Here is a 144179-nt window from a genome sequence, read left to right as displayed (position 1 = left end):
GCAAGACAGGGTTTGGCATTTCGTGGGCACCGGGAATATGCAGGGTTGGGTGCATCTTCTTCCAACGAGTTGGAAGTTGTTCTTGTACTTCTTGGAGTTGTTAAAGCTACTGGCCCAATACGATTCTCTCCTTGAAGAACATATAAGAAACCCGACAGGGCGTGTGACCTATATGCAGTGTTGGGAAGAATACTTTTAAAATGTAATCAGTTACAGAATACAGAATACATGCCCTAAAATGTAATTTGTAACGTATTCCGTTACATTACTCCATCTAAGTACCGTATTCTAAATACTTGGATTACATAAGCGCTGTTTTACATTTTATCAAGTGGGAAATCAAGCTGCTATTTCAGTTTGTAAGAACCACAGGCGATGTCAGCAAAAAACCCACAACTTAACTTTATAGGATAAACTGAAACATTATACATTTTGTTAATGCACAAGATCATCTCACAGAAATATTAGAATTTCAGTTCAAAAATCCCAGAAATTCATATGAGAAGGATTCTAAAAGTAACCCCTTAAAATGGCCAAAGTAACTGTATTCTGAATACCACTCATTGAACATGTAACTGTAACTAAATACAGTTACTCATAATTTGTATTCTGAATACGTAATCCCGAATACATGTATTCAGTTACTTCCCAACACTGCCTATATGAGCCATCAGTCACAGAACAAAATAATCTCTGCCCTCGCCAGCGAGACACTGAGTTGCATTACAGCAGAAGTAAAAGCAGCTAAATTCTATTCTGTCATTGTCGATTCCACGTTTGACATTACTAGAGTAGACCAATTCTCACTGTCCCTCAGATATGTTACAGAAAATGGCCACAGCATCGAACGTTTTATCCAATTCGAAAAGCTCCCGAGCAATAACGCAGAGACATTTTACAATGTGCTTGTCAATGCTCTTAACGCATTAGGTCTGGATGTAGCACTGATCCGTGGCCAGGCATATGATGGGGCAAGAAACATGTCTGACCACTTATCTGGCTTGCAGACAAGAGTGAAACAGCAGTGCTCTCAGAAAGCTTTCTACGTTCACTGCTGTGCGCACAACTTAAATCTCATCCTTCTAGATGCAGCATGCTCGTGGTGCAGCGCAAAACTTTTTTTTTGGCACACTTGAAACGCTGTACTGCTTTCTTACCTCCAGCCTCCCGCAATTTAAGATTCTAGAGGAGGAACAGGCCAACATGCAACTGGAGGGAACTGTACTGACCCTAAAAAGTCTGTCAGACACCAGGTGGGCATCCAGGAAGCAGGCCACTGAAGCAGTGGTTCTAAGTACCTGCTATTATTGCAGCCTTGGATCGGGTACGAGTACAAAACCTCACGTCTCCAAAAGCAGCGTCTGAAGCGGACGGTCTTCAGAAATTTGACTCGTTCAAATTCATATTAATGCTTTGTTTTTGGAACTCCATACTGCAGAAGACGTATGTGCTGTCAAACTATCTTCAAAAAGAGTCCCTAAATATATATGCACCGCTGTCCAATTGATTGACTCCTGTGTAGCGCAGCTGAGGGAAATGCGCACCGATCAGTCTTTCGAGGACTTGGTCAAAACAGGGCAAGATATGGCAAAGAGATGCGGATCTGCCACTGATTTTGCTGGGGGGAGAGCTCGGAAACTAAAGCGCTTCCATGACGAAATGGCAGAGGATAAATTGATAGACGACCCCAAAGTGCGATTCAGGGTGGAGTTCTACTTCCACATATTGGACATTCTGCAACAACATGGAGGGCATTCCCGAACATTGGCATTTTGTACCGAATATACAAAACACTCCCTGTCAGCAGCGCAAATGCTATACGCAGTTTCAGTCGCCTGAAGCTAATAAAAAATTCTCCGGGCATGCATGACGGAGGCCAGACTCTTAAGCCTCACCCTACTGTCAATTGAGAGGGATATTGACATAAATAAAGACAAAGTGGCTGACCGGTTTGCGCAAATGAGGGAGAGGAGAATGGACTTTTAAATTCGAGTCTTGAGTGAGAATTTGGGCTGAGTTGCCGGTGTTGCTATTGTTGCCATTGCCAGTGTTGCTATCTAGTTTACCTAATAAGACAGTTCCCACAATTAGTTTTTATGTTGTTTATCATTACGTTAATGATGTTTTTATGTATATGTTTTTTGTTTGAAAATTGACATGAATCATTAATTTACATTTTTATCGTCGTTGGTGTCCTGCTTGTTTTGTTTGCCTTTCTTTCTCTTTATCATCTATATGGTTTGAATGAATTAAATGGGTAACCGTTATGGGAAGGCTATTATTATTATTATTATTATTATTATATAAAATAGGGCCTACTTTAGGCCTGGAAGGTTCTGCCAAAATCAGCGCACTGTTTGTCAAACTGGCGCTGTCCATGGGAATTGAAATGATAGATAACAAAATGCCTCAGCCTAACAAGCACAATATGAAGTGGACTAAATATAAAAACATGATGTTGGGATAAACACGACAGTAGCTATACAGGTAGTGCCAACCACCCCCCCCCCCATAGTGAACCCCGATTGTTCATTGTTCCTTAACTAGTGGTGCTATTAATGCTGATGGTTCTCCTCCCTAACTATGTCTTCTGTCTTCTGCGTAGGCTATCCCTGTACAAGGCTGGATTCACACTGATGCTTTGCCCTTTCTTGTCAAGGGACCACACTGATAGAGACACTGTATTGGTGTGTACTTACAACTACAACACGGTGTGACATTTTGTAGTGGTATCTAAAGATCTTAAGCGTGTAGTGTTTGTTGTGTTGCATGCTTCGTCTGGTGTTGGGTTGCTGTCTCCTGTTTTTCTCTCACCAGAGGCCTCCTGAGCATGGGTTTTGCATTAGCTGATCCAACCCTCCTAGACTGAGGAAAATCCACCAGTTATTTATAGCAATATTTTTAGGATCCGTCCTAATAACTTTTCTACACCTTTTGTACTAAATTCTAATACATTTGAAATACATTTACATATCTGCCTTTTGTCAACTGTCCCTTTGCGGGGAAAATATAGAATTAGCCACACTCAAGGGAAGATTTGTGGGTCCTTCTGCCCATCATCAGGGGGTGGCGTAGTCAGACTGTAATAAAGGTATACTGCTTGTCAGGTACCACAGGATTGTTCTTTGTAGACACCCATACTGGCACAATCATAGAGGTATTAGTAGTTTGACCTGAAGCTACATTTAGAGCCGTGGTGCTTGTGTAGCAGAATGGAATATTTCCTGTGCTATTAATGCTGATGGTTCTCCTCCCTAACTATGTCTTCTGTCTTCTGCGTAGGCTATCCCTGTACAAGGCTGGATTCACACTGATGCTTTGCCCTTTCTTGTCAAGGGACCACACTGATAGAGACACTGTATTGGTGTGTACTTACAACTACAACACGGTGTGACATTTTGTAGTGGTATCTAAAGATCTTAAGCGTGTAGTGTTTGTTGTGTTGCATGCTTCGTCTGGTGTTGGGTTGCTGTCTCCTGTTTTTCTCTCACCAGAGGCCTCCTGAGCATGGGTTTTGCATTAGCTGATCCAACCCTCCTAGACTGAGGAAAATCCACCAGTTATTTATAGCAATATTTTTAGGATCCGTCCTAATAACTTTTCTACACCTTTTGTACTAAATTCTAATACATTTGAAATACATTTACATATCTGCCTTTTGTCAACTGTCCCTTTGCGGGGAAAATATAGAATTAGCCACACTCAAGGGAAGATTTGTGGGTCCTTCTGCCCATCATCAGGGGGTGGCGTAGTCAGACTGTAATAAAGGTATACTGCTTGTCAGGTACCACAGGATTGTTCTTTGTAGACACCCATACTGGCACAATCATAGAGGTATTAGTAGTTTGACCTGAAGCTACATTTAGAGCCGTGGTGCTTGTGTAGCAGAATGGAATATTTCCTTTCCGTTAGTAGGGGGATTCGACTTGATGTAGCCGCTTGCAGCCGTTTTAAGACCCTTACATACTCACCACTCCCGACTGGTAGCGTGACAATGTGACGTCAAAATAACATAGATCTCGCTGGCACGCCAGGATTTGGGCTGGGTAGCGCAACACTCTATTTTTTTCAGCTGAGCGCGCCAAAGTGGAAATCTGAAGATGGACTAGTTTGAGGGCAAGCGAGAGTTGCAGTTCGGAGGACTGTTTTGTTACAGTCGTGAATTTTTGCTGGATAAGTTAACAAAGTTACCAGCAAGAGTCGCAACACGTGAAATTAAGAGGAAAGAATAGAAAAGATTTATTTTCAACCAAAGGATATCTGCTGAGACCTGAAAAAAATATCTTTTCACTTTAGGAAATTACACAAACTCAGCGAGCTGCTAGCTAAAAATGTTTAAATTATAAAAATGTCCCTTAGGATGAATAAAGTATCTATCTCCATCTCTATCTATCTCTATCTGTCTTGAAGTCTGAGGCCCCGTTTACACGTACATTGTTATTTTGAAAAACTGACACATTTTCCTGTGTTTACACTGAGAATTCGGCTCTGAAAATGATTCTTTCTAAAAACTCCGGCCAGAGTGGAGATTTTGGAAAACTTTGGTTGCACGGTTGCATGTAAACTGACAAAAAAATGGAGGTTTAGGCAGCCAACGTCACAGTAGGCCTATGCGCCAGAACTTGCACCTGCGCCAAAAGTGCAACCTATGTTTAGCCAACATTTTCATTTAGCTATGGTGATCATGGATGCATTCAGAGTACCAGTCGCATTTATGTTGGTGCAAACTCTTTTCGTCTGTTTGCAATTGCAAATTAAGTTTAAAAGAGAAAGAGGAAGTGATTTGTTGCTGTTGCTATTTTTGGGATTCTGATTGGCTAACGTGGGCTTGAGCTGCTTGTTGCACTGCCACCTACAGGTTTAGCATGCTCTTGACAGCATATACATGGGTTAGTGTAAACAATTTTTTTTCTGAATGTGTGCACGATGGAAATAGCCAGCCACGTGTAAACATGGCCTGAAGCACCATCACAGAGGCTAGCTTTTACCATAGACAGTGGCTTTTACTGCCATTGACGCCAATGCTACTGACTGCTTCTGCTTTTACTGTGTAAAGTAGGTAGCGATAGCCTTTTCACAACAGCGACATCTCTGTTCAGGAGAATATACATTATTAAGACAGCTGCAGCCGGCTACATCAAGTCGATTTCCCCTAAATGGACAGCCGTGGCCTACTAGTTAGCACTGTCATGATCCAGTCATGTAATGGGATTGTGCGCATGCGCCAAATGTATTGTTAGAATGTTGCTTTGAATCATAGGCGCATGCAAGAGGATATTTTGGCAGTTGGTAATCAGTTACAGTGTCAGTCAGTTGTGTTAAGTGTTATCTCCGAGAATAAACCAAGAAAACGACAGGAGTTGTCCGTCATTCCTACAAATTATACATGGTGTCAGAAGTAAACGACGAATCAACAGCATGGCAAAGTTTCAACCACCCGAAAGCTTGGATTTCACCCGTCCGGAGCAGTGGCCAGAGTGGCGACAAAGGTTTCAACGATACCGGCTAGCGACGAAGCTGAATTACGAAAGTGGTGCCGTGCAGGTGAGCACTTTGCTATACGCCCTGGGAAGAGAGGCAGAACAAGTGTTTAACACCTTTGTTTTTCGATGAAGATGAGGACGATTATGAGAATGGGTTGGGAAAACTAAACTCATATTTCGTGCCGAAAGTTAATGTAATTTACGAGCGAGCCCGTTTCTACTTAAAGGAGAATTCCGGTGTGATATTGACCTAAAGTGTGTTGAAACATGATACCGAGTGTGAGCGTATGTCTCATAGCCTATCTCGGCTTGTCCCCTGCACTCCAAAATAATTCAGTGGAAATGCATGGATTCCAGTTTCTTCCAGTAGCAGCAACTGGAATCCATGCATTTCCACGGAATTATTTTTGGAATCTGATCCCTTATCATACCTGTTCATTCTTACTCGTCGCTCTACTTATCGTGACTAAATTCAAGATGGCTGCAAACGCTAAACTTCGTGAAGATACTGTCTGTATAAATCGTCTTGTAAGTAAACTACCAGTGCTTTTTAAAAGTTCTCAATGTCTCGTTTTAAATGTCAGGGCCTTCGGTAGTCTACCAATGAAGTGTGGAGATACATTGAGCCTCGTAAATGGTGTAAAACAGTGATTTATTTGCATGGCTAGCCCGATGCCGAAGCACCACAATTGAAAAAGCTGTTGGTAGCATCGGCTAACTAGCGCCAGATTTTGGAGTGCAGGGGACAAGCCGAGATGGGCTATGAGACATACGTTCACACTCGGTATCATGTTTCAACACACTTTAGGTCAATATCACACCGGAATTCTCCTTTAAGGGGGCAGAAACAAGGGGAATCGGCTGAAGAATACATAAGGACTTTGTATGAATTAGTGGAAACTTGTCAGTTTGGGACTGTAAAAACCGAAAACATCCGTGACAAGCTAGTCATCGGCATCCTAGACAAAGAGCTATCCGAAAAATTACAACTAACAGCGGACCTAACTCTTGATATGGCCGTTGAGATGGTGCGGCAATCGGAGCAAATTAAGAGACAAGTTAGCCAGCAGGCTAAAGTTAGCTCCACCAAGGCTAGCTACCTCAGCGAAATAGCTAGAAACAGAAGGCAGTCTCGAGCACCGAACTCTCAGTCCGGCTCGAGAGGGAGGCAGCAGACCAACCGCTCCCAACCGCCGAAAAAGTGTTTTAGATGTGGGAAAGAACAGCATTCACTGGCCCAGTGCAAAGCGGTAAACGCTAAGTGCCGTAATTGTCAAAAAGTGGGGCATTTCGCTGCAGTGTGCCGGTCAGCCAAAGTCAACGAGCAGGTTAACATCGGGGCAGAGTACGAGGCAAGCGGGGGCAGTGGGCACTTTCTGGGGGAAATAAAAGCCGCATGTACCGTTGCCGACTCCACCACCCCCATGGACTGTAAAGCTGAAAATTAACCATAGACAAGTCGTGTTTGAAATCGACACAGGGACCGACACTACCGTAATATCAGAGGACACTTACCATCGACTAAAACACCCACCAGCGTAAGCTAACAACAACGCAAACCTCCAGAGCCCGGGAGGCAGGCTGGATTGCCTGGGGATGTTCGACGCCACCGTAAAGTACTCCTGTACAAGTTCACCATCCACGTCATTAGAAGTCAGGGCAGTGACTTGCTGGGGTGCAATGTGGCAGTGGCAATGGGGTTGGTGAAAAGGCTTAATGAGGTGCAGAGCACATACGACACAGAGCTGGGTTTACTCAAGGTGAAACCAGTTAAAATCCACCTGAAAGAGGATGCTACTACTTACAGTGTGAGCACTGCGAGGCGGGTGTCTGCTCCTCTTTTCCCCAAAGTCAGGGCTAAGCTGGAGAGGATGGTGCAGTGTGGCGTCATTGAGGAGGTCTAGGAGCCGACGGAGTGGTGTGCACCCATGGTCCCGGTTCCAAAGAAGAACGGCGAGGTGAGAATCTGCGTCGACCTCAAGTGCCTGAACACCGCAATAAAGAGGGAGAGGTATGTCCTGCCCACCATCGATGACATCCTGCCGAGGCTGGCAGACTCTCGTGTGTTCTCCCTGCTAGATGCTGCCAGTGGGTTTTGGCAGATCCCACTGGACCGAGACACGGCGATGCTCACCACCTTCATCACACCTATGAGAAGATACTTCTTCAAGCGGCTCCCCTTCGTAATCTCCAGTGCCTCCGAGATATTCCAGAGGGAGATGTCGGTGCTGTTCCGCGACATGGAAGGCGTTGAGGTGTTCATGGACGACACCCTTGTCCATGGTGCTGACGAGGGCCAACACGAGGAGCGACTGCAGGCAGCCCTACGCATCCTGAGGGACGCAGGCCTGAAGCTCAACGAGGACAAGTGTCGCCTGCGCCAGAGATGGCTGACATCGCACTGCATCGATCAGGAGGGCATCCGACCTGATCCATCGAAGGTCAGTGCCATCATGGAGATGCCGGCGCCGAGCGACGTGCCCGAGCTGCGGAGGTTCCTGGGTATGGTGCAGTACCTGGGGAGGTACCTTCCGAGCCTGTCAGCGACCGTCAAACGCCTCAACGACCTGCTGAAGAGCTGCGTGGTCCTGGGACACACCCCAAGCCGAGGCCTTCAGCAAGGTAAAACAACTTGTTTGCACAGCACCCACACTGTCATTCTACGACATTAGCAAGCCAACAATAGTCAGCGCAGATGCCAGCAGCTATGGGCTAGGCGCCATACAGAGACATGATGATGGACTAAAGCCAGTAGCATTCTGTTCTCGAACACTGACTGACTCTGAGACGCGATATGCGCAAATAGAGAAAGAGTGTCTGGCAGCCGTTTGGGCATGTGAGAGGTTTTCACAGTACCTCTATGGCTTAGAGAGTTTCACGGTGCACACAGACCACAAGCCATTAGTTCCACTGATCAACAACAAAGATCTTGACACAGTTCCTCTGCGATGCCAACGCTTACTTATGCGTATGATGAAGTACAACCCCACAGCAGAATACATACCTGGTAAAACACTGACTGTAGCAGACACACTTTCCAGACAACCGTTACCAGCAGTACAAAGTGGAGTGTCAGAGCTAATCTGGGATGTGACAGTTTTTGAAAATGCAGCACACAACGCCTGGCCAGTATCCCCATCGAAGCTGGAGAGGATCAAGCAGGAGACGAGCACGAACTACGAACTCCAGGTGGTCAGCAGCCTGGTGGCACAAGGCTGGCCAGCCCACGTGAGTAGTGTTCCAGTCCAAGCCAAAGCTTACCACCAGTGGGGAAACAGCCTGTCTGTCTCAAAAGGACTGGTGCTGTACGGTGACCGCATAGTCATCCCGCACAGCATGAGACAGATCCTCAACCGTCTGCACAATGGGCACCAGGGCATCACCAAATGCAAAGAGAGAGCGCGCATGAGCGTGTGGTGGCCCGGTCTGGAGAGAGAGCTCCAGGACCTTGTGGCAAAATGCCCAGAATGCCAGCAGACCAGACCAACACAGAGGAAGGAGCCTCTGATCACCACCGAGCTGCCATCCAGGCTGTGGCAGAAGATCGCTGCAGACATATGTGAGTACGACAAACAGAATTATTTAGTTGTCATTGACTATTTTTCTCGTTACCTGGAGATCGCACCTGCCAGACCTGAGCAGCCAGACCACCTGTGCCCGTCTGAAGAACATCTTCGCGCTGTGGGGGTGTCCAGATGAGCTCTACACAGACAACGGAGGGCAATTCGTGAGTAGAGAATTCAAAGCCTTCTCTGACACATATGACTTTGCACACCACACTTCCAGTCCCCACTACCCTCAGTCCAACGGTGAGGCTGAGAGAGCTGTACAGACAGCCAAAAAGATCCTGCGGCAGGCCGACCCATTCCTGGCTCTCATGAGCTACAGAGCAACACCCCTGCAAGCCACTGGTGCCAGCCCCGCACAGCTGATGCTAGGCCGCCAGATCAAAACGACTGTGCCCACTCTCGACACAGTCCTCTCCCCTAAGTGGCCTGACTTGGAAGCGGTCAGGCAAGCCGACGCCAGAGCCAAGGAGGGCTACCGGCGTGCATTCGACAGGCGTCACGGCGCCCGTGCACTTCCACCTCTCGCCCCAGGGGCGAGCGTGGCGGTGAAACTGGACAACGAGTCGGGTTGGACAATATCCGGCACGGTCCACAGCATCCACCCTGCGCCTAGGTCTTACCTGGTGCAGACCGACAGAGGAGTCCTGCGTCGAAACAGGCGCCACCTTCGCCCAACACTCGACGCAGCCAATCAGCCAGGTGAAGCAGAGGGCACGCAGGCGTGCCACACAGAGACTGTCACTGAACAGCCTGTTCCTGCAGAGCAAACGCCAACCCGAGTGACTTCCCGAGGCAGAGTCATTCGGACACCTGCAAGTCTGAAAGACTTTATATTAGATCGACCATAGTTCGCCACATGGAGCAAAATAACCTCCGGCAACTATGCAGGTTACTGGGTAGTCCACCCCATGACCTTAGGTTACCTGTGTGATGTAAAGAAGAAAAAAAAAAAAAAACTCACACACACAAACACACATGTTGATTGTATGACATCAAAAAAAAAAGGATTGATGTTCATTGTTCAAAAAAAAAAAAGGAGAGAGATTGATATTTATTGTATGTTGTAATGTCAAGAAAAAGAAAAAAAGGTTAGAGTCTATGTGTATCCACAGTAATGTTATGAAAATCTTAAGCATATAGTATGTCCAGTTTGTCTTACGAAAGAACAACAATATTTAAAAACAATGAAATGCTGAGCTTGTAGTTAAAGTGTTGAATTACTTAAAATGTAGAAGATATATGTGTGTGTTTAAAGTATGAAATATGAATGCTTGAAAGTGACCTGTCAGCATGCCTGGGCATAGTAATTAATAGTCCACAGTTAAATTATTTTGTTCTGTTTCTGTGTTGAGCCCAGCCATAGCCTTCGTCTCAAAAAGGGGAAGATGTCATGATCCAGTCATGTAATGGGATTGTGCGCATGCGCCAAATGTATTGTTAGAATGTTGCTTTGAATCATAGGCGCATGCAAGAGGATGTTTTGGCAGTTGGTAATCAGTTACAGTGTCGGTCAGTTGTGTTAAGTGTTATCTCCGAGAATAAACCAAGAAAACGACAGGAGTTGTCAGTCATTCCTACAAATTATACAAGCACTTCGGACTTGTAACCGGAGGGTTGCCGGTCCGAACCCCGACCAGTAGGCTAGGCTGAAGTGCCCTTGAGCAAGGCACCTCACCCCTCACTGCTCCCCGAGCGCCGCTGTTGTTGCAGGCAGCTCACTGAGCCGGGATTAGTGTGTGCTTCACCTCACTGTGTGTTCACTGTGTGCTGAGTGTGTTTCACTAATTCACGGATTGGGATAAATGCAGAGACCAAATTTCCCTCACGGGATCAAAAGAGCAGAGGCGGACAGAGTACACCGATTCATTACTTGAGTAAAAGTACAGATACCCTTTGCTGAATTTTACTCAAGTACAAGTAAAAGTACAACAGTCAGATGTCTACTTAAGTAAAAGTACTAAAGTACTTGTTTTTAAAAGTACTTGAGTATCAAGAGTACAAGAGTACATTTTCTAAATATTGCATTGCTACTGCCACAGTGCTTACATTTATGTACAGAAACATCCTACATGGAAAAATGTTAATACCTTGGAGAATGTTAAAGGAAAATCAAGTCATTTTCATCTTTTTACCATGTTGTTTTATTTAACATTTCTCACTTGCCCACAAGGCAATAGCACAATGGCAACACTCTGACAAACCTCTGCTAGAGTTTTAATGGATTTTTTGTACCCACATTTGAACCTGACTGTCTTAAACAGAACATCAAGAACATCAAAGCAAATGCTCAGCTTACATTATTGTGTAATATCAGAAAAAAAAAATCAGCTAACAATTGTGTGTACATGTGAGTTTCTGTTTTTTCATCACTCAAATCAATAAACCTAAACCAGCAAAGAAGGCAATACAGCAATGTTCTGACACTCCTCTGAACCTGACCGTGTTATACACGTAGCATAGAGCAAAGAAGATAAAAAAATAATGATAAAGATAATCAGCTGTGTTTAGGTCAGCGTACAAAGGGGAAAAAAATTCAGCTCATTTGAGTGACAGTTTTAAGCCCCTTCCCCTCACATTGACATACAGGCAAAGGCAGGAGAAAATACTTTCAGCTGAATAACACCATTCTCACACACACAATCTATGTGTGACAACTGTGTGTGAGTGTGTGTGTGTGTGTGTGTACTGTACTTCAATTCAATCAAATGTCATGAAGTCCTTGTTCAACTTGAGGAGAAGTTGGTTCTCAAAATTCTGTGAATGAATTGATCCCCTTCTTGGAGTGAAAAGCAAACCTGCTATGCTAAAAAGCCTTTCACACGCTGCTGAAGCTGGCAGGGCTGTGTTGAGCTTTAGTGAGAGGTTACGCACAGCTGGATAGGGGGCCAGTGTATTCACTCCTTCAGCTGTAGCGGCTAGGTATCCATCGAGTTGCTTACTTATCTCATGGGAATGTGTCTGCTTGACATTGGAGAAGAAGTCATCTTCATCAGAAGAGGTTGATGTGGTATCAGGAGACCGAAGACCTTCATCGTGTTCTGGCAGATGTTCCTTGATGTAACTAAGGCCTTGATTAGAAACACAGAATCACACCAACACATATTTTTGTTATTATTACTCTGTAAGTAAACAACTGCATATAATCATTGTTGGATGTAAAAGGTTTTTGAAAAAACAAGCAAACAAACAAAAAAAAACACATTTTCCTTACCAAGCTGTAGGACTGTGTCATTGCTGGTCCAGGAGGTTTTGAACCTTGGAACGAGAATGGCTGCTGCAATTAGCTCTGGCTCCGACATCATGCTTTCAAACCGCTTCCTCAAACCTTCAAGAAGAGCATCAACAAGTGGCTTGCAAAATCTGAGTGACGGTCTAGACTTTTCAAGCTTGGTTGTGAGGGTGGTGATTGTCGGGAGCAGCCAGCCCATCTGAACGTTGACTTCTCCTTGTAGTATGTTTAAGGACTTTGCAACCGGACTCATGGTGGTGACGTATTCCCCTAAAAAGGCTATGTCAGCCTTTGTACCTATGTACCTAATAGAAACAGAAGAAAATAAACACATACTGTATTACAACAAAATGTATACAAAACCACTGTGCAATGCTGGACATTTATTTATGTACCTACAGCAGATAATGTGGTAAGCATTACTCTAACAAAATAAGAACACAATTATACATTAACATAAGCTACTTACATTGGAACATTGAGTGCAGCACAGACCGTTCTCACAGATCCCTCTCCTTGGTCTCTAATGATTCTGACCACACGTTCCACGGCCATGAAAGAAGAGTTCCATCGAGTTGAATTAGGCTGTACCAAGTGAAGCTTACAGTGTTCCTCTATAAGCTCTGCATTTTGAGGAGACCTTGATGCTTTATTCCAGAGTGCCTGACACTTAGAAAAGGCTGATCTGGACAATTTCTTGTAAGCTTCTGTCTTATTAGCCCGATCAACATCGACTGTGGAAACTAAATTTAGTAAGTGGCATGCACACTGATGATGTTTCGGCAGCTGATACTGAAGCCCATCATCTTCCTCCAGAATGGCTTCCACATCCATGAATTCCACCTCCTCTTCACCATCAGATGCATCACAATCTTCTCCTACTTCTTCTTCAATTGTGCCTTATGCAACTAACTCTTCATTGTTATTTTCGTCCTGCTGACCAAAGACACGGAACGCTTTCACGAAATTCGACCCGTTGTCTGTTGTAGTTCTAACAACCTTATGACTTATCTCATACTCTGCATGAATGTCAGTCAAAACAGCTGCCAAGGCATCGAATATGTAGGAGCCCCTTAGTTGACGGCAAGCAAGGGCAGCTGAACGGCGTTCAAAACTGTAAGGATCGAGCCAGTGGGCTGTTACACCTATAAAGCTCCTTCTCCTGGCCGTCCAACAATCAGTAGTGGTGGCAATGTATGGTACCTTTTTCATTTCGTTCTTGAGACGTTCTTTCATTTTAGATGTAGCTGAATCAATCTTGCGCCGCACAGTTGTGCGGGACATGACAGCACTACTCGGTTGTAATTCTACAACAAGGTCTTGGAAGGATGGTTTCTCAACCAGGGAGAAGGACTGGAGACCTTGAACGATGAAGCGGAGTATAGCCCTATCAACCGTCTTCTGAGACACCTGCTTGGTCTCCAGCAGCTTCAGTTGCTTCGCCTTGACGCCTGTTCCACCTTCTGATGGCCTCTTGCAGGCTGTTGAAGTCAGTTGACAGTATTCCTCCAGATGTGTCTCATGCCTTCTCTGTAAAACACAGTATAATATTTCAGTTTACAACTATAAACTAATAAACATTAGAAAAGATACCCATCATGTAGTCTACACAGCAGTATTATTAATTATGAAGTGCTGGTTGTTCAGAATTTTCCAATAGCTCCAGACTAACTTTTTAAATCGGTTTTACTGGTGCAACTAACTTTAATTTATGTGGACCAGCAAAGTATTTAGGTGCTTCTGACATTCAACAAGTCGCAATTCAACAAGTGCTGCAATATTAGGTCAGACAAATACAAGACTTTATGTATTTAAATACAATTGTAGGCTACAGCAACTTTTAACCCCCCCAATAGTACCCAAAGTTACGCCCTTGCTTCAGTTGATTATCAGTTACACGATTAGCTTGCCTCGGCATGCTCTTTTATTGTCAGGCCAAAGTTAGCAATCTGAATGGCTAGCTACAGCTGGCAAATTGGCGGGTGCGGCTTCGACCGAAAATGCATTAAATGATAATGCATAAAAGTGATAATGCATAAAAGCTGCATTATCACAGCTAGCAAATCATTTAGTGCACTTTTCTATAGCTAGAATCTAGAAGCTAGAAAGTTTATTTCAATGTACGTACCTTGACATGCTTCCGCAAGTTGGAGGATGAATTTTTGTAGGCGGTGATGAAGTTCTGTTTTGGTAAACACAGAAAACACTTAAAGCGAAAACTATCATTTACTTGTTCAGAAAATGCAAATAGTCTGGCGAGGTGGGGCCACGGGTTGGCACATTCCCGGGATGGACCTGCTGTGTCTTCTTCCATTGTTTCTTCCATGGTTTCATCTCTCATCTAAATCTGACCATAGACCTCTCCAGAATAAGTCCCGCCTCCGTAACTTCCGTATCCATCCAACTTCCGGGCGTGGATTGTCTATGGGAAATAACATGGCGTTTCGAAATATCATACCGGTAAAACATCTGTAGGTAGCGAAGTTGAAAAAGCTGGTGGGCAGATTGGCCTATACACTTCTGCCATCTAGTTTCCACTGGATTTTTTGATTGTCGGTGCCGTTTAAGTAGTATACTATAGACTATACTACTTTAACGGCACCGAAAATCAAAAAATCCAGTGGAAACTAGATGGCAGAAGTGTGTAGGCCAATCTGCCCAGCAGCTTTTTCTACTTTGTCACCTACAGAGTTTGACAGGTACGATCTTTCAAAACGCCATGTTATTTCCTATAGACAATCCACGCCCGGAAGTTGGATGGATACGGAAGGAGGCGGGACTTATTCTGGAGAGGTCTATAGAGCTGCACAGTCCCGCCCACAGCCGATGCCGGATGTAAAAATTCAATGCAATTTCTCCATTGACAATTGCGGTGTAAGCCATAAAAACTTAACTGCACGTGGTAGACTTAAAACCAGCTACGGTTGTACTAAGGGATTGTATATGTTCCTATAGACACCAAGAGTTCGTGGGGCACTAACCTTGTTTTGAGATAAATGCCTTTTATTCGCGATCTCTTGGATAAGTACTTCATTACCCACAATCCTGAACAATCCCACAATCCCACAGTGATGCCTCTGATTGGTGGAAAGGCCGTTATGGTCATAGTTTGAAACTTTCTCAGCGGAAAAATATTGACAAACATGGCGGAGTTTTTTACTGCCTATAGCGAAAATCTTAATGTGATTAAAAACTTTCTTGACGAATATTGGTACTTGTATCAACAAGGATTGGGGTTTATACATCACACGAACTTAGTCAGGGCCAATACACTATCAAATAGACCACTGTAAATGTTAGTTTAAACACTCAAACTTTTCAGGTAGGCTAGCACTAGCCGACAGGCTAACCTTTAGCATTTCCGACATTGTATGTCATTACATAATGCAGCTAACATTAGCCTACATGCTGCAACACAGGTATGAAATATATTATGTTTTAGTGAGTGTCCAAAGGGGTGAAAGCCACTTTAAATCGGGTCACATTATTGACTGTTGTGTGTCCGAGAGTCAGTTTGTGGGTTTTGTAAGGGTCAGCAGCATGAGGGACAAGACCTACAAAGTTGTGGTGAGTTAAGCAGGGAGGTTGGTAACTTTAATGCTGCTAGCAGTGCTAGTTAACATTAGCTAGGCTACTGTAGCCTTCATACTGTATGATTCATATCAATCATTAACCTAGGAATACTTCGTGCATTTAATGAACATTTTGTGTAATAATTCACGGCTAATAATAAATAATAAATAATAAACTGAATATGGTGGTCCAAGAGCAGACCATGCACCAGTCCATGCATCAGCCCGACTGAGCAGTGATGACAGCATAGGATGAGTCAGGTAACGTTACGAAGCACTGCCGTTAACGTTAACCGATTTCACACACGATATAAAATACACAATGATAAATATAAAATTCAATATCAAAACACTATTATTTACACGATTACTCCTGAAATAACTGCTATTAACTGCACATTCACTATATAAAAATCACTGTTTGGAGGAAAGGGTTCGCCTGCTGTCGCTGGTTTTGAAATGATTTCGCGCGGTTCGTGCATTGCTTATATTATTCAGTGAGGAGCGGTGGTTTATGGGATGAGTAGTTCCTTCGCTTGGAAATGAAAATATGTACACAGTCTTGTACCTCAGGCACGGCGCTACGGGTGGGCCTGGATGGGCCTAGGCCCACCCACTTTTCAACAAACCCAAAACTTTTCTTAAAAAAAAAAAAAAACTTTTAATATATTTTAATTTTGTCAAGAATGATTAAAAAGCGGCAAATAATCCCATAATCTGTGCTAGTGTGCAAACTGGTGATGTTTCTGTGCAAGTTCAGCAGTGCCAGATACATTAGGTTCTGGGTCGGATCTAGCTTGTCGGTATGCTAGGCTAGCTCCAAGTGATCTGAAAGTGTGAAAATAATGCTGCAACAGTCGTTGTTTAGGTACCTTAAACGTGCACAAACGGTCTCGTTGTATCGCTGCAACCAGGAGATGAAGGATAGCTGAGATCCATAAGACCTAGCACATCTCTATGGCTTAATAATGGCTTCTGAATTTTTTATTTTTTTTGCAATGCAGCTTGTTGATATTGTGATCGTTGATCCGATTTGCATTAAAGGGCCTAATGGGTGTGATTGATCTTTATGAGCTCTCTTGGAGCATGTTTTACATGACAGATGACGTTGTCAATGAACAAGTTCTGTGCCCGAGGGGTAGGCCTAGTAGCCAGCTGATTTTGCCAGGGCTCCAGCCCCGAATGTATTTTGTACAGTTGACTAACAAATATGAAACCATTATTCCGATCACGCATTGAAACTTTGAGATGAGATGGACGTATTTAACATACAAGCATACAAGCGGACACGGGTGAACTCACTCTTCTTCATGCAGCAGATTTAACATGAACGTTACCTTCCATAACACATAATTTGGAACGTAGGCTACGTGCGCGCGCGAGGTTGGGCATGTCATTGTTTGCATTTAATATTTGGTATAGGCCTACGTTACAAGGAAATCATGAAGTCATCAATAACAAGGTGGTGGTGGAGTTATCCTGTTCTCGTCATTTAGACTAGCCTACAAGTTCAGGTTTGTTATCAGCCTCTAGCCTACAGTCTGGAGCTGGCCAAACAGTGGTGGCCTGCTTTGCCTAGTTGTAAAATCGAATGAGTGAGTCTTCAATGTTCCCTTCTCCCTAAGCTAAGCATAACAAACCATATAATGCATATTGCTATTTAAAAGCCATTCTGCTAGGTGGCTATATAGTTCGTTTCTAGCAAACAGAAAATGTCAAGATAGCTAAATGTCATTACATCCTCTAATTGTCAAAATTTTATTGTCCATAATATTTAATAAATGTGGTGCAAATGAGGCTTGAGTCAGTGGATTTATTTATGAAAAGTGAGCAGCAAGTCAGGCAAAATGGGAATTATGTAAACCGTTTAGACTCTATGGGCTAAGCCCCGAATGTTTTCAACTGCCCTGCATATTGATTGAAACGGTCGGGCAGTGTGATTGATCTGTATTGTTGAAAACCTAAAACAAATGAAATATTCGACTTCATGTTATACAAGCAGAACTAAACTATGTTTGGGGGAAATATTAGATTCCCACTTTTACAGCCTATAGGCCTTAGGTCTATTCGAGAGATGCGCTAAAGCACAGCTTTATGGTGCGTAATGGAGATTCCAAAGCGCTCTTATTTGGTCAGAACCAAGGACAGTGATCGAGGATAGGTACGTCCGTCCTTTTTACAATGCAACAAACTATTTAAAGAGCATCAAGCTATTCAAATCTCTATTATGTAAGCACAAATAATATAACAGTATATTAGTCAGTCATTTTTATTAGGTTAAACAGTGATTTGATAAAGTTTTTTTTAAGGCCCACCCACAATTGGTCTGGCCCATCCAAAACTGGAATCCTGGCGCCGTGCCTGTTGTACCTTTGACTTTTTTTGGATTTTCTCTTCGTTTTTTCACTCGAAATGATATGTTGTATGCTTATGAGTTATGCCGTAGCTGGTTAGCCTAAGACATGCTGTAAAACTCTTTAGATACGGATTTTTCCAAACGTCAATGGGACAAATGAATGGGAATCTTACATCCGGCACCTAACCGCGTTTTGGCTGTGGGCGGGACTGTGCAGCTCTATGGAATTGACTTTGGAAAACTGAAGGTGATTGCTGATAGGCTGTCACTGTGTCCCAATCAGTGGCGCCTGCACAATCCAATCAATCACGTTTGAGAGGAAAACAACAAATTGAGGGTTTCCGAGATTTTTCTTTCCTTTTTTTATAAGTAGTAACGGGTACTCACGGTTATGGATAGAAATGTAGCGGAGTAAAGAGTACAATATTTGCCTCTCAAATGTACTTGAGTAAAGTCATAAGTACTCCCCAAAAATGATACTCGAGTAAAGTACAAATCCCTCAAAATTGAACTCAAGTACTGTACTCAAGTAAATGTACTCCGTTACTGTCCGGCTCGGCAAAAAGAGTATACTTACACTTATACGTAGCCTAATGCCCACACCAAAGCTAGCAGGTGAGGGCCCTGTTTCAAATGTTCCATGGTCAGCATTAGTTTTAGCCTTAACTTTCCATTTTAATCTGTATTGCAGACAGTTGGGGTTTTGTAGCCTAAAGTTGGACGGGGAACCATACAGCTATCCTGTGACCACTGCTGCTTTGCCTGTATGAAGTTTGCCCGCATTGAGCCCACACGGATTCCTGCAGCTTTGCGTCACCTGTCCTGCTTGTTTGTTTGTCTGGTTTTATTCTGGCTATATACAAAGTGACTACGAGCTAACCAGTTGTAACTTGCACCTAGCTGATTAGCCTCGTGTATGTGTGTGCGCGCATTATGTGTTGGATGAATGAATGTGTTATTTCAATTAATAGCTGTATTTCTGTGAAAGTGTTTAACCAGCTCACCTTCTCAATGTTCTGTATTATTGTGTTGTGTCTTGTTTATTTCTTTCTAATTTATTTGTCACTGGCAGGAGGCTCAGGGCTGTGGATAACCAGTGTCCCTGTATTTGTTACTTCATTGAAATATTTTTCTGAACTGTTATTCTGTGTAGTATTGTTTGTTTGCGTTTCACTGGCACCACTAGGTGAGTTGCACAGTTTTGAAAAACAAACGTTAAGGGTTGTTTTAAGGACATGTTTGTGATTTCCTGTAGGCAGCCACTCTGAAGCAGTAAAGGCAATTCAAAACTAGTCAGAAAAGTCGAGACAGGACCAATCGTCAAAATGTCAAGTGTCCACCACTCAGGGTTTCCGTTGTCCGGTAATTACTGGACATTGGCCGGAAAAAAAAATGAAATGTCCGACAAAATTAAATCTCTCCGGTCAAATTGTCCGATTGAAATTGGCTAATAATCCTGTCCCCCTAATGCAATCTGAATTTGAGAATAAGCCTTAAAATGTAAGCCTATATTAAAGCAATACGTCCACCAGCCGTGGCCCACTGTAGCACTCTGGACCAGTGGGCCGCGGCTGAAGTGCCCTTGCGCAAGGCACCTAACCTAACCCCTCACTGCTCCCCGAGCGCCGCCGTTGAAGCAGGCAGCTCACTGCGCCGGGATTAGTGTGTACTTCACCTCACTGTGTGCTGTTTGTGTTTCACTAATTCACCGATTGGGTTAAATGCAGAGACCTTTCCCTCACGGGATCAAAAAAGTATATATACTTAATAGTTATACTTAAAACTTACCGTTTGGAAGCTATTAAACAACACGCATAGCCTATGCTGCATTTCAAATAGGAAGCGCAGGCTTAAAACGTCCATGCATGTTAAACAACGAACAAATGAGTGAGGCGGTTCAAACATGGCCAGGCCCAGGCAGACTAGCCTTAAAAGTTTTTTTCAGAGGCCAGACGCGATGGATGATGATAAATTGGTAACGTCTAAAGCCTCAGATGTCCGGTCAACTCCACCACCACCAGATAAAAAGCAGAAGTGTCGGGCGTATCTGTCGGAATCATGATGTTCGTTGGAAGTGGAGTTGCAGCTTGTTGCGGCCGCTCCAAGACACTGTCATTCTCCCTGTACACTGGACATGCAACTGTGTTCTGTAGCCTACCCAAAGCATACACAGACATCCCAAGTCTCCCGGAAGTTCCGGGAGTATATTGATAGCGGCTCCCTGACGCCCGCAAATTAGATAAAATCTCCCGGAATCTAGAGTGAGCGATCAAGAGCGAGCATTCGAGACCGCGTGTGCATCTGAGTGTAGCGTGCACACGACGGGAGAGAGAGAGAGGGGGGGGTGCGTGTGTGCCTGAGCGCATCCAAGAGAGAGAGAGCATCCTGATTGGCCTGTTTCGCTAAATCAACCAATCAGTTTTCAGTGTAGGCGGGCTTTAATTGATCTCTTTTCTCCCGAAATTAATTAATCAGTTCAGTGTATGAATAAGAGCGTCGCAGCAGAGTCAGTGCCTCAAAAAAAAACGAAAATGTAGGCTACCCTTGTCTCATAAGAGTAAAAAATAATGATAGGCCTAGTCTTGCACGCTGCCCTGTTTGTAACAGTGACTTTAGCATTGCCCATGCCAGGTGAAATGATTGCAAAAGACATGTTGAGGTGAGTTTAAGTGCCAATTAATGTGCATATTATTCAGGCCTATAGCCTAGATGGCTAGTTGCCAAGGCTACATGAAAACACCAAACTACCAAAATCTAAATATTTTCTATCTATAGGCCTTCCTTATGTGGTGTAGGCCGACTGACTAGGCTAAGTTTTTTTTTTTTTTTTTTTTGGGGGGGGGGGGGGGGGGGGCGGTGGTCGTGATACCTCCCTGAAATGACTTTTTGCAGGTTGGGATGTAATACAGTAGTAAGCCTATACAGTAGTAAGCCTATGCTTTCTCTGTCTATGATCTGCAGGGTTATAGGGCCTCCTAGACGAGGAGATTGCTGGTCTGGATAATTTCTGGCACAATTAAACGGCATCATTGAACCGCGGACCGAAAGAAAAAGAAACTAAACATTTCCCAGAATAGGAAACATTTCTTTAATGTATTGTTGTCAAATAAAGAGGCATAGCCTAGGGGGTAGTGGTGTGATCGCTCATTCTTGTGTGCGCGCATCTGTGCAAGTTAAACAGTGGAACCACTGGAGAAGCTCTTGCGGTCCATGAAAACATAAATACTGGCTAGATCTTGTTAGGCATGTTTACGTAAGTTAGGCTAATTAACATGTTGCATTCTATTCAGCCTGATTATGTCATTCTTTAAGCTACATAGCCGGTCTCCTGTTTTCCTCAACTTGACTAATTAAGAAGCGATAATAGGATATTTGACCGGCATATCATCAAAATGTCCGGAAAACGAAACCTCATTTTTTTCTAGCGGAGTAGCTTTTCTAGGAGTCAGCTTGTTGAGCATCACTCACTGCTTGATCAATAAACGTGGTATCACTTGAGTGTCTAGCGCATACTCATTATAGTGCATGAAAATGCACTATAGGCTACTGTTCTTCCAAGGCTTTTTCTTCTTCTAACGCAATTAATGCAGCTTCAACCGTTTAACGTAGGCCTAGAAACTTCATTCAAACTGCGTTGCGTAGGTCTTACTTAGGACATGGGTGCTTTGTAACTTTTATACTTTTTAAACTATTAATTAAAGGAACACGCCACCCAAAATCGGTAGTAATATATGTTCTTACCTTAACTTTCACGAGTTGAGTCATACCTCTCCCGCGCCGGTAGGTGCACTCAAACGCTCTGTCGCGCGGCGCAAATGTGTTAGCATGTTGCTATGCTAGCGGGCTCTGCCGTGGCCATAGAGAGAGGAACATAGCAGTAATCAAACACCTCCATTTTTTCCCTACTTAAATACAGTTGCACGAGTAGTTGATAAAAATGTGTACGTCACACAACATGAAACGTGGCGATTTTCCAAGCGAATAAACAGCAGAACTACAATGTGTGGCGCAATAGCACTGGGGAGTCTCGACCTAGCGTGGTAATATTATTAACACCTAATTGTAGAGTTTAGAATCCATGCTGGATCGACCCTCAGCCTCTCCCTCCCCTCTGAGCGAGAGAGAGGCACACACACTAGAGATGAGCTATTATTTCAACCATAACTGCATAGCAAAACTTATCATCCATCAGCCATCCATCAGCACCAAAGTTTGTTGACCAATTTTCAAAACTGCACCCGCCCACCATCCGTTGGTTGTTTTAATGTAGGCTATATGGGTGATGCAGCGCTGCTGACGTGAGGCTAGAAAGCCCTTGCCTGTTCTAGAAAGACTGATCTAATGCAGAAAATATATTAAAAGGCTGAAGTCGTACATTGGCTAGGCCTATCCCCAGAATATCAGCAGCAAACTAAGTCTCTGTTGCGCAAAACAGTCTCCAAATAAAACGCACATCGGCCTGTTGCCTATTCTGCCAGCTTGTGACAATATATCGTCCAAAATGCTTGATTGCATTCTCTACATTTTTAGATAAATTTTCATGTACCACATCAGCATTTTGTTCAGTGAATCTTTTGTAAATTACTTTACAATTACCGCTGATGGATGATAAGTTTTGCTATGCAGTTATGGTTGAAATAATAGGCCATCAGCGCATCTAGTGTGTGTGCCTCTCTCTCGCTCAGAGGGGAGGGAGAGGCTAAGGGTCGATCCAGCATGGATTCTAAACTGTGGTGGATAGGATCTACAATTAGGTGTTAATAATATTACCACGCTAGGTCGAAGTACTCCCAAGTGCTATTGCGCCACACATTGTAGTTCTCCTGTTTATTCGCTTGGAAAATCGCCACGTTTCATGTTGTGTGACGTACACATTTTTATCAACTACTCGTGCAACTGTATTTAAGTAGGGAAAAAATGGAGGTGTTTGATTACTGCTATGTTCCTCTCTCTACGGCCACGGCAGAGCCCGCTAGCATAGCAACATGCTAACACATTCGCGCCACGCAACAGAGCGTTTGAGTGCACCTACCGGCGCGGGAGAGGTATGACTCAACTCGTGAAAGTTAAGGTAAGAACTACTAGAAGTTAGAAGTTAAATTATTTGATTAACGTATAGCCTACTATGTGTGGAGAGCATCCCCTCACCATCTTTATCTCATTTTTGACATAGGTGGCATTTAGAGGCTTTTGCATCTGAACCCTTCATATATTACTACTGATTTTAGGTGGCGTGTTCCTTTAAAAACTACTCAAAATTTCCCCATAGACTTAACATTGGGCTGTGACATCACAATAGAGCCGTTAAGCAATTAGAATCCTAGGCCAGGTGTTCCGGCCACCTGGATCAACTGCCATTCTCAGGCTTTAAGCATACAAACTGGCCCTATTCACCTTATTCCGCGCGCATACATGGGGGCGCTAGCTTTGCCCACATTGTCTCCGAACTTCCGTTTGAGCAGTAGCATCCATTGCGATACATTGAGATAGCAGAGCTCTATCGAGATGACGGGCATCATATGTTATGGGTCATCCTAAAGTTAGGAACGTTTATTTAGGATTTTGGTGACTTAAGACATTTCTGTTATACACCTTTCCTATCTGAAGTTAGGAAAACACTGACTTTGGAGCGGCTGTTCTGTAATGACTTTCTAAACTAGTTACCATAGTTACCAAACAGATACGGATTTGCGAGTTTCTCCATGATACAGCGGCCACTGCCGCATATCGTCTACCCACTCCATAGGGGTGAATAGCCTTGGGTAGCGAAGTACAATTGCAAATCTGACCTCCTGATGGCATTTGTCGTTTTCCTCCCAAGATAGCCTCTCTATCCTCTTCTGCTGTGTTATCCCAATGAAGCTAACTAGACGTAGCTAACCGACCGGAAGTTTAAAGACAATGTGGAATTTTAAAAAATGGGCGGGGCTGAATAAGGTGAATTAAGACTACACACCCTGTTCAACTGCTTCCTCTGCCAAAAACTGTTTCAAAATAAAAGTCCTCACTACAATATTTCACTGTTAAACAATTTAAAGGAGACATATTATACCTCTTTTTAAACAAGTTAGAATAGGTCTATGGGCTATACAAAACATGTTCATAAAGTTTTTTGCCCAAAATCAATCTCACATAAAGAGATCTCTGCAGCCTCTATTCTTGCCAGCTTCAGTCCCTTTCAGGATGAGCCGTTTAAGGACTCTGTCACTTTTATGCAAATAAGCTACTGCTGGCCACGCCCCACCTGTCAGATGTTTACGCTGTTCCGTTTTCTTCACGTGAAAACCTCCACTGCTTGGGTGAAAATGACCGAATACAGAGGCGCACTCTAGCCCAACATTTTCGACCCAGAGTCGGACCCAGATCAAGATGAAGAGGAGCCACCTGCAGAAACACCTTCACGAATGCTGCAAGCAGTTTCTAAATGGTTTGTTAACTTTTTAAATCAATGTATTTGCTATCTCTCCTACGTGCCAAATTAGTCTTGGCTATTAGCCTTTACCCTGTTCAGCCTGTTACGAAGTAAACGTAATGTAATTTTTCGTGACAGCCAGTCTTTTTACAATATTTAACATTTGCTTGTATTTGAAACTTCACTAGATTCACAGCACTTGATTAGCTTTTATTATTATTTTAATTATTATATAGGTGTGCTTGTGGAAATTGTTGGGCAATGCCAACTGAGGCAGAGTATATGCTGCCAGGAGATTACACAGGTAACTTTTCTAAGCTACAGAAAGGCCTGCAAATATGTTGCCGTGTTACTAACTTATTTACAAATGAGCTAGCGAGTATGCTGCCATATTACTCACTCATTTACGAATAATGCTAGGGACTGTGCTAGCATAGCACTCACCTTACCTTTATAGATCACACGGGTTTATACCCGGTGTGCCTGAATGTTTATTCTCTTCAGAACACACTGAACATACAGAGCTGACCATGGGGCCTTACGGCTACGGGGAATAGAGAAGTACGTGTTATTTATTAAGCTACTTATTAGTTTTTCCCAGTGTTTATGAAAAGTGACAGGCTACTGTTTTTATCAGCAAAAGCAGATGTTAGTCTTACTAATGTTCATAGTCACTAATGGCCTTACACACTAACACATGCCCCAATTGTTGTTTTCTTTCTTGTTATGTATGGCTATTGTCTGCAAATTCAGCAGGTATCAAACATACACTCATGACACATTTAAGACATTACAATATATTTATTACACAAAACGGAAATAAAACATGACATGCAATATGGCAATTGCACTTTGCACTTTTGACAGAACTGACAGATTATGTAACCTGCTAACTACTGCAATGGTTTTTTTTTTAGTCGTTAGATAGCTTGCCTACAGGAGCTTTGTCAGTTGGTGTTGGGGATTCCTTGGATGCAGAATAAGGGTCTCCTTCCAGTCGTGTGGTCCTGCGTGTTCGTCGGGAGTTTCCGGACAGCCAAGGACAATATGTGGGCTTCAAACTGCCTCCCTTGGATTGAAGCGAGATAAATAGTTGGCGATCACCTCCTCCTTCTCTGGGTGCTCAAACTCTGAGGAAAGGTCCGGAGGTATGCTTATTTTTCAGGAGTTCCTCCCTGTATGCTTCTTGGTCCACAAAGACCTCGCCCATGATGAAGCCCATCAAGTCTTCCACATACCCTGTGCAATATTTCACACTTCGTAACTATGTACATAGTTTGTAAAGTATTTCATTGTACATTCATTTATTGTTTTGTTCATTGTAGACAAGACACCATAGTGCAATAGCAGGCAAAATGAACAGATATTTTATTGTTGATAAATAAAAAAGTATGTAACTTACGGAATGTTGTCTCTGTTTTGATGGGTTTCACCCTGCACTCTCCCTTCCTGTACTTTGGGAAATGCATCCCGTAGAGAGGGTCCCCAGAGGATAAGGTGGCCTGGTCTCGTGCAGCATCCTCATTGTAATGCAGAGCAGCCAGGTAGTTATGCGCAGTAAAGAGAAAACCAAACATGAAAATAATGGCATGCACATAATATGCAAGTTTACTTTGAGCTAAAAACTGAGGCTACAACTTCTTGCACTGTCAGTACTATATCTCTCTTAATTTACAACAGCAAACATTAACCTAGACTAAGAGCTTACTGGCCACTTTCATTGTAGATAACATGACCGTATCTAACTCCTCATCAGTAAGGACAAAACGACTACAAATTGTGACAAACCCTTGCAGCTTAAATGAAAGAGCGCTATAGGGGAAATGTGCAAACACTGGATAACGTTATAAAGTGAGGCTACAAGCTAACATTAGCTTATACTAAGGGCTTTTAGCTGTTGGTCGCCTCAATTGTGGATAACATGACAATATTTAATGGAGGTCTAGCGTCTAGACAACATTTTAACAATCATTACTTTCAGATATTATTGACTGGGATTGTCAAATATGACTCGATCGGCTGTGTGCTGCATTTGCAATTTGGAATGGAGAAAATGCTCACTCCAAACAGATGCAGACATCCCAACCTGCAAAAAGTCATTTCAGGGAGGTATCACGACCGAGCCTAGTCAGTCGGCCTATACCACATAAGGAAGGCCTATAGATAGAAAATATTTAGATTTTGGTAGTTTGGTGTTTTCATGTAGCCTTGGCAACTAGCCATCTAGGCTATAGGCCTGAATAATATGCACATTAATTGGCACTTAAACTCACCTCAACATGTCTTTTGCAATCATTTCACCTGGCATGGGCAATGCTAAAGTCACTGTTACAAACAGGGCAGCGTGCAAGACTAGGCCTATCATTATTTTTTACTCTTATGAGACAAGGGTAGCCTACATTTTCGTTTTTTTTGAGGCACTGACTCTGCTGCGACGCTCTTATTCATACACTGAACTGATTAATTAAGTTCGGGAGAAAAGAGATCAATTAAAGCCCGCCTACACTGAAAACTGATTGGTTGATTTAGCGAAACAGGCCAATCAGGATGCTCTCTCTCTCTCTCTTGGATGTGCTCAGGCACACACGCACCCCCCCCCCCCCTCCCTCTCTCCCGTCGTGTGCGCGCTACACTCAGATGCACACGCGGTCTCGAATGCTCGCTCTTGATCGCTCACTCTAGATTCCGGGAGATTTTATCTAATTTGCGGGCGTCAGGGAGCCGCTATCAATATACGGGAGACTCCCGGAACTTCCGGGAGACTTGGGATGTCTGCAGATGCAGGGCTAACGTTAGCCGTAATGTTTGCGTTAGCTTGTGCTAAATGACAAAACACAAACAACCTTACGTTAGTTAATGCGTAACTGCGATAGAAACACAAAAGTCATTAGCCTATTTGAAAATACTTACATGTCTCATCTTGTGACTTGCCACGGACAGTAGGTACAGATCCCTCTGTCAAACGAAGTTTGATGGCTAATCCCTCAGTGTACTGTCCTAGGTTTTCAAAGCAGTCTGCCTTGAAGTGGTTCGCACACACAAGATTTTTACCGACTGTTGCTGGAACATGGCCATCGAAAATGAAATGGAGCCACTCGGTTCTTCTGTTCTCTTTGGCTGGGAGAAAGTGCAAGGATTTGTGTTCTGTGCAGCCAACAACACAACACTTCATGTGTGACTTGCTCTTGCTTGTAGCCATTGCACTCGGTGTCCGTGCTTGTTAAACCAGTAAACTAATGGAGGATCTTCAACTAATCGAGTGGGTGGGGCTATGTGGGGGTTGAGAGGTGAGGGGTGGCGCCAGGGTGGTTCTATGCAAATTCCCTTATTTTGACGTCAGTATAAGGGAGCCATTCAAATGGCTCATAGAAGCCTATGATTCCTGACACAAAAATCGTTCAACTGACTCACAGAAAACGCATTAGGAGCTGTAGAGACCCAAATGGAGGTACAAAAGGATGCAAAAAGTGAAATTTGCATATGTCCCCTTTAACCCTTTAAACTACTGAACTTTTTAACTGTTCAGCCATTGTAACTGTTACTTGTCATCAACTATGACTCCTACCCACTGTTAGCATGGTTAGCATAGTTAGTAGGTTAAAATGGTTAATATTGCTAGCATTTTTAGCAAAACTGCTAAAAATGATTAGCTAAGTTAACTAAGTAACATGGTTAGCATAGTTAGCATAACTGCTAGAAATGATTAGTTAGGTTAGTTAAGTAACATGGTTAACATTGTTAGCATGTTAGTTAGCATAGTTAGCCTAACTGTTAAAAATGGTTAGCTAAGTCACATAGTTAACATGTTAGCATGCTAGTTAGCATAGTTAACTTAGCTAATAATTTTTAGTAGTTAAGTCACATGGTTAACATAGTTAGCATTTTAACATTGTTAGCATGCTAGTTAGCATAACTTAAAAAATGATAAGTTAAGTTAGCTAAGGCACATGGTTAGCATAGTTAAAATTGTTAGCATGTTAGTTAGCATTGTTAGCATAGTTATAATTTTTGACAACTATTCAAAAACATTAGCTAAGTTAGCTAAGTAACATGGTTTACATAGTTAGCATAACTACTAAAAATTAATAGTTAAGTTAGCTAAGTCACATGGTTAGCATGTTAGCATTCTTAATATTAGCATAACTGCTATAAATCATTAGCTAAGTTAGCTAAGTCACATAGTTAGCAGCATTAACATTATTAACATTTTTAAAAAACTGAAAAATAATTTTACCATTTAAACTATCCACCTATATTAAACCTCATCTACCTAGCAAATAATTTAACCATTTAAACTATCCACCTATTTAACTGTTCAGTCATTCTAATTATATTAAACCTCATCTACCTAGCAACCAATATAGTTTGTTTTTACTCTGTATGATATTTTACATATTTTTTGCATTTTCATGCATTGTATTTTCTTCAGAAAATGCTTTTCTAGTTATTATTGCATTGAATGTAAATGCAATGGACTATTATCACTGTTCTTCTTAATATTATTCTTCTTCCTACCGAATTTGACGTTTAAAGGCTCTAAAACCACTGAACCGTTTGACGTCATTCAAACACTCCTACAAAGGTCTTGTAACGGAGATTTGTCCTATGTCTTTTCATATTTGTGAACTTTATACTTTGAGATATTTACGATAAAAGAGCAAGAAATTCTCAGAGTTAACATTGACCGCCGTGTCGGCAACTTAATTGCATTATGACGTGACTGCAGCTGAAAGCAATAAACAGCTGAACGCGATCTACCACTGGAGCTGTGAATCTTCTGAACGTCTTCGCTTGCCGTGCCGTGGTCACTTTATTTGCTCGTAAAACTCTCCTTCAGAGGCACATTTCTCTAATTACAGACAAGGTAAGTGTTCCGGTTTTTGGTATTTGAGTCATTTATGTCGTCAAACATTATGTAACATTTACGTTATAGGCCTATATGTATGAAATGGTCACGAATAGCAAAACTAACGTTGTAACGTTATGTAACGTTTTAGTGAAATAGTTAACGTTAGCACCTTGCTAAGTTGATATGTAAGGAAACCCACTGTTAATCAACGTTAATATGTCGTCAACTTTACATTGACCGGTTAGCTATCAATCAAACATAACACATAGGCATGTTACATTTGTTCATTAGGCCTAGGCTACTAACCAGCAGCGTTTTAACTAGAACGTTAAGGTAAACCAGAGTTATAACGTTATAGCTTCTACCGTTCACATTTTAGTTAAAGCTAACAAATATGCTCCTGTTTTTATTTTACCAAATTTGTAACGTTGTACACTGCGTGTTTGTGTATCCAATAGGCCAGGCTACGGTTTCATTCTACGCTGTTGATTCTCCTGTGGAAAGGGACCTTATGAAGGCCATGAATAGGCTAGGCTACTGAAATGGACCATACGACTAAAGTCTTGTTAAAACACTACAGAAGTTGAGCTATAATGTTTGTGTTGTCAACATAGGCTACACTAGTATGTTTACTTGGCCTACTAATTTCTGCATTGTTCTGGTCTATAAATTTAAGTGTAGCCTGGCACTTGAATCAAGCTTTCCAGTTGTAGTATATTCCAGTTGTAGGGGCAGCCGTGGCCCACTGGTTAGCACTCTGGACTTGTAACCGGAGGGTTGCCAGTTCGAGCCCCGACCAGTGGGCTGCGGCTGAAGTGCCCTTGAGCAAGGCACCTAACCCCTCACTGCTCCCCGAGCGCCGCCGTTGAAGCAGGCAGCTCACTGCGCCGGGATTAGTGTGTGCTTCACCTCACTGTGTGTTCACTGTGTGCTGTTTGTGTTTCACTAATTCACCGATTGGGTTAAATGCAGAGACCAAATTTCCCTCACGGGATCAAAAAAAAGTATATATATATATATATATATATATATATATATATCGTAATCTGTAGGAAAAAATGTGGCTGACAGACCTAGCAAGCTGTTCGAGTTATAGCAGTTGGTTATCAAGATACTTAGTATCAGAATGATCCGTCCTTACTCATATGATTATCAACAGCAACAACAAACCCATTGCCTGCAAAGTTTTCTAAGCTGTTTACATTTTATATTTAAAAGAATATGATTAGCTATCAACTATCCTTAAACTTAAAACAATAAAACACAGAATTCTGCTTCGTTTGCAATTTAACATTATAGGCTAGTATTTAACTACCAGTAGCTTGATGGTGCAACTATTGTATTATACTCTACCTTTTTTTTTATTATTGTCCTAGAATTGTTGAGAGAATTGTTTAAAAAGCTTAAACTGTTTACCATGTTAGTCGTTAGGTTAAAAATGTGTCAGCCTAATGTAATGTAACTTCACTTAAATAAATGAGTTGTATTGAACAATTGTACAATTACAGACGTTCCTTGTATTGTTTTGGTATAACTGTTAAACTTGTTTGCTTTTGTCTTTTAGGTTCCAGACCAGACCAGTGGTGATGACCGTGTATGACATTACGTGTGTGCCTGTCTGTGTGCACACCTGTCAACCAATCTCTGGCAATGTTGCTAGCAACATACTTGCTAACATACATTCTTACAAACATGTGACCATATCAACATATCTGTGCACATACCATTTAACCATACTGAGACTTATCCAAGATCTACACTAAGACATTCTGAGAACTATATTGTTGTGTGAGGACTATACTAACTATATGGAACTTGTATACTCGTGAATCATATTTGTTAACCATTCACACCTTTGAATCATACCTGTGCTGTAACATCTGTGAAACTTAGCTGTGCTGTTAGACCTCTGTTTTTAGACCTGAGCTGTGCTTTGTGAAAATGTAAGATTCTAACCTAAGTTCTGTCTAAAGCTGATCATCTGAAGGGCTGAATCTTATTCTTCAGTCTATCACCACCAAATGTGACTTATTACTATCAACTGAGACCTCTAGCTCTTGCTGCCAGTTCAGAATTACCACTGATAAATAGATCTGTCTTAGGATAATACGATTGACATTATCAAGTTCTGTAAGAATGGAAATTCAGTAGATATCTGGTTTCTCCCTAATCATTATTGGGTAACTTTAAATTGGTTTCAACAACTGTTTTTTTTTTACTCCAAGCTTACATTGGTTGATAAGTGTTCATACTGCTGTATTCTGCTGTATTAAAACAAAGAATGTTGATCAATATTGAATTAACAATTTATTTTTACTGTCATAGCCTATACTCTAAGCCAGGGATTCCCAAACTGTGGTACGCGAGCTGCTTCTAGGGGGTACGCGAGATGAAAAGGGTTATGGCGGACAGGTATAAAATGACAATTTTAAATCTTTTGTAATTAATTCATGAATAAATACATAATTTCGAATCGGGTCATAATGATATGGAAACATGAAATTAAAGGATATCATTTATAAACTCTGTGTTCATCAAAAAAAGGGCAGCTTATTAAACATGACGCCTGGAATAGCTAATAGAATGCGTTACTTTTGAATGCGTTGGATGGTCCGTGGGGGGAAAGTTTCGCGGATATAACAGGTTTTTGAAAACAACAAAAACAGAAAGGAGGAAAGGAGCAAAGCTAGGAGTTATTTCAGATGGGCAAGAAAGGTAACATAGGCTTTACATTTAACAAACTAAAGGTAGCCTAAGTTTAGCCTTTCTAGGCTGTATAGCCTAATGTTGTACAAACGAATACATCCTTGTCATGCATTGTTGTAGGCCTATTATAAGATAAGATATTGTATGTGGATGTAGTTAGGCTACTATGCAGGCTAATTTTCATAACTTTTTAACTGACCAAATGCACGCACCTAAAACCGGGAAACGGACAAATATTGTCAACGCGGGGGGGGGGGGGGGGGGCGGGGTGTTATAAAATGCGTTACGTTTTTATGTGTTTATGTGTCGGATGGTGGGGGTACGCGAGCCGAGTCGGAATGTAGGCGGTGGTACGCAGGGGAAAAGTTTGGGAACCGCTGCTCTAAGCTAACATCTAACCAAGTAAGTGGTTTTCAAGAATACTGTAAGTCTATGTAATCTGAATAATTATACTGTAAGTAATATAATGTTATAAACAGCAGCTTTTTTGCATTTACATGCAATGGTAATTCCCTGGAATTACATTTTCTAGTTGTTGTTGTTGTTGTTGTTGTTATTGTTATTATTATTATTATTATTACTATTATTACCTTTTCAAGAGTGAATGCGACTCTAACCGCTTAACAATACAGACATGTTGAAATAACCGTTCTAAAGGTCTGGAGTGGGACAAGAGTTATTATTTCAGAGGTTTTTTTAAGTTTATACTTTTTGAGAAATCTGGGATTAAAAATGGTAAAAAGGTCATTTTCCCCCCATAGACTTGAATGGAGGCTGTGATGTCATAATGGCCTAAAGCCAGCTGCGCTCGTTAAGCTCCCAGAGTAGTTCCCGGGCTAATCAGAACACTGGCACAGGTGTCACCTGTGAATCCAACTGTCTCAGCTTCTAATGCATACAATCTGGTGCTCCCTAAAACTACACATCCTGTAATTAAAGGAACACGCCACCCAATGTCAGTAGCAGTGAAGGACTGGGATTAAAAAACGGCCCTGGCATTTTCACCAACCAGTGGCCCACACGGGGACGCGCATGCACACGCGTGCATGTGCTCGCAACACACAGATATAACTTCACATGCACGGACATAACAAGTTTGTAGCCCCATTGGTGATTAACTCTAACTTTAATATGCATAAAGACTGAACCAAGAACATGGATATATAAATGCACAACTCCAAAAAAATGAATGCAATATGAAATATGAAAATGACAAAAGAATAGCCTAGAATACATGGATTTCTATGTAACGTCACGAAAACATGCGTGCGCAAGAGGCAGAAAGCACCATAGAACAGCATAGAGCAGTGCTCTCCATGAAAAGAACAAAATTAGTTTTTGTGCTGAAAACTGCACCAATTCGAAATCACGATGGTTAGAGAATGTTCAATATGTTCAATATCCCTAAAGGAATGCATGTCTTCGCCAAAAATGATAAAATACGATGTTAATGCAAATGAATGGCAAACTCTGAAATATAGCCTGAAATGAGATGTTATTATCATTGAGACAACAGGGGACCATATAAAAAATTACGATTGTAGTTTACAGCAGCCGACTATTTAAGTCAAGTTTATAACGTTGTGGCACCAAGCGTCTTCTGCCCCACGGCTGCGCGCGAATGTAGTTTTGTTGATAAATGGAAACCCATCAGAGCAGCCGCTCCACAAACATGTCTTAATTAACGTCATGCAGTTAACAAGGTGCGAAGGAGCTTGCTCTTCTCCGCAACCCTGTCTATCACGTCATCAGCATCCAAGTTCATTATAGGACCTCTTTCTCTGTCGCCATCAGCATAAGGGCCTTCAAATTATCCTGTGACAATCGTGTCCTTAGATTCTTGATGAATTTAAGAGTGGAAAAACTCAGTTTGCATGCCACTTGAGTACATGACAGTGTTAGTAGGAATTCATTTGCTAACCATATATAGTTGTAGGCACAGGTAAAGAGGTTTAACTGCTGGAGAAGGAAATAGCAACAGATTGCACAATTCTTGCAGGTAGCACATTTCTTGCTCACCAGGTTTATTTCTGTATCTTATATCCAGTGTTGGGAAGTAACTGAATACATGTATTCGGGATTACGTATTCAGAATACAAATTATGAGTAACTGTATTTAGTTACAGTTACATGTTCAATGAGTGGTATTCAGAATACAGTTACTTTGGCCATTTTAAGGGGTTACTTTTAGAATCCTTCTCATATGAATTTCTGGGATTTTTGAACTGAAATTCTAATATTTCTGTGAGATGATCTTGTGCATTAACAAAATGTATAATGTTTCAGTTTATCCTATAAAGTTAAGTTGTGGGTTTTTTGCTGACATCGCCTGTGGTTCTTACAAACTGAAATAGCAGCTTGATTTCCCACTTGATAAAATGTAAAACAGCGCTTATGTAATCCAAGTATTTAGAATACGGTACTTAGATGGAGTAATGTAACGGAATACGTTACAAATTACATTTTAGGGCATGTATTCTGTATTCTGTAACTGATTACATTTTAAAAGTATTCTTCCCAACACTGCTTATATCTCCGCGGCATCATCAAAGTCCGACGCTTTGACTGTATACTCGTTTAGAGGAGACTTTTTCAGACTGTCCCAGTGCGTGGCGAGATGTGTCAATGTAGATTTTCAACCGTAGCACCTTCACTGAATTTAAGCAGACATTCTCTTATGTTTCGAAGTGCATTTGGGGGCAGTTTATTAGCTTTTATAAGGAGAAAAGTCCGAGGATCAAGGCATGCTAGATCGAATTCCCTGTGCTGAAGGAAGTAGGCTAGACGCATTCGGTTTTGAAATTCCCAGAAGTCATTGCTTCATGTAGCCTAACTTTTGTAAACCAATAATAAAATAAAAGATACAGGCAGCGTATTTATTGTATTCCAATTTCAAACAATGCACTTTTAAATCATTTGATTGAATAAGGTTACAAAATAATGTAGACTGATGTAGGCTAAATATTGAGGGTCACCATGAAGAGACTCATGTCTGGTATAAATACTGATCAGTTTCCTACTATGAAGGAGGAAAAGGGAGTTCGAGATAAATGGCTTATTCGTAGCCATGTATCACTATTGATGCTTGATAGTGGGCCGAGAGATATTGTAAAACAGTCTTTACGATAAATGGGCCGCGCAAACCCAAGCATGCCACTCTGTGATTGGCCGGCCCAAACGGCCTACGAGGTGCCGCGGCCCTTCTGGCATCTGCCCAAATGCCAGACCGTCCAGTCAGTCACTGGTCAGTAGTAATATATGTTCTTACCTTCCTGCAAACTTTGGAGGACCTAAATGTATACATGGCTCTTATGTGTATTGGCGAACAAGGTACACATACTGTATGATACATTTTGAGCTCCAATTTAAAGGCAAAGCAATTTCACCTATCCAAACCATATATTTTCTGAAAGCCTGTCACTTGTAGATGCCATTTAACATACATTAGGACATACCCCACCTTCCTGCAATCTTTGGAGGACCTAAATGTGTACATGGCTCTATTATGCGTATTGGCGAATGAGGCACAGACGACACATTTTGAGCTCCAATTTAAAGGCAAAGCAATTTCACCTATCCAAATCATATATTTTCTGAGAGCCTGTCACTTGTAGATGCCATTTAACATACATTAGGACATACCCTACCTTCCTGCAAATTTTGGAGGACCTAAATGTATATGTGGCCAAAAAAACGGAATTTGGAAAATAATATAACTGGTTTCATAGGGCCCTATATATCCCTATATTCCACCCTAAAGATACAAAACATAAAAAAAATACTAAAGATAAACCTACACATGGGTTTGTAATGTCGGTGAGTCTCAGAAAAATGATAACATTTCCCAAAAGCATTATTAAAAAGACATACTGTATCAACAATAAATGTAGCTTCTAGAATGTATTGATATGTGTATGTTTGTGTGTCTGTGTATGGTGGAACCACCAGCTCCTGTTGTGGTCAAGTGTTTGTGTGCATGTGTGTATGTTCTAAATTGCACATTTCCTGTGGGTTCCCAAGATGAAGGCCAGGTTTTGCCACTGAAAGAAAATTAAACACAATTAGGTTACATTGACAACACAGAATCACTTTGAAAAGTAAGTACCGGTAACTCATACCTGAGTGTAGTATGAATAGTAGTCATGCAATGAAACAAAGCCATGTTTTTCTATTTTCATTAAGAACGTTATCACAAAGACCATATTTGGATATGGTGACATTACAAATGCTTTTAAATGCAATGTTCCAGTTAGAGGCTCCACCTTTGTAATTAAATAAAAACTCACCATGCCGGACAAGGACTCCAAAATACCTGGACCTCTGCTACTCCCTGTGAAGAGAAATGCATACTTTTCTTTTTTGGCGTTTTTATGCTTTTAATGATGGTGACAGTGGAGAGTGACAGGAAGCGAATGGGAGATAGAGCAGGGGTGGGATCCGAAAAGGACCACGGGGCGGGAATCGAACCCAGGTCGCCGGCATACGGTGAAGGTGCCCCAGCCAGTTGCGCCACAGCTGGGGCCAAGAAACACGTACTTTTTGTCAGTCACTTCGGTGCCTTTTTCACTTCAGCAATTGCTGACTTGTTTGTCTAAACTACATCACTACTGAAAAGGCCCCTTCACATTGTAGGAACTTGACAGTTTCTAGAACCCATTTTTGTGCATTCGGACAGCATGGAACTGGGGGATTAAAGAGTTCCTCTGACTGCTATATGTTCCTATAACTGTTTGTGCCCATACTTTGGGGTGGGGTCTTTTATCTTGACTGATGTGCATGCCAAAGAAGCATTTAAAAATATCTGTAAAAATAATGCAGCTTCTGCTTAAATTTGAGAACATTTATTAACAATGCTGATTTCTTTTTCTATGCCTTGGTATACCATGCACTTCTAGTCAATACACTTCAGTAGCTAGTAACTAAATGCTGTCCATTTCATTCATTCATTCATGTTCATGTAATGATTGGGCTACTAAGGCCATCCTTGAAAATATTTTTGTTTGCCATAACCCGGCCGACCCTGTCAATTTAGAACCGACCCAAATATTTTTTCTTTTTCTCCCGGTTGTAAACTTGTGTTAAAACTGACCAAATATGTTTTTACTCTTAACAACTAATGTAATAAAATAATATTTATTATATTTTAGTAGGTGTTCTCTCTTTAAAATAAAAACCTGCAGCGTCATCTACACCATTGGTTTACACATGTCAGACTATGGCATATGCTTTGTTTCATCAGCTATCAGGAGGAAATAATTTCTAATTATCCAGTTAGTAATAAGTACAACTATGTTCTTAGAACCATTGAGTCCGAATGTACCTAATGATGAGAGAGTGTGACTTTTTTGTCATTTCTTGGCCATCCTACGTCTGAATGGCTTGTGTAGTCTGGGCTAATGTCTGTGTACTCTAGTAGAAGTTGAGTTGCTTTGCATTTCCATTTTAGGTGATTCTGAAGTCCCCTTATTCTGCTTGTAGACCAACCTTTCTGGTCCTTTCTTTGCCCAGTTTCTTGACTGGAAAAATGTCCAATTTTGTATGGACATTGCACTCTGAAAATGAATAGTAAACAGATATGTGTTAACAAGTGTCATTGTAGCTAGAGACAGAGGCGTACACAGCTTCATTACTTGAGTAAAAGTACAGATACCCTTTGCTAATTTTACTCAAGTACAAGTAAAAGTACAACAGTCAGATGTCTACTTAAGTAAAAGTACTGAAGTACTTGTTTTTAAAAGTACTTGAGTATCAAGAGTACAAGAGTAGCCTACATTTTCTAAATGTTGCATTACTACTGCCACAGTGCTTACATTTATGTACAGAAACGTCCTACATGGAGTTATGGAAAATTTTAATGTTAAAGACACCAGGAAACGTTTTCGTGTTAATTACTCATCTTCGTAAGTCGGTATATGGTTAAATGACTCATTACAGGGCGAATGAAGACTGACTCGCCCGCCCCTACTGCCTGTAGGAAGAATATCCCACTTGCAAGTTCAGTGTATTGTACCCGCCGACCGAAGCAGGATCAGTTTACATCCTGCATCCACAGCACAGAGGCAGGGACGCTAACGAAACGCTAGCGATTGTTGCAAATGTGTGTATAATGGCAGAGCCGGCGAAGAAGCAGCGAAAACCCTTGACGGAAGATGCAAAGAAAGGGAAAAGAGGGGGAGTTTCGTAGAGAAAAAGCATCAGGCTTGCCTGGTGTCCCTTTAATACCTTGGAGAATGTAAAATTAATTGGAAGTAAAATCAAGTAATTTTCATCTTTTTACCATGTTGCCATGGATGGGCAGTATTTCTAATACATGTATTTAAAATACATATTTCAAATACAAAATACTATTTTGTTATTGAAACACTTGAAGCGAAAACTATCATTAACTTGTTCAGAAAATTTAAATAGTCTGGCGAGGTGGGGCCACAGGTTGGCACATTCCTGGGATGGACCTGCTGCGTCTTCATCCATTGTTTCATCCATGGTTTCATCTCTTATCTAAATCTGACCATGGAGTTGACTTTGGCGGAAAGCTGAAGGTGATTGCTGATAGGCTGTCCCAATCAGTGGCGCCTGCACAATCCAATCACGTTTGAGAGGGAAACAACAAATTGAGGCTTTCCGAGATTTTTCTTTTTTCCTTTTTTTTAGAAGTAGTAACGGGTACTCACGGTTATGGATAGAAATGTAGTGGAGTAAAGCAGTGTTTTTCAACCACTGTGCCGGGGCACACTAGTGTGCCGTGAGATCATCAGGTGTGCCGCAGAAAATTACCCAAATGTCACTCACTGGTCCAGAAAAGCAACTGTTGCATCAAATAATTTATAACCACATGCCCTCATTGATTGTATGATTGCACTATTTGTGGTATGCAGGCATTGTACAATGGGGGCCCCATATCCAGTATTCACAGAATCATCACATATCCAGTTCATAACAACAATTAAATTAGATATAGTCACCTACAAATGAAGAGGGTGCTTGTTTTATTGAGCAGGTCTTGCATAGAAGCCATAATAAGGCCATATCTATGTATTTGAAATTTTAGGATATGGTATGTTTATTTTTTCTTCACACAGGATGTTAGTGTGCCGTGGGACATTTTAAGTGTCAAAAGTGTGCCGTGGCACAAAAAATGTTGAAAAACACTGGAGTAAAGAGTACAATATTTGCCTCTCAAATGTACTCAAGTAAATGTAGTCCGTTACTGTCCGGCTCTGGCTAGAGAAAAAGAGAAGATGAAGGGGTGGTGTGATCCACATTGTCCACATGGGCTTGTGCCTTGTGCTTGATAGCATGCAATGTTTCTTATATGTGGTGTTCTTAACTGGACAGTGGCTGTGGCCTCCATCTTTCACCCAGCGCAACGAGACCACATCACCCCTGTCCTAGCCTCCCTCCACTGGCTTCCGGTTCGTTACAGAATTGATTTTAAAGTCCTTATTTTTACTTTCAAAGCCATTAATGGAAAAGCCCCCCCCCCCCCCCCCCCTACATCTCAGACCTCCTCTCCCCCTACTCTAATGTTGGGTCCCTCAGATCGGCCATGCAGGGGTTACTGACAGAGCTGGCCAATCTCAGGCACAGGGGCTACCGTGCCTTTGCTGTCGCAGCCCCCAAACTGTGGAACAGCATCCCCACCTCCATCAGATTCGCCACTTCAGTTGACACTTTTAAATCCCAGCTCAGAACATACCTTTTCTCTCTAGCGTTTCCCGATTCATCTTGACCGGAGCCCTGTACTGTAGTCTCTTTTGTGTATTCGTATCGTCTGCTTTATGATGTGTTTTTTTGTATGGTCTGTCTTATTTGTTATATGTTTGCTTCCCACTGGTCTCTGTAAAGCACTTTGGTTGATGCAAGTCATGTTTAAACGTGCTATATAAATAAATTAAAACAATTTAAAAAAAAAAAGTGGAAGCAGGCGCTACGCAATTGTTATTGCTAGTATGTGGCCAGCTGTTTATTCCGCCACCTGGCCTAAAGTGAAATGCACTGAGATGTGCTCTTATGAACCCCTTGCTTTTAAAGAGAATGTCTGTAGATAAATATGTACAAAAAAGTATACACACTTGACACACGTCTCTGGCCAACAATAAGTAACTGGTGGACCTAGAAGACAAAGGACATCCAACTATGAGACACATCAGCAAAAAATTTTAAATGTAAAAGTCTTGGCCTATACATTTTGGGAGCAAGTCATGGCTGGGCTGTGAAGTAGGTGTTGTGTAATAGCCTGCCTGCAGCTGTTCATATGCCACGTTCAGTAAGTCATTTTATCTTACTGCCAACAGTACTAAATTAGTTGTAAGTACTAAAACTCCTAAGGCCCCTTAGGCTATGATACGTTATCTAAACTTAAATCACGTAGGCCTAGTTGTGTAATTTCTGTTCGATCTATTCAATCTTAGTCCTCTTAGTCCACTTAGTCTTCCGGTCATACATTAAGTGCTTGATTTGGAAAGAATTAGGTATATGAGGAGTAGATGAGAACATACAAGCAGACAGGAGTGCACTCCAAAGTAGGCTATTGTCACTTATTCTAAAACATAATCTACAAAAATGTGTAAATAACATCAATTAAGCTACATTATTTCCAACCATGACCATGATAAACAGATGGAAATAATAGTATTTCAAATGAATCACCAACATATAGCTTGTGAAACAAGGCAGACAAACCAGTGTAGTCAGTTAATGAAACTAGGTAATTCACCTCTTTTGCACGTCTTTCCAATTAATACTAACTAATACACTGTTTTACTACTGTTTTACTAATGTACACAGCCTAATGCTTTCACTACTGTTTTACTGCTACACTGTTTTTTATGCTATATTAGCACACATGATCAATAGCTGCGGTCAGGCTTCTGCTACAATACTGAATGAATGAATGGCTATAACCCTATTACCTCAACCTGTTCTTGCACTGAAATAGTTTTTTTATTTTACCTTGTCTACATTATACTTTACTCTTCTATTTGTCCATATTATTTATGCTGGTCTCTAGACCTACTCTTGCACTCTTGCACTGTTGGACTAATGTTGGACTAATGCTGGACTACTTTTGCACCTTCACCATGACACTCACTCTCTTGAGCACCTTGCCATGCACACATAACTAAAGGACTATGGTTGGACTACTTTTTGCACCTTCACCATGACACTCACTCCCTTTAGCACCTTACCAGTCCCGGCCCTGTCACTACAAGCGTCTTATGCTTGATCACCCTCAAGCACATTGGACTTTCTTATTTAATGTATATAGTGTATTTCGTTTTGTTAGTTTTCTTAGCTTTCTTATCTTCTACTGTCTTTATTGTACAGTGGAGTTTAGTTATATGTTTATACTCTGTCTACTCTTACCGTAAAATCCAATTTTTTTTTTCTTTTTTTTTCTTCCATTTTATACACAATTAAATTGTGCTAGCTAGACAAGAAATGACTACAGTAACCATTGTCAATGAAGGACTGGGCTAAGACTGAGAGGTGGACATGAGGGATATTTCAATGGTCCTCTGCCATAGATTTTTGAAAGACTGCAGTCTCAGACCTTCTCCCATCTAAAGACAAGTGATAGAGTTGTTGAGTCACAGACTAGTCACAGACTATGATTTAGCAACAACTAAGGATCATGCAGGGTCACTATTTACAAGACTGCTACTACATTCCTTTAAATTATTTCCATCGTGCACTACATATCAACAGGAACTCATATGATCGCCTACTCATATCAGTCATTTTTTCGTGTTTCTGCAGCATTGTTTCATGTGTGACATCCCTAACAAATATAGAGTTGTTCTGTCACGTGGAATAGCCGACCAGTCTTCGTTGCTATGGATGACGTCATTACTCATGCACGAGCTTGACTGAAGTGACTACCTTGATTTGGTTTGATAGGTGGTCACTTCAGTCAAGCTTATGCATGAGTAATGACATCATCCATATCAACGAAGACTCACTCGTCATTTTTCACACGTCATTTTTCCTTACTAAGAGTTAGGGTTGCAAAATTCCGGGAATTTTCAAAGTTGGAAACTTTCCATGGGAATTAACGGGAATATATGGAAATTAACGGGAATAAACAGGAAATAATGGGAATAAACTGGGAATTTTTAATATGGCAAGTTAGTCTATAACAGGGAACTTAAATGTAGTGGACAAAACCCCATCTTGCAGCATAATATTAGTTAAAACAACCTGATTTAATGCAATTTCAGTCAAATGTCTACCCTGCACATACGTCAATCACATGCACACAGCAATCAGCATAGGCTACTAGACATAAAGGAAACCTATGGTGTGTTCATGTGCATGGGGAAAATAAATTCCCAGTGAAAATGTCATCTCATGTGGGAATAACTGGTGTGAAACTGGGGGAAGTTTGCAAACAGAGTTGCCCAGTTATGAGCTTGTCGTCACTTTTGTCCTCATTCAAATGGGTGTACGTCATTTTGCATAAACTGTAATGGGACGATTAATCTGTCTGATTAAGCTTGACAATTTATATATATATAACTTCAATAATCTATAAGGTTTGGTTGGGGTGGTATGTTGTGTCATTATATATTTTTTAATTTGTTTTAGCATTTTCTGGGATTCTAGTATTCTGACTGAATCTGGGATTCTAGTATTCTGACTGATAGTCAGTTAATGTTCCAACCAATCGGATTTTGTTGTTGAGTGGCGTGGTGCATCTTGGGCAGTTCAGTAGTTTCAGAGTTGCTATCTTAGCACGCTAGTAAACCATAGGCAGAGAATGGGATTCCCGCTAGCATGGTAGCTAGCTTTGTATGCTAAGCTAAGCGAAAATACGAACAAACAAATCATATTGCTTATTACGAAACAAAATGTTAATATTTGTATATGAAACAGTTCCCAGTTAATTCCCGTAAATTCCCATAATTTCCTTTAATTCCATGAAAGTTTCCAATTTGGAATATTCCCAAAATTCCCCAGCTTAACTTCCCATGGAAAGTTTCCGGTAAGTTTCTGGAAATTTACCGGAAATGTTCTGCCCCTTTGCAACCCTACTAAGAGTAGGTCTGAAAGGCTTTGAGAACTCCTAGCTAAAATCTTTTAGTGTGATTTAGGAGTAATCCTAGTTGTAAGATGGGAATGTAGCCCCAGACTTTTACAGAAAAATGTTGTTTGGTCCCCACCCATCTCGTTTCCCAAGTGGTCTATCTTCAAACCGATTTTGATACCATGCTGAAGACATACTGGGTGCTCACTTAGCGTTACGATGTACACATGTGACAACATGATGTGATGGTTGAACTAATAGTTTTGAGAATTTGAGAATTTCAATTTCCAACCTGAGAAATGCACCAAAGTGACTGAGAAAAACTGTAACACCACTTAAAGCAACACCAAAGAACTTTTCCTCTGTCGCACCATGCTATTTGTTTATCCAGCAACGGCTTTGCAAATAACGATGTCCATAGACAAGGTAGAATATGTTGCATGATTTTATGAAAGTACGATGTATTGCGACATCATGCAAGTCAAATTTGTAGTTTCTTATGTCTTATTCCATCGAACTACAAACCCGCTACCCGATCTGGCAAACTTACATAGTGCGGTTATAGCCGATAGAGGGCCGCGAAGCGAATGCAGAAGTGCCGTTCACCCTGTTACGAGTTGATGAACCACGGAAACAATTTTGGAAACATTATTTTAAGGTACAAAAAACTCTTTGGTGTTGCTTTAAAGTAATTTTGGATTACATAAGGTCTTTCACATCATATGATGTCATAGTGATGATTACTACCATGGCAGTTGCAGCCCCTTCCTCTCCTGCCTCCATGGCTGCCTCCACGGCACTCTCCTCTCTCTCTTCTGCGTCCTCTCTCTCCTCTGCCTCCTCTCGCTCTCCTGCCCCCTCTGGCTTCCCTGCATCCATGGCTACTTCCTCTGCCTCCACGGCACTTTCTTCTTTGCCTCCACGGCACTCTCTTCTTTGCCTCCACGGCACTCTCCTCCTCTGCCTCCACAACTGCCACAGCCCCTCTCTCTCCCATCTCTTATTGAAATAAAATTACAATGATGTGAAGTCAAGGTTTGTTTGCCACAGTTTCTCTTAAACATTATACACAGAATGTATTTGAGCACCTAATTAACAGTTAATCATTACACAAAATGTATACATTAAAAACAAAATTAATTTTCTTACGTCTCTTTTTTTTTTGCTGGCTCCTCTCCTGGTGGAGTCCATCCTTTCATATATATATATATATATATATAATATGAAAGAGAGAGTATATATATATTGATCCCCAAGGGAAGAAAAAAACCAATATGTAAAGCAAGGGTGTGCTGATAAATTATGTTGGACAAGCGACAGATAAATAATAAAAAAACATACCCTCTAACAGGTTTCTATACAGAAACTGAATCTGTTTAATGATGTTCTTAGCCAGGTCTGGGAGGTCATATGGTAACACGCATTCTGTCCCCCAGACCTGGCTAGTATTCGAATAGGTCCCGGTGAGTAGTAAGGGCGTCATCCCCAGGGCCTTCAGTTTTTCCACCTGAAGGAGTTGCAAGACAAACAGTTGTTTCATAAAGCACAATAAATGATTAGGAGGGTCAGAGGCAATGTGATCTGTGATTTTCAGCAAGTTAAAAACATGACCGTTGTCATGAGAGTGTCTGTGTGAAAAGAATAACCAGCATGGTTTTTTTCCTGCTCTGCAACTTAGCTGTAAACCATGGGCACATACCAGTTGAATGCAGGTCAAAGTGTTTGCTTTACGTGGCCATAATCATAAACTACACCATAATATAGTCCATTGGCTAATTCACCACCTTCATTCTCTTTATATTAATATAACTTTTTACAGGGCTTGCCATTTTTAGAACCACCCAGATAAGTAAACCATTGAAATTAGAGGGTGGGGGTTCAGTCACTTCCTGGTGTTAAAAATATGGGGGAAGTGACTGAAAAGCACACTCACTGCACCACAGCTGAGATGCCTTTGAGCAAGGCACATAGCCCCAATGGCTGCCAGCAACCCCTTGTTTGTGTGTGCTCCTGGTGTGCTTTATGCTTATAAAATGTGTGTGAGGATTAGATTAGATAAGAGTAGAAGGGAATTAGATAAGAGTAGAAGCAGAGATGGGCAGTATTTCTAATACATGTATTTAAAATATGTATTTCAAATACAAAATACTATTTTGTAATTTGTATTTTATTGAGATGATGAAAATACCATTGTAATTTGTATCAAAATACTTCAGTGTTGTGTATTTTTGTATTTTCAAAATACTGTAAAATACTTTCTGTGAAACACTGTGATGACCTCTATCTAACTATCTATAAAGCACAAAATCTCTGTCTCTGTCTGTCTGTGGCACCATCGCATGGTCAAGCCCCTTCGATCTGCTCCAGTAGAGCGTTTATTTTCTTTTGCTGGACTGATTAACAGGCCCCATACGCGTCGTCTGAATGCAACACTGTTTGAGAAGTTAGTTGTGCTTAAATAACTTAAAAGGTTAAAATGCTACCTAGTTTAAATTTCTAAATAAGTCATCCATTTGAATTGTTTGTCTTTGAGTTATTGTCACTGATTCATAGTAAGCAATGTATTACACCAACTGGGAAGTGCAACAGTTGTGGAGTCGGCATTCATAGCCCGTCACTGCAAAACAGTACATGTCCAAACTCAAACCGTAGACTAACAGTCAATAAAAGTGGACTGTCAGAGCAGCACATAATACTAAAAGCCATGCAGAGTGTCCTGTTCGCTCTTAAACTTTCCATCACATTTGGTGCCTCTGCCTAGCCACTTTCTAAATGTGTTAGAATTAGTTCTGTACTTTAAAGAACATTCCGAGCGATCACACAGCCTACGTTCAATGTTGCAATATTATCAGGCCCTATGTGCAATTTGCTTTTGAGCAGGATCTTACAAGAACATTTCAAAATGAATGGAAAGACATAGTGATGATGAGATTTTGCACTCAGCTGTAGCCTAGGCCTGCTATTGGTGAGTCTTATAACCTATTTACTTGAAATATTGTATATTTCTGTGGAGCCAACTAACCCAGATGGCCTTTGCTCCCTCACAAGAAAAATAGGAGAGAGGCCGCACTATGCATACATACTCTTTTATTTGCACATACGCGTTTCGGCGTGTGCCTTCTTCAGTGTGCGCACACGCCGAAACGCGTATGTGCAAATAAAAGAGCATGTATGCATAGTGCGGCCTCTCTCCTATTTTTCTTGTATGTATAACTATCCAGGCCAGCACTCTTAAAGTTTAGAAATAGACAAATTGAGTGAAGCCTGCTCCTATCCTCACTGACTTTGCTCCCTCACTGCATGCCTAACCTCCATTAATCAGTGGATGAGCAAAAATTTTCTGAAACTAAATGATGACAAAACAGAGGTACTTTTGGTGGGACCAAAACTAAAGCGAGATATTGTTCTTAGTAATCTGGGGAACTTGGCACACCAGGTCAAACCAAAAGTAACAAGCCTCGGTGTCATCTTAGATGCAGAGTTAAGTTTTAAGCCCCATATCAGTAAAGTTACTCAAACAGCCTATTTCCACTTGAGAAACATTGCCAAAGTGCGGCCCTTTTTAACTCAACAAGATGCAGAAAAACTAATTCACGCCTTTATCACTAGCAGGTTAGACTACTGCAATGCACTTTTCACTGGTCTTCCCAAAAAACATCTAAAGAAATTGGCACTCATACAGAACTCTGCGGCTAGACTTTTAACTAAGACTAAGAAGAGAGAACACATCACCCCTGTGTTGGCTGAACTGCACTGGCTCCCTATTTCCTATAGAATTGATTTTAAGGTTATGTTAATTACTTACAAAGCTCTGAATGGCACAGCACCTTCATATATCTCTGAGCTTTTAATATCTTATCAACCACAAAGGAAACTTAGATCATCCAATTCTAATCTTTTAATCGTACCCAAAGTGCTCCACAAACAAAGTGGAGAAGCTGCTTTTATCCATTATGCCCCCAAACTATGGAACACCCTGCCTCTGTACATCAAGCAGGCGAGTTCAGTAAATATTTTTTAAAAAGATCTGAAAACATACCTGTACAGGAAAGCTTTTAGTTAACTCGTCTTATCCTGTAGACTACTTTTTCAGATTATTCTACATCTGCTGCTATTGGAGGGCGCAGCCAGCCAGAAGCAGATGGGCTCCCCCTATTAAGACAGGTTCTGCTCAAGGTTTCTTCCTGGAATATGGGAGTTTTTCCTTGCCACAGTTGCCATATGGCGTGCTTGTGGGGGGTAAGAGGGTTAAGGCTGCCAGTCTTATGACATGTCATTTTCTATATTTTTGATATGTTGCTGAGTGGATCATAAACGGCCCCAGCAATGAAGAAATGTGATTGATAATGACTGACTGACTATTATTTTGTTACATGCTTCAAATGTAAAGCACTTTGAGCTGCATTCTGTGTATGAAAGGTGCTATACAAATAAAGCTTATTATTATTATTATTATTATTATTATTATTATTATTGTAGCCAAGGAACTATTCTATTAAACGCTGTGTGCTAGTCTATTAAACACTATAGGCTATGACTGCTATGTTCTTACACTATTTTCCCCCATGATCATATTGTTTCAGTTATCCAAAAGGCTCGAAGGATGCTCTTTATTATATGGCAATTTTGGGAAAATAACTAATAAAAGTGGGGTGAGGTGCCCCCCCCCCCCCGTCAGTGCTCATGCCCCCCCCCAGCCCGCCCACCCTTTGCTCTCTGGCGCCGACCCTGGCAGAGGTTTATATTGGGATGTCTAACATGAGGGGTCAGCATATCTAATCTGTTGACTGATTATGGAAGGAGTCTCTTGCTTTCAGATGTTTTTCCAGGTAGTGTACAAGTGAAGGGATAGACGAAAAAGGCTTTTAGAAAAGTATTTTGAAGTATTTTGAAAATAGGCTACAAAAATACAGTATTTTATTGTGATACATTTTTTGGCTGCTGTATTTTGTAGCTTATTTTGATACATTCTTAAGGTGGGTATATTTGGTATTTTATTTGAAAATACATTTTGATGTATTTGTGCACATCCCTGAGTAGAAGGTAACACTTTACTTGACTGGTACATTCAGCTGACTTGTATTTGTGTAACCTGGACTGGTTGGACATTCCCAGCAGGGGTGGAGCCAGAGAGGTGGCTCGGGGTGACACAGGCTACCCTTAAAATTCGATTAGCCACCCCAGGTGCCACCCCAAAATCCTAGTCTATGGTTGGCCATTATGACTGTGTAAGGCGGGACTTTTCTTGATGCACTTGCAGCGCTAGTTTGAAGTGTCAGAAAGATGTCGGAAAGTGGCAAACACGCTTGCGTTATACATGACTTATTGTTTTTAGCATGTGAGTTTAGGCAAAGTCCTTTTAGGGACCGTTCGTTATTTAAAAACGTGATCACCGGAGGGATTTTGAGTGCTTCGATCAAAAGTTGCATGACCCTCCCCTACCTGCAATATAATTTTCAACGACCCTCCAGCAGCATTTTCAAAAATGACATGACCCTCCCCGGCCAATTGTCAACGTGTTCCACCCATGCTCTTACACACTATGCTATGGTAACACATCAGCATATGCTACCGTCCTAAAATCAACCTCTGCTTTCTGATCTTACACATCACACTTCACCAAGATGGTGGCCATTTCAATAGATTTACTCCCTAACATTGTTGTGGAAACACAATAAGCATGGAAACTAAATGCACACTTCCTGCAACTGCATTAGCCTACTTGAAAAGTTACTCCTCTAGTAAGTATTCACATGAAATAAAACAATAAAGCATTGAGACTATTCAACAAAGCACACTGGGTAATAACTAATTCAACACATGAACTTGTTGCTATGGACTCGTCTCTAGGCTTCCTCAGTCATTGTAAAGCTGCCGAAGCTGAACATTATCCAAAACTCAATTTCTCAGACGAGCGTCAATTTGGGAGCTTGCTACACTTTTGCTAAATTTTCCCGTAGAATATCCCATATTACTGTAATACTCATAACATTAGTCCTGCATTCTGGCCTGTCTCTGTGTTGTCCTGTTGTTACCCCTTGCCCTTCCAGTGAAACAGATGTATTCAAATCATCGTTTTGCTTGCTTGAATGCGAACTCAGAGTGATGTTAACCTAGGCCTATTTAAGTTAACAACGTGGTTGTCGTGAGAGCAAGATTCATTAGCGCTTGCGGTGTTCGGCCGTAGGCTATGCCTACGTGCGCACCTGCCAGGCTACTCAGCTAGACAACGAAATCCCCCTGTATATTCACTCAAAGTTGGCCTACCATAACTTACCAACTACACTGTAGACCATAAACTGGCTATTTATATGACCAAATGTATTTGTTCAACTTTATGACTTTTAACTAAGACTAAGAAGAGAGAACACATCACCCCTGTGTTGGCTGAACTGCACTGGCTCCCTATTTCCTATAGAATTGATTTTAAGGTTATGTTAATTACTTACAAAGCTCTGAATGGCACAGCACCTTCATATATCTCTGAGCTTTTAATATCTTATCAACCACAAAGGAAACTTAGATCATCCAATTCTAATCTTTTAATCGTACCCAAAGTGCTCCACAAACAAAGTGGAGAAGACAGAATTACGCACTGCTAGGAACGTAGGCCTAACACATTTTTGTTGGCAGGAGAGAGGATGACGGCGATTAACAAACTGCACTTGTTGCTGGTTACCAATAAATACTATATATTTTTTGCAAACAACAAAAACAGAAAGGATGGAGACAGCAAAGCTAGAGATGGGCAGGAACAAGGTCAATTGGTAGAAATGCTTGTCAAAACGTTGAGCTGGATGTGTGGATGAATGAAGCACAAGTATGCTTTGTGTTAATGCACACTGTTTAAAGTTAGGCTACACGGTAAACTAAAAGTAAACCAAAGTTAAATTTAGCTTTTTTAGGGATGGATAAAGTTGACCAAATGGATATAGGCTGTTAGGCGTGAATAAAGTAGGCTACTTTGTTGCTCCAACCCTTCCAACGTTAATGGGGACGAATGTTGACATTTTCCGTATTTTGCATGAGAAACCCAGGAAATCTCCCTTATTTTCATTGTTCAATGTTGACAGAGCTATGGAACGAAAGAGAACGTTATATGGCGACAGAAATCAACAATCAAACAAGCCACTTTGATTTTTTGCTGTTTTCATTAATACAAAAGATGGGTGACCCTCCCTCCTAGACAAAAAAAAGTTAGGTGACCCTCCCCTCAACAAAGAATAAAGACATGACCCTCCCCTATTTTCCTCCGGTGACCCTGTTTATAAATAACGAACGGTCCCTTAGGCAAGTCCCTCCACTCGGCGGCCATATACCAACGTTTTATGGGCACTCATCGGGCACAGTCTTTTGGTCGAACTGCGCGTGTGCAAGGCTTCACGACACTAATCTTGCTCCAGCTGCGAGATCACAACACATGATTGGCACGATGTCTTCACAACTCACCATATGATTGGCTCAATGTATTCACATGTCGACGTTTTGCCGAGGAAGGGGTGGGATATGTGTAGACAACGGCCATATTGGCATGACAAACTAGCCCCATGCATTTCTATGGAGTATTTTTTGAGTGCTGTGTCTCCACATTAGAAAGTCTCTGGTTTAGGCCTACAGGCTACTGCTTATGCTAACACGCAAATATATCTATTTACCTATCGCATCTGCCAGTGCTTATCTAATCACACACACAAGTTGCGTCTGTTGAATCACGTCATCCTAGACTAATTTTCCTACCTGCTTATTTTACCTAGCCTACCCTGCCAACATTTGCTAGGTCAGTAAGTGTTAACTGGGCCTAAAAGCATTTAATTATAATACTGTCCTAATCTAGGTTTGAAAATCAGAGGTTCACAGGCTACTGTGACCTTGGTGCCCCCTTCTTTCAATATTCTTTGCATCCGACTAAATTTTCATTTAACCTATGGCCTGTCAAAATAATGTCAGCATTTACAGCGCAAATTAATTTAGTCTTTTACGCAGTGGAGAAAGTGACTGCGCACGGCAAGAAAGAAAGAGCGTCCATTCACCCATTCTTCTCTGTTGAACTATCGTACTCACGAAGTAGTCTACTCATCACACAGATATTACATGTATCACATCACATGAAAGAGCTTTTTCTCAGCTTTTAAACAATGCTAGCCACTAGTTGCTGTGGTAAACGGTTCGCGAGAAAAGTAACTTTAATTTAATCATATTATAATACAGTTCTGCGCCCATCTCCCTACCCATTCATCTCAGTGGAATGCTTTGCAAACTCTTCCCATATAGCCTACAAACAATACATACAAACCATATATCAGTATAAACAGCGGACCTTACCGAACACAAAGGTGTAAAGCATCCCCCTGTACAGATAGCCATTCCAGAGTAATCCGGTTTTGAATTTACAGCAAATTTCTACATGTCTCCAACTTTGGGCTTTACATTTCATAGCAGGCCAAATAAAACATAAATTGAATATAGCCTAGATATTTGTAAATATTAAAATAAGATGATTTACAGTTCTATGTAATAGGTCATGTTTCATGTTTTTGGTCATGTTTCGTACAGTGATTCAGGTCTACTGTAGCCTACTGTTCAGCTCACTCATTATAAACACTTGTCACATAAGCTAGGCTAAGCGATATTAATTCTGGTGACCATTCAACCAGTCAAGGATTTGTTGTGAAATATTTAGATTTTGGGAAGTTTACGTAGCTTAGTGTAGTAAGTGGCAGAAATGAACAAGTACTTCCGACTACGCCACCCCCGGGGAGTATGATCCCCGAGGGAAAGTGAGTTTATAGTTACAAACACCCAGATTGATCACAATTACCACGTTTCACAATGTACCCGCACAAAGGCAATCAGGTTCGTGCAAATCAAAACAGAGACAGGGTTCTATTTCCAATCGTATAAATGTTTATTTATTTTCAAATATTTATCAATTCTTTAAAATGTTTTTCAAATGTTCTGTTAAATGATTGCACACATACACACTCACACGCACATACGCGCTCGCATGCAGACTGCTGTGGGTATGGTTATCGGGAGACCCACCAGAAATACAATACAAACAAACATAAACACATACATCAATTAATAAAGCAAAACGACAGAGGGCTTACCAGAGGGAGGACCGTAGCTATGGAGTGGGTCAGAAGGACCACACGTGATATACACTGCACTGCACACCCAGGTGCCGCTACACTACCATAAATGTGAACTCACAGACACGGATACCCACCACCAACGGCTTGGCCCCCCTGCTGGTCGTCCCTGGTCCTGCCAAAGAAAAGAAAAGAAACTACAATTAACACGGTACAGTGCCCGCAGGCAATGGCTGAGCCCACAGGGCTAATAGTAAGGCAATTCACGAACCACAGTGATAGCACACACGCACAGCAAGCTATACACACAGAGCAAATATCACATCCCCGAAGGGGCACAGCAAAGCGCCTTAACCAACACAACAAGTCGTGAGGGGCAAAATGTGAGGCCCACACAGGCCCTGTGAACTTGACCAATGCCCACGGAATATGTACAGAAATCACAAACAATAAATTAACAGAATAAATCAAAACACACAACGATGAAACAAAGTAAACAAGAACACAAAACAATGTACTCAATGGTGAGTGGGTAATACCCACTTACCACCCCACACACACTCACGCACACGCGACCACACACAAAACTCGGACGCACACACACCGACACACACACACTCAAGCACACACTGGCTGCAGTTAGCCCACACACGATGCCGTATGCTGTTGCGGTACGCGGGCCCCCTCAGTGCGGTGCCGCCATGATACGAGACAAGCAACAGCGTGAGCATATACTATAAATGGAAGAAATTCAATAAAAGCAGAACAGCAGCCGGAGCAGAGCCTGACGATGCAGAGGCGCTGCTCGTTGTAGGCCCAGTGGAGGGGGAATGAGAGTACCCGGCGGCCCAAAGCCTGATATTACCATTCACCAAACCCGAATACCCAGCTGATCTCTGAGGCAAATGTCACGAATGTGGACCCAGAATGCGGAGGGAGGAAGAAAACTGGATAACCCACTGCAAAGGATGCAAGTAGTAAGCGCGTCAACGCGGAGCGCAGATTAAACCGAGGGGCTACTGCAGGGACGCAGGTCACCAAGGAAAACACTCTCCAAAGAGAACCGTGGGAATGCCGAATGCTGCCTCAGCAGGGATAGCTCGCGGACAAGAAATAGCAGCAGAACCAATGCTGATACAGAACTGCGTGGAACAGGCAGAGCTTACTCGCCTGGCCGAGTCGGCTCCATGCTTTTAAGGACTACCGCTAACGCTAGACAACAAGCCAGCGTGATGACGTAACCGATGACGCCGCACGGCTGCGGCGCGCTTAAAGGTACAGGAGCACCACTACAATCTACCCCCCGCATCTTTTATCGTCGGCCCGACGATAAGACACGTACCTCCCCGCATTCAAAATGAGGTCACATCAAGGGTTCGTAATCACCCCACAAGGCAACCGGTGAGGGTTGGAATGTTGTCCCGCAGTGGCCCGGGTGGTGCGACGTGGAGATTGGTCACCACGACAAGGGCTGCGACCTGGCAGCTGAACGGCCGACGGGCCTGCAGCCGAGCTGTTGGCAGGGGCATCCTGAGTATTCCGACCCAGCCCCTCACCTCCTCTTGGAGCATCACCTTGGGGTGAGTCAGGCCCAGCTGGAACGTATGGGCCAATGTTACCTATCTGCTCCCCAAGGAGGACGTCTTCCTCACTAGACAGCTCCCCTGAGTCAGCGGGAGTTGGTTCTCCTTGTTGGATCACCCTTGGAGGGTTGTCAGGGGCATGAGGCCCCACCAGTCCTTTCAGCATGCTGCGATGCACGTGCTTCAGTTTAGTCGGGTCACCAACAGGGGCGATGGTATACACGGCCCCAGCCTCCAAAGGAGCACGCACAACCGTGTGTACCAGGGAGTTCCACTGGTCCTGGATTTTATTTCGACCCCGCACGCCAAGGTCGCGTACATACACCAGCTGTCCTACTTTTAAAGCAGGGCTTCGCACCCGTGCGTCATGCTTATCTTTGCGATATTCCGCCGCCGCTGCCAAACGTTCCCTAGCCCCATCGAACGCCACTTGAAGCCGGGTCTGGTGTTCTTGTATCCAATCACACACCCGACCCTGAGCCGGCGGCCGAACTCGGCCTAGCAGAAAGTCCACCGGCAGCTGCGGTTCCTGTCCAAACATCAGGAAGTGTGGCGATTCTCCTGTGGACTGATGCGGGGTGGTGTTATAACAGAATAATACGTGTGGCAGACAGGTGGCCCAGTCGCGCTTACGGGAGGTCGGCAGGGTGCGCAGCAGGTTGTGTAACGTGCGGTTGAACCGCTCGCATTGCCCATTCCCCGCCGGGTGGTACGGGGTTGTTCGCGACTTCTGGATCCCGTACATACTGCAAAGTTGTTGGATTAGTATGCCCTCGAAGCAGCGCCCCTGGTCGGAATGAAGCCGACCAGGGATACCGAACCGGTAAAACCAATTCGTGATCAAGACCTGAGCAACAGTCGGGGCCCGCTGATCCCGTGTTGGGACTGCAATGGAGTACTTACTAAAGACATCGGTCATCACCAAGACGTTCTCCACCCCACCCATCGTGGGCTCCAGGGCTGTAAAATCCACGGCCACCGTTTCGTTAGGCCGAGATGCCAACAGGTGGCCCATGAATGTGGAGGCCGGAGGGGCTGTCTCCTTAGCCACCTGGCATCTAGGGCACTCCTCACACCACTGGCGAACCTCCACAAACATTCGTGGCCAGTAACACCGTTGTCGAACCAACTCAAGGGTCCGATTGGCCCCTTGGTGGCCATGCTGTTGGTGGAGTTGTTGCAAGACCTCTGACCGCAGAGCGGCTGGCAAAATCAGCTGACGGCACTCTTCGCGACCACTGGGGTGCAGAACACGTCGATAAAGCACTCCCTCACTTTCGACCAACCGGTCCCACTGGCGCAGCAGGACAAGAGCCAAAGACGAAAGGGTCTCCCTTTCTTCACGGGTCGGCCGCCTATGATCCCTCCAGAAGACCAGGACCGACTGAATAGTAGGGTCACTTGCCTGTAGAGCACACAGGTCTGGAGAAGCATGGGATGGCAATACCGAGACTACCAACTGGGAGGCTGCAATGCGGTCTCCATGGGCTGCTACCTGTTGTAGCAACCTGGGGACCGCAGTCCCTGAAGCCAGATCACCCCCACCCTCTCCATTGGGTTGGTATTGCCGCGAAAGGGCGTCGGCATTACGGTTGGACTTCCCTGATCGGTATTTAAGTTCAAAATCGAACGACGCCAGCTGCGCAGCCCATCGATGTTCTACGGCCCCTAGCTTCGCGGAGGTGAGATGGCTCAAAGGGTTGTTATCTGTGTAAACTAAGCACTTCTGCCCCAGTAGATACTCCCTGAATTTCTCCGTAATAGCCCACTTTAGCGCGAGAAACTCAAGTTTCATAGAGCTATAGTTGCTCATGTTTCGCTCAGTTGGTCTCAGGGTCCTACTGGCGTACGCTACAGGCCGAACCTTGCCATCCACCTCCTGAGAGAGTACCGCACCTAAGCCGCTATGGCTTGCGTCTACTTCCAGGATGAATGGCCTGTCGAAATCCGCATACGCCAGCACTGGCGCAGCGACCAGCCTGTTCTTGAGCCCTTCGAAACTCGCGTCACACTCCTCCGACCAGGCGTCCTGGAGCTGCTGCCCTGAGGCCCTTCTGGATCGGCTCCCGCTCAATTCGGCTACCAGCCGATGTAATGGGGCTGCCAATTTGGCGAAGCCTTCGACGAAACGCCGATAATAACTGGCGAAGCCAAGAAACGAGCGAAGCTCGGATACGTTAGTAGGTTGCCGCCATTTGGAAACTGCCTCCACCTTATCAGGGTCGGTAGAGACCCCTTGCTGGGAAATCACGTGCCCCAAGTAGCGAACCTCTGGTTTGAAGAACGCACACTTCCCTAACTTGGCCTTCAGCCCCTCCCCTTGCAACCGGGTCAAGACCATCTCCAGGCGCTGTAGGTGTTGTGCTACGGTGGACGAAAAGATGACAATATCGTCAAGGTACAGTAGAACAGAGTGGCACTGTTGGTCGCCGAACATACGTTGCATCAGCCTTTGGAACGTGCTCGGCGCATTGCAAAGACCAAACGGCATTCTGTTCCACTCGAACAACCCGAACGGCGTACAAAATGCCGTTTTGGCCCGGTCACCCTCCGACACAGGGACTTGGTTGTACCCGCTGGCTAAGTCCATCGTGGAAAACCAGCGGGCACCTGCCAGCATGTCCAACGTCTCCTCAATTCGAGGTAGAGGGAAGGCATCCTTCCGAGTCCTTGCATTTAACAGGCGGTAGTCTACGCAAAGCCGTAGGCTTCCATCCTTTTTCCTTACTAAAACCAGGGGAGAGGCAAATGGACTGCTGCTCTCTCTGATGACCTTCGCCTGGAGAAGCTGGTTGATGTGGGTTTTCACGGCCTCATAGTCGGAGGGGGCAATGCGCCTGTATCGCTGCCGGACCGGGGTCTGATCCAACAATGGGATGTCGTGGGAAATTAGGGTAGTACAACCCAGGTCTCCCTCATGGGCAGAGAAGACGGAGGAATATCTCCAAAGCAGTGCACGAACCTCTGCCTGTCCCTCGGCAGACAGAGGTGACAAATCCAAAGCCCCGATTTGCTCCTCCACTGGCAACGGGGCAGGCGATTGAGAACCGGTAGTGGCAGTAACCGAGTGAACCTCCACCACTTCCCGGGGCAAGCTAACGATGGACACGGCGCTCAGCTGTCCAAGCCTGGTACGAGGGTAAAGCAAGATGTCTGTACAACCGACGTTGACTACAGGGACCTGCACGGAGCCACGCGTCACTTGCAAAAGGGCTGGGGAAACCAGCAACCCCCCTGGCAATCCCCAGTCCGTGGGCTCGAAAAGCGTGCCAAGTCCTGAAAGCTGTTCGGAGCAGGTGGCAGGGATCAACTTCATAGTCCCCCCCGGAACGCGCCATGGCCTTCGACCCCCGACGTTCACTGCACCGCTAGTCTTGATCGTAGGCTGGATTTCGGCCTGATGACAGTGCTGCAGCGCTTTTACCACCGGCTGTGGGGCTTTTGACACGGATGGAAGATCGAAGAGCGTGGGACCATGTTGCCCGAACAGTTCCTGATAACACTTACTAATTACGTTCATACCAAGAACCCCAGGAATCTTGGCAGCCATTCCCCCCGGGGGGTCGCGAACAACCAGAACAGTTACGCATACTTTTCCCACAGAGCTCGACGTCCAGCTCCAAGTAGCCCAAGTAAGGAATCTCTAGGCCATTGGCCGCTCGGAGCTGCAACCAATGGCATGATTGTAAGCGCTCCTGCCCCAAAGGTTCGAAATGGGCCGAGAAGAAGCTTTCCGTAATAGTTGACACCATGGACCCGGTATCAATAAGACATGGGACATGGACCCCGCCCATCAGGACAAGCAAATGTGGACAATTGGAAAGTAAGGCATTGGCAACGGTGAGGGAATCAACCGAAGTGCCTGAGCCAAGGGAAGCCCCCTCCGGACTGTGACTCTTCAGTCCGGCAGGCATCAGTTTTCCGAGGGCTGATACCGGTGGGAAGACTGACTCTCCAAGGGCCTAGAGCCTCTATTGGAAGGGACTGGTGGGGGCCCCCTCACTCGCTCCCCGTCACAGTCCCCAGCATAATGGCCTGGTTGACGGCAATGTCTGCAGATGATGGGTCCCTCCCGGGGAGACCGACCACGCCTCTGCGGTTCCCCCCGCGCAGCCGCACCATGAGAAAGATTCTGAAGCTGAACCTGTTGTTGTTGCACCAATTCCATAAGCTTCGCCATGTCAGCCTGTAATTTCTCCATGTCAGACCTTGTCGGAGGCCCACCGCGAGGATCACTACTCACGGCGCAAGATGTACCGGGGACCCCAAAGACTCGATCGCTAGAGGGTAAGGAGAAACTACGCGGCCGTGGGGGTTCAACTGAGCCCTCCCGTTCCCAACGAATGGCTTCCTTACGAACCTCGATCAGTGTGGCCAACGGTTTAGTCCGGATGAAGCTTTTCAAGTCACGACGCAGAGCACCCTCACTAATGTGTTCCACAAACTGATCACGCAGAAGAACATCCGCATTAAGAATGCCCTCAGGCGCGCTCCGTCTAACCTTATCCATTAGTGTCATTAAGGCGATCGAAAACTCGAGCAGCGACTCCCCCTCTTGCTGTTTTCTAGAAAAGAAAGCCTCCTGCAGGGCCACGTATGACTGTGGACAACCGTAAAGCTCCTGCAAAATTTCAAGGATCTTCTCTGGGTTTTCCTTTTCTTCCCTCGACCTATACCGGATCTCTTCCCGCGCCTCGCCCTCCAAATTATCGAAAAGAAAATAGGCTTTGTCAATGGTAGAAAGGCGACGAGCCCGCATACAGGCCTCCGCTTCCTCCTTCCACGCCTCGATGCTTATGCCTACATTTCCCCTAAACAATGGGCACTTCTTTTCCCTAGGGATAAAGACTAGACGTTCAGTGGGGAATACGGTTGGGGCACTAGGATTGGATGTACTCGCGTCTATGGCTTGTTCGGGGCGAGTGGCCTTTAAGCGCTCATTTTCGGCTCTCAACTGGGCCAACTGGTCCCTAAGTTCTTGTGTTTCCGACATGCTGTATGAAGACACCGACACAAATTTAGAATGTTCAGCACTCACGAAAGTGACTGGACGGAGCTCCAAGCAGCTGCAGTCCTCTGACGCCGGCTGCTGCTCTGCCTCTAAAAGAAAAGGAAAACTCACGCTGCTCACTCAGCGATGCTCATTCATTCAAACACCCATACACATACGCTCATTCATACGTCAACCATACAACAGATTTGTATTACGGGAATAACACGAACAGATCTAACAAATAGAACCAATGTCTCTGCTTTCATGCATATCCTGCCGACCATAAGCCAAATGTAGTAAGTGGCAGAAATGAACAAGTACTTCCGACTACGCCACCCCCGGGGAGTATGATCCCCGAGGGAAAGTGAGTTTATAGTTACAAACACCCAGATTGATCACAATTACCACGTTTCACAATGTACCCGCACAAAGGCAATCAGGTTCGTGCAAATCAAAACAGAGACAGGGTTCTATTTCCAATCGTATAAATGTTTATTTATTTTCAAATATTTATCAATTCTTTAAAATGTTTTTCAAATGTTCTGTTAAATGATTGCACACATACACACTCACACGCACATACGCGCTCGCATGCAGACTGCTGTGGGTATGGTTATCGGGAGACCCACCAGAAATACAATACAAACAAACATAAACACATACATCAATTAATAAAGCAAAACGACAGAGGGCTTACCAGAGGGAGGACCGTAGCTATGGAGTGGGTCAGAAGGACCACACGTGATATACACTGCACTGCACACCCAGGTGCCGCTACACTACCATAAATGTGAACTCACAGACACGGATACCCACCACCAACGGCTTGGCCCCCCTGCTGGTCGTCCCTGGTCCTGCCAAAGAAAAGAAAAGGAACTACAATTAACACGGTACAGTGCCCGCAGGCAATGGCTGAGCCCACAGGGCTAATAGTAAGGCAATTCACGAACCACAGTGATAGCACACACACGCACAGCAAGCTATACACACAGAGCAAATATCACATCCCCGAAGGGGCACAGCAAAGCGCCTTAACCAACACAACAAGTCGTGAGGGGCAAAATGTGAGGCCCACACAGGCCCTGTGAACTTGACCAATGCCCACGGAATATGTACAGAAATCACAAACAATAAATTAACAGAATAAATCAAAACACACAACGATGAAACAAAGTAAACAAGAACACAAAACAATGTACTCAATGGTGAGTGGGTAATACCCACTTACCACCCCACACACACTCACGCACACGCGACCACACACAAAACTCGGACGCACACACACCGACACACACACACTCAAGCACACACTGGCTGCAGTTAGCCCACACACGATGCCGTATGCTGTTGCGGTACGCGGGCCCCCTCAGTGCGGTGCCGCCGTGATACGAGACAAGCAACAGCGTGAGCATATACTATAAATGGAAGAAATTCAATAAAAGCAGAACAGCAGCCGGAGCAGAGCCTGACGATGCAGAGGCGCTGCTCGTTGTAGGCCCAGTGGAGGGGGAATGAGAGTACCCGGCGGCCCAAAGCCTGATATTACCATTCACCAAACCCGAATACCCAGCTGATCTCTGTGGCAAATGTCACGAATGTGGACCCAGAATGCGGAGGGAGGAAGAAAACTGGATAACCCACTGCAAAGGATGCAAGTAGTAAGCGCGTCAACGCGGAGCGCAGATTAAACCGAGGGGCTACTGCAGGGACGCAGGTCACCAAGGAAAACACTCTCCAAAGAGAACAGTGGGAATGCCGAATGCTGCCTCAGCAGGGATAGCTCGCGGACAAGAAATAGCAGCAGAACCAATGCTGATACAGAACTGCGTGGAACAGGCAGAGCTTACTCGCCTGGCCGAGTCGGCTCCATGCTTTTAAGGACTACCGCTAACGCTAGACAACAAGCCAGCGTGATGACGTAACCGATGACGCCGCACGGCTGCGGCGCGCTTAAAGGTACAGGAGCACCACTACATTAGGCTAAACTGTCTGTTTCTTTCGTCCCCCATGCCTGTTTTATTCGTCCCGACCAGGAGGGATAAATGAAACATTGCGCACGTTCCACTTTTGCTTAAATATATTCTGAACGGTTTTGTTCAGATCTGAAAGTGCAACTGTATTTGACAAAAGACGGATGTAAGTTATTGCTAGTGACAAAATATGAACTTTCGGTGTGGTCTTTTTGTAAATAATGTTTAATTAAAAAGTATTTTGATCGTCCCAGCTGTCCCCTAGAGGCAGGTGTCCTATATCCAAAGGGAATATTCTCACCCCTATGTATTGCCACTCTGTTTCGAGGGACAAGGGGTAGGCTAGGGGAAGGAGAAGGGGAAGAATGTCAAATGGGATTGAGCCTTAGTGTCTGTAGCATTATGAATGTAAAATTATGCTTAGATTAAGGTTAGTTTAATTGGTGTTTATTTCATTCATGTTGCATACAAAAGTATTTTAAAGGGACACCAGGCAACGTTTTCGTGTTAATTAATCATCTTCGTAAGTCGGTATATGGTTACAGGGACACCAGGCAACATTTTCGTGTTAATTAATCATCTTCGTAAGTCGGTATATGGTTAAATGACTCATTACGGGGCGAATGAAGGCTCTCTCGCCTGCCCCTACTGCCTGTAGGAAGAATATCCCACTTGCAAGTTCAGTGTATCCTACCCGCCGACCAAAGCAGGATCAGTTTACAGCACAGAGGCAGGCTAACTAAACGCTAGAGATTGTTGCAAACGTGTGTTGGCAAAGCCGGTGAAGAAGCACCGAAAACCCTTGACTGAAGACTCAAAGAAAAGGAAAAGAGCTTCAGACCAAGCGAGGGGGAGTTAGAAAAAGCATCAGGCTTGCCTGGTGTCCCTTTAAGCATTTAGTTGAGAGGTGTTTGTTGATTTTGGATGACTTTGTTATAGCTCTTTGCCAGCTCAGACAAAAAAAGCAGGTCAAATTATTTTAACAGCTACAGAAATAGATGGCCATAGATAGCCATAGAATAGAATATATTTTAATGTCCCCATGATGGAATTTGTTTTAGCACAGCATAACCCATTAATAGACAACTTGGATTTAATATGTTTGTTTATTTGTATTTGCATTTTATTCAAATACAAAGACATTGTATGTGAGAGTATGGTCTTTGCCCTTCAATTGATGAGTATGTGTTTGGTGCATGGTTTTCCTAATGTATGTGCTAATTTAACATCTTGAGCCTGTTTCTGTTTATCTGGATGTTTTGCCTCATGCCACCCTTGAAGTAATCAGTGCCCCACTAGGGCCACCCTTGTTAAAAATGTCTAGAATCGCCACTGATTCCCAGTAGCAAAAGATACATTTTTATGAAACAAAAATTATTTGCTTGACCATGTTCTGTCTTTTTGGCACTGGACTAGCCCATTGACTCAGATGTGACATGGTCAGGTAAGAGGGTTGGAACAAAAACGGCAATGCTGCTTTGCGATTGATGGACTTTTATTTTGACAAGTTGTCGTCATTCTGTCTTGTTTTTACTAGTTCGTCAAATGACACGCCGTAATAGGCTGTTCGACTTGCGGCAGATCTGTGCAGATCTGACTTGATGTGATGCATGCTGGGTTGAACACAATGCATACTGGGATGGACGCAATGCATACTGGTTAGAAATTCTGTCCGACTTCTGTCAGCCGGGGAGGGACTTACCACCGTGACACCATGTCACATGGCCTTAAAATATCGCGGGAGTCTTAGCCTGCAGACAGATCTTGCAGTTGCCTTCCCTAGCGTTCATGGGCTTCGTAAAAACCTTTCTCCGAGTGAAAACATCATCATTCCGCGTCATTCACGTCACGTAATGTGTGAGTCAGAGGTCGGAAACTGGGGCTAGATTTTGCTAACAGAGTTGCCCAGTTAGGGGCTCGTCATCACTTTTGTCGTCACGTTGTAGTTCGTTTGTAGTCCATGTGGCCTTTCATGTCCAACAGTTTTAATGTGAACTTGGGAATTTGCCCTTTTTATCACTTGAAAAGCTGCATATCTTTCTTTCACGAGCATCTTACACTATATTTTAAGCAAATACAGTTGTTTGTTTAGGATTAGTGAGTGTATGTTTTACCCTTTGTTGTGGCATCCGTGTTTGTCACACATTCAATGGCAAAGCACTTGAACACTTGCTGTCGGAAAAACAAAAGGGGAGTTCGACTTGCGGCAGATCTGTGCAGATCTGACTTGATGTGATGCATGCTGGGTTGAACACAATGCATACTGGGATGGACGCAATGCATACTGGTTAGAAATTCTGTCCGACTTCTGTCAGCCGGGGAGGGACTTACCACCGTGACACCATGTCACATGGCCTTAAAATATCGCGGGAGTCTTAGCCTGCAGACAGATCTTGCAGTTGCCATCCACGAGCTGCACGAGCTGAAACACGCCCTCATGACGTCAGTTCAAAGACGTGATAGGGCCATTTGGGAGGAATGTCCTCATGACGATTATGACTAGAGGCTCATGCTGCTTCCTTATGTTGGAATATGCGAAAATAAACAGAAATCGAAGGGATACCTTCTTATACGTGATTTCTGCAACAATGGTAGGCTAGCCTACTGAAAACGTTTGGATATTCTGTTATTTTCTGCTGTTGGCTAAATAGATAGACACACATATAGAGAAAACACTTGATATTGAATTTATGTGCTACAATGCAGGCCTGTTAACTGTATGACAACAGTGGTTTATTTCAACTACATCATAAGAATTTATTTCGTCAGTCATCATGCTCATTTTAATGAGTAAGAATGAAAGTTCTGCTGTGTTTATTGCAAACAACATTCCGCGATGTCTCCCGCGAGTCACGTCAGGCAGACTGTAGCCTTTCTGTCCGGGATGAGCTGCCCTCTGTTGTAGCTCCTCCCGGCTAGGCTCTGAAGATCACGTTTACGTAGTAAGCCAGACCAAGTCAGACTCAGCCGAAGTCAAACAAGCCTAAAGTAGCCATGGGGGCGGTCCTTGTCATTCCGAGGTGCTCTGAATGCACCATTCCACGAGCTGCACGAGCTGAAACACGCCCTCATGACGTCAGTTCAAAGACGTGATAGGGTCATTTGGGAGGAATGTCCTCATGACGATTATGACTAGAGGATCATGCTGCTTCCTTATGTTGGAATATGCGAAAATAAACAGAAATCGAAGGGATACCTTCTTATACGTGATTTCTGCAACAATGGTAGGCTAGCCTACTGAAAACGTTTGGATATTCTGTTATTTTCTGCTGTTGGCTAAATAGATAGACACACAGGGAAAACACTTGATATTGAATTTATGTGCTACAATGCAGGCCTGTTAACTGTATGACAACAGTGGTTTATTTAAACTACATCATAAGAATTTATTTCGTCAGTCATCATGCTCATTTTAATGAGTAAGAATGAAAGTTCTGCTGTGTTTATTGCAAACAACATTCCGCGATATCTCCCGCGATGTCTCCCGCGAGTCACGTCAGGCAGACTGTAGCCTTTCTGTCCGGGATGAGCTGCCCTCTGTTGTAGCTCCTCCCGGCTAGGCTCTGAAGATCACGTTTACGTAGTAAGCCAGACCAAGTCAGACTCAGCCGAAGTCAAACAAGCCTAACGATCCACAATGGGCGTGAAGACATGCTAAAAGACTGAAAGGCGTATACATGACACAGTGGCGTGCTATTTTACACCATCTCGTGATCACGTTGCAACGTCAAAAATGACTAGACAAAATCCCAGGCTGCAGCAAGACAGCCAGCAGTCCCCAGTGTTGCCAGGTCACGTGACTAAAAACTGGTTCTCTGAAGCAAGCCCAGAGGCGGACAGAGTACACAGCTTCATTACTTGAGTAAAAGTACAGATACCCTTTGCTAAATTTTACTCAAGTACAAGTAAAAATACAACAGTCAGATGTCTACTTAAGTAAAAGTACTGAAGTACTTGTTTTTAAAAGTACTTGAGTATCAAGAGTACAAGAGTAGCCTACATTTTCTAAATATTGCATTACTACTGCCACAGTGCTTACATTTATGTACAGAATCGTCCTACATGGAGTTATGAAAAATGTTAATGTTAATACCTTGGAGAATGTAAAAGGAATTGAAAGTAAAATCAAGTCATTTTCATCTTTTTACCATGTTGCCAGGGATGGGCAGTATTTCTAATACATTTATCTAAAATACGTATTTCAAATACAAAATACTATTTTGTAATTGAAACACCTGAAGCGAAAATTAAAATAGTCTGGCGAGGTGGGGCCACAGGTTGGCACATTCCCAGGATGGACCTGCTGCGTCTTCATCAATTGTTTCGTCCATGATTTCGTCTCTTATCTAAATCTGACCATGGAGTTGACTTTGGCGGAAAGCTGAAGGTGATTGCTGATAGGCTGTCCCAATCAGTGGCGCCTGCACAATCCAATCACGTTTGAGAGGGAAACAACAAATTGAGGGTTTTCCGAGATTTCTTTTTTTCCCCTTTTTTTTAGAGGAAGTAACGGGTACTCACGGTTATGGATAGAAATGTAGTGGAGTAAAGAGTACAATATTTGCCTCTCAAATGTACTTGAGTAAAGTCATGAGTACACTACACCCCAAAAATGATACTCGAGTAAAGTACAGATCCTTCAGAATTGTACTCAAGTACTGTACTCCAGTAAATGTACTCCGTTACTGTCCGGCTCTGAGCAAGCCTAAAACAAGCAACCTAAGACCAAATAGTAGCGCCGTCCACTCAGCGTCCACTCCCCGCCCCCCGAAGTTACTGGGGCGTTCATGTCAGGCAACAGTGTGGCGCAGAGCTGACGCAAGGGCATAGGCTTAAAGCAAGTGGTGGAATGTAACGAAGTACAAATACTTCGTTACTGTACTTAAGTAAATTTTCCACGTATTTGTACTTTACTTAAGTAGAATTTATAGTGCATACTTTTGACTTACTTCGTTACATTTTACAGCAATTATCTGTACTTTTACTCCGCTACATTTCTACAACACCATTGTTCCTTTTTACGATACATTTTATGATCAGTTTTTTCATGTCAAACACGTTTGTTTTACCAGGGGGCGGGGTTGCAAAGATTCTGGAGCTCTACGTGCCCAGCTTCTAAGTCTTTGAAACATAAGCTTCTAGTCTAGCCCAGGCAAAGCGTGAGCTTGTAGCCATCTGCATTCGGTAGGCTATATTCACCAGACCCATGGCTACTGGACATGCAACTGTGTTCTGTGCCTTCTATCTGCAGCGTTAGGGCCTCCTCTCCGATGAGATTGCTACCCGCGGATCAGCGAAGTTACAGGCTATGCCCATGCTTCTGTCACACGTCTGATCATTTGCGGCACAAATTAATGGTAGACTACTGTATTATAGAACCGCTGGCCGAAAAAAACGTAACAATTTCCAGATTAGGAAATCTTTATTAATTGTGTGTGATCAAATAAAGAGGCATAGCCTACTCTTGGGGGTAGTAATGTGAGCGCTCATTCAATGTCTATGTGCGTCTGCGCAAGTGAAACTGAACCTAATCATAGACACCTTTCTCAGCAACTTTTCTGTTCAATCAGCAGAATTGGCATTACGATCCACCCGACGTTTTCCTTGTCTACCCCGTTAAACTTCAGGCTCTTGTGTTTTGCTGAATGATCTTTTACTCAGCAGATCACCCTAACCAGAATTACAGTCTCTAGAATTGTAGGTCAGAATGTAAATTGGGCCACAGATGGTAAGCACAATTGCATTAGCTTAACTATCTAGTCGAGTAGGCCTATAACCTAAAACTAGCTTAATTAAAATGCCACAGCCCATACTGATTTTTCTTTTAGAATATAGATATTAAGAGAATAAATCATTATGCAAATACTTTTACTTTTAATACTTAAAGTACATTTAAAAGCAGGTACTTTTTACTTTTACTTAAGTAGGGTTGTCATTGTGGTACTTTTACTAAAGTAAATATTTCTCTGTGTATTTGTACTTTTTCAGTACAAAGTACTGTTTCAGTACTTCCTCCACCACTGCTTAAAGCTGCAGTTGGAAAGATTTATTTTTGATCATATTCACTGAAACCTACACTATGCTCCGACAGAACAACATAAATCAGCCGGTTTAAGATAAAAGCCCGCGCTTATTCCTCCAGCTAGAGCCTGTTATTTGTTTTGCAAAAATCCACACCTCCCGGTTCTTCTGGTCCAATCAGCAGGGCTGTGTGAGATCTGACTGTCAATCACAGTCTGGTGCAGTGTGGTGCGCACTGACGAGCACAACCTCAATGAGAGGGTGCTCGGTGGGGGAGAGGCATGAGGGTTAACAGAGTAAACATTCAAAACATTAACAGAGTAAACATTCAAAATTTTGGCTAAGTCCCGTCAATCTGTCAGACTTGCCAACTGCAGCATTAAATTGCCCTGTGTATACGTGTAGGCACTGCGTCGATTCTACGCAGAAACAGCAGATTCGAAACAAGCCCAAAAGAAGCGACCGCACCAAAAAACACACTCACCCGTGACTACAACTACTTTCAAGCAACTTCACGAAAAAACAACGCCCAAGTCGCTTATAAGTGGAATTGGCAACACTGGCAGTCCCCCCACAAAAAGCCTCACATGGACAGGATTCTCCAGCCTTTAACCCCAATCAATTAGCTGGTCAGGTGGTGCTAATCAAGGTCTTCACATGCAGTGCACCTGAGCAGAGATAGAGAATGGAAGGAAAACAGGGACAAACAGCACTGAGAACAAACATACAGCACAGGGACACACACAGCCGTAACACTATGCCATCCTAAAGTGGTTGTGCGAAAGGTATCCCTGTTTGACAATGTGCTTTCAATGCTAGGTTTTTGTTGAGCTGTAATTTGTTCGATTTTTGTTTTAACTCGCACATCACACATTTTTGGCAGAAAAAGAAATCATCATGATCATGTGTGGTGTCAAATTATAATTAACTGATTCAAACTCAGAAGAATTGTGACAAAGCAACAGGATACTGCAGAAGGTGTAGCTTTAATCCAACACAGAGCATAGGTTAATGACGCCAGCTACCAACATCCTGTCTTTACACAGCTTATATACCCCTTTTCAGGAGCATCACTTGTTTTTGTTAACTCAGAATAGAACAGAGCTCCTATGTTCTTCTTACCTCTTATGGTAATACGTATGGGCCTAGGCACTCATTGTATATTTCTACAAAGGACCTTGACCCTGGCTGAACAACTGCCGGGGATGTCCAGTCTCTTCTATGCATTCATGTCCTTATAGGTAAACTTCTGGGCCCCAAGCTTGTGTATACATCAACTATATTTACCCCTGCTGTTTTACCACATGTACCTCAGACAGTATCCCAATGTACTGTATCTTTTGGTACAACTACAGAATAGCTTATCAGGAAACTCACACCACACATGCTTAACAAATCATAATGATGAACCCACCGTACCTAGTTGATGTGTTCAACTAAAATGAATGAGTCAAACTGTGAACTCAAGTAAATTCCTGATTATTCACGATATATTAAGGAATGAAGTAATGCATAAATCATGAATTAATTCATACATGAATTCATGATTAATGTGCCCTTGCCGTAAAGTGTTACCTATTCTACAGAGAGCATTTTGATCGACATGGCAACAGTGTACCTGTAATGTTATCACAAGATCAATTGGGGTTTGTGTTTGTAAAGTTCACTTAACAAACCTTTACTTTACCTAAAAATACTTTTAGTATTTTTTTCTTAATTAACAACACTGTAATAAAGACACTTAATGTAAAATTGGATCTTATAGTTTACCCTGGGTTGTCTTATTGCCTTGCTGCTGGAAGGACCCATTGAGCTTGTAAACAGATCTCATTCTCTCATACTAAGAGTGTAAACAGAGAGAGAGAGATTGAGAAAGAGAGGGAGAAAGAGAGAGAGCAGAGGGGAAGGAAACCCATCCCCACAAGCAGAGTGCATGGTGGGGGGCGTGACCATCTAGCCTGCGCCTCTCTTGGCTTCGATTGGCCCATGCCAGAACCTGTGCTCCTCTTAAAACCAGGCCCTAGTGGCTTGGCCCCCTTGTCACACAACGCAGGGCCCCTGACCAAGGAGAGATAGCACTGGAGCTAGGGAGTGCCAAACGGAGAGAGAGAGAGGGAGAGAAAGAGATATAGCCCAGAGAGTTGAGAGAGAGGACTGACTATGCCAGCGTACGCCACCAACATGAGGTTCAAGTTTCCCATTCTCGCACTGACCCTGGAGATTATCACCATCATCCTTTATGCCGTGTTTGTGGTTTACGATGACGGCAAGTCCTCGCATCATCATGATGACCACAGCAACAAGACGGAACATGACAGTAACCCCCTGAGCCTGTACCCCAGTAAGTAGCCACACGCTCATCTCCACACTGCTCAGGTCACAAAGGGTCATCCCAGCGTGCGCCCTGTTCTTCTTGAGATTTTTGCTAACAGTGTAAAGTTTGGAGTTTGGAGCATCTCCACTCTTTGTCAGTAAGCCCAGTTGTCCAAGCAGGGAGAGGTGTTTTTGAGATGTTCAGATGTGCAGAGATCAATACCCCCCCATCTGTTTTTTTGCTGTGTGTGTGTGTGTGTGTGTGTGTGTGTGTGTGTGTGTAGATAAGTGAGGAGTCTCACAGAAAAATTGCACTTTAATCTGGAGCTGCTAAGGGCTGTTTAAATCTACTGTATCACAAGGTCATTCAAATGTCTTAAAACACTTCCACAGAGGATTCTGGGAAAAAGTAAGAGTGAGAAAGGGAAAGAGAGGACCAAAGACAGCAATCTGTTGAAAAATCAAGATAGATTGATGAAGAGGAAAGTTTCCTAACTCTGAATGAATGTAAACTCTGGCCAGTCTGTTATCTCGCATGGCAATTCGCAGAGCTCGTCATGGGTCCCCACCCTGCTGCAACCGTAATCCTTTCATATCTACAGAGCCCACATGAAAATAACTGCATTTCATGAAGTTATAAAAGGGGCCTTTTTTGCTGTTAAAGCTCACCCTCATGAGTTTGGTATTAAACAGATTCTTCACTGTCGTCTCAGTGTATGTATGGTAGGGTACAGTTGGACTAGGAACTGTTGCTAGGGCGTGGGATCAATGGACACAAGCTAAACTTTGGTCCAAATATTTCACCTTGCAGTCATCTAGCAGTGTGAAAACTCATGCAGAAAACAGATTGCTGACCAATGATTTTTTTTTTTTACAACAAACAAGTAGGGTTCATAAAGACGCAGAATAAATAAGCGGAGCACAGGCACAGGCTCTTCTTGAGCTTTCCTCATGGGCAAAAAGTGTTTGGTTTGCATAGAGGCTCATTGATCTATATGTTAATCAAGTTAAAAAAAATTCCATGCATACATGGGCTAATTGTGTGAGTATATAATTATGGCTTGGAGCGTCCATGCATGTGTGTGTGTGTGAGGTCTGTATTTGTGTGTGTGTGTGAGTTTGGTGTATGTTAAGTGCAAATGTGAGTGCATGCATGGGTGTATGTGTGTGTGTGTGTGTGTGTGTCTGTGTGGTGGGGTGGAACATATATTAGATTGTCACTGATGGAGGTTTTCCTTCACTACGCTTCATGTTTTCGTCTCGGGATCATGCTTGCCTTTGACCCTTTGGGTGTTCTATAGCATGGTAAAGACCAGGGAAAACAAACACAACGCGACTGAGAGATTGTGTGGGAAATTTTTGTGGCATGCCATGCCGTGCAAGAGTATTGGTAATCTACGCAGAGCCTTCCAGACCACGGCAATTACTACTTCAAAGAAAAGAAAATATATGAAGGGCAGTGAATGGGGGAAAAAAAAGAAAACGTGGAACAAAGTGTCCAATCATTGTCAGGGGAGAAATTAACGCTGAGAGATTATAATTGAGTTGTTCTACAGATGAAAAAAACGTTCAAACACTTCCATATAAACTTCAACAACAACCAGAAAAAAAGGACTTGGAACATTCTTCAGATGTTATCTGCTGGTGTTACACCTCAGCTAATTTCAGCTCACAATGCTCAATGCTGGATTGAAGTAATTAAAGCTCACAATGCTCAACGCTGGATTTACGTCTGGGCTTCATGAAGGGACCCAAAGAAGTTCAGTGGGAACAACCAGAAGCCATAACTCCATGCCTTGGTTGCATGGGAAACCACTGAGTCCAAAATCAACCGTGCATAATCTGCGGTCTACACAGCCCATACCACTGGGAGTATGTCCCGGCCATTTCATGGGCTATGTCTTCTCTTTGTGCATGCATGCCTTGCATGCTGATTGATTGGCATTTTCTCATTATTCCTACATTGTCTAAGCTGTTGGAATTGTGTGGCAGTTGCACCAAGAAACCAAATAGGCATAGCTGGTAGTTTTGCCAAGATGACAACTAGGAATTCCTTCTCTGTTGCAAGCTAAAGACTGTTAGTTAGCCCCCTACACACTCTTTGATAAATCACCACCCCCCCCCCCCCCACACACACACACACACACACACACCCTGCCCCCTCTGTCCTGTCACGAGGGGATCATACAGCAGCATGCATCAGGTTAAGTCAAAGGTGAATGCCTAGAAAGAGATAATGTTGACATGGCGGCTCCTTTGAAACCATCTGGCAAAGAAAATCCATACCTCTTCTGGGAGTCTGGCATGAGACAAAGTGCCATTTCAGTAATAAAATAAAGAAAAAATAGTTGCAAAACTATTTGTGTGTACAGCACGCTTCAAAATTTTAATTGGTCAGAGTGAATCTCAACAAAATGTGATACTAAAGTGAATTTCCCACATTTGCTTCAAAGAATCAAAACGTGCTATCATTGCTACAGTTATTGCATAAGAGGTGCTACTGATAAGGCAGGAATTTGTAAATGTGAGTTGTAGTAGCAGGACAAGTTGGATCTGTTTAGAGGAGCCCTTCTTCCTGTTTAGGCTGAGTCTCTATCAACATCATCCCTACAGGGAGAGATGGACAATCCCTATGGGGAGGAAGATGGCCTCAAGTGTTGAGAGAGATATGGGTGTTGCATGGAGCATGACCACAAGTCCACAAACTGTTCATCATGGAAACACATGCACACGGACACCCGCAAATACACACACACACACACGCACGCACACACAGACACACACACACACGCACACACAGACATGCACACGAGCACACACACACACACACACACGCAACTCCCAAGAGGAGATTAGATTGATGGATATAGACAAAGATCCTTGATTACTACTCTGCTTCAACCCTCTCTGATATAGCTCTTTCCTTCCTATTTTAAAAACTCATCAAAAATAAAACTAGAGAATTAGATTTGTAGGGCGTTAGTCCTGCCTCCCGCTGACTAATTCCATACCTTGTCCCCACAATTCTGATCCCAACAATGGGGGGGTCAGCCTGGACACCGGGCGATACGATTGTTCTCCCCGGGCAGTCACACCTTGATGGGCTTTCCAGATGCCCGGTGAGGTAGCCATGCAGAGAGATGAATGGGTTTACGGCTTCATCTGTTTCCTCTATATTCCCGTAAAGGCCTTTTGTTTGATCCCAGAGAACTGCGGATGACAGATGAGACCCTCTCTGCAGCTCTGAAATGGACTGATGTAGATGCTAGACCTTGTCTCAGTTATTACTGGTGGAGTCTCTTCTGGGAGAAGCAGCCATCCCCCCCACCACCCCATTTCAAGTACCCACCCATGCACACGCACACGCACACACACACACACACACACACACTCTCTTTCACATGCATGAACGCATGCATGCACGCACAGATACACAAAACACACACACACACACACACACACACACACACTCTCTTTCACATGCATGAACGCATGCATGCACGCACAGATACACAAAACACACACACACACACACAAATCCATACCACACACACCACAACAGATACACACAGAAACATGCACACACACACACACACACACACACACACACACACACACACACAGATCTATACCACACACGCCACCACAGATACATAAAGAAACATGCACACACACAGAAACATGCGCACACACACACACACCACCATTATGGATCCCGTGGGCCCCTGATCCCAATCTGGAACGCTGATTGAGCTCCATATCCTGCTCTCCGTGGAGCCAGCGGCTTGGGCCTTTGATGAGGCCCTAAGTGCAACGTCTGCCCCGGGCTGGCTCCCGTGTTTGGACTCTGGCTCTGGCTCCGTTTGCGTCCTCTCCTGCCCGACTTTGTCATTGCTGTCAATCGACGGTTTCCACAACGTCGCCTTGACAAGAACCTGTGTAAAGTGTAAATAAGTGTGAGGAGATTGGATCAGTTTGTAGCTGTTTAAAGATGTAGTGCGTTTCCTCTTTCCGTGTCATGTCATTGGATTGAAATATAATCTGTCTAAGACACTGATTGCAAATGTTTCTAGTCAATATGTGCTATGCAATTAAAAATGTATTTACCCCTCAATTACATGGAAATGAGTTTCATGTTTGAGGGATGTGAATGCACACGTATGGTAATTTTCCAATAATAGTGTAATTGTAATTGGTATTACTTGGCGATGTGACATCCTTAGATTGTCACCCCAAACATTATGACATTAGGTAAAGAAAATATGATTACATTACTATATGTATCTACTATTAGATTCTCCAGTTCTGTACAGTAATTGTGTAGATCACTTCTAACAGCAGAACTGAATTACTGTTAGAAATGTAAAATCCTGTGTCATGTAATTGGAAGATGTGTTTTGGATTAATTGTGCATGAATTAATTGTATAAATCAAGGCCACCACATACCCACAGAGGAAAGGGTCATTCACACCAGGAAAGATAACTAACTTTAACAATGAAAGCGTCCATACAAAATAAGGAAAGTCTCTCCTCGTGTTGATGGGTGTGATGGCTAAAATTTGATAGATTTTGATTGGTAGCTTTTTATTATTCTCAAAATCACTCTGAAAGTAATCCCCAACTATATCATTCTTTAACAAGAAGAATGACACAAGAAAGACTTCCCAGAGTTCCCCAAGTGATATCACTCTCCCAACTCTATTCTCCACCTCTCTCTCTCTCTCTCTCTCTCTCTCCCTCTCTCTCTCTTTCTCTCTCTCTCTTTCTCTTTCTCTTTCTCATAGTGTTCCAGGATGTCCATGTGATGATCTTCATCGGTTTTGGCTTCCTGATGACCTTCCTGAAGCGCTATGGCTTCAGCAGCGTGGGCATCAACCTGCTCCTGGCCGCCTTCGGCCTTCAGTGGGGGCTGCTGCTGCAGAACTTCTGGCACATGAAGGACGGCAAGATCAAAGTGGGCATCGTCAAGTAAGTGAGACTCCAACATGAAACAAAACAGTTGACATGCAGGGCCCTAATTTAAATAATGGTCAAAGCACAAAATCTTAAGTCCAACTAAAGCTAATTTGATAACTAGGCAAAATCAATCTGCAAATCTAATGTCATGAGCAACAGCTTAACTGCAGATATTGATGAGTCAGTTTAATGTTCCCACGTGCCACATGACAGCTGTACATGTAGTTCATGCACAAGAACTTTGCTTGTTGACAGAATTTGCTCTTTGCTCACCATTTAAATGAGGGCCCCTGGTCTTACTGTCATTTCTTAAGAGGGTCCAAGTAAATCCACTACTTAAGAGTTGAAACATAAATCACTGCTTAACAAAAATTAAATTAATTCAACAACGATTATAAATGACCATGTGCAGAAATCTCAGACTCTAGACTCAAACATCCACTTTGACAGACCGCTTGGTGGTTTGTTTGACTGTTTGCTTCCCCTGTCTAACATTGTCTCTGTCTTCCTCCTCTTCTACCATGTAGCATGATCAACGCTGACTTCAGCACGGCCACGGTGCTCATCTCCTTCGGAGCGGTCTTGGGAAAAACCAGCCCTGTGCAGCTTCTCATCATGACCCTGCTGGAGATTACCACCTTTGCCATCAATGAGTACATCGTTGTGGACATCTTGGAAGTGAGTAATGGTTTCATTTTGTCTTTGTCTAGTATGTTGTTTGGTACAGTGGTTTATGTTTTACATGCTGTGGTGTTATATGTTGTGTGCATTGTTTTGGGTGTTTTTCCAACAGTCATTAGACTTTAATGTTCTATTTATGTGCCATTTTTCTACTTTTTGCATGTAATTTATCCTCATCCACCCATTTCTCTCTCTCTCTCTCTCTCTCTCTCTCTCAGGCCTCTGATATTGGAGCATCTATGACCATCCATGCCTTTGGTGCCTACTTTGGCCTGGCTGCGGCCCGCATGCTGTACCGCCCTGCTCTGAGGAACGGCCACGAGAACGACGGCTCTGTGTACCACTCTGACATGTTCGCCATGATCGGTATGGCCGATGCTCGCTCACCCTTATGTCTGCCCTCTCCAGTGTGCAATGCCCTTAAAATAGTCAGTCATAGGTGTGGGGAGTGTTCGAACCCAAGCTGTCACAGGACATATGGGGACTATAACTTAATATTAAGCTATTTTTTACCACTAGATTTCCATCTTCATGATCCTCTTATACAGTATGTGTGCCAAATGAACAACAATCTTGTAATTTGTTTATCAATGCAATATTGCTACATATCCAACATCTAGCAGTTATACATGAACCGGACTACACAGTATTCTACTATTCCACAAGAGACAGCATTCTTTGAGAGCCCTTTGACTGAAAATAATAACTGTACTCAAGTCAACACATGGACAATGATGCCCCCTAGTGGTCATTGAATTTAACACACTTGCATCAATTGAAACAGTTCCCATCATACATGTGGGAAAAACATTTCATCCACACTTGTGAACCGAACCCCATTAATTTCATGTGTGAAGTATGCACCATGACCAGTTCAGGTTGAGATCACCGGCCTCTAAACCCCCTCCACCAACTCCTCCTTTTGTTGTTATTATTATTATTATTATTATTATTATTATTATTATTATCATTATCACCATGAGCTCTATTTTGGTCAGGTGGGTAACCAAGAGTATGGCAGCATGTATGATCCAGCCAGCTAATTCATGGTGATGAATTGTTTGATCCTCTCAGGTACGGTCTACCTGTGGATGTTCTGGCCCAGTTTCAACTCTGCCATTGCTAAGCCTGGCTTCCCCCAACTCGTGGCCATCACCAACACTTACTTCTCCCTGGCTGCATGTGCTCTCTCGGCCTACGCCACCTCCAGCCTGGTGGAGCATAATGGAAAACTCGACATGGTGAGCCTCCCATCTCAATACAATCAGCAAATAACAGCTTACACAAAACCTATTTTCAAAAGTGCACTTGATTTCTTGATTTCTGCATTTCCACAGGAAATTTCTTCAACTGTGCTAATTTGTGTGTGAATGCACATTTACAGTAAAAAAAGGGGGGCATTCTGATCATGTTTAAACTATCAATGTAGTTTTAAAAATAAAACTATGCAGAAAAGTTTAAGGACATTCTACACTTATGATTACCGGTAGTTTGACTGACCTTTTTTTTGTCTTTTGTCCAGGTGCACATTCAGAATGCCACCCTTGCTGGAGGTGTTGCTGTGGGAACTTGTGCCAATATGACCATTGGCCCATTTGGTGCCATGGTGATCGGCCTTCTGGCTGGCATCATCTCCACGCTTGGCTTCAAGTTCCTCACTGTAAGTCACAAATAGACCCCCAAGAAGTATTGCTGTCAGTGTGGCAAAACCCCAGTGCATGTCTTCAAAATATAACTGAGAACCGAGACCACTTTTCAGACATATACTGTACACACACATGTAGTCCAGTTACTATATGAAATACTCCTCCCTTTCATTGTGTAGATGAATGCTGCTGACCAGTGCAGTGCATCACTCTATTTCCCTTAATTTACAAACATCACAAACACCTATAGGCAAATATCATACTGTATGCTCATTCACATTCAGGGGAGCTAGACATTGCTAGGCTATATTATAGTAGCAACAAGATGCCTTGCAACAGAACGCGTGCTGTCTGGTGGAATCCTCATTTTTATGATGTAATTTCCCTTCCAGCCCTTTCTGGCATCAAGCCTGGGCATCCAGGACACCTGCGGCGTCCACAACCTGCACGGCATGCCTGGCATCCTTGGCGGCCTGGCTGGAATCGTGGCAGTGGCTCTTGGCAAGCTTCAAGGGTGAGACCTCATGATAAGATACTTCAGACGGAGATCCTAGACATTTACATTTAGCTGATGCTTTTCTCCAAAGTGACTTACAAGGTACAATAAAGGTATAAGGTAGTCAAATAACGACATTAAAAATACTTTCAAAGAGGCACGCTTTGTAAGCATAACTAATGAAATTATGAATATCAGCATATCATTGTTGCCTAAAGTCAGTGTGTAAAGGTTTAATTGTGTGTACATCATGTATGTTTTATAGTCATAATTCATTTTTTATTTGTAAGAACATTGCATAAGTCTTGACCTTTCAATCAAAAATACAACCTAATTTATCAAGTTACAAATACACCACAATATGTTTAATATAAGCAATAGCAACACTGCAAAGTAGAGTATTCACCGACTGCAACAGTATCGTACTGTACCTCCGCAATTTGATTATGAATTGCTTTGCCATGATCCTCCAGATAAGAAGATATTAGAACACATTATTTGGTTTCTGTGTGAATGTTACCCTGTAGGGCTATCACAGCCTTGCCAGTCTATTCCTTGCTAGCCAAGTGCAGTATTGTAATGGGTCTCAAGTTCATACACCCCAGACGATAAGCATGCCATAAAACCCATGTTTCGACTTCAATGAGACATTCGAGAGATATCGCTGATTAAGTGATCACCTTAGGAATGCAGCTCCACAACTCCAGTTCAAGTATTTGTTGAAGTTTATGTTAATGGTATTTGACACACGGTTTTGTCCAAAGCGACTTACAGTACGCATATTTGTCTCTTATACATTTTATATTTAAATGCATTTATTCTAATTCAATCTGTATGTTTTTCTGTCATCAGTGGGGATCCCACCAAGCAGGCTGCAGGCCTGGCCTGCTCTCTGGGATTCGCCCTGGTTGGTGGAGCCATCACAGGTGGGTGGGAGATCACCTCGCATTCCTCCTCATGATACCAACTCAAAGCCTCTTCATCACTGTGAAAGAGTGTGATTTATTGTTTATTTATTATTGTATATTTATTACTGTAGGCTACTCAGTGCTTTGCTGTGCTATGCCATGCGGTCCGTCAACATTTAAACAGGTTACAGATGCAAGCAAGTGTCTGATGTTGATGGTTATTGTCAAGAACTTTTGTACAGTACTACATGTACAACATGTATGGACATATAATATTCTTGATGAAATTCAATATTACTGAAAAACGAGAGACACATAGTGTAATAGTATTAACAAATGATATTTAACTCTAAAATAATCTTTATTCCCTTCATATCAGGCCTTATAATGAAGCTTCCATTCTGGAGTCAGCCTCCAGACCAGAATTGCTTTGATGACTCCATCTACTGGGAGGTAGGTGTATTGCCATGAGTGTTGACGATGAATGTTACGATATCTTGTTCTGTAACATTAATGAAAAGTAGCATGGTGTGTTACAGACATCACATTTGATTTCTGTTCTGCTAGTGCTAGGTTATTTATACTTTTAAAATGTGTTAGCGACCACGTGGTTGATGCAGCCATTTGGTGCCAGAACATTCGCAACACACAACAATAGTTAAATACAGTGCATGGCAATGAGCAGGGGGTACAGCAATCACAGCTAATCACATATATATTTATATCATTTGACATGTCAGTGTTGGCAGATGTTTGACTACTTAATTCCTCATTAAATAAAATCAAATAAATCATATGCTATACCCAACATTCCTTATGCATATATATTAAAGAACATTACACACGAGTTCACATCTCTGCGAGAACACTGTACTACTACTACTACTGCTGCTGCTGCTGCTACTACTACTACTACCACTACTACTACTACTACTACTACTACTACTACTACTACTACTACTACTAAATGGTGATTTCTCGACAGGTTCCTGAGGAGGAGGATGACAACGAGGAAAGTCTGGCCCACGGAGATCATTCCAAAAATAAGACAGAACCTTAGGGTCGAGTACAGATATCACACACTTCATGGTTGTGAGTTAGGCATGATAGTCACCAGGTGGATTTAGAGCAGTTCCTGACTGAAGCAATAGAAGTTCTGAGTGTTTTGACAGGCATGTTTTGAGCAAGGCTTTTCATTTTTAGATTCAAATTGTATAGTCATGCACTGGCATGATTCAAACCAAAAAGCACCATTTTTCATTATGTCAACATGAATTCATCCTTAGTGCACACATACACATACACACACACACACACACCAACCAAAGTTTCTTGGCTGGGTGAACATGCTTCAGAAAATGCACCTAGTGTGTGTTATCAATGAGATATTCTAAAGAGGTCTTACAGTGATTTGCATTTAGTTTTTTGTTTACCCCACACCTTAGTAACTATAAACAGTAAGCAGAGGGTCTATGAACATTATAACAATAACAGGAACATTCTGTGTGAAAACATTCCACGATACAGAATGCTATTAAAGCAGGAATATGTATGGCTGTAATTGGTGATGGCACCATTAAAGCTGATGATTAATTGTGCACATTAAACTGTCAACACCAACTCCCATACATGTACACAACCACAAATATATCAGAGCAATCATGGATTTATTTGTTCCTTTGCAATAAGCTTTTTTTACATTCTCAGTAAAGGTTCTTGACCTGACTGCTCTGGACACAACTTTTAGGAGCTTTCCTATGGAGAGAGGCAGAGACACTCTGATTGTGTTACTTTAGGGTTGTCACCTGTGCTTTTACTGAGAATGTACGATGGATAAATAACTCAGGATAGAGTGAGGCAGAGGTTTGCTGGTCTTTAGTCCAGCAGCCGTCCTCTATCACACTAAGATCACGCTCGCCTCTGGTCTTCACAGGCAAGTACAGCCTGGTTCAAACAATAAATATTATTATGTTGTGATATTTTGGAACAACTGTCTTCATTGTTACTTGCATTTAAATAAAACAAAATAGAAGTAATATGTACTTTCTCTTCACTCATAATATGCATGAAAGTATACTTTATAAGTATATTAGTGGGTATATTAGTGTGATCGATATACATCCGCATATATTCCATGCACTATAAGGCCATTAGTCCAAATTACTTCTGTTTCAACATACCTTCAACATTTTACACAAAGTTGTTTATGCAATTGTTCTAAAGTAGCACAGTGTAGTCATATTTATTTATTTTACCAGGTCAGGCATTCACACTGGAGCCCATAGAGCCTTGTTGATATCCGGCCTCAGGCTTCTAACCTCGGATAGAGACAGACTGCACGATGGGCTAGGATAGATTCACACAGCTATTAGGTGTACCTGTTCACACTCTCAATTTTTTGTTTTCCTTAGTTTATTTGACTTAAATCTTTTTTTGTTGTAAATATACAGCATGTATGTGTATACATAACGATATAGTCTGCTTCTAGTTCTCCCAGCATCTCCTTCTGTCTAGTGGTACCAAGGCTTTCGGTTTCATCAGTGGAGCGATGTCAAGACTGCACACTTACAACTTACTTTGTACAAGTATAACAGCTATAGCCTAAATGCCCCAGCGGAGAACAGGGACAAACTGACCAGACTACAGATAGGTTAGATCCTAGGTATTTAGATTAGTAGATGCTACAATAAATGCTAACATAGAGAATGTGTGTCTTAGAGCTAAAGTGTAGTGCACCAGTAAGGTTTCAACTTTATTTTTCAAAGGCTTAGCCATACATGTTTATGTTCAAATAAGATTTGATCACACTTTCTATGTATCACACTTTGTATGAATGTATTGAATACTGTCATTTATAAACTTGCTTTTATACAATAACTAAATGCCTATGTGTCTTTACTGTATCCAACATAAAATGTTAGTAAAGGGTGAATTTGAAGAAACATAATTGTCACTTCAACCTAAAAAATAAAACAATCAAACACACATTATTAATAGTGTCTGCTTTACAGAAGCAGAAAATAACTTTAATAATGCATGCTTGCTCTATACAACCCATTAAATGGCTTGCAATGAATAGCAAGCAACCAGAGGCACGTTGGCTCCATCTACTGTCCAGACGGAGGAAATACCCAGACGGAGGAAATACAACTCTTCAATTGCTCATCAACCCACCTCAGGCACTTCAGAACCATTAAGATATGCTGATTTTCTGAACAGAGTGTCCATTTGCACCCAAGTAATAGCAATTGCCAAAACAGTGAGGCTCTCTGCACCCATTGAATAAAAAAATAACAACAAACAAGTGTGCATGTGCAAGTCTAACAACCACTAATCAGTCAATCAGGGAAATGGTAGAATAGGCTAATGGTAGGGTAACCTAAATGAAACAAAATCACAGAGTCCAAGGGTGTTATTTGACTAATGTAAAGTGAAACTAATACATGCAGTTATTTTGCTAAAGCGTGTGCTCATTTTACTGAAATGTGTACTCATTTTACTTAGGTAGGAAACGAGCTACAACTTAAAGCAGCACTCAAGAAAATTTGCTCTCGCCGTCCTCCTACAGTTGAGAAGCACAATCCTAAACGAACTAAATATGCGGCGGTGTTCCTACCCGAACAGCAACTTCCTATGGCTGTTTTACAAGCAATAAGGCCTGCTCAGAGTGCATCAGAAGTGTCGTTTGCCTAAGGTAAAATACTCTTTAGGTGGCCCTTATTATTAACAAAATTGAACCGTAAGAGCTAAACGGCTTAACATTATGTGCAGCAGGCTGTCAGGTTGAGTACATAGGGATTGGGAACATTTTCAAAAAGGCGGCTACAGTCTGTCTCTTTGAATATATCAAAATCACTTTGTTATTTGTATTTTATCAATGTTTGGCTTCTGACTTACTGATCAAGAGGAGCATCTAATGTGTGAATAGTCAAACTTTCCAGCTTTATCAAACTGTCTGTTGTGCTTCCCAAGCAAATCATTTAATTAAAATGAGAGCACAATTTTGTAAAATGAGCACATGAATTCGTAAATGAACACACAATTTAATAAAAATTAGCACATGATTTACTAAAATGAGCACATAATTTAGTAAAATTAGCACGATTTACCAAAATGAGCGCACATTCTCTTGATATACAAACAAATCTTGCTATGACACCTCCCGTACAAAATATAGCCTACCCTTATGTTTTTTTGTTTTTGTTATGTTGGTCACACAGTGGTTCCACATTATATTTTCCTCCTGATCCCCTGGTTCTGATGTTTTAATTTATATGTAGGCCTATCAATAACTCATTTGTTTGTATGTGGTTGATTTGTTTTGAGTATATGACCAGTATTGTCAATAAAGAAAGGTATTGATAAAGGTATGAATAAAAAGACAAATTTCCCTCTGTTTGTTACGCCACACTCATCACGTCCCTATTCCCCACTAGTGGGGCCCATCCCACTATTGGTACAGACACGGTGGCCACTTGCGCCATGGCAACCCCCACCCCCAAACGCCCTCTTCTTTCCCTTCCTCCCCTTAAGTGTGCAAAATATCAAAATGTAATGGATATAATAAAGAATGAATGGTAGATGAGAATATAAAATAAACTTTGCTATAAGCAATGTATGGAGGAATAGTTAGGTAACCTGGCAGCAATAGTTTTAGCCAATAATGCTAAAAAGAAAGCATAGAAAGGTTTTTAGAAAGAAATCAGAAAACAGAAACATGGTGATTTAGAAATTAAACCAGGTAAATACTTAAAAGAAAAAGCAGGTCCATTAATTGCCTGCACAAAGTATGTGTGTGACATAATGCATGGCCTGTGACATCCACTAAAGAACATCTACAGGTCATGCTGCTGAGGGCCTTCATGTGGTGCTGAACCAGGAGAGGAATTTCTTGAACTCAATTTACTAACTTGGTCATTGTTAGGCCTGGCCAAAAGTAGTAGTATGTAGCAGTATGGGCCAACCAGTAACTTCTTTTACAATTGCATAAGATTATGATAAGATTATGATCAAATGTGAAATATTGGCTAAAGGGAAGCATCAAAAGCAAATGGGGTTTCTAAAAATGCAGGTAAAATGTATATCCAGACAGGATTTCCATATGGTCTCAAGATCTTGAAGGAAGCCATTAAAGTTTTTTTGCAGACACATTTGTATACATAACATGTACACAGGGATGGGCAGTATTTCTAATACATGTATGTACATTTCAAATACAAAATACTATTTTGTAATTTGTATTTTATTGAGATGATGAAAATGCCTTCAGTGTTGTGCATTTTCAAAATACTGTAAAACACTGTGATGACATCTATCTAACTATCTATAAAGCTCAAAATCTCTGTCTCTATCTGTCTGTGGCACCCTCGCATGGTCAAGCCCCTCTGCTCCAGTAGGGCGTTTTGCTGGACTGATTAACAGGCCCCACAGGCGTCGCCTGAATGCAACACTGTTTGAGAAGTTAGTTGTGCTTAAAGGCATCAACTGATGAGACACGACTAGCTACACACACAAAGGAGTTACACACTCCTTTGCTCACATACGGACAGCACAAGGACTTCACAAGCTTAGATCGCAACACTTGAGTTTGCTATTTTCCTTTCTTTTTTCTGTTTTACAGTTTTTTCTAGACTTTTAATTTGTCTATATTCTCTGACCTGTGAAATATTTCAGTGCTATGGTGACTTGACAAGATAATTTCCTAAATCAAACAAGGACATTTTCAACCTCTTGCACATTTTAAATAATAAATGATTGATAATGTCATAATTATTGGCTTCTAAGTGGCTTAAGTGATTGGATGGTATTATAATGTGAATTTTTATTTTTAGGCCTACTTTTTTTTGGTATTTACATTGATAGAGGTTGTGCACAGACCAGTTTCAGGTATACAAAATTATTCAACTGTGATAAAACTCACCATATGTGCGGTAGTAATGGTGTTAAATAACTTAAAAGGTTAAAATGCTACCTAATTTAAATGTCTAAATAAATCATCCATTTGGATAGCGTGACGAGCCAGACCCACATCAAGATCCGAGGGGCGGGATAAATGGTTGTCTTTCTAATTCATGTCGACATTAAACTCGACATTTCGATAATAAAGTTGAAATGTCATGTCAACTTTAATCTCGACGTGTCGACTTTAAAGTCGCCATGTCGACATTAAACTCGACATTTCGAGAATAAAGTTGAAATATCATATCTAGGCCTACTTTAATCTCGACATGTCGACTTTAAAGTCAACATGCCGACATTAAACTCGAAATACGAAATGTTGGCGAACAGTTTAAACATAGCCTACAGTTTAAGCTATGTAGCCTACACTAACAGTGTTGGGCAAGTTCAAAATCATAATGTATTATGCATTACTTATTACTGTCATTTCAAGTAATTTGTTACATTATAATATTACTGTCTCTGAATTGTAAGGCATTACACTACTATTGCATTACTTTTAAGTGACTTTCACCAAAATATGTAGAAATATGGATTTGCCATTCTAAATGCAGTTTATTACGCTCAATGCAGCTCATTGCTCTTCCAATGGAGGGAGATGTGGTAGGCCTATAGCATAATGACTGAGCTAGGCTTAAGGCTAACAACAGTAGAATGCAATAGGCGCAGTGCTCATGATGCAACATTAACACACAATATATGTGACATGAATAATAGGCCTACTTCAAATAGGTGTTATTTCAGATAGATTTCTAGATTACAGATAGATTCAGATAGATTGCGTCTTTTGTCTGCTACTCATTGCCGTCATCGTGAAGCGCATATCTCGCGGTTATGGAAATACCATGCACTATGTCATTTATATAGCTAGAATAATACATGTTTCCAATTATATAATGTTTCTATAAAACAAAATATTATTTCACTCTGTTTTTACGTGGGTAAGGCCACCGCACATCCAAAAAACTGCCCTTCATGATCCAGCCCGTCACTCTCCATATGGTTAACATGGCAAAACTATTTTTTGTAAAACTGCTTTTCCATGTCTCACCTACATACAATATAGTAGGCTATAAACATGGATATGTGTGCATTTATTTAGAATACATGGGGTTGCCTGGTCAGGAGGACAGCTTCATTCGTCCCTCTATAGACATTTAGCAATAGCTGGCTGTTTTGCATCCATTACAAACAAACATTCAAAGTGAAAGTCTGGGATTGTGGAGAGCACTTATGCCTAGTCTAGTGCATAAGCATGAAGTCGAACATTTAGATGAAAAACACGCTTTAAATATAGCCGCAAGCGGCAATGGCGGGCCCGAGCACCTACAGGCCGCAACCCGTGACATGTCGGAATCCAACAAAGCAACGACGTGGTGCGTGTGTGGAATGTACATATTTGATGCGTGTGCTATTTAGGGCCCGAGCACCGAAGGGCGCAAGGCCCTATTGTTTTTGTAAGGATTATTATTAGGGCCCGAGCACCCGAAGGGCGCAAGGCCCTATTGTTTTTGTAAGGATTATTAGGGCCCGAGCACCGAAGGGCGCAAGGCCCTATTGTTTTTGTAAGGATTATTATTATTATTATTATTATTATTATTAGGGCCCGAGCACCCGAAGGGCGCAAGGCCCTATTGTTTTTGTAAGGATTATTATTATTATTATTATTGTTATTTCACTTTTTTGCTTTCCTGTTTTTGAGGTGGTTAACATGGTCGAAACCTCTTGAAATTTGGCACACATGTCAGGTGTCATGCATCGCAGTTAGGTACAAGAGCTTGACCCCGGGCGTGGCCCAGGGACTCGCTAGCGCCTCCTTAGGTGACTGATCTCGTGGTTGGCAAATATTTTGAGGTGGTTAACATAGTCGAAAACGCATGAAATTTAACACACACATCAAGTGGTACAGTGAATAGACAGGGATAAAAGCTTGGCACCGGGCGTTGCCCAGGAACTCCATAGCGCCCCCTTACGTCACAGTGACTTGTGGTTGGCATATAGTTTTAGATACACACACCAAATTTGGTGGGTGTATGTAACTCCCAAAAACAAACAACTTTTGTATTAACATGCCATTAGCCACGCCCACAGGAAGTGAGGTAATTGAGATTTTGTGCGTTATGGACATGATCGATCAATTTTAACGTACTCCTCCTAGACGGTTGATCCGATTCATGGCAAAGTTGGTATACATGATGCCGAGATGTTCCTGATTATAAATTGTGAAGTTTTTTTTTGATATGTTGTAATTTGACGAAATGGCGAAATTATTCATTTTAATACCCTTCCACATAAACAATAAATGTGTCATAATTCACCATGCATGGCTTGAAATGCTTTAAATTTCACAGGTCATTGAAGACCATGTTAATGATGATATTCACATGCCCATAATGCATGTTTGGCATAGCGCCACCAACTGGCAACAGAAAGAATGACAATTATACTGATGTCACATGATCAATTTGAACATACTCCTCCTAGACGGTTTGTCAGATTCATTTGAAATTTGGCAAACATTATGCCAAGATGTCGCTGATGTTAAATTGTGAATGGATTTTGGAATGTTGTAATATATTTGATATGATTTTAATATCTCACCACATAAACAGGAAATGTGTCATAAATCACAGTGCATTGAATGAATGGTCTGAAACTTCTCAGGTTAATAGATATCATGATTATGATGATATCCAGACACCCAATGGGCCTGCCTGGCATAGCGCCACCACCTGGCCAAGCAGGAAATGTGCCAGAAATGGACAATGCCTTAAGTGATTGATCTGAAACTTTATAAAATATTGGATATCATTATTGTGATGATATTCACACATATAATTCACATGCCTAGCATAGCGCCACCATCTGGCCAAACAGGAAATATGCCAGAAATGCTCTATGCTTTGAATGAATGGTCTGAAACTTCTCAGGTTAATTGATATTATGATTATGATGACACTCATTGGGCCTGCCTTGCATTACGCCCCCACCTGGCCAAGCGAGTAAATGTGGCAGAAAATAAAATACAAAAGCAAATAGCACACGCATCAAATATGTACATTTCACAAACGCACCACGTCGGTGCTTTGTTGGATTCCGACATGTCACGGGTTGCGGCCCGCAGGTGCTCGGGCCCGCCATTGCCGCTTGCGGCTATATTTAGGGCCCGAGCACCGAAGGGCGCAAGGCCCTATTGTTTTTGTAAGGATTATTATTATTATTATTTTTCACTATTATTATTGTTATTCCACTTTTTTGCTTTCCTGTTTTTGAGGTGGTTAACATGGTTGAAAACTCTTGAAATTTGGCACACACGTCAGGTGTCACGCATCGCTGTTAGGTACAAGAGCTTGACCCCGGGCGTGGCCCAGGGACTCGCTAGCGCCCCCTTAGGTGACTGATCCCATGGTTGGCAAATATTTTGAGGTGGTTAACATAATCGAAAAGTCTTGAAATTTGGCACACACATCAGGTGTCACTCAAAGCAGCTAGGTAAAAAAGCTTCGCCCCGGGTATGGCCCAGAGGCTCGCTAGCGCCCCCTTATGCCTCCTTAGATGACTGATCCCGTGGTGGGCATATACTTTCAGCTACACACACCAAATTTGGTAGGTGTCTGTATCTCCCCAAGATGAACAACTTTCGTATGTACAATGCATTAGCCACGCCCAACAGGAAGTGAGGTATTTGGGATTTTGTGCAGACTAATATGTGATGAAATATGTGATGAATCATGATGCCAAAGGAGGTGCTTCCCATGGGTGAAAACGCATGAAATTTGGCACACACATCAAGTGATACAGTGAATAGACAGGGATAAAAGCTTGGCACCGGGCGTTGCCCAGGAACTCCATAGCGCCCCCTTATGTCACTGTGACTTGTGGTTGGCATATAGTTTTAGATACACACACCAAATTTGGTGGGTGTATGTAACTCCCAAAAACAAACAACTTTTGTATTAACATGCCATTAGCCACGCCCACAGGAAGTGAGGTAATTGACATTTTGTGCGTTGTGGACATGATCAATTTTAACGTACTCCTCCTAGACGGTTGATCCGATTCATGTCAAAGTTGGTATACATGACGCCGAGATGTTCCTGATTATAAATTGTGAAGCCTTTTTTTGATATGTTGTAATTTGACGAAATGGCGAAATTATTAATTTTAATACCCTTCCACATAAGCAATAAATGTGTCATAATTCACCATGCATGGCTTGAAATGTTTTAAATTTCACAGGTCATTAAAGACCATGTTAATGATAATATTTACATGCCCATAATTCATGTTTGGCATAGCGCCACCACCTGGCAACAGAAAAAATGGCAATTATACTGATGTCACATGGTCAATTTTAACATACTCCTCCTAGACAATTTGTCAGATTCATGTGAAATTTGGCAAATATGATGCCAAGATGTCGCTGATGTTAAATTGTGAAGGGATTTTTGATAAGTTATATATTTGATATGATTTTAATATCTCACCACATAAACAGGAAATGTGTCAAAAATCACAGTGCATTGAATCAATGGTCTGAAACTTCTCAGGTTAATAGATATCATGATTATGATGATATCCAGACACCCAATGGGCCTGCCTGGCATAGCGCCACCACCTGGCCAAGCAGGAAATGTGGCAGAAATGGACAAAGCCTTAAGTGATTGATCTGAAACTTTATAAAATATCAGATATCATTATTGTGATGATATTCACATTCGTAATTCACAGGCCTAGCATAGCGCCACCATCTGGCCAAGCAGGAAATGTGCTAGAAATGCTCTATGCTTTGAATAAATGGTCTGAAACTTCTCATGTTAATAGATATTATGATTATGATGATATCCAGACACCCAATGGGCCTGCCTGGCATAGCGCCACCACCTGGTCAAGCAGGAAATGTGCCAGAAATGGACAATGCCTTAAGTGATTGATCTGAAAGTTTACACACATTTTGGATATCATTATTGTGATGATATTCACATGTCTAATTTCCATGTCTAACATAGCGCCACCATTTGGCCAACCAAAAAGTGTATCAGAAATGTTCTTTGCTTAAAATGAATGGTCTGAAATTTCTCAGGTTAATATATATTATGATTATGATGACACCCAATGGGCCTGCCTTGCATTACGCCCCCACCTGGCCAAGCAAGTACATGTGGCAGAAAATAAAATACAAAAACAACTAGCACAAGCATTAAATATGTACATTTCACAAACGCACCACGTCGGTGCTTTGTTGGATTCCGACATGTCACGGGTTGCGGCCCGCAGGTGCTCGGGCCCGCCATTGCCGCTTGCGGCTATATTTAGGGCCCGAGCACCGAAGGGCGCAAGGCCCTATTGTTTTTGTAAGGATTATTATTATTATTATTATTCATTATTCTACTTTTTTGCTTTCCTGTTTTTGAAGTGGTTAACATGGTCGAAAACTCTTGAAATGTGGCACACACGTCAAGTGTCACGCATCGCAGTTATGTAGAAGAGTTTGACTCCGGGCGTGGCCCAGGGTCTCGCTAGCGCCCCCTTAGGTGACTGATCCCGTGGTTGGCATATATTTTGAGGTGGTTAACATAAATGAAAAGTCTTGAAATTTGACACACACATCAGGTGTCACACAAAGCAGCTAGGTACAAAAGCTTGGCCCTTGGCATGGCCCAGGGACTCGCTAGCGCCCCCTTACGCCTCCTTAGGTGACTGATCCCGTGGTTGGCATATAATTTCAGCTACACACACCAAATTTGGTAGGTGTCTGTATCTCTCCAAGATGAACAACTTTCCTATGTACAATGCATTAGCCACGCCCAACAGGAAGTGAGATATTTGGGATTTTGTGCAGACTAATGTGATGAAATATGTGCTGAATTGTGATCCCAAAAGAGGTGCTTCCCATGGGTGAAAACGTATGCAATTTGGCACACACATCAAGTGGTACAGTGAATAGACAGGGATAAAAGCTTGGCACCGGGTATGGCCCAGAGACTCGCTAGCGCCCCCTTATGTCACTGTGACTTGTGGTTGGCATATAGTTTTAGATACACACACCAAATTTGGGGGGTGTATGTAACTCCCAAAAACAAACAACTTTTGTATTAACATGCCATTAGCCACGCCCACAGGAAGTGAGGTATTTGAGAATTTGTGCATTGTGGACATGATCAATTTTAATGTACTCCTCCTAGACGGTTGATCCGATTCATGTCAAAGTTGGTATACATGACGCCGAGATGTTCCTGATTCTAAATTGTGAAGCCTTTTTTTGATATGTTGTAATTTGACAAAATGGCAAAATTGTTAATTTTAATACCGTTCCACACAAACAATAAATGTGTCATAATTCACCATGCATGGCTTGAAATGTTTTACATTTCACAGGTCTTTGAATACCATGGGAGTGATGATATTCACATGCCCTTAATGCATATTTGGCATAGCGCCACCACCTGGCAACAGAAAGAATGGCAATTACAGTGATGTAACATGATCAATTTTAACATACTCCTCCTAGACGGTTTGTCAGATTCATGTGAAATTCGGCAAACATTATGCCAAGATGTCGCTGATGTTAAATTGTGAAGGGATTTTTTATATGTTGTAATATGTCATGATTTTAATATCACACCATATAAACAGGAAATGTGTCATAAAGTCACAGTGCATTGAATGAATGGTCTGAAACTTCTCAGGTTAATAGATATTATGATTATGATGATATTCAGACACCCAATGGGCCTGCCTGGCATAGCGCCACCACCTGGCCAAGTAGGAAATGTGCCAGAAATGGACAATGCCTTAAGTGATTGATCTGAAACTTTATAAAATATTGGATATCATTATTGTGATGATATTCACACATACTGTATAATTCACATGCCTAGCATAGCGCCACCATCTGGTCTAACAGGAAATATGCCAGAAATGCTCTATGCTTTGAATGAATGATCTGAAACTTCTCAGGTTAATAGAAATTATAATTATGATGATATCCAGAGACCCTATGGGCCTGCCTGGCATAGCGCCACCACCTGGCCAAGCAGGAAAATGTGCCAGAAATTGGTAATACCTATATTGGTTTATCTGAAACTTTGCAAAATATTGGATATCATTATTGTGATGATATTCACGTGTAATTCAAATGCCTAATATAGCGCCACCATCTGGCCAAAAAGTGTATCAGAAATGTTCTTTGCTTAAAATGAATAATCTGAAATTTCTCAGGTTAATTTAAATTATGATTATGATGACACACAATGGGCCTGCCTTGCATTGCGCCCCCACCTGGCCAAGCAAGTAAATGTGCCAGAAAATAACATGCAAAAACAAATAGCACACACATCAAATATGTACATTTTACAAATGCACCACGTCGGTGCTTTGTTGGAATCTGAAATGTCACGGGTTGCGGCCCACAGGTGCTCGGGCCCGCCATTGCCGCTTGCGGCTATATTTATTATTATTATTGTTATTCCACTTTTTTGCTTTCCTGTTTTTGAGGTGGTTAACATGGTCGAAAACTCTTGAAATTTGGCACACACGTCAGGTGTCATGCATCACAGTTAGGTACAAGAGCTTGACCCCGGGCGTGGCCCAGGGACTCGCTAGCGCCCCCTTAGGTGACTGATCCCGTGGTTGGCAAATATTTTGAGGTGGTTAACATAATCGAAAACGTATGAAATTTAGCACACACATCAAGTGGTACAGTGAATAGACAGGGATAAAATCTTGGCACCGGGCGTTGCCCAGGAACTCCATAGCGCCCCCTTACGTCACAGTGACTTGTAGTTGGCATATAGTTTTAGATACACACACCAAATTTGGTGGGTGTATGTAACTCCCAAAAACAAACAACTTTTGTATTAACATGCCATTAGCCACGCCCACAGGAAGTGAGGTAATTGAGATTTTGTGCGTTGTGGACATGATCAATTTTAACGTACTCCTCCTAGACGGTTGATCCGATTCATGTCAAAGTTGGTATACATGATGCCGAGATGTTCCTGATTATAAATTGTGAAGTTTTTTTTTATATTTTGTAATTTGACGAAATGGCGAAATTATTCATTTTAATACCCTTCCACATAAACAATAAATGTGTCATAATTCACCATGCATGGCTTGAAATGTTTTAAATTTCACAGATCATTGAAGACCATGTCAATGATAATATTCACATGCCCATAATGCATGTTTGGCATAGCGCCACCAACTGGCAACAGAAAGAATGACAATTATACTGATGTCACATGATCAATTTGAACATACTCCTCCTAGACGGTTTGTCAGATTCATTTGAAATTTGGCAAACATTATGCCAAGATGTCGCTGATGTTAAATTGTGAAGGTATTTTTGAATGTTGTAATATATTTGATATGATTTTCATATCTCACCACATAAACAGGAAATGTGTCATAAATCACAGTGCATTGAATGAATGGTCTGAAACTTCTCAGGTTAATAGATATCATGATTATGATGATATCCAGACACCCAATGGGCCTGCCTGGCATAGCGCCACCACCTGGCCAAGCAGGAAATGTGCCAGAAATGCTCTATGCTTTGAATAAATGTGCTGAAACTTCTCAGATTAATAGATATTATGATTATGATGATATCCAGACACCCAATGGGCCTGCCTGGCATAGCGCCACCTCCTGGTCAAGCAGGAAATGTGCCAGAAATGGACAATGCCTTAAGTGATTGATCTGAAAGTTTACAAAAATGTTGGATATCATTATTGTGATGATATTCACATGTGTAATTTTCATGCCTAATATAGCGCCACCATCTGGCCAACCAAAAAGTGTATCAGAAATGTTCTTTGCTTAAAATGAATCATCTGAAATTTCTCAGGTTAATATATATTATGATTATGATGACACCCAATGGGCCTGCCTTACATTGCGCCCCCACCTGGCCAAGCAAGTAAATGTGGCAGAAAATAAAATACAAAAACAAATAGCACACACATCAAATATATGTACATTTCACAAACGCACCATGTTGGTGCTTTGTTGGATTCCGACATGTCACGGTTGCGGCCCGCAGGTGCTCGGGCCCGCCATTGCCGCTTGCGGCTATATTTAGGGCCCGAGCACCGAAGGGCGCAAGGCCCTATTGTTTTTGTAAGGATTATTATTAGGGGTCCGAGCAGCGTAGCTGCAGGAACCCTATTGTTTCTGTACCGTTCATTTTTTTGCCAAAATTCTGTAAAAGTCATACTGCAGCCTAAACCGTAACTCCAAAACTCTTGAAATTTTCAGGTATGGTTACCAGTACCCCCCTCTACCCATAACCCAAAATTTGGGGTACTGCACCCAAAGGTGGCGCTATTGAAAAAATAAAAGTTAATTATGCTTATTTCTTCTTACCAGATTCACCTAGACTCAAAATTCTTTCAGAATATTAATCTCTAAACTCAGATGCATCTTTTTGGCCCTGGTCTTATGGTCTACAAATGTTTACTTTTTCCACAATTTCATGGAAAAGCCAAACATTATAAAAAGTTTCACACTCTTCAAAAATAATCGAATCTTCACCAAAATTCTCACAGACAATGTTTAGACCAAGCCTCACAAAAGTTATCGCTCAGAATTTTGATATTTTGTTCCATTTCAGAGATATATGCCAATAAAGTTAGACCACTTAGGCCTTTTTTCCTAGATCACCTATATTCCTATAAACCGTAAGTCCTAGAAACTTGACATTTTCAAGTATTGTTACCAGTACCCCCCACTACCCATAACCCAAATTTGGGGTACTGCACCCAAAGGTGGCGCTCTTGTCAAAAACGCTTATTTCTCCTTACCAGATTCACCTAGACTCAAAATTCTTTCATCATATTAATCTCTACATTCAGATGCATCTTTTTCACCCTGGTCTTATGCTCTAAAAATGTTTACTTTTGCCACAATTTCAGAGAAAAGCCAAACATCATAAAAAGTTTCACAGGCTTCAAAAATTATCAAATCTTCACCAAAATTCTCACAGACAATGTTTAGACAAAGCCTCACAAAAGTTATCAAAAGAATTTGGATATGTTGTTCCATTTCAGAGATATAGGCCAATAAAGTTCGACCACTCAGCCCATTTCTCCTATATCACCTATATTCCTATATGAGTATTTTTTTTTTCTTGGATAACAACCATACAACCATCATTAGGTGGATACCATTAACAGTGCACATTTTCAGATATGTACTCTTTTTTATAAAGCCCTTAATTCTATTGTCAAATGTATGCTAGGAATTTTCTTGATGTTGTGTGTTTGCCAACACACATTTTCACCATTTGAATGTGACTGCTCAATGTGTATGATTGTCAGTGGCTGAGTGGGATAATGCCTAGTGCTGGTGTTTGTTAGGTTGAGAGTTCGAATCCTGCTAGAGCTTTAGGCTCAAGATGCACATGCTATTGGTTATTGAAGATTCACACTATTGAACAGCACCTGAATGACATCAGACAATTAACATTCACACTCATTAGTTGCCAAGAATCAGAATGCCGACACACTCTATGACATATAGGGGAACTTCTTTGTTTACTATTTTTCCTTCATAATTAAGTCTATCATATTTATATTTCATCCATTACTGTTCTTCTCTATAAATGTCTAATTGCCCCAGAATATCCAAAAGTTTTCAGGTGTACTCTTTCAGGAAAGCCCTTCATTTTATTGTCCAATGTATACTTGGAGTTTTTCTTGTGTGTTTACCAACACATATTTTCACCATTTGAATGTGACTGCTGAATGTGTATGATTGTCAGTGGCAGAGTGGGATAATGCCTAGTGCTGGTGTTTGTTAGGTTGAGAGCTCGAATCCTGCTAGAGCTTTAGGCTCAAGATGCACATGCTATTGGTTATTGAAGATTCACACTATTGAACAGCACCTGAATGACATCAGACAATTAACATTCACACTCATTAGTTGCCAAGAATCAGAATGCCGACACACTCTATGACATATAGGGGAACTTCTTTGTTTACTATTTTTCCTTCATCATTAAGTCTATCATATTTATATTTCATCCATTACTGTTCTTCTCTATAAATGTCTAATTGCCCCAGAATATCCAAAAGTTTTCAGGTGTACTCTTTCAGGAAAGCCCTTCATTTTACTGTCAAATGTGTACTTGGAGTTTTTCTTGTGTGTTTACCAACACACATTTTCACCATTTGAATGTGACTGCTGAATGTGTATGATTGTCAGTGGCAGAGTGGGATAATGCCTAGTGCTGGTGTTTGTTAGGTTGAGAGCTCGAATCCTGCTAGAGCTTTAGGCTCAAGATGCACATGCTATTGGTTATTGAAGATTCACACTATTGAACAGCACCTGAATGACATCAGACAATTAACATTCACACTCATTAGTTGCCAAGAATCAGAATGCCGACACACTCTATGACATATAGGGGAACTTCTTTGTTTACTATTTTTCCTTCATCATTAAGTCTATCATATTTATATTTCATCCATTACTGTTCTTCTCTATAAATGTCTAATTGCCCCAGAATATCCAAAAGTTTTCAGGTGTACTCTTTCAGGAAAGCCCTTCATTTTACTGTCAAATGTGTACTTGGAGTTTTTCTTGTGTGTTTACCAACACACATTTTCACCATTTGAATGTGACTGCTGAATGTGTATGATTGTCAGTGGCAGAGTGGGATAATGCCTAGTGCTGGTGTTTGTTAGGTTGAGAGCTCGAATCCTGCTAGAGCTTTAGGCTCAAGATGCACATGCTATTGGTTATTGAAGATTCACACTATTGAACAGCACCTGAATGACATCAGACAATTAACATTCACACTCATTAGTTGCCAAGAATCAGAATGCCGACACACTCTATGACATATAGGGGAACTTCTTTGTTTACTATTTTTCCTTCATCATTAAGTCTATCATATTTATATTTCATCCATTACTGTTCTTCTCTATAAATGTCTAATTGCCCCAGAATATCCAAAAGTTTTCAGGTGTATTTTTTCAGGAAAGCCCTTCATTTTATTGTCAAATATATACTTGGAGTTTTTCTTGTGTGTTTACCAACACACATTTTCACCATGTGAATGTGACTACCCAATATGTAGGATTGTCAGTGGCTCAGTGGGATAATGCCTAGTGCTGGTGTTTGTTAGGTTGAGGGTTCGAATCCCCGGTAGTGCTTTAGGCTCTAGCTCGAATACTATTGGTTATTGAAGATTCACACCATTGAACAGCACCTGAATGACATCAGGCAATCAACATTCACACTCATCAGTTGCCAAGAATCAGAATGCCGAGACACTCTATGACATTCAGGGGAACTTCTTTGTTTACTATTTTTCCTTCATCATTAAGTCTATCATATTTATATTTAATCTATTAGTGTTCATCTCTACAAATGTCTAATCGCCCCTCCATGCTTGGAGTTTTTCTTGTGTGTTTACCAATACACATTTTCACCATGTGAATGTGACTGGCCAACATGTAGGATTGACAGTGGCTCAGTGGGATAATCCCTTGTACTGGTGATCCTTAGGTTGAGAGTTCAAATCCCACTTGAAGCATTAGTGGGTTGTGGATGTTAGCATACTACAATAGAATCCTGTTGGGTTGTGGAGGATAACACACTATAACATTACAGCTACTTGTCAATATGGACTTGTAGTGCAAGGCAAGTATTACTGTATAATTATAAGCTGTAGCCTATAATTATTTGTTATTCTTATAATATTTGTCATTTCTTATACATATTTAGTCGGCTCTTCCACTTGACAGAACAACTCTATATCGGTTAAGGATGTCACGCATGAAACAATGCTGCAGAAACATGAAAATACGACTTTGAGTTTAGTAGGCTATAATTTTCAGTTCCTGTTCATCTATTGCACAATGGGTAATAATTTAAAGGAATCATGTTGCAGTCTTGTAAATAGTGACCCTGCAAGATCCCTAGTCATTGCAAAATCATAGTCTGTGACTTAAAACTCTACTACTTGTCTTTAGATGTGAGAGGGTCTGAGACTGTAGTCTTTCAAAAATCTTTTCCAAATCTTTGCAAATCTTTCCAAAGTTTACCCGCTGGGAAACCCTGTAGCTCCGGAGCAGGGGCTCAGACCAGGATAAATTGTTTGCTCGCCCTCAGTTCGCTCTTTTGTTCATCTCAACCCAGCACTCTAGTGTGTCCTGCTCTGTGTGCGTCTTTGAGTTAACGTAAGTCATCACTTTAATCACCCTCACTATGACTTTTGTGATGTTTATCAGTTTGTAGAGTAGCTCTGCCATCATGTGTAAAGTTAAGGTCTTTGTTTGTTGGTTTGGTGTGTTGGAGTCCCATGTGAGAGATGATTAGGTGATGTTGGTTGACTTGGGATGTCAAGTATTGTTTAGTTGTACCTTATATAGCCTTATGATTTCAGTTTATTGTTCAAATGTCAATTGGTTTGTTTGTGAGTTGGGATCTGTACTGATTTACCCCATTTCACTGATTACTCCATTTTCTGTTTGTTTCCTCTTTGATGCAGCACACATACAAGTAAAGAACAAAAGAACAGATGAATTGAAACTCAAATAAAGTTAACTTGTGTTGCACCGAAACCTGCCATCTTCGTGTCATCACTCCATACCATTGAGCCTTCTGAGTCACACCATTGAACAGCACCTGAATGACATCAGGCAATTAACATTCACACTCATTACACACTGCTGGTGTTTGTTAGGTTGAGAGTTCGAATCCTGCTAGAGCTTGAAGCTCAAGATGCACATGCTATTGGTTATTGAAGATTGACACCATTGAACAGCACCTGAATGACATCAGGCAATTAACATTCACACTCATTAGTTGCCAAGAATCAGAATGCCGACACACTCTATGACATATAGGGGAACTTCTTTGTTTACTATTTTTCCTTCATCATTAAGTCTATCATATTTATATTTCATCCATTACTGTTCTTCTCTATAAATGTCTAATTGCCCCAGAATATCCAAAAGTTTTCAGGTGTACTCTTTCAGGAAAGCCCTTCATTTTATTGTCAAATGTATACTTGGAGTTTTTCTTGTGTGTTTACCAACACACATTTTCACCATGTGAATGTGACTGCCTAATATGTCGGATTGTTAGTGGCTCAGAGGGATAATGCCTAGTGCTGGTGTTTGTTAGGTTGAGAGTTCGAATCCTGCTAGAGCTTTAGGCTCAAGATGCACATGCTATTGGTTATTGAAGAGTCACACCATTGAACAGCACCTGAATGACATCAGGCAATCAACATTCACACTCATTAGTTGCCAAGAATCAGAATGCCGACACACTCGAAGACATATAGGGGAACTTCTTTGTTTACTATTTTTCCTTCATCATTAAGTCTATCATATTTATATTTCATCCATTACTGTTCTTCTCTACAAATGTCTAATTGTCCCAGAATTTCCAAACGTTTTCAGGTGTTCTCTTTCAGGAAAGCCCTTCATTTTATTGTCAAATGTATACTTGGAGTTTTTCTTGTGTGTTTACCAATACACATTTTCAGTATGTGAATGTGACTGGCAAAGATGTAGGATTGACAGTGGCTTAGTGGGATAATGCCTTGTACTGGTCATCCTTATGTTGAGTGTTCAAATCCCACCTGAAGCATTAGTGTTAAAATACTGTTGGGTTGTGGAGGTTAGCATACTAGAATAGAATGCTGTTGGGTTGTGGTGGTTAGCACACTATAACATTACAGCATTACAGCTACTTGTCAATATGGACTTGTAGTGCAAGGCAAGTATAACTGTATAATTATACGCTGTTTATCTTATTGACTCCGACACAGAACCCACCACCACAAATACAATTCAATTCTGTGGGAAACACTGCCTTCCATTATCAAACCCTTCATCTTATCCACAACAAATAAATAGTCCTGTAGAATCAAGTATTGTTAGAATACTGTTGGGTTGTGGAGGTTAGCACACTATAATGTTACAGCACAGGGTAATCCTAATTTTATGCATCAAATTTATTCCAATCCAACTCAAGTGTTGAACGACACAAAGTGAAGGTTTTATCCAGATCAAAACCAAGAATAGATTATGTGATCTAATCCAATTTCAGGATCCTTGTTTCCCTTTGAACAACCCATTTTCAAGATTTGATCCAATCCGATAGCTGAAATCCGGTAACTGAAATCCGATAACCGAAATCCGATCACGTTTCTTTTGAACAATTGTGCCCAAACAATCAAAGCATATGTAAAACTAAAAAGCTATGCCATCATGTTCGTTTTGCTCGGACCCCGTAAATCACCGCTTGCGGTTATATTTAGGGCCCGAGCACCGAAGGGCGCAAGGCCCTATTGTTTTTGTAAGGATTATTATTATTATTATTATTATTATTATTATTATTATTATTATTGTTATTCCACTTTTTTGCTTTCCTGTTTTTGAGGTGGTTAACATGGTCGAAATCTCTTGAAATTTGGCACACACGTCAGGTGTCACGCATCGCAGTTAGGTACAAGAGCTTGACCCAGGGTGTGGCCCAGGGACTCGCTAGCGCCCCCTTAGGTGACTGATTCCGTGGTTGGCATATATTTTGAGGTGGTTAACATGGTCGAAAACACATGAAATTTAGCACACACATCAAGTGGTACAGTGAATAGACAGGGATAAAAGCTTGGCACCGGGCGTTGCCCAGGAACTCCATAGCGCCCCCTTACGTCACAGTGACTTGTGGTTGGCATATAGTTTTAGATACACACACCAAATTTGGTGGGTGTATGTAACTCCCAAAAACAAACAACTTTTGTATTAACATGCCATTAGCCACGCCCACAGGAAGTGAGGTAATTGAGATTTTGTGCGTTGTGGACATGATTCATTTTAACGTACTCCTCCTAGACGGTTGATCCGATTCATGTCAAAGTTGGTATACATGACGCCGAGATGTTCCTGATTCTAAATTGTGAAGCCTTTTTTTGATATGTTGTAATTTGACAAAATGGCGAAATTGTTAATTTTAATACCGTTCCACACAAACAATAAATGTGTCATAATTCACCATGCATGGCTTGAAATGTTTTAAATTTCACAGGTCATTAAAGACCATGTTAATGATAATATTCACATGCCCATAATGCATGTTTGGCATAGCGCCACCAACTGGCAACAGAAAGAATGGCAATTATGCTGATTTCACATGATCAATTTGAACATACTCCTCCTAGACGGTTTGTCAGATTCATTTGAAATTTGGCAAACATTATGCCAAGATGTTGCTGATGTTAAATTGTGAATGGATTTTTGAATGTTGTAATATATTTGATATGATTTTAATATCTCACCACATAAACAGGAAATGTGTCATAAATCACAGTGCATTGAATGAATGGTCTGAAACTTCTCAGGTTAATAGATATCATGATTATGATGATATCCAGACACCCAATGGGCCTGCCTGGCATAGCGCCACCACCTGGCCAAGCAGGAAATGTGCCAGAAATGGAAAATGCCTTAAGTGATTGATCTGAAACTTTATTAAATATTGGATATCATTATTGTGAGAATATTCACATGCGTACTTCACAGGCCTAGCATAGCGCCACCATCTGGCCAAGCAGGAAATGTGCCAGAAATGCTCTATGCTTTGAATAAATGGTCTGAAACTTCTCAGGTTAATAGATATTATGATTATGATGATATCCAGACACCCAATGGGCCTGCCTGGCATAGCGCCACCACCTGGTCAAGCAGGAAATCTGCCAGAAATGGACAATGCCGTAAGTGATTGGTCTGAAAGTTTACAAACATTTTGGATATCATTATTGTGATGATATTCACATGGGTAATTTCAATGCCTAACATAGCGCCACCATCTGGCCAACCAACAAGTGTATCAGAAATGTTCTTTGCTTAAAATGAATGGTCTGAAATTTCTCAGGTTAATATATATTATGATGATGACACCCAATGGGCCTGCCTGTCATAGCGCCACCACCTGGCCAAGCAAGTACTTGTGGCAGAAAATAAAATACAAAAACAAGTAGCACACGCATCAAATATTTACATTTCACAAATGCACCATGTCGGTGCTTTGTTGGATTCCGACATGTAACGGGTTGCGGCCCGCAGGTGCTCGGGCCCGCCATTGCCGCTTGCGGCTATATTTATTATTATTATTGTTATTCCACTTTTTTGCTTTCCTGTTTTTGAGGTGGTTAACATGGTCGAAAATGCTTGAAATTTGCCACACATGTCAGGTGGCACGCAACGCTGTTTGGTACAAGAGCTTGCCCCTGGGCGTGGCCCAGGGACTCGCTAGCGCCCCCTTAGGTGACTGATTCCGTGGTTGGTATATATTTTGAGGTGGTTAACATGGTCGAAAACGCATGAAATTTAGCACACACATCAAGTGGTACAGTGAATAGACAGGGATAAAAGCTTGGCACCGGGCGTTGCCCAGGAACTCCATAGCGCCCCCTTACGTCACAGTGACTTGTGGTTGGCATATAGTTTTAGATACACACACCAAATTTGGTGGGTGTATTTAACTCCCAAAAACAAACGACTTTTGTATTAACATGCCATTAGCCACGCCCACAGGAAGTGAGGTATTTGATATTTTGTGCGTTGTGGACATGATCAATTTTAACGTACTCCTCCTAGACGGTTGATCCGATTCATGTCAAAGTTGGTATACATGACGCCGAGATGTTCCTGATTATAAATTTTGAAGCCTTTTTTTGATATGTTGTAATTTGACGAAATGGTGAAATTATTAATTTTAATACCCTTCCACATAAGCAATAAATGTGTCATAATTCACCATGCATGGCTTGAAATGTTTTAAATTTCACAGGTCATTGAAGACCATGTTAATGATAATATTCACATGCCCATAATGCATGTTTGCCATAGCGCCACCAACTGGCAACAGAAAGAATGACAATTATACTGATGTCACATGATCAATTTGAACATACTCCTCCTAGACGGTTTGTCAGATTCATTTGAAATTTGGCAAACATTATGCCAAGATGTCGCTGATGTTAAATTGTGAATGGATTTTTGAATGTTGTAATATATTTGATATGATTTTAATATCTCACCACATAAACAGGAAATGTGTCATAAATCACAGTATATTGAATGAATGGTCTGAAACTTCTCAGGTTAATAGATATCATGATTATGATGATATCCAGACACCCAATGGGCCTGCCTGGCATAGCGCCACCACCTGGCCAAGCAGGAAATGTGCCAGAAATGGACAATGCCTTAAGTGATTGATCTGAAACTTTATAAAATATTGGATTTCATTATTGTGATGATATTCACATGCGTAATTCACCGGCCTAGCATAGCGCCACCTTCTGGCCAAGCAGGAAATGTGCCAGAAATGCTCTATGCTTTGAATAAATGGTCTGAAACTTCTCAGGTTAATAGATATTATGATTATGATGATATCCAGACACCCAATGGGCCTGCCTGGCATAGCGCCACCACCTGGTCAAGCAGGAAATGTGCCAGAAATGGACAATGCCTTAAGTGATTGATCTGAAAGTTTTCAAACATTTTGGATATCATTATTGTCATGATATTCACATGTGTCATTTCAATGCCTAACATAGCGCCACCATCTGGCCAACCAAAAAGTGTATCAGAAATGTTCTTTGCTTAAAACGAATGGTCTGAAATTTCTCAGGTTAATATATATTATGATTATGATGACACTCATTGGGCCTGCCTTGCATTACGCCACCACCTGGCCAAGCGAGTAAATGTGGCAGAAAATAAAACACAAAAGCAAATAGCACACGCATGAAATATGTACATTTCACAAACGCACCACGTCGGTGCTTTGTTGGATTCCGACATGTCACGGGTTGCGGCCCGCAGGTGCTCGGGCCCGCCATTGCTGCTTGCGGCTATATTTAGGGCCCGAGCACCGAATGGCGCAAGGCCCTATTGTTTTTGTAAGGATTATTATTATTATTATTATTATTATTATTATTGTTATTCCACTTTTTTGCTTTCCTGTTTTTGAGGTGGTTAACATGGTCGAAACCTCTTGAAATTTGGCACACACGTCAGGTGTCATGCATCGCAGTTAGGTACAAGAGCTTGACCCCGGGCGTGGCCCAGGGACTCGCTAGCGCCCCCTTAGGTGACTGATCCCGTGGTTGGCAAATATTTTGAGGTGGTTGACATAATCGAAAACGCATGAAATTTAACACACACATGAAGTGGTACAGTGAATAGACAGGGATAAAAGCTTGCCACCGGGCGTTGCCCAGGAACTCCATAGCGCCCCCTTACATCACAGTGACTTGTGGTTGGCATATAGTTTTAGATACACACACCAAATTTGGTGGGTGTATGTAACTCCCAAAAACAAACGACTTTTGTATTAACATGCCATTAGCCACGCCCACAGGAAGTGAGGTAATTGAGATTTTGTGCGTTGTGGACATGATCACTTTTACCGTACTCCTCCTAGACGGTTGATCCGATTCATGTCAAAGTTGGTATACATGATGCCGAGATGTTCCTGATTATAAATTGTGAAGTTTTTTTTTTATATGTTGTAATTTGACGAAATGGCGAAATTATTAATTTTAATACCCTTCCACATAAACAATAAATGTGTCATAATTCACCATGCATGGCTTGAAATGTTTTAAATTTCACAGGTCATTGAAGACCATGTTAATGATAATATTCACATTCCCATAATGCATGTTTGGCATAGCGCCACCAACTGGCAACAGAAAGAATGACAATTATACTGATGTCACATGATCAATTTGAACATACTCCTCCTAGACCAGGGGTGGGCAAACTTTTTGGCTCAAGGGCCACATTGGGTTTTGAAAATTGGCCGGCGGGCCACACAACCCCCCCAACGACGCACGCCTAAAAAAAAACATTTTTTTATAGCCTATAATTTAGTATGAAAAGTATTTGTTTTAAAATACTGCTAATTTGTTTTAAAAATACTGCTAATTTTATGCTGTTTAACAAATGTATAAATTGTACACTATCGCTTTAAGACAGTCGCTTTAATTCACGTTTATTTCTCAATGATCTTCTGCCTGCTCCACTATGGCTAGTGCTGTACCTACGGCTGGGCCCTCTCACAGTTTTTAAATGGTCAGTAGTGGGAACTACTGTTGCCTTCATGATTTCCTTTTAAAACTTTCTTATAAGGAGGATATATCAATTATCAACAATCACAAGCCAGCTGGAACCTGCGGCTCTCTCTCCCTCTCGTGAGTGCAGACGCGTTCCCAATTAAATGGATTGCATATGTTCACGTTAGATCTGCTGCAAAGGAGATAACTAAGAGTTAACTTAGTTTAACATGATGTTATCTCTATTTAACATGATGTTTTGACATTGACATTGTAAACGTTATCTAAGGAGAGTGAAAAGCAGTTTGCAGTAAAGCTAACCAACGTCTATCGCAGGAAAAAAATAGCGAGCAGCCTGATAACTAGCCTAAATGAAATGCTCGGCGGGCCGGATGAAAGTGCTTGGCGGGCCGCATCCGGCCCGCGGGCCGTAGTTTGCCCATCCCTGTCCTAGACGGTTTGTCAGATTCATTTGAAATTTGGCAAACATTATGCCAAGATGTTGCTGATGTTAAATTGTGAATGGATTTTTGAATGTTGTAATATATTTGATATGATTTTAATATCTCACCACATAAACAGGAAATGTGTCATAAATCACAGTGCATTGAATGAATGGTCTGAAACTTCTCAGGTTAATAGATATCATGATTATGATGATATCCAGACACCCAATGGGCCTGCCTGGCATAGCGCCACCAGCTGGCCAAGCAGGAAATGTGCCAGAAATGGACAATGCCTTAAGTGATTGATCTGAAACTTTATAAAATATTGGATATCATTATTGTGATGATATTCACATGCGTAATTCACAGGCCTAACATAGCGCCACCTTCTGGCCAAGCAGGAAATGTGCCAGAAATGCTCTATGCTTTGAATAAATGGTCTGAAACTTCTCAGGTTAATAAATACTATGCTTTTGATGATATCCAGACACCCAATGGGCCTGCCTGACATAGCGCCACCACCTGGCCAAACAGGAAATGTGCCAGAAATGGACAATGCCTTAAGTGATTGATCTGAAACTTTATAAAATATCAGACATCATTATTGTGATGATATTCACATTCGTAATTCACAGGCCTAGCATAGCGCCACCATCTGGCCAAGCAGGAAATGTGCCAGAAATGCTCTATGCTTTGAATAAATGGTCTGAAACTTCTCATGTTAATAGATATTATAATTATGATGATATCCAGACACCCAATGGGCCTGCCTGGCATAGCGCCACCACCTGGCCAAGCAGGAAATGTGCCAGAAAATGGACAATGACTTAAGTGATTGATCTAAACGTTTACAAAAAATTTGGATATCATTATTGTGATGATATTCACATGTGTAATTTCCATGCCTAACATAGCGCCACCATCTGGCCAACCAAAAAGTGTATCAGAAATGTTCTTTGCTTAAAATGAATGGTCTGAAATTTCTCAGGTTAATATATATTATGATTATGATGACACCCAATGGGCCTGCCTTGCATTGCGCCCCCACCTGGCCAAGCAAGTACATGTGGCAGAAAATAAAATACAAAAACAAGTATCACACGCATCAAATATGTACATTTCACAAACGCACCACGTCGGTGCTTTGTTGGATTCCAACATGTCACTGGTTGCGGCCCGCAGGTGCTCGGGCCCGCCATTGCCGCTTGCGGCTATATTTAGGGCCCGAGCACCCGAAGGGCGCAAGGCCCTATTGTTTTTGTAAGGATTATTAGGGCCCGAGCACCGAAGGGCGCAAGGCCCTATTGTTTTTGTAAGGATTATTATTAGGTCCCGAGCACCGAAGGGCGCAAGGCCCTATTGTTTTTGTAAGGATTATTATTATTATTATTATTATTATTATTATTATTAGGGCCCGAGCCCCGAAGGGCGCAAGGCCCTATTGTTTTTGTAAGGATTATTATTATTATTATTATTATTGTTATTCTACTTTTTTGCTTTCCTGTTTTTGAGGTGGTTAACATGGTCGAAAATTCTTGAAATTTGGCACACACGTCAGGTGTCACGCAACGCAGTTAGGTACAAGAGCTTGACCCCGGGCGTGGTCCAGGGACTCGCTAGCGCCCCCTTAGGTGACTGATCCCGTGGTTGGCATATATTTTGAGGTGGTTAACATGGTTGAAAAGTCTTGACATTTGACACACACATCAGGTGTTACACAAAGCAGCTAGGTAAAAAAGCTTGGCCCCGGGTATGGCCCAGAGACTCGCTAGCGCCCCCTTATGTCACTGTGACTTGTGGTTGGTATATAGTTTTAGATACACACACCAAATTTGGGGGGTGTATGTAACTCCCAAAAACAAACAACTTTTGTATTAACATGCCATTAGCCACGCCCACAGGAAGTGAGGTAATTGAGAATTTGTGCGTTGTGGACATGCTCAATTTTAACGTACTCCTCCTAGACGGTTGATCAGATTCATGTCAAAGTTGGTATACATGATGCCAAGATGTTCCTGATTATAAATTGTGAAGGTTTTTTTTGATATGTTGTAATTTGACGAAATGGCGAAATTATTCATTTTAATACCCTTCCACATAAACAATAAATGTGTCATAATTCACCATGCATGGCTTGAAATGTTTTAAATTTCACATGTCATTGAAGACCATGTTAATGATAATATTCACATGCCCATAATGCATGTTTGGCATAGCGCCACCAACTGGCAACAGAAAGAATGACAATTATACTGATGTCACATGATCAGTTTGAACATACTCCTCCTAGACGGTTTGTCAGATTCATTTGAAATTTGGCAAACATTATGCCAAGATGTCGCTGATGTTAAATTGTGAATGGATTTTTGAATGTTGTAATATATTTGATATGATTTTAATATCTCACCACATAAACAGGAAATGTGTCATAAATCACAGTGCATTGAATGAATGGTCTGAAACTTCTCAGGTTAATAGATATCATGATTATGATGATATCCAGACACCCAATGGGCCTGCCTGGCATAGCGCCACCACCTGGCCAAGCAGGAAATGTGCCAGAAATGGACAATGCCTTAAGTGATTGATCTGAAACTTTATAAAATATTGGATATCATTATTGTGATGATATTCACATGCATAATTTACAGGCCTAGCATAGCGCCACCTTCTGGCCAAGCAGGAAATGTGCCAGAAATGCTCTATGCTTTGAATAAATGGTCTGAAACTTCTCAGGTTAATAGATATTATGATTATGATGATATCCAGACACCCAATGGGCCTGCCTGGCATAGCGCCACCACTTGGTCAAGCAGGAAATGTGCCAGAAATGGACAATGCCTTAAGTGATTAATCTGAAAGTTTACAAACATTTTGGATATCATTATTGTGATGATATTCACATGTGCAATTTTCATGCCTAACATAGTGCCATCATCTGGCCAACCAAAAAGTGTATCAGAAATGTTATTTGCTTAAAATGAATGGTCTGAAATTTCTCAGGTTAATATATATTATGATTATGATGACACCCAATGGGCCTGCCTTGCATTAAGCCCCCACCTGGCCAAGCGAGTAAATGTGGAAGAAAATAAAATACAAAAGCAAATAGCACACGCATCAAATATGTACATTTCACAAACGCACCACGTCGGTGCTTTGTTGGATTCCGACATGTGATGGGTTGCGGCCCGCAGGTGCTCGGGCCCGCCATTGCCGCTTGCGGCTATATTTATTATTAGGGCCCGAGCACCGAAGGGCGCAAGGCCCTATTGTTTTTGTAAGGATTATTATTATTATTATTATTATTATTATTATTATTATTATTATATTAACTTTGTCTCAGAGCGTTTTCCTTTTTTGAGGTGGTTAACATGGTCGAAAACGCTTGAAATTTGGCACACATATCAGGTGTCACGCAAAGCAGTTAGGTACAAGAGCTTGGCCCTGGGCGTGGCCCAGGGACTCAGTAGCGCCCCCTTAGGTGATTGAGGCAGTGGTTGGCACATACTTTCAGCTAGACGCATCAAATTCGGTAGGTATGTGTATCTCCCCAAGATGAACAACTTTCGTATGTACAATGCATTAGCCACGCCCAACAGGAAGTGAGGTATTTGGGATTTTGTGCGGACTAAAATGTGATGAATTGTGATGCCAGAAGATGTTCTTCCCATCGGTGAAAACGCATGAAATTTGGCACACACGTCAAGAGGTACCATGAATACACAGGGGAAAAGCCTTGGCACTGGGCTTGGCCCAGGAACTCCATAGCGCCCCCTTATGTCACTGTGACTTGTGGTTGGAATATAGTTTTAGATACACACACCAAATTTGGTGGGTGTGTGTAACTCCCAAAAACAATCAACTTTTGTATTAACATGCCATTAGCCACGCCCACAGGAAGTGAGGTAATTGGGATTTTGTGCATTGTGGACATGATCAATTTTAATGTACTCCTCCTAGACGATTGATCCGATTCATGTGAAAGTTGGTATACATGATGCCAATATGCTTCTGATTCTAAATTGTGAAGCTTTTTTTGATATGTTGTAATTTGATGAAATGGCGAAACTATGAATTTTAATACCCTTCCACGTTAACAATAAATGTGTCTTAATTCACCATGCATGGCTTGAAATGTTTTAAATTTCACAGGTCTTTGAATACCATGGTAGTGATGATATTCACATGCCCATAATGTATATTTGGCATAGCGCCACCACCTGGCAACAGAAAGAATGGCAATTACATTGATGTTACATGATCAATTTTAACATACTCCTCCTAGACGGTTTGCCGGATTCATGTGAAATTTGGCTAACATTATGCCAAGATGTTGCTGATGTTAAATTGCGAAGGGATTTTTGATATGTTGTAATATGTAATGATTTTAATATCTCACCATATAAACTGGAAATGTGTCATATAATCACAGTGCATTGAATGAATGGTCTGAAACTTCTCAGGTTAATAGATATTATGATTATGATGATATCCAGACACCCAATGGGCCTGCCTGACATAGCGCCACCCCCTGGCCAAGTAGGAAATGTGCCAGAAATGGACAATGCCTTAAGTGATTGATCTGAAACTTTATAAAATATTGGATATCATTATTGTGATGATATTCACACATATAATTCACATGCCTAGCATAGCGCCACCATCTGGCCAAACAGGAAATATGCCAGAAATGCTCTATGCTTTGAATGAATGGTCTGAAACTTCTCAGGTTAATAGATATTATAATTATGATGATATCCAGACACCCTATGGGCCTGCCTGGCATAGCGCCACCACCTGGCCAAGCAGGAAAATGTGCCAGAAATTGGTAATGCCTTTATTGGTTGATCTGAAACTTTACAAAATATTGGATATCATTATTGTGATGATATTCACATGTGTAATTCACATGCCTAATATAGCGCCACCATCTGGCCAAAAAGTGTATCAAAAATGTTCTTTGCTTAAAATGAATAATCTGAAATTTCTCAGGTTAATATATATTATGATTATGATGACACACAATGGGCCTGCCTTGCATATTGCCCCACCTGGCCAAGCAAGTAAATGTGCCAGAAAATAACATGCAAAAACAAATAACACACATATCAAATATGTACATTTTACAAATGCACCACGTCGGTGCTTTGTTGGATTCTGAAATGTCATGGGTTGCGGCCCGCAGGTGCTCGGGCCCGCCATTGCCGCTTGCGGCTATATTTATTATTAGGGCCCGAGCACCCGAAGGGCGCAAGGCCCTATTGTTTTTGTAAGGATTATTAGGGCCCGAGCACCGAAGGGCGCAAGGCCCTATTGTTTTTGTAAGGATTATTAGGGGTCCGAGCAGCGTAGCTGCAGGAACCCTATTGTTTCTGTACCGTTCCTTTTTTGGCCAAAATTCTGTAAAAGTCATACTGCAGCCTAAACCGTAACTCCAAAACTCTTGAAATTTTCAGGTATGGTTACCAGTACCCCCCTCTACCCATAACCCAAAATTTGGGGTACTGCACCCAAAGGTGGCGCTATTGAAAAAAAAAGTTAATTATGCTTATTTCTCCTTACCAGATTCACCTAGACTCAAAATTCTTTCAGAATATTAATCTCTAAACTCAGATGCATCTTTTTGGCCCTGGTCTTATGGTCTACAAATGTTTACTTTTTCCACAATTTCATGGAAAAGCCAAACATTATAAAAAGTTTCACACTCTTCAAAAATAATCGAATCTTCACCAAAATTCTCACAGACAATGTTTAGACCAAGCCTCACAAAAGTTATCGCTCAGAATTTTGATATTTTGTTCCATTTCAGAGATATAGGCCAATAAAGTTAGACCACTTAGGCCTTTTTTCCTAGATCACCTATATTCCTATAAACCGTAAGTCCTAGAAACTTGACATTTTCAAGTATTGTTACCAGTACCCCCCACTACCCATAACCCAAATTTGGGGTACTGCATCCAAAGGTGGCGCTCTTGTCAAAAACGCTTATTTCTCCTTACCAGATTCACCTAGACTCAAAATTCTTTCATCATATTAATCTCTACATTCAGATGCATCTTTTTCACCCTGGTCTTATGCTCTAAAAATGTTTACTTTTGCCACAATTTCAGAGAAAAGCCAAACATCATAAAAAGTTTCACAGGCTTCAAAAATTATCAAATCTTCACCAAAATTCTCACAGACAATGTTTAGACAAAGCCTCACAAAAGTTATCAAAAGAATTTGGATACGTTGTTCCATTTCAGAGATATAGGCCAATAAAGTTCGACCACTCAGCCCATTTCTCCTATATCACCTATATTCCTATATGAGTAATTGTTTTTTCTTGGATAACAACCATACAACCATCATTAGGTGGATACCATTAACAGTGCACATTTTCAGATATGTACTCTTTTTTATAAAGCCCTTAATTCTATTGTCAAATGTATGCTAGGAATGTTCTTGATGTTGTGTGTTTGCCAACACACATTTTCACCATTTGAATGTGACTGCTCAATGTGTATGATTGTCAGTGGCTGAGTGGGATAATGCCTAGTGCTGGTGTTTGTTAGGTTGAGAGTTCGAATCCTGCTAGAGCTTTAGGCTCAAGAAGCACATGCTATTGGTTATTGAAGATTCACACTATTGAACAGCACCTGAATGACATCAGACAATTAACATTCACACTCATTAGTTGCCAAGAATCAGAATGCCGACACACTCTATGACATATAGGGGAACTTCTTTGTTTACTATTTTTCCTTCATCATTAAGTCTATCATATTTATATTTCATCCATTACTGTTCTTCTCTATAAATGTCTAATTGCCCCAGAATATCCAAAAGTTTTCAGGTGTATTTTTTCAGGAAAGCCCTTCATTTTATTGTCAAATATATACTTGGAGTTTTTCTTGTGTGTTTACCAACACACATTTTCACCATGTGAATGTGACTACCCAATATGTAGTATTGTCAGTGGCTCAGTGGGATAATGCCTAGTGCTGGTGTTTGTTAGGTTGAGGGTTCGAATCCCCGGTAGTGCTTTAGGCTCTAGCTCGAATACTATTGGTTATTGAAGATTCACACCATTGAACAGCACCTGAATGACATCAGGCAATCAACATTCACACTCATCAGTTGCCAAGAATCAGAATGCCGAGACACTCTATGACATTCAGGTGAACTTCTTTGTTTACTATTTTTCCTTCATCATTAAGTCTATCATATTTATATTTAATCTATTAGTGTTCATCTCTACAAATGTCTAATCGCCCCTCCATGCTTGGAGTTTTTCTTGTGTGTTTACCAATACACATTTTCACCATGTGAATGTGACTGGCCAACATGTAGGATTGACAGTGGCTCAGTGGGATAATGCCTTGTACTGGTGATCCTTAGGTTGAGAGTTCAAATCCCACTTGAAGCATTAGTGAGTTGTGGATGTTAGCATACTACAATAGAATGCTGTTGGGTTGTGGAGGATAACACACTATAACATTACAGCTACTTGTCAATATGGACTTGTAGTGCAAGGCAAGTATTACTGTATAAGCTGTAGCCTATAATTATTTGTTATTCTTATAATATTTGTCATTTCTTATACATATTTAGTCGGCTCTTCCACTTGACAGAACAACTCTATATCGGTTAAGGATGTCACGCATGAAACAATGCTGCAGAAACATGAAAATACGACTTTGAGTTTAGTAGGCTATAATTTTCAGTTCCTGTTTATCTATTGCACAATGGGTAATAATTTAAAGGAATCATGTTGCAGTCTTGTAAATAGTGACCCTGCAAGATCCCTAGTCATTGCAAAATCATAGTCTGTGACTTAAAACTACTACTTGTCTTTAGATGTGAGAGGGTCTGAGACTGTAGTCTTTCAAAAATCTTTTCCAAATCTTTGCAAATCTTTCCAAAGTTTACCCGCTGGGAAACCCTGTAGCTCCGGAGCAGGGGCTCAGACCAGGATAAATTGTTTGCTCGCCCTCAGTTCGCTCTTTTGTTCATCTCAACCCAGCACTCCAGTGTGTCCTGCTCTGTGTGCGTCTTTGAGTTAACGTAAGTCATCACTTTAATCACCCTCACTATGACTTTTGTGATGTTTATCAGTTTGTAGAGTAGCTCTGCCATCATGTGTAAAGTTAAGGTCTTTGTTTGTTGGTTTGATGTGTTGGAGTCCCATGTGAGAGATGATTAGGTGATGTTGGTTGACTTGGGATGTCAAGTATTGTTTAGTTGTACCTTATATAGCCATATGATTTCAGTTTATTGTTCAAATGTCAATTGGTTTGTTTCTGAGTTGGGATCTGTACTGATTTACCCCATTTCACTGATTACTCCATTTTCTGTTTGTTTCCTCTTTGATGCAGCACACATACAAGTAAAGAACAAAAGAACAGATGAATTGAAACTCAAATAAAGTTAACTTGTGTTGCACCGAAACCTGCCATCTCCGTGTCATCACTCCATACCATTGAGCCTTCTGAGTCACACCATTGAACAGCACCTGAATGACATCAGGCAATTAACATTCACACTCATTACACACTGCTGGTGTTTGTTAGGTTGAGAGTTCGAATCCTGCTAGAGCTTGAAGCTCAAGATGCACATGCTATTGGTTATTGAAGATTCACACCATTGAACAGCACCTGAATGACATCAGGCAATTAACATTCACACTCATTAGTTGCCAAGAATCAGAATGCCGACACACTCTATGACATATAGGGGAACTTCTTTGTTTACTATTTTTCCTTCATCATTAAGTCTATCATATTTATATTTCATCCATTACTGTTCTTCTCTACAAATGTCTAATTGTCCCAGAATTTCCAAACGTTTTCAGGTGTTCTCTTTCAGGAAAGCCCTTCATTTTATTGTCAAATGTATACTTGGAGTTTTTCTTGTGTGTTTACCAATACACATTTTCACCATGTGAATGTGACTGGCAAAGATGTAGGATTGACAGTGGCTTAGTGGGATAATGCCTTGTACTGGTCATCCTTATGTTGAGTGTTCAAATCCCACCTGAAGCATTAGTGTTAAAATACTGTTGGGTTGTGGAGGTTAGCATACTAGAATAGAATGCTGTTGGGTTGTGGAGGTTAGCACACTATAACATTACAGCATTACAGCTACTTGTCAATATGGACTTGTAGTGCAAGGCAAGTATAACTGTATAATTATACGCTGTTTATCTTATTGACTCCGACACAGAACCCACCACCACAAATACAATTCAATTCTGTGGGAAACACTGCCTTCCATTATCAAACCCTTCATCTTATCCACAACAAATAAATAGTCCTGTAGAATCAAGTATTGTTAGAATACTGTTGGGTTGTGGAGGTTAGCACACTATAATGTTACAGCACAGGGTAATCCTAATTTTATGCATCAAATTTATTCCAATCCAACTCAAAAGTTTTGAACGACACAAAGTGAAGGTTTTATCCAGATCAAAACCAAGAATAGATTATGTGATCTAATCCAATTTCAGGATCCTTGTTTCCCTTTGAACAACCCATTTTCAAGATTTGATCCAATCCGATAGCTGAAATCCGATAACCGAAATCCGATCACGTTTCTTTTGAACAATTGTGCCCAAACAATCAAAGCATATGTAAAACTAAAAAGCTATGCCATCATGTTCGTTTTGCTCGGACCCCGTAAATCACCGCTTGCGGTTATATTTATTATTATTATTATATTAACTTTGTCTCAGAGCGTTTTCCTTTTTTGAGGTGGTTAACATGGTCGAAAACGCTTGAAATTTGGCACACATATCAGGTGTCACGCAAAGCAGTTAGGTACAAGAGCTTGGCCCTGGGCGTGGCCCAGGGACTCAGTAGCGCCCCCTTAGGTGATTGAGGCAGTGGTTGGCACATACTTTCAGCTAGACGCATCAAATTCGGTAGGTATGTGTATCTCCCCAAGATGAACAACTTTCGTATGTACAATGCATTAGCCACGCCCAACAGGAAGTGAGGTATTTGGGATTTTGTGCGGACTAAAATGTGATGAATTGTGATGCCAGAAGACGTTCTTCCCATCGGTGAAAACGCATGAAATTTGGCACACACGTCAAGAGGTACCATGAATACACAGGGGAAAAGCCTTGGCACTGGGCTTGGCCCAGGAACTCCATAGCGCCCCCTTATGTCACTGTGACTTGTGGTTGGAATATAGTTTTAGATACACACACCAAATTTGGTGGGTGTGTGTAACTCCCAAAAACAATCAACTTTTGTATTAACATGCCATTAGCCACGCCCACAGGAAGTGAGGTAATTGGGATTTTGTGCATTGTGGACATGATCAATTTTAATGTACTCCTCCTAGACGATTGATCCGATTCATGTGAAAGTTGGTATACATGATGCCAATATGCTTCTGATTCTAAATTGTGAAGCTTTTTTTGATATGTTGTAATTTGACGAAATGGCGAAACTATGAATTTTAATACCCTTCCACGTTAACAATAAATGTCTCTTAATTCACCATGCATGGCTTGAAATGTTTTAAATTTCACAGGTCTTTGAATACCATGGTAGTGATGATATTCACATGCCCATAATGTATATTTGGCATAGCGCCACCACCTGGCAACAGAAAGAATGGCAATTACATTGATGTTACATGATCAATTTTAACATACTCCTCCTAGACGGTTTGCCGGATTCATGTGAAATTTGGCTAACATTATGCCAAGATGTTGCTGATGTTAAATTGTGAAGGGATTTTTGATATGTTGTAATATGTCATGATTTTAATATCTCACCATATAAACTGGAAATGTGTCATATAATCACAGTGCATTGAATGAATGGTCTGAAACTTCTCAGGTTAATAGATATTATGATTATGATGATATCCAGACACCCAATGGGCCTGCCTGACATAGCGCCACCCCCTGGCCAAGTAGGAAATGTGCCAGAAATGGGCAATGCCTTAAGTGATTGATCTGAAACTTTATAAAATATTGGATATCATTATTGTGATGATATTCACACATATAATTCACATGCCTAGCATAGCGCCACCATCTGGCCAAACAGGAAATATGCCAGAAATGCTCTATGCTTTGAATGAATGGTCTGAAACTTCTCAGGTTAATAGATATTATAATTATGATGATATCCAGACACCCTATGGGCCTGCCTGGCATAGCGCCACCACCTGGCCAAGCAGGAAAATGTGCCAGAAATTGGTAATGCCTTTATTGGTTGATCTGAAACTTTACAAAATATTGGATATCATTATTGTGATGATATTCACATGTGTAATTCACATGCCTAATATAGCGCCACCATCTGGCCAAAAAGTGTATCAAAAATGTTCTTTGCTTAAAATGAATAATCTGAAATTTCTCAGGTTAATATATATTATGATTATGATGACACACAATGGGCCTGCCTTGCATATTGCCCCACCTGGCCAAGCAAGTAAATGTGCCAGAAAATAACATGCAAAAACAAATAACACACATATCAAATATGTACATTTTACAAATGCACCACGTCGGTGCTTTGTTGGATTCTGAAATGTCATGGGTTACGGCCCGCAGGTGCTCGGGCCCGCCATTGCCGCTTGCGGCTATATTTATTATTATTATTGTTATTCCACTTTTTTGCTTTCCTGTTTTTGAGGTGGTTAACATGGTCGAAACCTATTGAAATTTGGCACACACGTCAGGTATCATGCATCGCAGTTAGGTACAAGAGCTTGACCCCGGGCGTGGCCCAGGGACTCGCTAGCGCCCCCTTAGGTGACTGATCCCGTGGTTGGCAAATATTTTGAGGTGGTTAACATAGTCGAAAACGCATGAAATTTAGCACACACATCAAGTGGTACAGTGAATAGACAGGGATAAAAGCTTGGCACCGGGCGTTGCCCAGGAACTCCATAGCGCCCCCTTACGTCACAGTGACTTGTGGTTGGCATATAGTTTTAGATACACACACCAAATTTGGTGGGTGTGTGTAACTCCCAAAAACAATCAACTTTTGTATTAACATGCCATTAGCCACGCCCACAGGAAGTGAGGTAATTGAGATTTTGTGCGTTGTTGGCATGATCAATTTTAACATACTCCTCCTAGACGGTTGATCCGATTCATGTCAAAGTTGGTATACATGACGCCGAGATGTTCCTGATTATAAATTGTGAAGCCTTTTTTTGATATGTTGTAATTTGACGAAATGGCGAAATTATTAATTTTAATACCCTTCCACATGAACAATAAATGTGTCATAATTCACCATGCATGGCTTGAAATGTTTTAAATTTCACAGGTCATTAAAGACCATGTTAATGATAATTTTCACATGCCCATAATGCATGTTTGGCATAGCGCCACCACCTGGCAACAGAAAGAATGACAATTATACTGATTTCACATGATCAATTTGAACATACTCCTCCTAGACGGTGTGTCAGATTCATTTGAAATTTGGCAAACATTATGCCAAGATGTCGCTGATGTTAAATTGTGAAGGGATTTTTGAATGTTGTAATATATTTGATATGATTTTAATATCTCACCACATAAACAGGAAATGTGTCATAAATCACAGTGCATTGAATGAATGGTCTGAAACTTTTCAGGTTAATAGATATCATGATTATGATGATATCCAGACACCCAATGGGCCTGCCTGGCATAGCGCCACCACCTGGCCAAGCAAGATATGTGCCAGAAATGGAAAATGCCTTAAGTGATTGATCTGAAACTTTATAAAATATTGGATAGCATTATTGTGATGATATTCACAAGCGTAATTCACAGGCCCAGCATAGCGCCACCATCTGGCCAAGCAGGAAATGTGCCAGAAATGCTCAATGCTTTGAATAAATGGTCTGAAACTTCTCAGGTTAATAGATATTATGATTATGATGATATCCAGACACCCAATGGGCCTGTCTGCCATAGCGCCACCACCTGGTCAAGCAGGAAATGTGCCAGAAAATAAAATACGAAAACAAATAGCACACGCATAAAATATGTACATTTCACAGATGCACCACGTCGGTGCTTTGTTGGATTCCGACATGTCACGGGTTGCGGCCCGCAGGTGCTCGGGCCCGCCATTGCCGCTTGCGGCTATATTTATTATTGTTATTCTACTTTTTTGCTTTCCTGTTTTTGAGGTGGTTAACATGGTCGAAAACTATTGATATTTGGCACACACGTCAGGTGTCACACATCGCAGTTAGGTACAAGAGCTTGACCCCGGGCGTGGCCCAGGGACTCGCTAGCGCCCCCTTATTTGACTGATCCCGTGGTTGGCAAATATTTTGAGGTGGTTAACATAATCGAAAAGTCTTGAAATTTGGCACACACATCTAGTGATACAGTGAATAGACAGGGATAAAAGCTTGGCACTGGGCGTTGCCCAGCAACTCCATAGCGCCCCCTTATGTCACTGTGACTTGTGGTTGGCATATAGTTTTAGATACACACACCAAATTTGGTAGGTTTATGTAACTCCCAAAAACAAACAACTTTTGTATTAACATGCCATTAGCCACGCCCACAGGAAGTGAGGTAATTGAGATTTTGTGCGTTGTGGACATGATCAATTTTAACGTACTCCTCCTAGACGGTTGATCCAATTCATGTCAAAGTTGGTATACATGACGCCGAGATGTTCCTGATGATAAATTGTGAAGCGTTTTTTTGATATGTTGTAATTTGACAAAATGGCGAAATTATTAATTTTAATACCCTTCCACATAAACAATAAATGTGTCATAATTAACCATGCATGGCTTGAAATGTTTTAAATTTCACAGGTCATGGAAGACCATGTTAATGATAATATTCACATGCCCATAATGCATGTTTGGCATAGCGCCACCAACTGGCAACAGAAAGAATGACAATTATACTGATGTCATATGATCAATTTGAACATACTCCTCCAAGACGGTTTGTCAGATTCATTTGAAATTTGGCAAACATTATGCCAAGATGTCGCTGATGTTAAATTGTGAAGGTATTTTTGAATGTTGTAATATATTTGATATGATTTTAATATCTCACCACATAAACAGGAAATGTGTCATAAATCACAGTGCATTGAATGAATGGTCTGAAACTTCTCAGGTTAATAGATATCATGATTATGATGATATCCAGACACCAAATGGGCCTGCCTGGCATAGCGCCACCACCTGGCCAAGCAGGAAATGTGCCAGAAATGGAAAATGCCTTAAGTGATTGATCTGAAACTTTATAAAAAATTGGATATCATTATTGTGATGATATTCACATGCGTAATTCACAGGCCTAGCATAGCGCCACCTTCTGGCCAAGCCGGAAATGTGCCAGAAATGCTTTATGCTTTGAATAAATGGTCTGAAACTTCTCAGGTTAATAGATATTATGATTATGATGATATCCAGACACCCAATGGGCCTGCCTGGCATAGCGCCACCACCTGGTCAAGCAGGAAATGTGCCAGAAATGGACAATGCCTTAAGTGATTGATCTGAAAGTGTACAAACATTTTGGATATCATTATTGTGATGATATTCACATGTGTAATTTCAATGCCTAACATAGCGCCACCATCTGGCCAACCAAAAAGTGTATCAGAAATGTTCTTTGCTTAAAATGAATGGTCTGAAATTTCTCAGGTTAATGTATATTATGATTATGATGACACCCAATAGACCTGCCTGGCATTACGCCCCCACCTGGCCAAACGAGTAAATGTGGCAGAAAATAAAATACAAAAACAAATAGCACACAAATCAAATATGTACATTTCACAAACGCACCACGTCGGTGCTTTGTTGGATTCTGACATGTCACGGGTTGCGGCCCGCAGGTGCTCGGGCCCGCCATTGCCGCTTGCGGCTATATTTAGGGCCCGAGCACCCGAAGGGCGCAAGGCCCTATTGTTTTTGTAAGGATTATTATTATTATTATTATTGTTATTCCACTTTTTTGCTTTCCTGTTTTTGAGGTGGTTAACATGGTCGAAACCTATTGAAATTTGGCACACACGTCAGGTATCATGCATCGCAGTTAGGTACAAGAGCTTGACCCCGGGCGTGGCCCAGGGACTCGCTAGCGCCCCCTTAGGTGACTGATCCCGTGGTTGGCAAATATTTTGAGGTGGTTAACATAGTCGAAAACGCATGAAATTTAGCACACACATCAAGTGGTACAGTGAATAGACAGGGATAAAAGCTTGGCACCGGGCGTTGCCCAGGAACTCCATAGCGCCCCCTTACGTCACAGTGACTTGTGGTTGGCATATAGTTTTAGATACACACACCAAATTTGATGGGTGTGTGTAACTCCCAAAAACAATCAACTTTTGTATTAACATGCCATTAGCCACGCCCACAGGAAGTGAGGTAATTGAGATTTTGTGCGTTGTTGGCATGATCAATTTTAACATACTCCTCCTAGACGGTTGATCCGATTCATGTCAAAGTTGGTATACATGACGCCGAGATGTTCCTGATTATAAATTGTGAAGCCTTTTTTTGATATGTTGTAATTTGACGAAATGGCGAAATTATTAATTTTAATACCCTTCCACATGAACAATAAATGTGTCATAATTCACCATGCATGGCTTGAAATGTTTTAAATTTCACAGGTCATTAAAGACCATGTTAATGATAATATTCACATGCCCATAATGCATGTTTGGCATAGCGCCACCACCTGGCAACAGAAAGAATGACAATTATACTGATTTCACATGATCAATTTGAACATACTCCTCCTAGACGGTTTGTCAGATTCATTTGAAATTTGGCAAACATTATGCCAAGATGTCGCTGATGTTAAATTGTGAAGGGATTTTTGAATGTTGTAATATATTTGATATGATTTTAATATCTCACCACATAAACAGGAAATGTGTCATAAATCACAGTGCATTGAATGAATGGTCTGAAACTTTTCAGGTTAATAGATATCATGATTATGATGATATCCAGACACCCAATGGGCCTGCCTGGCATAGCGCCACCACCTGGCCAAGCAAGATATGTGCCAGAAATGGAAAATGCCTTAAGTGATTGATCTGAAACTTTATAAAATATTGGATATCATTATTGTGATGATATTCACATGCGTAAATTCACAGGCCTAGCATAGCGCCACCTTCTGGCCAAGCAGGAAATGTGCCAGAAATGCTCTATGCTTTGAATAAATGGTCTGAAACTTTTCAGGTTAATAGATATTAAGATTATGATGATATCCAGACACCCAATGGGCCTGCCTGGCATAGCGCCACCACCTGGTCAAGCAGTAAATGTGTCAGAAATGGACAATGCCTTAAGTGATTGATCTGAAAGTTTACAAACATTTTGGATATCATTATTGTGATGATATTCACATGTGTAATTTTCATGCCTAACATAGCGCCACCATCTGGCCAACCAAAAAGTGTATCAGAAATGTTCTTTGTTTAAAATGAATGGTCTGAAATTTCTCAGGTTAATATATATTATGATTATGATGACACCCAATGGGCCTGCCTTGCATTACGCCCCCACCTGGCCAAGCGAGTAAATGTGGCAGAAAATAAAATACAAAAACAACTAGCACAAGCATTAAATATGTACATTTCACAAACGCACCACGTCGGTGCTTTGTTGGATTCCGACATGTCACGGGTTGCGGCCCGCAGGTGCTCGGGCCCGCCATTGCCGCTTGCGGCTATATTTATTATTGTTATTCCACTTTTTTGCTTTCCTGTTTTCGAGGTGGTTAACATGGTCGAAACCTCTTGAAATTTGGCCCACACGTCAGGTGTCATGCATCGCAGTTAGATACAAGAGCTTGACCCCGGGCGTGGCCCAGGGACTCGCTAGCGCCCCCTTAGGTGACTGATCCCGTGGTTGGCAAATATTTTGAGGTGGTTAACATAATCGAAAACGCATGAAATTTAGCACACACATCAAGTGGTACAGTGAATAGACAGGGATAAAAGCTTGGCACCGGGCGTTGCCCAGGAACTCCATAGCGCCCCCTTACGTCACAGTGACTTGTGGTTGGCATATAGTTTTAGATACACACACCAAATTTGGTGGGTGTATGTAACTCCCAAAAACAAACAACTTTTGTATTAACATGCCATTAGCCACGCCCACAGGAAGTGAGGTAATTGAGATTTTGTGCGTTGTGGACATGATCAATTTTAACGTACTCCTCCTAGACGGTTGATCCGATTCATGTCAAAGTTGGTATACATGATGCCGAGATGTTCCTGATTGTAAATTGTGAAGTTTTTTTCCGATATGTTGTAATTTGACGAAATGGCGAAATTATTAATTTTAATACCCTTCCACATAAACAATAAATGTGTCATAATTCACCATGCATGGCTTGAAATGTTTTAAATTTCACAGGTCATTGAAGACCATGTTAATGATAATATTCACATGCCCATAATGCATGTTTGGCATAGCGCCACCAACTGGCAACAGAAAGAATGACAATTATACTGATGTCACATGATCAATTTGAACATACTCCTCCTAGACGGTTTGCCAGATTCATTTGAAATTTGGCAAACATTATGCCAAGATGTCGCTGATGTTAAATTGTGAATGGATTTTTGAATGTTGTAATATATTTGATATGATTTTAATATCTCACCACATAAACAGGAAATGTGTCATAAATCACAGTGCATTGAATGAATGGTCTGAAACTTCTCAGGTTAATAGATATCATGATTATGATGATATCCAGACACCCAATGGGCCTGCCTGGCATAGCGCCACCACCTGGCCAAGCAGGAAATGTGCCAGAAATGGACAATGCCTTAAGTGATTGATCTGAAACTTTATAAAATATTGGATATCATTATTGTGATGATATTCACATGCATAATTTACAGGCCTAGCATAGCGCCACCTTCTGGCCAAGCAGGAAATGTGCCAGAAATGCTCTATGCTTTGAATAAATGGTCTGAAACTTCTCAGGTTAATAGATATTATGATTATGATGATATCCAGACACCCAATGGGCCTGCCTGGCATAGCGCCACCACTTGGTCAAGCAGGAAATGTGCCAGAAATGGACAATGCCTTAAGTGATTAATCTGAAAGTTTACAAACATTTTGGATATCATTATTGTGATGATATTCACATGTGCAATTTTCATGCCTAACATAGTGCCATCATCTGGCCAACCAAAAAGTGTATCAGAAATGTTATTTGCTTAAAATGAATGGTCTGAAATTTCTCAGGTTAATATATATTATGATTATGATGACACCCAATGGGCCTGCCTTGCATTAAGCCCCCACCTGGCCAAGCGAGTAAATGTGGAAGAAAATAAAATACAAAAGCAAATAGCACACGCATCAAATATGTACATTTCACAAACGCACCACGTCGGTGCTTTGTTGGATTCCGACATGTGATGGGTTGCGGCCCGCAGGTGCTCGGGCCCGCCATTGCCGCTTGCGGCTATATTTATTATTAGGGCCCGAGCACCGAAGGGCGCAAGGCCCTATTGTTTTTGTAAGGATTATTATTATTATTATTATTATTATTATTATTATTATTATTATTATTATATTAACTTTGTCTCAGAGCGTTTTCCTTTTTTGAGGTGGTTAACATGGTCGAAAACGCTTGAAATTTGGCACACATATCAGGTGTCACGCAAAGCAGTTAGGTACAAGAGCTTGGCCCTGGGCGTGGCCCAGGGACTCAGTAGCGCCCCCTTAGGTGATTGAGGCAGTGGTTGGCACATACTTTCAGCTAGACGCATCAAATTCGGTAGGTATGTGTATCTCCCCAAGATGAACAACTTTCGTATGTACAATGCATTAGCCACGCCCAACAGGAAGTGAGGTATTTGGGATTTTGTGCGGACTAAAATGTGATGAATTGTGATGCCAGAAGATGTTCTTCCCATCGGTGAAAACGCATGAAATTTGGCACACACGTCAAGAGGTACCATGAATACACAGGGGAAAAGCCTTGGCACTGGGCTTGGCCCAGGAACTCCATAGCGCCCCCTTATGTCACTGTGACTTGTGGTTGGAATATAGTTTTAGATACACACACCAAATTTGGTGGGTGTGTGTAACTCCCAAAAACAATCAACTTTTGTATTAACATGCCATTAGCCACGCCCACAGGAAGTGAGGTAATTGGGATTTTGTGCATTGTGGACATGATCAATTTTAATGTACTCCTCCTAGACGATTGATCCGATTCATGTGAAAGTTGGTATACATGATGCCAATATGCTTCTGATTCTAAATTGTGAAGCTTTTTTTGATATGTTGTAATTTGATGAAATGGCGAAACTATGAATTTTAATACCCTTCCACGTTAACAATAAATGTGTCTTAATTCACCATGCATGGCTTGAAATGTTTTAAATTTCACAGGTCTTTGAATACCATGGTAGTGATGATATTCACATGCCCATAATGTATATTTGGCATAGCGCCACCACCTGGCAACAGAAAGAATGGCAATTACATTGATGTTACATGATCAATTTTAACATACTCCTCCTAGACGGTTTGCCGGATTCATGTGAAATTTGGCTAACATTATGCCAAGATGTTGCTGATGTTAAATTGCGAAGGGATTTTTGATATGTTGTAATATGTAATGATTTTAATATCTCACCATATAAACTGGAAATGTGTCATATAATCACAGTGCATTGAATGAATGGTCTGAAACTTCTCAGGTTAATAGATATTATGATTATGATGATATCCAGACACCCAATGGGCCTGCCTGACATAGCGCCACCCCCTGGCCAAGTAGGAAATGTGCCAGAAATGGACAATGCCTTAAGTGATTGATCTGAAACTTTATAAAATATTGGATATCATTATTGTGATGATATTCACACATATAATTCACATGCCTAGCATAGCGCCACCATCTGGCCAAACAGGAAATATGCCAGAAATGCTCTATGCTTTGAATGAATGGTCTGAAACTTCTCAGGTTAATAGATATTATAATTATGATGATATCCAGACACCCTATGGGCCTGCCTGGCATAGCGCCACCACCTGGCCAAGCAGGAAAATGTGCCAGAAATTGGTAATGCCTTTATTGGTTGATCTGAAACTTTACAAAATATTGGATATCATTATTGTGATGATATTCACATGTGTAATTCACATGCCTAATATAGCGCCACCATCTGGCCAAAAAGTGTATCAAAAATGTTCTTTGCTTAAAATGAATAATCTGAAATTTCTCAGGTTAATATATATTATGATTATGATGACACACAATGGGCCTGCCTTGCATATTGCCCCACCTGGCCAAGCAAGTAAATGTGCCAGAAAATAACATGCAAAAACAAATAACACACATATCAAATATGTACATTTTACAAATGCACCACGTCGGTGCTTTGTTGGATTCTGAAATGTCATGGGTTGCGGCCCGCAGGTGCTCGGGCCCGCCATTGCCGCTTGCGGCTATATTTATTATTAGGGCCCGAGCACCCGAAGGGCGCAAGGCCCTATTGTTTTTGTAAGGATTATTAGGGCCCGAGCACCGAAGGGCGCAAGGCCCTATTGTTTTTGTAAGGATTATTATTATTATTATTATATTAACTTTGTCTCAGAGCGTTTTCCTTTTTTGAGGTGGTTAACATGGTCGAAAACGCTTGAAATTTGGCACACATATCAGGTGTCACGCAAAGCAGTTAGGTACAAGAGCTTGGCCCTGGGCGTGGCCCAGGGACTCAGTAGCGCCCCCTTAGGTGATTGAGGCAGTGGTTGGCACATACTTTCAGCTAGACGCATCAAATTCGGTAGGTATGTGTATCTCCCCAAGATGAACAACTTTCGTATGTACAATGCATTAGCCACGCCCAACAGGAAGTGAGGTATTTGGGATTTTGTGCGGGCTAAAATGTGATGAATTGTGATGCCAGAAGACGTTCTTCCCATCGGTGAAAACGCATGAAATTTGGCACACACGTCAAGAGGTACCATGAATACACAGGGGAAAAGCCTTGGCACTGGGCTTGGCCCAGGAACTCCATAGCGCCCCCTTATGTCACTGTGACTTGTGGTTGGAATATAGTTTTAGATACACACACCAAATTTGGTGGGTGTGTGTAACTCCCAAAAACAATCAACTTTTGTATTAACATGCCATTAGCCACGCCCACAGGAAGTGAGGTAATTGGGATTTTGTGCATTGTGGACATGATCAATTTTAATGTACTCCTCCTAGACGATTGATCCGATTCATGTGAAAGTTGGTATACATGATGCCAATATGCTTCTGATTCTAAATTGTGAAGCTTTTTTTGATATGTTGTAATTTGACGAAATGGCGAAACTATGAATTTTAATACCCTTCCACGTTAACAATAAATGTCTCTTAATTCACCATGCATGGCTTGAAATGTTTTAAATTTCACAGGTCTTTGAATACCATGGTAGTGATGATATTCACATGCCCATAATGTATATTTGGCATAGCGCCACCACCTGGCAACAGAAAGAATGGCAATTACATTGATGTTACATGATCAATTTTAACATACTCCTCCTAGACGGTTTGCCGGATTCATGTGAAATTTGGCTAACATTATGCCAAGATGTTGCTGATGTTAAATTGTGAAGGGATTTTTGATATGTTGTAATATGTCATGATTTTAATATCTCACCATATAAACTGGAAATGTGTCATATAATCACAGTGCATTGAATGAATGGTCTGAAACTTCTCAGGTTAATAGATATTATGATTATGATGATATCCAGACACCCAATGGGCCTGCCTGACATAGCGCCACCCCCTGGCCAAGTAGGAAATGTGCCAGAAATGGGCAATGCCTTAAGTGATTGATCTGAAACTTTATAAAATATTGGATATCATTATTGTGATGATATTCACACATATAATTCACATGCCTAGCATAGCGCCACCATCTGGCCAAACAGGAAATATGCCAGAAATGCTCTATGCTTTGAATGAATGGTCTGAAACTTCTCAGGTTAATAGATATTATAATTATGATGATATCCAGACACCCTATGGGCCTGCCTGGCATAGCGCCACCACCTGGCCAAGCAGGAAAATGTGCCAGAAATTGGTAATGCCTTTATTGGTTGATCTGAAACTTTACAAAATATTGGATATCATTATTGTGATGATATTCACATGTGTAATTCACATGCCTAATATAGCGCCACCATCTGGCCAAAAAGTGTATCAAAAATGTTCTTTGCTTAAAATGAATAATCTGAAATTTCTCAGGTTAATATATATTATGATTATGATGACACACAATGGGCCTGCCTTGCATATTGCCCCACCTGGCCAAGCAAGTAAATGTGCCAGAAAATAACATGCAAAAACAAATAACACACATATCAAATATGTACATTTTACAAATGCACCACGTCGGTGCTTTGTTGGATTCTGAAATGTCATGGGTTACGGCCCGCAGGTGCTCGGGCCCGCCATTGCCGCTTGCGGCTATATTTATTATTATTATTGTTATTCCACTTTTTTGCTTTCCTGTTTTTGAGGTGGTTAACATGGTCGAAACCTATTGAAATTTGGCACACACGTCAGGTATCATGCATCGCAGTTAGGTACAAGAGCTTGACCCCGGGCGTGGCCCAGGGACTCGCTAGCGCCCCCTTAGGTGACTGATCCCGTGGTTGGCAAATATTTTGAGGTGGTTAACATAGTCGAAAACGCATGAAATTTAGCACACACATCAAGTGGTACAGTGAATAGACAGGGATAAAAGCTTGGCACCGGGCGTTGCCCAGGAACTCCATAGCGCCCCCTTACGTCACAGTGACTTGTGGTTGGCATATAGTTTTAGATACACACACCAAATTTGGTGGGTGTGTGTAACTCCCAAAAACAATCAACTTTTGTATTAACATGCCATTAGCCACGCCCACAGGAAGTGAGGTAATTGAGATTTTGTGCGTTGTTGGCATGATCAATTTTAACATACTCCTCCTAGACGGTTGATCCGATTCATGTCAAAGTTGGTATACATGACGCCGAGATGTTCCTGATTATAAATTGTGAAGCCTTTTTTTAATATGTTGTAATTTGACGAAATGGCGAAATTATTAATTTTAATACCCTTCCACATGAACAATAAATGTGTCATAATTCACCATGCATGGCTTGAAATGTTTTAAATTTCACAGGTCATTAAAGACCATGTTAATGATAATATTCACATGCCCATAATGCATGTTTGGCATAGCGCCACCACCTGGCAACAGAAAGAATGACAATTATACTGATTTCACATGATCAATTTGAACATACTCCTCCTAGACGGTTTGTCAGATTCATTTGAAATTTGGCAAACATTATGCCAAGATGTCGCTGATGTTAAATTGTGAAGGGATTTTTGAATGTTGTAATATATTTGATATGATTTTAATATCTCACCACATAAACAGGAAATGTGTCATAAATCACAGTGCATTGAATGAATGGTCTGAAACTTTTCAGGTTAATAGATATCATGATTATGATGATATCCAGACACCCAATGGGCCTGCCTGGCATAGCGCCACCACCTGGCCAAGCAAGATATGTGCCAGAAATGGAAAATGCCTTAAGTGATTGATCTGAAACTTTATAAAATATTGGATAGCATTATTGTGATGATATTCACAAGCGTAATTCACAGGCCTAGCATAGCGCCACCATCTGGCCAAGCAGGAAATGTGCCAGAAATGCTCAATGCTTTGAATAAATGGTCTGAAACTTCTCAGGTTAATAGATATTATGATTATGATGATATCCAGACACCCAATGGGCCTGTCTGCCATAGCGCCACCACCTGGTCAAGCAGGAAATGTGCCAGAAAATAAAATACGAAAACAAATAGCACACGCATAAAATATGTACATTTCACAGATGCACCACGTCGGTGCTTTGTTGGATTCCGACATGTCACGGGTTGCGGCCCGCAGGTGCTCGGGCCCGCCATTGCCGCTTGCGGCTATATTTATTATTGTTATTCTACTTTTTTGCTTTCCTGTTTTTGAGGTGGTTAACATGGTCGAAAACTATTGATATTTGGCACACACGTCAGGTGTCACACATCGCAGTTAGGTACAAGAGCTTGACCCCGGGCGTGGCCCAGGGACTCGCTAGCGCCCCCTTATTTGACTGATCCCGTGGTTGGCAAATATTTTGAGGTGGTTAACATAATCGAAAAGTCTTGAAATTTGGCACACACATCTAGTGATACAGTGAATAGACAGGGATAAAAGCTTGGCACTGGGCGTTGCCCAGCAACTCCATAGCGCCCCCTTATGTCACTGTGACTTGTGGTTGGCATATAGTTTTAGATACACACACCAAATTTGGTAGGTTTATGTAACTCCCAAAAACAAACAACTTTTGTATTAACATGCCATTAGCCACGCCCACAGGAAGTGAGGTAATTGAGATTTTGTGCGTTGTGGACATGATCAATTTTAACGTACTCCTCCTAGACGGTTGATCCAATTCATGTCAAAGTTGGTATACATGACGCCGAGATGTTCCTGATGATAAATTGTGAAGCGTTTTTTTGATATGTTGTAATTTGACAAAATGGCGAAATTATTAATTTTAATACCCTTCCACATAAACAATAAATGTGTCATAATTAACCATGCATGGCTTGAAATGTTTTAAATTTCACAGGTCATGGAAGACCATGTTAATGATAATATTCACATGCCCATAATGCATGTTTGGCATAGCGCCACCAACTGGCAACAGAAAGAATGACAATTATACTGATGTCATATGATCAATTTGAACATACTCCTCCTAGACGGTTTGTCAGATTCATTTGAAATTTGGCAAACATTATGCCAAGATGTCGCTGATGTTAAATTGTGAAGGTATTTTTGAATGTTGTAATATATTTGATATGATTTTAATATCTCACCACATAAACAGGAAATGTGTCATAAATCACAGTGCATTGAATGAATGGTCTGAAACTTCTCAGGTTAATAGATATCATGATTATGATGATATCCAGACACCAAATGGGCCTGCCTGGCATAGCGCCACCACCTGGCCAAGCAGGAAATGTGCCAGAAATGGAAAATGCCTTAAGTGATTGATCTGAAACTTTATAAAATATTGGATATCATTATTGTGATGATATTCACATGCGTAATTCACAGGCCTAGCATAGCGCCACCTTCTGGCCAAGCCGGAAATGTGCCAGAAATGCTTTATGCTTTGAATAAATGGTCTGAAACTTCTCAGGTTAATAGATATTATGATTATGATGATATCCAGACACCCAATGGGCCTGCCTGGCATAGCGCCACCACCTGGTCAAGCAGGAAATGTGCCAGAAATGGACAATGCCTTAAGTGATTGATCTGAAAGTGTACAAACATTTTGGATATCATTATTGTGATGATATTCACATGTGTAATTTCAATGCCTAACATAGCGCCACCATCTGGCCAACCAAAAAGTGTATCAGAAATGTTCTTTGCTTAAAATGAATGGTCTGAAATTTCTCAGGTTAATGTATATTATGATTATGATGACACCCAATAGACCTGCCTGGCATTACGCCCCCACCTGGCCAAACGAGTAAATGTGGCAGAAAATAAAATACAAAAACAAATAGCACACAAATCAAATATGTACATTTCACAAACGCACCACGTCGGTGCTTTGTTGGATTCTGACATGTCACGGGTTGCGGCCCGCAGGTGCTCGGGCCCGCCATTGCCGCTTGCGGCTATATTTATTATTGTTATTCCACTTTTTTGCTTTCCTGTTTTTGAGGTGGTTAACATGGTCGAAACCTCTTGAAATTTGGCACACACGTCAGGTGTCATGCATCGCAGTTAGGTACAAGAGCTTGACCCCGGGCGTGGCCCAGGGACTCGCTAGCGCCCCCTTAGGTGACTGATCCCGTGGTTGGCAAATATTTTGAGGTGGTTAACATAATCGAAAACGCATGAAATTTAGCACACACATCAAGTGGTACAGTGAATAGACAGGGATAAAAGCTTGGCACCGGGCGTTGCCCAGGAACTCCATAGCGCCCCCTTACGTCACAGTGACTTGTGGTTGGCATATAGTTTTAGATACACACACCAAATTTGGTGGGTGTATGTAACTCCCAAAAACAAACAACTTTTGTATTAACATGCCATTAGCCACGCCCACAGGAAGTGAGGTAATTGAGATTTTGTGCGTTGTGGACATGATCAATTTTAACGTACTCCTCCTAGACGGTTGATCCGATTCATGTCAAAGTTGGTATACATGATGCCGAGATGTTCCTGATTGTAAATTGTGAAGTTTTTTTCCGATATGTTGTAATTTGACGAAATGGCGAAATTATTAATTTTAATACCCTTCCACATAAACAATAAATGTGTCATAATTCACCATGCATGGCTTGAAATGTTTTAAATTTCACAGGTCATTGAAGACCATGTTAATGATAATATTCACATGCCCATAATGCATGTTTGGCATAGCGCCACCAACTGGCAACAGAAAGAATGACAATTATACTGATGTCACATGATCAATTTGAACATACTCCTCCTAGACGGTTTGCCAGATTCATTTGAAATTTGGCAAACATTATGCCAAGATGTCGCTGATGTTAAATTGTGAATGGATTTTTGAATGTTGTAATATATTTGATATGATTTTAATATCTCACCACATAAACAGGAAATGTGTCATAAATCACAGTGCATTGAATGAATGGTCTGAAACTTCTCAGGTTAATAGATATCATGATTATGATGATATCCAGACACCCAATGGGCCTCCCTGGCATAGCGCCACCACCTGGCCAAGCAGGAAATGTGCCAGAAATGGACAATGCCTTAAGTGATTGATCTGAAACTTTATAAAATATTGGATATCATTATTGTGATGATATTCACATTCGTAATTCACAGGCCTAACATAGCGCCACCTTCTGGCCAAGCAGGAAATGTGCCAGAAATGCTCTATGCTTTGAATAAATGGTCTGAAACTTTTCAGGTTAATAGATATTATGATTATGATGATATCCAGACACCCAATGGGCCTGCCTGGCATAGCGCCACCACCTGGCCAAGCAGGAAAATGTGCCAGAAATGGACAATGCCTTAAGTGATTGATCGATCTGAAAGTGTACAAACATTTTGGATATCATTATTGTGATGATATTCACATGTGTAATTTCAATGCCTAATATAGCGCCACCATCTGGCCAACCAAAAAGTGTATCAGAAATGTTCTTTGCTTAAAATGAATGGTCTGAAATTTCTCAGGTTAATATATATTATGATTATGATGACACCCAATGGGCCTGCCTTGCATTATGCCCCCACCTGGCCAACCGAGTAAATGTGGCAGAAAATAAAATACAAAAACAAATAGCACACGCGTCAAATATGTACATTTCACACACGCACCACGTCGGTGCTTTGTTGGATTCCGACATGTCACGGGTTGCGGCCCGCAGGTGCTCGGGCCCGCCATTGCCGCTTGCGGCTATATTTAGGGCCCGAGCACCGAAGGGCGCAAGGCCCTATTGTTTTTGTAAGGATTATTATTATTATTATTATTATTATTATTATTGTTATTCCACTTTTTTGCTTTCCTGTTTTCGAGGTGGTTAACATGGTCGAAACCTCTTGAAATTTGGCACACACGTCAGGTGTCATGCATCGCAGTTAGGTACAAGAGCTTGACCCCGGGCGTGGCCCAGGGACTCGCTAGCGCCTCCTTAGGTGACTGATCGATCCCGTGGTTGGCAAATATTTTGAGGTGGTTAACATAATCGAAAACGCATGAAATTTAGCACACACATCAAGTGGTATAGTGAATAGACAGGGATAAAAGCTTGGCACCGGGCGTTGCCCAGGAACTCCATAGCGCCCCCTTACGTCACAGTGACTTGTGGTTGGCATATAGTTTTAGATACACACACCAAATTTGGTGGGTGCATGTAACTCCCAAAAACAAACAACTTTTGTATTAACATGCCATTAGCCACGCCCACAGGAAGTGAGGTAATTGAGATTTTGTGCGTTGTGGACATGATCAATTTTAACGTACTCCTCCTAGACGGTTGATCCGATTCATGTCAAAGTTGGTATACATGATGCCGAGATGTTCCTGATTGTAAATTGTGAAGCCTTTTTTTGATATGTTGTAATTTGACAAAATGGCGAAATTATTAATTTTAATACCCTTCCACATAAACAATAAATGTGTCATAATTCACCATGCATGGCTTGAAATGTTTTAAATTTCACAGGTCATTGAAGACCATGTTAATGATAATATTCAAATGCCCATAATGCATGTTTGGCATAGCGCCACCAACTGGCAACAGAAAGAATGACAATTATACTGATGTCACATGATCAATTTGAACATACTCCTCCTAGATGGTTTGTCAGATTCATTTGAAATTTGGCAAATATTATGCCAAGATGTCGCTGATGTTAAATTGTGAATGGATTTTTGTTGTATTGTTGTAATATATTTGATATGATTTTAATATCACACCACATAAACAGGAAATGTGTCATAAATCACAGTGCATTGAATGAATGGTCTGAAACTTCTCAGGTTAATAGATATCATGATTATGATGATATCCAGACACCCAATGGGCCTGCCTGGCATAGCGCCACCACCTGGCCAAGCAGGAAATCTGCCAGAAATGGACAATGCCTTAAGTGATTGATCTGAAACTTTATAAAATATTGGATATCATTATTGTGATGATATTCACATGCGTTATTCACAGGCCTAACATAGCGCCACCTTCTGGCCAAGCAGGAAATGTGCCAGAAATGCTCTATGCTTTGAATAAATGGTCTGAAACTTCTCAGGTTAATAGATATTATGATTATGATGATATCCTGACACCCAATGGGCCTGCCTGGCATAGCGCCACCAGCTGGTCAAGCAGGAAATTTGCCAGAAATGGACAATGCCTTAAGTGATTGATCTGAAAGTTTACAAACATTTTGGATATCATTATTGTGATGATATTCACATGTGTAATTTTCATGCCTAACATAGCGCCACCATTTGGCCAACCAAAAAGTGTATCAGAAATGTTCTTTACTTAAAATGAATGGTCTGAAATTTCTCAGGTTAATATATATTATGATTATGATGACAACCAATGGGCCTGCCTTGCATTACGCCCCCACCTGGCCAAGCGAGTAAATGTGGCAGAAAATAAAATACAAAAACAAATAGCACACGCATCAAATATATACATTTCACAAACGCACCACGTCGGTGCTTTGTTGGATTCCGACATGTCACGGGTTGCGGCCCGCAGGTGCTCGGGCCCGCCATTGCCGCTTGTTATTATTAGGGCCCGAGCACCGAAGGACGCAAGGCCCTATTGTTTTTGTAAGGATTATTATTAGGGCCCGAGCACCGAAGGGCGCAAGGCCCTATTGTTTTTGTAAGGATTATTATTAGGGCCCGAGCACCCGAAGGGCGCAAGGCCCTATTGTTTTTGTAAGGATTATTATTATTATTATTGTTATTCCACTTTTTTGCTTTCCTGTTTTTGAGGTGGTTAACATGGTCGAAACCTATTGAAATTTGGCACACACGTCAGGTATCATGCATCGCAGTTAGGTACAAGAGCTTGACCCCGGGCGTGGCCCAGGGACTCGCTAGCGCCCCCTTAGGTGACTGATCCCGTGGTTGGCAAATATTTTGAGGTGGTTAACATAGTCGAAAACGCATGAAATTTAGCACACACATCAAGTGGTACAGTGAATAGACAGGGATAAAAGCTTGGCACCGGGCGTTGCCCAGGAACTCCATAGCGCCCCCTTACGTCACAGTGACTTGTGGTTGGCATATAGTTTTAGATACACACACCAAATTTGATGGGTGTGTGTAACTCCCAAAAACAATCAACTTTTGTATTAACATGCCATTAGCCACGCCCACAGGAAGTGAGGTAATTGAGATTTTGTGCGTTGTGGACATGATCAATTTTAACGTACTCCTCCTAGACGGTTGATCCGATTCATGTCAAAGTTGGTATACATGATGCCGAGATGTTCCTGATTATAAATTGTGACGTTTTTTTCCGATATGTTGTAATTTGACGAAATGGCAAAATTATTAATTTTAATACCCTTCCACATAAACAATAAATGTGTCATAATTCACCATGCATGGCTTGAAATGTTTTAAATTTCACAGGTCATTGAAGACCATGTTAATGATAATATTCACATGCCCATAATGCATGTTTGGCATAGCGCCACCAACTGGCAACAGAAAGAATGACAATTATACTGATGTCACATGATCAATTTGAACATACTCCTCCTAGACGGTTTGCCAGATTCATTTGAAATTTGGCAAACATTATGCCAAGATGTCGCTGATGTTAAATTGTGAATGGATTTTTGAATGTTGTAATATATTTGATATGATTTTAATATCTCACCACATAAACAGGAAATGTGTCATATAATCACAGTGCATTGAATGAATGGTCTGAAACTTCTCAGGTTAATAGATATTATGATTATGATGATATCCAGACACCCAATGGGCCTGCCTGACATAGCGCCACCACCTGGCCAAGTAGGAAATGTGCCAGAAATGGACAATGCCTTAAGTGATTGATCTGAAACTTTATAAAATATTGGATATCATTATTGGGATGATATTCACACATATAATTCACATGCCTAGCATAGCGCCACCATCTGGCCAAACAGGAAATATGCCAGAAATGCTCTATGTTTTGAATGAATGGTCTGAAACTTCTCAGGTTAATAGATATTATAATTATGATGATATCCAGACACCCTATGGGCCTGCCTGGCATAGCGCCACCACCTGGCCAAGCAGGAAAATGTGCCAGAAATTGGTAATGCCTTTATTGGTTGATCGATCTGAAACTTTACAAAATATTGGATATCATTATTGTGATGATATTCACATGTGTAATTCACATGCCTAATATAGCGCCACCATCTGGCCAAAAAGTGTATCAAAAATGTTCTTTGCTTAAAATGATTCATCTGAAATTTCTCAGGTTAATATATATAATTATTATAATGACACCCAATGGGCCTGCCTTGCATTACGCCCCCACCTGGCCAAGCAAGTAAATGTGGCAGAAAATAAAATACAAAAACAAATAGCACACGCATCAAATATGTACAGTTCACAAACGCACCACGTCGGTGCTTTGTTGGATTCCGACATGTCACGGGTTGCGGCCCGCAGGTGCTCGGGCCCGCCATTGCCGCTTGCGGCTATATTTAGGGCCCGAGCACCGAAGGGCGCAAGGCCCTATTGTTTTTGTAAGGATTATTATTATTATTATTATTATTATTATTATTATTATTGTTATTCCACTTTTTTGCTTTCCTGTTTTTGAGGTGGTTAACATGGTCGAAATCTCTTGAAATTTGGCACACACGTCAGGTGTCACGCATCGCAGTTAGGTACAAGAGCTTGACCCAGGGTGTGGCCCAGGGACTCGCTAGCGCCCTCTTAGGTGACTGATTCCGTGGTTGGCATATATTTTGAGGTGGTTAACATGGTCGAAAACACATGAAATTTAGCACACACATCAAGTGGTACAGTGAATAGATAGGGATAAAAGCTTGGCACCGGGCGTTGCCCAGGAACTCCATAGCGCCCCCTTACGTCACAGTGACTTGTGGTTGGCATATAGTTTTAGATACACACACCAAATTTGGTGGGTGTATGTAACTCCCAAAAACAAACAACTTTTGTATTAACATGCCATTAGCCACGCCCACAGGAAGTGAGGTAATTGAGATTTTGTGCGTTGTGGACATGATTCATTTTAACGTACTCCTCCTAGACGGTTGATCCGATTCATGTCAAAGTTGGTATACATGACGCCGAGATGTTCCTGATTCTAAATTGTGAAGCCTTTTTTTGATATGTTGTAATTTGACAAAATGGCGAAATTGTTAATTTTAATACCGTTCCACACAAACAATAAATGTGTCATAATTCACCATGCATGGCTTGAAATGTTTTAAATTTCACAGGTCATTAAAGACCATGTTAATGATAATATTCACATGCCCATAATGCATGTTTGGCATAGCGCCACCAACTGGCAACAGAAAGAATGGCAATTATGCTGATTTCACATGATCAATTTGAACATACTCCTCCTAGACGGTTTGTCAGATTCATTTGAAATTTGGCAAACATTATGCCAAGATGTTGCTGATGTTAAATTGTGAATGGATTTTTGAATGTTGTAATATATTTGATATGATTTTAATATCTCACCACATAAACAGGAAATGTGTCATAAATCACAGTGCATTGAATGAATGGTCTGAAACTTCTCAGGTTAATAGATATCATGATTATGATGATATCCAGACACCCAATGGGCCTGCCTGGCATAGCGCCACCACCTGGCCAAGCAGGAAATGTGCCAGAAATGGAAAATGCCTTAAGTGATTGATCTGAAACTTTATTAAATATTGGATATCATTATTGTGAGAATATTCACATGCGTACTTCACAGGCCTAGCATAGCGCCACCATCTGGCCAAGCAGGAAATGTGCCAGAAATGCTCTATGCTTTGAATAAATGGTCTGAAACTTCTCAGGTTAATAGATATTATAATTATGATGATATCCAGACACCCTATGGGCCTGCCTGGCATAGCGCCACCACCTGGCCAAGCAGGAAAATGTGCCAGAAATTGGTAATGCCTTTATTGGTTGATCTGAAACTTTACAAAATATTGGATATCATTATTGTGATGATATTCACATGTGTAATTCACATGCCTAATATAGCGCCACCATCTGGCCAAAAAGTGTATCAAAAATGTTCTTTGCTTAAAATGAATAATCTGAAATTTCTCAGGTTAATATATATTATGATTATGATGACACACAATGGGCCTGCCTTGCATATTGCCCCACCTGGCCAAGCAAGTAAATGTGCCAGAAAATAACATGCAAAAACAAATAACACACATATCAAATATGTACATTTTACAAATGCACCACGTCGGTGCTTTGTTGGATTCTGAAATGTCATGGGTTGCGGCCCGCAGGTGCTCGGGCCCGCCATTGCCGCTTGCGGCTATATTTATTATTATTATTCATTATTCTACTTTTTTGCTTTCCTGTTTTTGAAGTGGTTAACATTGTCGAAAACTCTTGAAATGTGGCACACACGTCAAGTGTCACTCATCGCAGTTATGTACAAGAGTTTGACTCCGGGCGTGGCCCAGGGTCTCGCTAGCGCCCCCTTAGGTGACTGATCTCGTGGTTGGCATATATTTTGAGGTGGTTAACATAAACGAAAAGTCTTGAAATTTGACACACACATCAGGTGTCACAGAAAGCAGCTAGGTACAAAAGCTTGGCCCCGGGCATGGCCCAGGGACTCGCTAGCGCCCCCTTACGCCTCCTTAGGTGACTGATCCCGTGGTTGGCATATAATTTCAGCTACACACACCAAATTTGGTAGGTGTCTGTATCTCTCCAAGATGAACAACTTTCCTATGTACAATGCATTAGCCACGCCCAACAGGAAGTGAGATATTTGGGATTTTGTGCAGACTAATGTGATGAAATATGTGCTGAATTGTGATCCCAAAAGAGGTGCTTCCCATGGGTGAAAACGCATGAAATTTGGCACACACATCAAGTGATACAGTGAATAGACAGGGATAAAAGCTTGGCACCGGGCGTTGGCCAGGAACTCCATAGCGCCCCCTTCTGTCACTCTTACTTGTGGTTGGCATATAGTTTTTGATACTGACACACCAAATTTGGTGGGTGTATGTAACTCCCAAAACCAAACAACTTTTGTATTAACATGTCATTAGCCACGCCCACAGGAAGTGAGGTAATTGAGATTTTGTGCGTTGTGGACATGATCAATTTTAACATACTCCTCCTAGACGGTTGATCCGATTCATGTCAAAGTTGGTATACATGACGCCGAGATGTTCCTGATTATAAATTGTGAAGCCTTTTTTTGATATGTTGTAATTTGACGAAATGGCGAAATTATTAATTTTAATACCCTTCCACATGAACAATAAATGTGTCATAATTCACCATGCATGGCTTGAAATGTTTTAAATTTCACAGGTCATTAAAGACCATGTTAATGATAATATTCACATGCCCATAATGCATGTTTGGCATAGCGCCACCACCTGGCAACAGAAAGAATGACAATTATACTGATTTCACATGATCAATTTGAACATACTCCTCCTAGACGGTTTGTCAGATTCATTTGAAATTTGGCAAACATTATGCCAAGATGTCGCTGATGTTAAATTGTGAAGGGATTTTTGAATGTTGTAATATATTTGATATGATTTTAATATCTCACCACATAAACAGGAAATGTGTCATAAATCACAGTGCATTGAATGAATGGTCTGAAACTTTTCAGGTTAATAGATATCATGATTATGATGATATCCAGACACCCAATGGGCCTGCCTGGCATAGCGCCACCACCTGGCCAAGCAAGATATGTGCCAGAAATGGAAAATGCCTTAAGTGATTGATCTGAAACTTTATAAAATATTGGATAGCATTATTGTGATGATATTCACAAGCGTAATTCACAGGCCTAGCATAGCGCCACCATCTGGCCAAGCAGGAAATGTGCCAGAAATGCTCAAAGCTTTGAATAAATGGTCTGAAACTTCTCAGGTTAATAGATATTATGATTATGATGATATCCAGACACCCAATGGGCCTGCCTGCCATAGCGCCACCACCTGGTCAAGCAGGAAATGTGCCAGAAATGGACAATGCCTTAAGTGATTGATCTGAAAGTTTATTAAATATTGGATATCATTATTGTGATGATATTCACATGCGTAATTCACAGGCCTAGCATAGCGCCACCATCTGGCCAAGCAGATAATGTGCCAGAAATGCTCAATGCTTTGAATAAATGGTCTGAAACTTCTCAGGTTAATAGATATTATGATTATGATGATATCCAGACACCCAATGGGCCTGCCTGGCATAGCGCCACCACCTGGTCAAGCAGGATATGTGCCAGAAAATAAAATACGAAAACAAATTGCACACGCATAAAATATGTACATTTCACAGATGCACCACGTCGGTGCTTTGTTGGATTCCGACATGTCACGGGTTGCGGCCTGCAGGTGCTCGGGCCCGCCATTGCCGCTTGCGGCTATATTTGTTTTTGTATTTTATTTTCTGCCACATTTACTCGCTTGGCCAGGTGGGGGCGTAATGCAAGGCAGGCCCATTGGGTGTCATCATAATCATAATATATATTAACCTGAGAAATTTCAGACCATTTATTCAAAGCATAGACATTTCTGGCACATTTCCTGCTTGGCCAGGTGGTGGCGCTATGCCAGGCAGGCCCATTGGGTGTCTGAATATCATCATAATCATGATATCTATTAACCTGAGAAGTTTCAGACCATTCATTCAATGCACTGTGATTTATGACACATTTCCTGTTTACGTGGTGAGATATTAAAATCATATCAAATATATTACAACATTCAAAAATCCATTCACAATTTAACATCAGTGACATCTTGGCATAATGTTTGCCAAATTTCAAATGAATCTGACAAACCGTCTAGGAGGAGTATGTTCAAATTCATCATGTGAAATCAGCATAATTGCCATTCTTTCTGTTGCCAGTTGGTGGCGCTATGCCAAACATGCATTATGGGCATGTGAATATTATCATTAACATGGTCTTTAATGACCTGTGAAATTTAAAACATTTCAAGCCATGCATGGTGAATTATGACACATTTATTGTTTGTGTTGAACGGTATTAAAATTAACAATTTCGCCATTTTGTCAAATTACAACATATCAAAAAAAGGCTTCACAATTTAGAATCAGGAACATCTCGGCGTCATGTATACCAACTTTGGCATGAATTGGATCAACCGTCTAGGAGGAGTACGTTAAAATTGATCATGTCCACAACGCACAAATTCTCAATTACCTTACTTCCTGTGGGCGTGGCTAATGGCATGTTAATGCAAAAGTTGTTTGTTTTTGGGAGTTACATACATCCCCCAATTTTGGTGTGTGTATCTAAAACTATATGCCAACCACAAGTCACAGTGACATAAGGGGGCGCTATGGAGTTCCTGGGCCAAGCCCAGTGCAAAGGCTTTTCCCCTGTGTATTCATGGTACCTCTTGACGTGTGTGCCAAATTTCATGCATTTTCACCGATGGGAAGAACCTCTTTTGGCATCACAATTCATCACATTTTAGTCTGCACAAAATCCCAAATACCTCACTTCCTGTTGGGCGTGGCTAATGCATTGTACATACGAAAGTTGTTCATCTTGGGGAGATACACACACCTACCAAATTTGATGCGTCTAGCTGAAGGTATGTGCCAACCACTGCCTCAATCACCTAAGGGGGCGCTACTGAGTCCCTGGGCCATGCCCGGGGCCAAGCCATGGAGGTATTATATATAACTGGAGAGAGTGACTAAGTCCCGCCCCCATTCATTTCAATGGCCCATGGTAGGCTAGCTACTTCAGCCAAAAAAGCATGAAATTGACCGCAGCCATCTTTACGAAAATGGCGTTTCATGGGTGTTCGTTTCCGGCACCAGCTAGAATTAGCCTATTAGATTCCACGTTACAGACGGAGACAACGTAAGGTACAACGGTATGTCGTTGATGAAGATTGGACATTCCCTCAGAGGAAAAGAAGTTGTTCGGGAACGCGCTTCACTTAGTCATAAGCGCAAATTCATTTAATTGGTTGGGATAACATTTTGGGAATGGTGGTAAAGTTTGCCCTGTCTCTGAAGTCCTAGGTTATTTAATGTGATGTTCATATGTGATAATAAACGATGCGAATCAATATTGTGTCACTTCACAAATAATGATCCCTAAATACTATATTTGGACAGGTTGTAGGCCTATTACGCAATAGACTATCCAACGAAAATGACTATTAATTAAGTAGACATGGTATGTAAGAAACGTGTGGATAGCTGGGATTTTTGCTGCACCCAGTGTGAATTTGCAGCTTGTTAAGCCTAGGCTACATTTGCAGGCAGACGAAATGAAGCCAACGCAAGTTAAACTTCTGATAGAAGCGCACATCCCTCGGGTGTGGTTCGAGCAGGCATAGAGTCTGCAACTGTTGTTGGACATTTGGCTTTTGCCTCGACTGGCAGCCTGAACATTTAAATCAAATGCATAGCCTAATCATGTCAATGTTGCAAGAAAGCAAACAAAATAAGTCATTGACATTTGTTTCGTTTTAAATCACTTGGGGAGACAGGTTATATGATCCAGACGTTGCGTTCTACAGAACTACAGCCTGTGCGTTTTAAAATAGTCTTCATACACAACGCAATGAGTAGGCTAATAATTGGATATAGGTCATTGCTATGCATCTGCCAAAGTGTGGTCATAGTCAGTTACTTTAAGGTAATTACTTGGCACCCCGCATATACGGCAAATAATAGCCTAATATGACAACATTAACATTTTCTTTTATTTACCACAAAGTCCGGTAATACAGCCTAAACCATGTAGGCATTAAGTCAAGTATCAGTAGCTTAATCCAAGTAGTTAGTTGTTTTATTTGTCGTCTTCCAGAAATGCAAACCAACATGGACGCGCGAAGACGCTCGTGCCCAACACTAAACTCGTGCATGAGCTGTCATCTACCAATCAGCATGTAAGAAGTTGCAACCATGTAACGCCATGTTTTCAAAAATGTCGGCGGCCAAATGCCATGCTAAGTGGCTGAAGCTAACCCTTCAAATCCTGACCCCCTGGGCCAAGCTCTTGTACCTAACTGCTTTGCGTGACACCTGATGTGTGTGCCAAATTTCAAGACTTTTCACCCATCTTAACCACCTCAAAAAAGGAAAACGCTCTGAGACAAAGTTAAAATAATAATAATAATAGTAATAATAATAATCCTTACAAAAACAATAGGGCCTTGCGCCCTTCGGTGCTCGGGCCCTAATAATAATAATCCTTACAAAAACAATAGGGCCTTGCGCCCTTCGGTGCTCGGGCCCTAATAATAGGCCTACAATAAATAAATAAACCGCTAATGAAGTTTACTTTTGACCATCGCATTTATCCCTGTAACTCCGTGATAAAAGGACGTAGGCCTAACAGGAATTTGGCTGAGCAATGGAGGTTAATATGTTCTATGTTTTGTCCAGATGATGTAGGCCTATGTATCGCTGTTGCACTCGAAGAAAACTGGAATGTTTCATTCGTCCTCCTTTTCAATCGTCCCGGTTAGGCTACCCATAGACATAATATACTATAGACGCTGCATCGACCGCTACTCCCTACTAGCGCTGACAAGACGTGGAGCCGCCATCTCGGACCGGTCATCCACTCCACTCAGTGTAATCTGTTTGGCTGGTGCGATGAGCTGTCAGCGCACTTAATTAATCATATCTCACTGAATACCGAACAGATTTTCACCCGGTTTTTTTTGCTGCAAAGGTCATAGATGTAGCTATGATACAGGCCACATTGTTCGAAAATACAAAATACAACCAATAGTACGGTAATGTTAAATCTTACTTGTGAAAAGTAAATCCCCCGAGTATGGTCCGCCGATTTGAGCAGGAACATGCTGCACAGTGCTGTCATCTTGTGTTTTCTACTGCAACGCAACGAGGAGTATGACCGGTCCAAGATGGCAGCCGCATTTCTTGTTTCCAGCAGCCAATGCGGCGTCTATGTATATTATGTCTATGAGGCTACCTACTTTGGATCGGTCGGAGTTTAATGTCGACATGGCGACTTTAAAGTCAACTTGTCGATTTTAATCTCGTCATGGCAAAAATATTTTTTTCTTCATGTGTGGCCCTAATACTCCGTCGTAGGGTTTTGCCAACAGCGGAGCTAGTTGATCAAACTTTTGGCAACTTAAAACAAGATTAAAGGAATTATCCGGAGTAAAATGCACTTCAGATCAATTTACGGATGATTGGGAGTACATACGTTGAGTTGACACCCAAATCATGTCATTCGGATGTGTTTTGAGAAAGTTCGATGTTACCGTTTTTAGTCAAAGCTCGTTAGCATGGACGTGACACGGGCATGTCATTTCGCCGCTACAAAACGCTATTTTTATACCTCTTCTACAGTTCCAAACAACATTACACTTACGTGGTAGTGAGTAGAGGGTCCCTAAAGCCAAACCGAAGTATCCCGAGGTCTTTATGTTGAGAGAGTCCAGAATGAATTTCATCAAGCCAGTACATTTCCGGAAATGTTGCCATCTTTGAGTGTGGGGTAACACGCTCTGGAAATTCACAATTTCGTCGCCGTTTTTTTTTTTTTTTTAAAACATAGTCCAGTATTTCTTTCGAAATTTAAATGAAGTTTTATGGACTGGACTATGTTTTAACGGCGACGAAATTGTGAATTTCAACAGCATGTTACTCCACACTCATACGGACTTTCCCCTGAAGATGGCAGCAAAGATGCCAACACATCTAGGTCACACACAGTGAAGGGATAGACGAAAAAAAGTAAGTAAGCAAAGTAAGCGCAAGTATTTTGTAGAATTTTGAAAATACAAAAATACAGTATTTTATTTTGATTCATTTTTGGCTGCTGTATTTTGTAGCTTATTTGGATACATTTTTAAGGTGGGTAAAAACATCACACATTCAAACAACACACACACAAACAAAACACTGCTGAGACACACGTCAATAAAGGTTACATTACTAATTTAACCTTTGCAGCAGGTAACCTGTCATCACAATCACCAAGGGGAGTCATATTGTTGACAAACTCATATGATATGAGTTGATA

General features: G+C 41.5%; 1 protein-coding gene and 2 long non-coding RNA genes across 6 annotated transcripts in view; 2 read left to right on the top strand and 1 right to left on the bottom strand.

Annotated features, from left to right (window-relative positions):
* LOC143109908 (uncharacterized) overlaps positions 1 to 2971 on the top strand; it is a 27581-nt gene extending 24610 nt beyond the window's left edge. For both annotated transcript variants that reach the window (XR_012984001.1, XR_012984002.1), the window contains exon 3: positions 2606 to 2971. This is a non-coding gene — a long non-coding RNA (uncharacterized LOC143109908). The remainder of the gene's footprint in view (positions 1 to 2605) is intronic.
* A 33090-nt stretch (positions 2972 to 36061) lies between these two features.
* Positions 36062 to 68874, bottom strand: LOC143110133 (uncharacterized). Of its 3 annotated transcripts, XR_012984069.1 has the most exons (5): positions 68632 to 68874; positions 67346 to 67529; positions 37661 to 37728; positions 36463 to 36506; positions 36062 to 36216 (listed from the first exon to the last, which is right to left on the bottom strand). It is a non-coding gene; the product is annotated as an uncharacterized LOC143110133 (long non-coding RNA). The 3 variants fall into 3 exon arrangements; XR_012984070.1 differs by lacking the exon at positions 68632 to 68874 and having other exon boundaries at positions 67018 to 67734; XR_012984068.1 differs by lacking the exon at positions 68632 to 68874 and having other exon boundaries at positions 67346 to 67734.
* A 45-nt stretch (positions 68875 to 68919) lies between these two features.
* Positions 68920 to 80744, top strand: rhag (Rh associated glycoprotein). Its single transcript, XM_076272975.1, has 10 exons — positions 68920 to 69202; positions 73960 to 74143; positions 74659 to 74809; positions 75031 to 75178; positions 75887 to 76053; positions 76335 to 76472; positions 76851 to 76972; positions 77807 to 77880; positions 78242 to 78315; positions 78848 to 80744. The coding sequence occupies exons 1-10, from the start codon at positions 69022 to 69024 to the stop codon at positions 78920 to 78922; spliced, it is 1314 nt and encodes a 437-aa protein (XP_076129090.1). The 5' UTR covers positions 68920 to 69021; the 3' UTR covers positions 78923 to 80744.
* Positions 80745 to 144179: the final 63435 nt, after the last annotated feature.

The sequence above is a fragment of the Alosa pseudoharengus genome, unplaced genomic scaffold, assembly GCF_046254945.1.
Source record: "Alosa pseudoharengus isolate Yale_2024_CS ecotype anadromous, Long Island Sound unplaced genomic scaffold, YU_APseudo_1.1 YU_APseudo_1.1_scf_7, whole genome shotgun sequence".
Taxonomy (NCBI): Eukaryota; Metazoa; Chordata; class Actinopteri; order Clupeiformes; family Clupeidae; genus Alosa; species Alosa pseudoharengus.
The sequence above is the reverse complement of the archived record's forward strand: the minus strand, read 5'-3'. Positions and strand labels throughout refer to the sequence as shown.

What these genes read in the sequence shown, in the direction of transcription:
- rhag (XM_076272975.1), top strand. Translation starts at nt 69,022, where the DNA reads ATGCCAGCGTACGCCACCAACATGAGGTTCAAGTTTCCCATTCTCGCA. An exon ending in ATCAAAGTGGGCATCGTCAA is followed by an intron (nt 74,144 to 74,658) that starts GTAAGTGAGACT and finishes TCTACCATGTAG; the next exon opens with CATGATCAACGCTGACTTCA. An exon ending in GGTTGGTGGAGCCATCACAG is followed by an intron (nt 77,881 to 78,241) that starts GTGGGTGGGAGA and finishes CCTTCATATCAG; the next exon opens with GCCTTATAATGAAGCTTCCA.